Here is a 144,179-nt window from a genome sequence, read left to right as displayed (position 1 = left end):
ACCAGATATGTGCTCCATGGCAAATCAAGTGGCCTCTCCAAGCTTCCCAATTCTTGCCCCCTCTCTCTACCTCTCTCTCTCCCTCCATTATGAGGCAAAGTACCTTGTCAACATAAAAGTACCACATAAATGTGAGCCACCAGTATCTGCAGAATGAAGATGAAGTTATACGTAGACTACCTACTCCACAGAGTTGCTGGAAGGCTCAAATAAGGTAACAAATGTGAAAATGTTCAGTAAACTAAACCCTGACTAAATGTGAGCTGTGACTGTCCAAAGGCGTTCTTTAGATCCTCCCCATAGACTCCCAAGCCTGCAGAAGAAAAGGCAGTTGACATATAGTAACACAGGGGTACATTTGGTCCATGAACAAACAGTCCCAGATCCCCAGGCAAACACAACAAAGCACTGTGGCAAACACTCCATGGCTCTGGCTGAGGTGAGACTTCAGAAGGCATTAGTGAGCTTTTTCATTGACTAAGCTTGTCATCAACAGATGCTTAGAAGAAGACAGGACTTGACCTGCTGGCATCAGCCCAAGAGGGAAGCTAATTGAGAATAGTAATGACAACTTGGAATTCTATAGTGCTTTAGGGTGGCCCTCACCACACCCTGGTGAGGTAGACACTAATAACATTCCGATTTTACAAATGAGGCAACTGAACATTAGAAGGGCTACAGAATCATTGAGTTGGCAGAGACCTCAGAAGCCAACCAGTTCATGATGTTCTTCAACAAAAGTCCTTACTATGGCAAAAAATTCATCCAGCCTTTGTTTGAAGACCTCAAATCCCTCCCATTATCTTATTTGCATCTACCACCTCTTAGACAGCCTATTTTAACTTTTGGATAGTGCTAATTACTAGGTGGTCTTTCTCCATGATGTTTCTAGGACTTCAGCTCCATGTTTATGACTTTTTACAATCTGGCTCCAGCTGACCTTTATGATTTATTTCACATTATTCCCATTCATGCACTTTGAATTCTAGTTAAATTACCTTACTTTCTATCCCCTGAGATTGACATTCTATCTCTCACCTCCATAACTTTGTGCATGTTTTCCCATCTGCCTAGAATCTCCTCAGCACGGCCATTTGGTGGTTTCCTTCAAGGTTCATAGTTTCCTTCAAGGTTCCCCTTTGGTAAGGGTCTGGGGGTTTTAAAAAACCACAAGCTCAATATAATCCAACAATGGGATGTGGCAGCCAAAAAATTTAATAAGATCTTAGGCATAGCTCCCAAGAAGAAAGAGGTTTTAGTTCTATTTTGACCAAGAACCCTGAGGGTCTTCCCCTCCCAGTTTGATTTTTTTTCTTTTTTTGAGTTTTGATTAAAGGGACCATCCCTTGATTAACTTCTCAAAGAGGCCTATTCACTGAATGGGCATTACCTCACTCAAAATGAGAACCTGAAAAGACCTTAGCCTGAAAGGGCCAGAGTCTCCTAATGCATCCTGGGCCATCTCCAGTCATCCTGCTGAATATCAGGCCACTGGACCTAGCTCTGGAGGAGAAAGTGAGCCTGGTGACCTTGCACAGCCCTCCCTCACTCAAATCACAGTCAACTGTAAGTCATGTCATCATCTCACTGATGTCATCGTCCTCTTTGAGAATGAAGGAGAAACACAACAACAGCAACAACTCTGCCTGGGTCAAGCTAAATCTGAGGCATTATCTGCAGTTCCAGATGCTGAATTTTAAAGAGGACTTTAATAAGCATCATCTCCTACTGGAAATCTTTCCTAGTTTTTACTGTGCCCTCCTGCTCCAAGCTTTATCACAAATTCTATTTGCACAAATTCTATTTATTTACTTGCTTGAATCTTCTGACCCCTTTTAGTAATCATGTTGCCAGCATCTAGCACTATAACTTGTACAAACTCCATTGACTTACACCTGATCACACACCAGGAAGTGTCAAAGCCAGGATTCCATCCCAGAACTCCACTAATTCTAACTCCTGTGTTTTCCATTATACCAAATGATTTCCCATCAGTAGAATTTTAGAATAGATTAGGATTTGAGATGCTGCCAACACCCAAGGAGAGAGATCTTCAAAGACAGAGAAATCAAGTGATGAGAAAGCTACTAAGAAGGGAATTCAGAGGAGGGAAACAAGAATGGGGAAGACTGTAGACAGGATGGTGGAGTGATAAGAATGATGTACTGGGAATAATAAGACCTGACTTCAGTTTCCAGGATCTGCCACTATATAGCTCTGTGACCCTAGACAAGTCACTTCCTTTCTCTGGGCATCAGTTTACTCCCCTAAAAAAAAACCGAGAAGTCTGGATGGGGTCATCTCCGTAGTTCCATCTGACATGAAGTGATTTGGGGTCTGGAAAGAATGCTAGGCACATTTAACCTTGGAAAATCATTGCTGGGATCAGAGCGCTGAAGGTATGAAGGCTCTTCCTTCTCCTCTATGAGGCCCCTCTCCTCTGAACCCCAGGCTTGGAGCTGGGCTTGGTTCAGTCCTAGTAGAACCTGGCTCTACTTTTGCTTCCTTTTCTCATACTTTTCAGCTTAATCCTACCCATCATATATCCATATCCTGGGTCTCTCAGGAAAAATTATCTAAAGGTAAAGTTTAGGATCACATCCAGAGTTTCTCCCCAAAATGGAGAAGTAAAAAGATACCCCATGTATAATATGAATCAGATATGGGACAAGTAGCTTAATCCTACATACAAGAGAGAAATGCTAAGCTTAAATGACTCACGATGTTCATTAACAGAATTATTTAAATCATTATTTAAATTATTCAAATTTAAAAGCATTTAAATATTTAAAGCAATTAAATATTTAAATACATTCAATAACAATATAACTTGCAACTGTGGTTGCAATACACTGGGAGACTGATACTTGAGGCTCATGGGAAAACAAAGCAATTTTTAGAACTAGTAATTAGGCATGCTATATGTCATCTCTTTCACTATATTGACCAGGCAACTCCCAGCACATGCCTGCTGGTAAGAAAGCCAGTGTTGGGCCAATCATCTTGTTGATGGCCATCCTTTCCAACAGTGCTCGAGTAGATGCCAGGGACTCTTTTTTTGCTGCCATTCAATGGAATCTTTGTATCTGTCAGACTCATAGGGTAACCTCCAAGCCTATGCAAGTCTACCCTGAGGCTGATGTTTTCTTACCTACTCCAGAAAGAATGCAGAAAGTGGAAGATGCAGCTATGGGCCCAGAAGCAAGCTTGTCTAGTTGAGTTCTTGCTCCATGTGGGAACCACAGAGGGTGAGAAAAAGAACATAGACTGTCCCCTCATTCTCATTCACAGTAGCCTACTTGCCACAGAGAGTCCAAACAAAGAGGCCAAGCTAGAAACTTTCTGTTCTTAAATTGATAGCACCCTGCTGTCCCAGGGTAGGGAATGACCAAGGGACCACTCTGGGTTTGCCCCATTATATTAACATGTCATTCATTCACAGCACTAGGGCCATCACAGAGTTTGAAGTAGGTCCCAAAGTCCCTCTGCAGTTGACTGGACCCAGGACGAGCAAACTATAGGCATACTCCAAGGATGGCATTTGTTTGACTCTTCCCCTAGTTAAACATTTGTTGTTTTCACCTAATTTGCTAGGGTACATTTGACAATTTGTCCATATCCTTAAGTACCTCCCCCAGGGCATTACACTGAAGGGTTTAGAAGACAATATGGTACAAGGCTTAATCCCCTGCCCAAACTGACAGTCTTTAGGAAGGGCCCAGACCCATGACAGCTGGTAGGCCTGAAGGTCGTAATTTCCCTTAAATACACAGTTATGCAAGTTGACAGCCATTTTGCAAAGGTTATCAAAGGCTGTTGCTTGCCTAGTCATTAATAAGTGTCTGTCCCAACCAAGCAAATAGAGAAAAGAAAAAAAAAAGAAAAAAAAATTGGGATAAAGTAATCAATTAATAAAAGGGGAAAAATAGAAAAAGGGAAAGAATAAAAAAATGAAGCTTTCCCTCTCATAGAGAGAAATTCTAGCTGTGAATGAGCTCTTCAAATATGTGAGGAATCTACTTACAGAATAGGGACCTGGGGTCCCCAGTGGCATAGCTACAACTACAAAGATTCATTGAAAGGAAATGGGGATAAATATTTTAAGAGAAGAGAAAACATAGGGGTTCAAACCTATGTATCATGGACATCATTTTGGCGGCTTGGTGGAGTTAAGGAAGGAGATACTGGAAGCAGGGAGATAACTTAGCCCAATGCCCCATCAATGGCCCAATGATGAGGCTGGTGATGCAGGTCTGAATTTGGGTGATATCAGTGGAAGTTAAGAGGAGCGGATGTATGTGAGAGCCATATTGAGGGTGCAATGGCAACTCATTGGATATAGAGCATGAGCTATAAAAAACAGCTGGTTTCTTTATTTTTTTTTTAAGGCAAGCTCTTTAGCTTGTCATTTTAGGTCAGGTCATTTTTCTTCATATTCTCTACATTCCAGTCAACTTGGACATTGAATTTATCTGCATGCCCTGTCTTCCTTCTGTGCGTTTGTTAAGGCAATATCCTTCCTCCACATCTTTGACTATTGAAATAGGTCCTTATCATTCAAGGCTGGGATCAGGATGCCACTTCTTCCTTGAAGCACTTCTTGATTTCCCCCCCAAATGAAAGTGATCTTTCTATCATAATTTTTTTTTTCTTAGGATGCTTTTCCTGTCTCTTTCTTTTGACCTTAACACATTTGGATTTGACCACTGTGTGGATTTATTTCTTTGCTATGTGATGTGTTGAATGATAAATCATTAGAGAAGATCCTCCATATTACAGTGGAAGCCCAGCACGTATGTGTCAAGCTCCCTGCCCCCTTGCAGACCTTTAGAATCTCCCGCTTGGAGACTCATAGGCCCTAAACAAAGAACAGGAAACTCCTAAGACAAAGGATAGGAAATAACTCCTCACCCGCTGGAGAAACATTGCTGAAGACATTAACCTAGCCAGTTCTTAGGGAATGAGTGGGGTGGGGGTGGCTCCTCTCTCTGGCGGGAAAAACTTTTTTTGTTCAGGGTCTCACCACGTGGGTGAATCATGTTGGATGTCACCCATGGAGAGGACGCTTTGCCTGGAACTACCTTCCCTTTCGTGGCCTTGAACCTTGATCGAGCTGTGTAAACCTGGATCCCCTCAGCTTTGAAAGGATTAAGTGCTGGCATTCCCCACCACCACCACCAGAGGTGATGCATCTACGTCATCTGTGTCTTTGTCTCTGTCGTTGTGTTTGTTAGGAATTGTTGATTAATGTGGTTGTGGGTTCAATGTAGCATTTCCCTGTCTTTCAATAAAAACTTTATTTTGTTGGGAGTGTGTCTTATTGCCAGTGCGAATCCGAATCCAAACCTAACCTAGCTTAATCGAACATGTGTTACAAAGGATTTCCCCTCCTCTTTTTTAATTGGTGGAACAGTTGACAAGGAAAGGGAGCTAGCAATAATGATGAAAAAAACCAAAGGCCACTTAAACATCTTTTTTAAATGCACAAAAGAGAACAGAAGAAAACAAAGAAAAGCTGGATAGTTTTGAAAGCAATGTGAAATTTATTATTTAATTTTAAAAAAGAAAAGGGCATGAAATGGAGATTCACCATTTCCTATACAATGTTCTTTTTGTATTCTGCTGTATATATGAAAATTTTGGGGGGGGAAAGAGTGTTCAGAAAAAAAATAGACAATTTAAAAAAAATAAGTGCCCAGAGGCTTTCAAGTCATGTGATCAACAAAATTGAGGACTGGATATTTTGTTGATTCCTAAGACCTCTCCAACCTCTCCAAAATAGGATTTTAACACCAGAAATAAAGTAATTTTTGCCATCTCCATGATCTAGGTGCAACAAGAACCAAACAAAGAAAATCTGATGACCTAACAGCAGAGAAGGCTGATCCTAACTGCTACCAGGCTCACACAGAACCCCCTACTCCACTACCCATCCTCCCCTGGCAGCTGGCCTGCACAAACTGACCCACAGGCTTGCAACATAATGAAACTCTACATTCCTTCCCTTTCCTATAATCATCTCTTTCCCAAGGCCTTGGAGATCCAAATAGCAGAAATTTGCTCAGGCTTCAATAGCTGTGAGGGAGGACCAAGGCAGTAGTAACTTGAGTGGTAACATTCTGTACCTCAACAGAGTTTGTCCACAGAATGGAGTAACAGAGGGAGCTGTTGTGGGAGTGTGTGGGAGGTGGGGTGGGGCCGTGTAGCATTCCATTAAGTCTGAGAGGAAGAATCCAGAATCCAGCTGGGGTCAGTTCTGCTTCCCAGTAGTCACTTGGAGCAGAGACCTAGGCTGGGGATTTGTAAATTGCTCAGTTAGGAAGAAACTTTGAGGATAACTTTGAGATCCAGCACAGAGTTGTGAGGGCCAAATGAGATAAAATATGTAAAATCATTACAAGTCTTAAAGTACTATTTATATTTTTAATATCAAATACTATGGGTGTTAGTACTACCTGGGTTTTGGTCCACGCCCAGATCACCTACAGTGGAAAGACCCACATTTGAGATGGCAGGGACTTGCTTCTGAGAGACAACATTCCACCTCACATGCCATGTTGTTGGAAACAGTCTCTTCCCAATGGTTATGCAGTCATAATGCTGTCTTTAAAACTATCATGACTAGAAGAGCCTCACTTCTTTTTTATGGTGGTGAAATTCTCATTCATTTATAACATGGGCACATTTATAACTGGGCAAGGGAAGGGCTGCCTTCCCCTTCCCTTTAGGCCTCATGGCCCCAAGAAACAGAGTTGGCATTTTGGGCTGTTTCTTTTGTTTTGTTCAGTTCCAGATTCAGAGAGTCAGTTGGTTGGTTGTTGTCCTTCTTTCTTGAAGAGGACCAAAAAGATATCACTACACTTGAGTCAAGATTCAATGTGTCCAACTGTGGCTGATTAGGCCAATACGAGCTCAGAATGCTCTACCACAGGTCAGGCACAAATAGTCCATGTGAACATTTGGGGTGGATACTCCAAACTTGTGCATCCTATGTTTCCTTTGAGCTGTTTCAATTCTGCTTTGCTCATAGAGCACAGCACTTTCTCTGATGTGGGCACAGCATGCTGAGCAGTCCTGTGCCAATGTCTCCCATGACACACAATCAATTCCAAAGTTCTTGAGAGAGACCTTGAGAATGTCCTTGTATCACTTCTTCTGACCACCGTGTGTACTTGCCCTGTGTGAGTTCTCCATTAAATAGTCTTTTTGGCAAGTGTACGTCTTGCATTTGAACAATGTGGCCAGCCCATTGGAATTGGGCTCTCTGAAGTAGAGTTTGAATGCTTGGCAGTTTAGTTCAAGTAAGGACTTCAGTGTCTGGTACCTTATCCTACCAGATGATCTTCAGAATCTTTCTAAGACAATTCATATGGAAGGGATTCAGTTTCCTGAATTGGCTCTGGTAGACTGTCCAGGTTTCACAGCAAACATGATGAGGTAAGCACCACAGCCCTGTAGACCTTCAGTTTAGTAACTAGTCTAATACCTCTTCTCTCCCATGTTTGCCTCTGGAGCCTCCAAAACACTGAGCTAGCTCTAGTAATGCTTGCATCAACCTCATTATCAAACTGTACGCCCCCGGAAAGTACACTACCAAAGGAAGTAAACTTATCCACAGCATTCAAAACTTCTACATTTGCTGTAACTGATGGTTCTACATATGGATGGTGTGGTGGTGGCTGATGGAGCACCTGTATTTTCTTGGTGTTAATTGTTAGGTCAAAATTAGCACAAGCAGCAGAGAATTGATCCCTACTTTGTTGCATCTCAGCTTCAGAGGCTGCATCAAGTGCACAATCATCTGCAAACAGAAAATCACACACCAATACTCGCTCCACTTTGGTCTTGGCTTGTAGCCTTTTCACTTTGAAGAATTTACCATCAGTGCAGTAGCTGACCTTGATGTTGTGTTCATCCTCATTGAAAGCATTTGACAACATGGCTGAAAACATCGATTTCATGATGGCATTCTGGCCCAGGTTCTGGATAATAGACAATGCTTTCGTGCCTTTCCGGTCACCGATTGAGTGAAACAAGGCTGTGTGCTTGCTCCCATGCTTTTTAGCATGATGTTTTCAGATTCAAGGAGAAGAGTCTAAGGGAAAGAATGCAGAATTCAGCTGGGGTCACTTCTATTTCCACAGTAGTCAGGAGTTCCTGGATATTTAGCCAGAGCTGAGGTTTCTATGCAAAATGTTGCTGCCAGCCCACAAGGGAAGCCCTGGAGAGGCCAGGGACCCTAGATACAGGGCCTTAGGGCTTTGGATTTAGAACTTGGTAAGAGAACTAGGTGGGACAGCAACTGAGCTAAGTGCTAAAACTAATTCACCTCTCTTCCTCAGAGACTACAAGAGATATAGGAGGAATTATGTCTCTGAGGCATTGGGAAGATGTTTGTATGTTTGTTCTTGCTATACCTTTGAAGTAAATAATCTTTTCTAAAAGTCAATCTAATTTTTAAGTGATTAAAGTGATTTTAAGTGATTAAATGGAACTGGGGTCTTGAGGACCCCTAAAATTGGGGGGAACATAATTGTTGGTAGCTTGAGCCAATAGCAGAGATAAGAGAGATCCCTAATCTCACCAAGGTGTCAGAGAGCTCTAGTGAGGGGGTGACCCCTAATTCACCTGAGTTTTAAAACGTAAGGGTTAGAGTAGTTGCTGTTATAGTGGGGTAGCGAGTTCTTTGTTACTGAAGGTGTTCAGTCAGGGGCTGGATGACCCATTGTCTGCAGTGCTATATGAGAAATATCTGCACTCGGTGAAGGTAGGACTAGATGACTTCTAATCCTATCCAATATGTGATTCATACATTTAATATACCAGAATGGACCTTAGAGGCCATTAAAGAGAAAAGCACAAAGAGGTTTGCTGAGTTAAAAGTATCCTTCTGGCTCTTCATCTTATCACCTATTATCTGAAATTACCTGCTTTAGCTGCTACCCTTTTTAGATGTATCCTGATTACCATTGGGGTATTGGGCTATATTTAGGAGGGAACACAGTACCTAAAGTAAAATGGCCTCTGGTCATGCATATCACAGGCCCCCTCCCACTTGGAAAGAATGCTAAAATTATCTGTATGCTTAAGAATCTTGGTGATCATCAGGTCCCAAATCCCTATTTTACATATGAGTAAATTGGGGCCAAGGGATTAATCCATCAACAACCATTTATTTTATACCACTAATTTATACCACTAATGTTCTAAGTTCTATGTTCTGTGCTTAGCCCTGAGGTTACAAAGAGAGGCAAAAATAAGAGAGCCCATGCCCTCAAGGAAATCACATTTCAGTGGTGGTAGTCATCTGATGAGTAACTAGATATATAGAAGATATATACAGAGTAGACAAAAGGTAATCTCAGAGGAAAAAGTATTTGCACCTGGAATAGAGGATGGGGTTGGGAATGGACTGAGAAAATACTCCTCCAGAAGATGGGATTTGAGGGGATGAAGTCCCTAAATTATACAGGAAAGTTTTCCAGCTTCTCTGTCTTATTCTCCATGTTCTTCACTACTCCTGGCTGCCTATCTGTCTTTAAGACTGTTAGTTGAAGCAGAGCCAAGATGGCAGCTGGAAAGCAGGGACTTGCATGAGCTCCCCTCCAGGTCCCTCCAAAAACCTATAAAAATGGCTCTGAACAAATTCTAGAGCTGCAGAACTCACAGAATAGCAGAGGGAAGCAGGGCTCCAGCCCAGGACAGCCTGGATGGTCACTGGGTGAAGTCTATCCCACAGAACTGAGAGCAGAGCAGAGCTGAGCCCAGCGTGGGCTGCACCAGGACCAACCAGACTGGAAACAGGCCCTAGCACCTTGAATCAGAGAACTGTGGCAGTTAGGAGATCTCTCACCCCACAAACACCAAAGACAACAGAGAAGGTTAGTTGGAAAAGCTGTGGGGGACAGATTGAAAGGAGTTTGTGGTTTGTCCACTGCCCTGTGGGCAGCAGAGGAGGTGCAGCTACAGAACTACAACTGCAGTTGCTTCCGGTCCCATATCCACCTGGTGGGAGGAATTAAGTGGCGGATCAGAGCAGAAGTGCAGAGCTGGCTTAAAATCTGAATCACTGTCCGGGTTGGTGGTTCTTGAGGGAGGAGGAGCAGTGGTGTGGCACAGCTTGCTGTGTAGAAATAGCTCTGAAAACAACAGGATAAACCCTCAAGCTTAGAATAAAGTACTCTCTACTCTACAAGCAGTAATACTCCGACGAAAAACTCAAGGGTCAAGTAGTGGGCTGGGAACATGGCCAGGCAAGGAAAACAGACTCAGATTCAGACTCAGACTTTGGAATCTTTCTTTGGTGACAAAGAAGAACAAAACATACAGCCAGAAGAAGTCAACAAAGTCAAAGAGCCTACATCAAAAGCCTCCAAGAAAAACATGAACTGGTCTCAGGCCATGGAAGAGTTCAAAAAGGATTTGGAAAAACAAGAAAGAGAAGTAGAGGAAAAATTGGGAAGAGAAATGAGAGTGATGTAAGAAAACCATAAAAAACAAGTCAATGACTTGCTAAAGGAGACCCAAAAAATACTGAAGAACATAACACCTTAAAAAAATAGATTAACTCAAATGGCAAAAGAGCTCCAAAAAGCCAATGAGGAGAAAAATTCCTTGAAAGGCAGAATTACCCAAATGGGAAAGGAGGTCCAAAAGACCAGTGAAGAAAATACTACTTAAAAATTAGAGTCGAGCAAGTGGAAGGTAGTGACTTTATGAGAAATCAAGATATAAAACAGAACCAAAGGAATGAAAAAAATGGAAGACAATGTGAAATATCTCATTGGAAAAACCACTGACCTGGAAATACAGATCCAGGAGACATAATTTAAAAATCATTGGACTATCTGAAAGCCATGATCAAAAAAGAGCCTAGATATCATCTTCCAAGAAATTATCAAGGAGAACTGCTCTGATATTCTAGAGCCAGAGGGTAAAATAGAAGTTGAAAGAATCCATCGATCGCCTCCTCAAAAAGATCCTGAAAGGAAACCTCCTAGGAATATTGTCTCCAAATTCCAGAGCTCCCAGATCAAGGAGAAAATACTGCAAGCAGCCAGAAAGAAACAATTTGAGTATTGTGGAAACGCAATCAAAATAATACAAGATCTAGCAGCTTCCACCTTAAGGGACCAAAGGGCTTGAAATACGATATTCCGGAGGTCAATGGAGCTAGGGTTAAAACCAAGAATCATCTACTCAGCAAAACTGAGTATAATGCTCCAAGGCAAAATATAGATTTTCAATAAAATAGAGGACTTTCAAGCTTTCTCAGTGAAAAGACCAGAGCTGAATAGAAAATTTGACTTTCAAACACAAGAATCAAGAGAAGCATGAAAAGGTAATCAAGAAAGAGAAATCAAAAGGGACTTACTAAAGGTGAACTGTTTTGTTTACGTTCCTACATGGAAAGATGATGTGTATAATTCATGAAACCTCAGTATTAGGGTAGCTGAAGGGAATATACATACATACATACATACATACATACATGCATACGTACGTATATACATATACATATACATATACACATATATAGACAGAGGGCACACAGGGTGAGTTGAATATGAAGGGATGATATCTAAAAAAATAACAAAATGAAGGGATGAGAGAGGAATATATTGAGAGAGGGAGAAAGGGGGAGAGAATGGGGTAAATTATCTCACATAAAAGGGGCAAGAAAAAGCAGTTCTGTAGGAAGGGAAGAGGGGGCAGGTGAGGGGGACTGCGGGAATCTTGCTCTCATCAGATTTGACCTGAGGAGGGAATATCATACACACTCAATTGGGTATCTTACCACACAGGAAAGAAGGAGGAAGGAGATAAAAAAAGGGGAATGATAGAAGGGAAGGCACATAGGGGGAGGAGGTAATCAAAAGCAAACAGTTTTGAAAAGGGACAGAGTCAAGGGAGAAAACTGGACAAAGGGGGATAGGATAGGAAGGAGCAAAATACAGTTAGTCTTTCACAATATGAGTACTGTGAAAGGGTTTTTCATAATGATACACATGTGGCCTATGTTGAATTCCTTGACTTCTTAGGGAGGGTGGGTGGGGAGGGAAGAGGGGAGAGAATTTGGAACTTAAAGTTTTAAAAGCAGATGTTCAAAAAAAAAAAGTTTTTGCATGCAACTAGGAAATAAGATATATAGACAATGGGGCATAGAAATCTATCTTGCCCTACAAGAAAGTAAGGGAAATGGGGATGGGGGGGAGTGGGGTGACAGAATTGGGGTTGACTGGGGAACAGGGCAATCAGAATATATGCCATCTTGGAGTGGGGGGAGGTAGAAACGGGGAGAAAATTTGTAATTCAAACTCATGAAAATTAATGCTGAAAACTAAAAATATTAAATTAATTAATTAATTAATTTTAAAAAAAGACTGTTAGATGAAGGAACAACAGTCACTACTGGGATGTATTTACAACTGCATTGTAAAGACATAAAGGGGTCAAATTTATGGGAGGAAAGTGACAAAAAGTATCTCATAGTCATAGTTTTCATCTTAAATTCTCCCTTACTCTTCTGAATAAGTCATTTTTCTTTTGTTCTGTTGAGCTCACATCCTTCAAATTTGTACTAGGGTATAATATTTAAAACAAAACAAAAACAGGCCAGGGTCTCCTAATGTATCCTGGGCCATCTCCAGTCATCCTACTGAATATCAGGCCACTGGACCCAGATAGCTCTGGAGGAGAAAGTGAGCCTGGTGACCTTGCACAGTCCTTTCTCACTCAAATCAAAGTCAAAATCAAAGTCAAATCAAGTCATGTCAGCATATCCCTGATTTCATGATCCTCTTCGAGAAGGAAGGACAAACACAACAACCAAGGATGTAATAGAATGTCTGAAGCCCATATACCTGGGGTACACTAGTTATGTAACCTTGTCCAGCTCACTTTCCTTCTCTGGACCTTCGTTTCTTCAGCTGTCAAATAAGAGTATTAGATCAGATGATTCCCTATATCTAAGGCTTGGTTCTCTTGAAACAATTAGGCCAGTGATTCTCTTTAGTACACAATGAACTTTGTTACAGCAGTAGCCAATGTAAATCAATTAAAGCTATTTATTGACACTTGGGGTGATATGGAATTGAACAGTTAACTTTTAACATCTAATTACTTGTCTTGAAATGTCCACAGGAGAAAATCCCTCATAAAACTGGCTTCTGGTTTGTTTGCCTGGAGTACAAAAGTGGTTCTATTTCATGTCAAGTAGGGGAAAGTGATCCTATGAGGCAAATGAGGGAAATGTTATGCTATGATGGTGAGTGGGGAAAGTGGATTCTTATATAAAGCAGACAGTCGGAGGTGAACTGGGCATGCCCTAGCAGGTTATTACTTCCCCTTCTTTCAATAGTATTGAAGGATTTTCTGATGTCATTTTGCTTCTAAAAACAGGCCACATAGCCACAGATGGAGAGCTAGAAAGGACCTTAACAGTCATCTGATCTGGTTTAACTCTTTCACTCTATAGAAGAAGAAATTGAGCCTCAGGGAAGTTAAGAGACTTATCCAAGGTTACACAGGTAGTGAGTCAGGTGTTCTGATTCTGATTCCTGAGTTCTTTCCACCGTGTCATCGAATTCCAACGGGGAACAGTGGCTGGATAACTAGAGTGTGTGGCCATGAGGATGGATTCTTCAAAACATACCAATAATAAAAGTTGAATCAGCCCCCATTCCTCTGATACATTATTCCTGTTTTACAGAAGAAACTAAAGAGTCCCTCAGAGTGACTCATTCAAGGTCACACAACAAATTCAGGACAAGGCTAACACAGTTGAGTAATATCAACAGGCAGCTTAAAGGTTTTTATTTGCTGACATTCCTTTGCACAGATATGAAGGTAGTGGCATTTGATTTTAAGATTGATTCTATAAAAACAATTGAAATTGAGTTTTCTTGAAGTTGTACTGAATAATTGGAATGCAGTGTGATAAGTTGGAAAGGTCATTGGATTTAATATCAGACCTGGATTCAAATCCTAGCTCTGGCATTTACTCCCTGTGTGACCTTGGGCAAGGAACAACAAGAAGTTAATAAACATACATTAAGCACCTACTAATTGTCAGATACCCTGTTAAGCTCTGGAGATACAAAGAGATCAAAAAAAAGTCTCTGCTCTTGAGGAGCTCATAGTCTAATGGGGGAGACAACATGAAAACCACTATGTACAAACAAACTGTATATAGGATCAGTCGGAAATAATCAACAGAAAGATAGAATTAAGGGAGTAGGAAAAGCTTTCTGTAGAAGGTATTATTTTAGCTGAAATCTGAAGGGAGCCAGGGCAGCTAGGTGGCACAGTGGATAGAGCATTGGGTCTGGAGTCAGAAAGATGTCTCTTCCTGAATTCAGATCTGATCTCATTTCTGAGCTTGCGATCCTGGGCAAGTCACTTCACCCTGTTTGCCTCAATTTCCTCATCTATAAAATGAATTGGAGAAGGAAATGGCAAACCACTTGTGGATCTTTGCTAAGAAAACCCCAAAAAGGAGTCACAAAGAGTTGGACGTGACTAAAATGACTGAACAACAACAACTGAAGGGAGCCAGGGAAGTCAGGAAATGGAGAGCATTCTAAGTGAAAATGCCCAGAGTTGGGAAACGGAATTTTTTGTTCTAGGAACAAGGAGCTCACTGTCACTGGATGTAGATATGGATGTGTGTGTGTGCGCACGTGCGCGCACGTGCACCTGTGTATGACAGAATCCTAATAAAGCTGCCCCCAGCCCCAATATTCTAACTTTCTCATGGGCCTCACTGAATAGCAGGCATTTCCTGATTTGACTCCACAATCCAGCTTTAACCACACTGAAGGCCCTTAGCCCTAATCTAGCCATTGCCCCCATCCCCAATCTAGCCACTGCCCCCACCCTCGGACTCAATTTCCTCATATTCCTCACAGAAACAGCAGGTGTGTCCATGCACTCAACCACAATCATATCCATCTAGTCTTAGACAGGATCACAGTAGCGAGCCAATCAGAAAGCAACACCACCAGGATGTGGACCCCAAAACAATAGAAGGGACTTTTGCTAAGTAGGTGTCTTCATAGTAACAGCAAAATCTGTTCTTTAGGTGAACTTATGACATAGAGAGACTTACTGTGATACCATTAACACACATACATGCCCCTCCCCCATGGGTTTTTCTATATGTATTATGGGAAACAGCATGCTCAGTTCCATCAAGGCTGGAGACCTTCCTCTATTGCCTAATCCCTTGAGAAACCCCTCCTGCCTTTCTAATATTCATATTTTCTGTTGCATAATCAGCATCATATACTCTATAAAATTGCCTGCCTTGCCTTACTGAAACTTCCAGTTCTTTCATGGAACTGAGCCCGCTTCCTGAAAGGTGTAATTCTCAATAAATACCTTTGCTTGGGTTGGAGATGGTCTGAGTTTGTAAATTCTTTCTAGACAACCTCATAGCACACCATGAAACTACAACTTCTGGGGGAGATTTAGGTATAGGAAGACTAGAAAGTTTGGGGGGAAGGCAGATTATAGAAGGCTTCTGTTTCCTTATCTGTAAAGTAAAGGTATTAGACTGGATGACTTTTGAGTGAAGAAAATACTGGACTTGGAGTCAGGTAGACATGGGTTCAGATCCTGCCATTAGCATTTATTTGCTCCATGACCTTGGGCAAGTCACTTAATCTCTTCCAGTCATCATTTGTAAAAAAGAAGGTAATAATGGTCCCTACCTCATAGTGTTTTAGTGAGGCTTAAATATGATTATGTATATCTATGTATACATATGTATATATGTGTGTGTGTATTTTATATATATAAATATATATTTATACACGCATATATAAAATTTCACTTTATAATCCTTATTCTATGAATATAAGTGCTAATAATAATTATCATCACGGATATAAAACACCATCATAGAGCCCCCCCCCTTCTCTCATATATACCAATTGAAACATGAGAAGCCCCAGAGTCTACAACACAAGACTTCACCTATATGCTGGTGTTTTTTTTGGGTGAGGTTGGTGATGGGAGCACCTGCACCTGAGTCTCCTTTCATTCTACCTGACCAAGTATGACCCCTCATTCTGGTGGTACTTCCTCTCTTTGAGGACTCTTACCAAGCTAAGGACAATTTTTTGCATGCAACTGTCTCTTAAGCATCTACATACCTTTTTAACTCTGAGAGTCGAATTTGGGAAATGGAAACTGGCTTGGCCTGGGAGTCAGGTGACCCAGGTTCAAATTTTATATGAATTATATGAGCTATGCACCATTAAGTAAGTTACATTTCTCTGCACAATGAATGAACCATATTAGGCCTTTTCTAAGTTCCCTTCTAATACTAATATTCTATGTTCTAAGTTCCTTTTCAAACTGAACATTCTATTAAGCAATCAACCAACATACATTCATTTTTTTTTTATTCTTGGCAAATTTTTTTAAAAAATTCGATTTTATTCTGTTTACTTTTGGTCAACATTTTTCCCTCCTGCCTCATTCCTGAAGCCCTGACATTTAGAAAGCAAGAAAAACAAAGCGCCTTTAAAAATATGTATAGTCAAGCAAAATAAATTCTCACATAGGCCATGTCTGAAAATACAAAAAAACTCTTTCAGTGTGCACTCTAAATCCATCACTTCTCTATCAGGAGGTAGGAAGCAGGAACCCACAGGCATTTGTTAATTGCCTACTGAAGACTGTGCTAGAAGCACAATCTATAAACAAAAACATAATCCCTGATCTCAAAGAGCTTATATTCCATTGGAGCTGGGGTGGGGAAAGAGACATGAACATATTTTAACATAGGTAGAGTATATATATATACAAAATGGATATAAGGTATTTCAGTATAAATTAGTGAGGGACAACACAAGAAGTTGTGGAAAGAGGCAGAGAATTATGAAGAGGAATGTATCTCAAAGGAAGTGAGGAATTCTACAAGATAGCGGTGAAGAGAGAAGACATTCCAGGCCTAGAGAATGATCCATGAAAAGGCCCTGAAATGGAAAGGATAATAGCAAGGATTATGACAGCTTGAACAACAAATAACATTTGTTCGGAGCCTTATGGTTTACAAAGCACTTTACAAATACTGTCTCAACTCATTTTATCTTTGCAACAATCCTGGGGGGTAGTTACTATTATTATCCTTATTATAGCTGAGGAAACTGAGGCAGAGGTCAAATATTGCCCAGGCTCACACAGCTAATAAGTGTCTGAGGTCATATTTGAATTCAGGTCTTCCTGACTTCAGGTCTAGGGCTCTCTCCACTGCATTATCTAACTGTGTCTACACCTGTCCCTTTCCCTGTGCTGTTCAAAAATTTTCTCAGTGCCTGTGACAAAGGTATGGATGGACCAGATTCGTGGATGCCATGAAGCTAGGGAGGATAGCTAATACCTTGAATGGACATTCCATGATTCTGGGATGTAGTTTTAAAAAATTAGTTCTATCACTGATGGAGAGCAGTTCTCACTAACTTTCATAAACAGCCCTGGGACTGAGTTCTGGGCTCCTCATTGACTCAGGCCTTTTCTAAAACACATTGATTAGTCTTCATAAGAGTCTTAAAGGAGAGACTTTGCTATCAATGTTATCAACAATCAAGGAGGAGAAGAAGAGAGGAAAGATCGTTAGGAAGTACAATCCCTGGTCTTCTTCCTAAAAATGAATATATTCTACTTAAGAAGACAAAACTAAGTAGTCATTGAACAATACAAGAATATCCACCAATCAATCAACAGGGATTTGTCAAGCATTTACCATGTACCAGCACGCCAAGCACTGTGCTGTGTCCTGAGGATGCAAAGACAAAAATAGAATAAGCCTTGCATTCAAAAAGTTTACATTATATCAAGGGAAATAACATGTATAGACGTGAATTGATGTACAATATTGATTTCTATATGTATCTATATTTATATCTACTATTCATATGGTAGCAACTAGATTGTATAGTGGACAGAATGCTGGACCTAGAGTCAGGAAGACTTGAGTTAAAATCTGTCCACTAACTAGCAGTGTGACCCTGGGCAAGTGACTTAATCTCTGTTGACTCAGTTTTCCCAACTGTAAAATAGGGATAATAACAACACCTGCTTCTCAGGGTTGTTGTGAGGATAAAATGAGATAATATTAATAAAGCACTTAATATAGTACCTTGCACATAGGGGCTATATAAATGCTTATTCCTTTCCCCACATCCTTCTCATTTCTCTCTCTCTCTCTCTCTCTCTCTCTCTCTCTCTCTCTCTCTCTCTCTCCCCACACACACACACACACACACACACACACACACACACACACACACGCATACATAAGGTAATCTGGGAGAGAAGAGAGGCACCAGCATATGGAAGGAACAAGAAAGAACTCATATGGAAGGTAGTGAATCAAAAATATTTACTAAGCACCTACTACGTGCCAGGCACTGTGTTAAGCATTGGGGATACAAAGAAAGGCAAAAGATAGCCCCTGCACTTAAGAAGGTCACTATGTAATGGGGGAGACAACATTCGAGCAACCATATACAAACAAGCTGTATACAGGATAAACTGGACATAATTAACAGAAGGAAGGCACTGGCATTAACAGGTTTCAGGAGAGTCCTCAAGTAGAAGGGGGTATTATAGCTGGGATTTGAAGGAAGCTAGGAACAGGGTATGGAGATAAGGGAGAGAATTCCAGGCATGAGGGGCAGCCAGTGAAAGTATTTGGAGTCAGGAAATGGAGTGTCTTGTTTGAGGAAAGCAAGGCTAGGACTAGATCAAAGGACATGGGGGTAAAATATAAGAAAATTGGAAAAGAAGAGGTAGACCAGGTTGTGAAAGCTCAAATAGAGGACTTTATGTTTAATCTTGGAGGTGATAAGGAAGCTGGAGTTTATTGAATGGGGAGGGGAGATATGGTCAGACCTGTGCTTTAGGAAGATTAATTGGATAGCTAAGTGGAGGATGAATTGCAGTGGGGAGAGAATTGTGATAGGGAGATGAACAGGCAAGTTATTGTAATAGCTGAAGTGGAAGGTGATGAGGGCCTGCATTAGAATGGCAGTAGTTTCAGAGGAGAGAAGGGGGTATTCAGAAAATATTGTAAAAAGTTAGAAATGACAGGCCTTTGCTAAAGATTGGATATGGGAATCAGAGTGCGAAAGAGTGAACAATTGCACATGAAACCTAGGTTGTAAACCTGGATGACTGGAGGATAGTAGCACCTTAAGATCATAATATGGAAGTTAGGAAAAGGAGTGGGTTTGGGGGAAAGAAAATGAGTTCAGTTTTGGATATGTTGAATTTAAGCTGTCTATAGGACATGAAGTTCAAGATGTCTGATACACAATTTCAGAGGAGAGATTGGACATTAGTAAAGATGTTAGGACTGGATACATAGATTTGAGAATCAGCAGCATAGAGATGATAATTGAATCCAGGGATTCAATTTCATCTAGTGAAATAATACAGAGAGAGAAGAGAACCCAGGACAGAGTGCTGTAAGAAATCCATAATTAGCAGGAATTACTTGGATGGAGATCTAGCTAAAGAAAATGAGGAGTCAGGGAAGAGGAGAACCAGGACAGATTAATGTCATGAAATCCTAGAGAAGAAATTAGGGAGACAAGTGTAGCCAATGGTGTCAAAGGTTGCAGAGAAGTAAAAAAAAAGATTGAGAATAGGCCATTGGATTTAGCAATTAAGGGATCATTGGTAAATTTGGAGAGAGCATTTTTGGTTGAATGATGAAGTCAGAAGCCAGAGGGTAGAGTTAAGAGAAGAATGAGAAGAAAGAAAATGGAGGCACCTATTGTAAACTGCCTTCTCAAGGAGTTTATCTACAAAGAGATAATGGCTAGTAGGGATGCATGGATCTAGAGAGTTATCTGAGGATGGAGGAGATATGGACACGTTTGAGGCAATCAGAAAGCAGCCAATAGACATGGAGCAATACAAGATAATTGAAGATAAGTGATAAAGTGGGAATTATAGAGGGGGCAATCCAATGGAGAAAATGAGGTAGAATGCAAATAGTGGCAGGAGGCATCTAGGGAATGTAAAATGAGGAAGAGGGTAGAAGATAAAGCTCTTGGCAAATGGCATCAAATGTTTTCAGTGAAATAAAAGGCAAGCAAAAATCAGGATCCTACAATTTGTTGTTTAAAAGAAACACACTTGAAGCAGAGAGACATATACACACAGGGTAAAGGTAAGGGGCTAGAGCAGAATCTATTATGCTTCAGCTGAAATACAAAAAAGCAGGGGCAGCAATCCTGATCTTGGTAAAGCAAAAGCAAAAAACAGACCAAATTAAAAGAGACGAGGAAAGAAACTACATCTTTCTAAAAGGTGTCATGGACAATGAAGTAATGTCAATACTATGCATACCAAGTGGTATGCATTCAAATTCTTAAAGGAGAAGTTAAGTGAGTTATAGGTTCATGACCAAACAAGAGATAGAGAGCATTAAAAAATGTAAAATAGAAAATTGTGATTGTATTAAATTAAAAAGCTTTTGCACAAACAAAACCAATGCAACCAAGATTAGAAGGAAAGCTGAAAGCTGGGAAACAAACTTTACAGCAAGCATCTGTGATAAAGGCCTCATTTCTCAAATATATAGAGAACTGAGTCAAATTTATAAGAATACAAGCCATTCCCCAATTGATAAATGGTCAAAGGATATGAACAGGCAGCTTTTAGATGAAGAAATCAAAGCTACCTACGGGCATATGAAGAAATGCTCTAATCACTTTTGATTAGAGAAATGCAAATTAAAACAACTCTGAGTTATCCCCTCACACGTATCAGATTGGCTAATATGATAAAAAAGGAAAATGATAAATGTTGGAGAGGATGTGGGAAAATTGGGACACTAATGGCCTGTTGTGGAGTTGTGAACTGATCCAACAACCATTCTGGAGGACAATTTGGAATTATGCTCAAAGGGTAACCAAATTGTGCATACCCTTTGATCCAGCAATGCCACTTCTAGGTCTGTATCCCAGAGAAATCATGAAAAGGGAAAAAGAACTACATGTGCAAAAATGTATTCATAGAAGCCTTTTCCATGGTGGCAAAATACTGGAAATTGAAGGAATGTCCATCAGTTGGGGAACGTCTGAAGAAGCTGTGGTGTATGAATGTAATGGAATATTATTGTGCAATGAGGAATGATGAATAGGCAGATTTCAGGGGGGAAAAAAACCTGGAAAGGCTTGTAACAACTGATGCAAAGTGAAATGAGAAGAACATTGTAGACAGTATCAGCAACACCATTTGAGGATCAACTATGAATGACTCAGCTCTTTTCAGCAATAAAATTATACAAGACAAGTATAAAGGACTCAGGAAGGAAAATGCTACCCACATTCAGATAAAGAACTGATGGACTCTGAATGCAGATCGAATCATACTTTTTTCACTTACTTTATTCTTTTTCATGTTTTCCCCCTTTTGATCTGTTTCTTCTTTTACAACTGTGACTAATATGGAAATATATTTTACATGATGGCACATGTATAACTTATATCAAATTGCCTACCATCTTAGGAAGAGGGGAGGGGAGGAAGGGAGAAAGGGAAAATTTTGGAACTCAAAAATCTTGTGAAAATGAATGCTCAAAAATTGTCTTGACATGTAATTGGGAAAAAATAAAATACTATTAAAAAAGAAGTAAAAGACAAAGTTCTCAGCTGAAAGGGTGGGACAAGGGAGATCTATAGAAGGTTTGAGAAGGGCTGAAAAGGTTTAGAAAAAACACTGGTGAATAGGATAGAGTCAGTTAGAGAGGTGTCACCTCTTGCTGTGGTGAAGGCCCAGTTAATTTGTAGTAGATCCAGTCAGCACATTTTCATGATCTTCTCTAGTTCTATTCTTCAGCATGTGAGTAGGGATGAAGGCAGAAGATGGTGGAATTAATCCTGGTCTAAGTCACAGAAGGGCAAAATCAGCCATAGGGTAAGGAGGCAAAGCATACAAATGAAGAGGACAGTATAAAGTGGAACTGTTTCACTAAGTAGTAAAGCGGGTGAAGGAAGGAGAATGCCACCAGTACAAAGGTGATGGCCTGGGAAAGAACTAAGGTGTCAAGGGCTTGGAAGTTATTCTGAGGACAAAGAACTGGGTTTGGAGTTCCAAGGCAGAGGAGGATGTGGATTAATAACAGATTGTGAACAGATAAGGGAATTTCAGAGTTCATGAACATGGAAGTAGTGTACATTTTTGAGTAATGACTCCAGTCTCAATTTTTCTCACTTTATCCTACACCCCTTCCCTTCGATTTCCTTTTATTTTCTGACCAAACCAAACCATTTACTTTCCCTCAAAATGCTTATGTCAGCATGATGGAAGCCCCCTAGGCAATTTCCCCATGGTTATCCTTTCTCTTCTGTAGTTCTTTAGTTTTTATCTTTGACTTAGATGATAAATTCATCAAATTTCAGTGGATGTGAAACTGAAAGGAATAGCTACCATGTTGGATGACATTGTCTGAGTCTAAATCAATCTCAGCAAGGTTATTGGTTCAAACATTAGACCAATATGACCATAATGGTAATAAAGGCAATTTCTTATAATTGGAATTTAAACAATAAAAACAACTCCTCCCTGCACCCCCCCCCCCCCACCCACCTCACCCAGAACAAAACTTCACAAATATTGGATGGGGGTAGGGCCTGGAAAGAAAATAGTCCTTTTGAAAATTTTCCTGTAGTTTTAGTGAATTACAAGCTCAGTATGACTCAACAGTGGGGCATGGTAGTCCTTAAAGTGAATACCCTCTTAGGCTGAATTAAGATATGCATGATATTCAGAAGGGAGTCATCTGTCTTTCATCCTGATTAGATCAAATTGGAGTTTTGTGTTCTCTATATCACACTTTAGGAAGAACATTGAAAGGCTCAGGAATATTCGGAGGAAGGTGACTAGAGTGGTGAGGTCCAGAGATTATGTCATGTGAATAGAGGTCAAAATAGGGCTGGGATTATTCAACTTGAATTTAAGATTTAGGAATGTTCTATTATGTTTTTATTTACTTTGGTCAATAATTTCCAATTATATTTAAATCTTGTTGCATGGTCCAGTGCAGGGCCTGGCATCTAGCAGGCACTTGATCAAATTTTCTAAATTTCCCTACAATGTTCAAGTCAGTAAGTGTGAATTAAATGAAGAGCCCTTTGTGCACACAGTCATATGATACCCTTGGGGAGCTACCAAAGAAAGTACAAAGAGCAAGCTGCTTGCTTGTCAGGGCCGTAGATTTAAGAATGACATGATACATGCCTTCAAGTATTTGAGGGACTTGTCATGTGGCAAATTCTGCTGCTTAATGGAGGACACAACCAGAAGTGATGGGTAGAAATTACAAAGAGGAAGAATTTGGTCCTATGTAAGGGAAAAAAAAAAACACTTTGGAAACATTATAATTATTCAGAAGTAGACCAAGTTGCCTCCATGGTAGCTTCTCCTTCCGGTGGTGGAGAGGTCTTCAATCAAAAGCTGGACGAACAACTGTTGGGTAACTCATGTTGGGGATTCTAATACATGTACAGATTGGAATGGATAGCCTCTGAGCTCCCCTACATCTTCGAGATTCTTGAAAACAATTTATTCATTAATAAATCTGCCAACTCTGCCGACTTCTTAAGCCAACAAAGAGTTTACAAAGCGGATCAACCCTATTTCCTCCTCTGATTTAGCTGAGGCCTTGTTCTCAGAGCTCTCTAGGGCTGGACATTGACCAAGCTAAACAGAGAGGTTTTGGTTTTTGTTGGAGGTGATGTGAATCCATGTTGGCGAGCCCAAGTGAACACCCTTCCTCCCTCCACACCAAGTCAATGTAAAGACTATGAAATGTGTTAGGACCATAGGTTCCTGGGATTATGACTATAGAATGATAGAGCTGAAAGGGATTTTACAGCTGAAGAAACTGAGGCAATTCTAATGGCTATCACAAGTATAAAACTTCACAAATCTATACCAGTCTCCACTGATTTTTTACTATTTTGAATTAAGCCCATAGAAGGGGGATTCCATTTGATTGGAATTTCATTCTGGAGACTTTTCATATGAGTGAAGAACTGTCTACTTGGCATGATTAAGGACCTCTGAGAAGGACCCTCTTGTCTCTAAATAATTCCTTCATGTGTAGACATTTGTCTGCTGTTAGAATACAAATACCCCTGTTTTATCACATGGTCATCTCCCAAATCCAGGCAATCTTTAACTCTCATCTGGATTATTGTAAGAGGTCTCTTTAATTCAGATCTCTCCCCTCCCAAATTTGACTTCTACATAGCTGCCAAAGTGATAGTCCTTAAGTTTAAGTCTGACCATATCACTCCCTGGCTCAGTTAACTCGCATAGCTCCTTCCTTTCTTGAGGATTAAAATACAAACTTCTCTGTTTGGCGTTTAAAGCCTTTCATAACCTGGCTTCAGCTGAGCTCTCTAAATTTCTTACAGATTACCATCCTGCAAAAATTCCATGCCTTAATGCCTTTTTTTATCTCTGCTTTCTAGCTTCCCTGACTTCCTTTAAGAACCAGCTAAAATCCTACTTTTTACAGTAAGCCTTTCCCAACCCTTCTCAATTTTAGTGCCTTTCCTCTATTGATTATTCCCTATTAATCCTTTATATCTCTTGTTTTTACATAGTTGTTTGCATGTCATCTTCCCCTTTAAATGTAAAGTCCTCAAGAGTAATAGCCTTTTTCAGATCCTCCGGACTTACCATAATGCCTGACACATAATAACTCTACACTGGCTCTTGTTTCGGCCTAGAATGAATCTGGTTTCTTATCAATTTAAGAAAAAAAATTCATTTATACCTATACTTTGAAGTGTTTTTAATAGAAATGAGTGTTGTACTTTATCAAAAGCTTTTCCTGCATCTATTGATATAATTTTGGTTACTTTTATTACTGATATAATCAAGTATGTTAATGGTTTCCCTTATGTTAATACATTCTTGGTATAAATCCTGTTTGGCATAATGTATAATCTTTGTAATATATTGTTATAATCTTTTAGCTAGTATTTTATTTAAGATATTTACACTCATATTCATTAATGAAATTGGTCTAAAATTCGCTTTCTCAGTTTTTACTTTTCCTGGTTTAGGCATCAGTATCATATTTGTTTCATGAAAGGAGTTTGGTAGGACCCCTTCTTTGGACTTATGAAAGAAGACACTATCTGCATCCAGAGAAAGAACTGATAAATAGAAGCATATATAGAAAAATTTTTACATATGTATATATGTATATTTATTTATATGCACATATTTGTATCTAATGGTAGCCATCTCTAGGGTGGGGTGGGGAGAGGGAAGGGGAAAAAAGGAAAAAAAAAGCTGCATGACAACTTTATTATATATTTAAAAGGAATAGCAAGTTGTGCAAAATAGATCTGCAGTTTCATGTGGAATCATTTTTTTTCTTATTCTACTATGCTATAGAAATGCTTGTTTTATTTCTGTTTTTTTTTGAGGGGGGGAAGGCAGGACAATTGGGATTAAGTGATTTGCCCAAGGTCACACAGCTAGTAAGTGTGTCAAGTGTCTGAGGCCAGATTTGAACTCAGGTCCTCCTGACTCCAGGGTTGGTGGTCTACTCACTGCGCCACCTAGCTGCCCCTATTTCTTAAATTCAGAATAAAACAAATTGAAAAAGAATGTCTAGCTTCCTTCAAAACTTAGCTCAAATGGCACCTCTTGAATCAGACCTTTTCTGATCTCCCCAGGCATTAGTTTCCCCTCCCCCCCATTAATTAATAGACATTTATTATATACATGTGTGCATGTTGTTTTTCTTGCTATATAATCTAAGCTTTTTAGGACAGAAATTGGTTTATTTTTGTCTTTCTATATGAACTCTAACACCATGCCTGGAATGATATCTTACTGATTGCTCAAAAAGAGATCATATATTCAATGTAAGGTTGGTCATACATTGGAGTTGAAGGTTATCAGTTATTTGTACCTTAGTGTATATGAATTTATAGGGTCCCTTCCTTAGATCAGGTTCCTAAATGGGGCTGGGTTGAGGTGTTCAGAGGAATAAAGTGAAAAGCTGGTTGAAAGGATCACAGTGGGTCTCAAAGGGTATAGAAATGTGGAGGTTGAGAGGGTGAAAGATGGGCTTCACCCACTCCATAGGTTGTGGCTGTTGTTATTGTTGATTCCTTGTCCTGACAAAGAAGCCTTCAAACTTTTTTGTGGGTAGGATCTTTGTCTCATATTTCTCTGCATCTCCCATTGGGACTAATAAATAAGTGATCACAACCTAGAAGGACTATTCATCAAACGTTTATTGAACAATGGGAGAGAAAGAGGGAGGGAGTGCCTGGATGTGAAGAAATAAGCTTTGGCCTCCTTTCAGACAAATAAGTGCCAGGGACCCTGTCCAGTTCTGGATCTTAAAGAGCAGAAACTTAGCAAGATCCACCTCCTAACTAAAATCCCATCTTCTGCAGGAAGTATTTCTCAACCCTTCTTAATTATAGAGCCTTCCCTCTCAATTATTTTTTGTCAATCCTACATATAGCTTGTTTGTACACATTTGTATGCTTGTTGCCTGTTCCGTTAGATTGTAAGCTCTTTGAAAGTCAGGACTGTCTTTTGCCTTTTTTTTTGTTTTGCTTTTTATATTTTTAAAATTAAATAATTAAAAGAAGGCAAAAGACAGTCCTTTCCCTTAAGGAGCTGACAGTCTACTGAGGGAAACAACTATGTACAAACAAGATACATAAAGGATAAATTGGATATAATGGACAGAAAGAAGGCATTAGCATTTGGGGAATTGGGAGAGGCTTCTTGGAGAAAGAAGGCTTTTAGTTGGAACTTGAAGGAAGCAGGGGGAATTTCCTATTCCGATGAAATCACGTCAGGTTAAAAATAAACTACAAAAAATAGGATCAGAAGGGGAAGTAGATTGTCAAGTGTCAAACAGCCAGTAAGTGGCAGGACCCGTGACCTTAAGCCAAGTCTCTATTATGTCATAGCTGATTCTCTGACAATTCAATTGTTTAATTCAATTAGACTATCATTTAGTAACCACATACTGTGCATCAAGCTCTGTGCTAATAGCTCATATTTCTATGGTTTTAAAGTTTACAAAACACTTTCTTGCCAAAAACCCTAGGTTACAGGTGACACAAACATAATTATCTGCATTTTATAAATAAGGGAAACTGAAGCTCAATGACTTGTCTATGAATGTGAGAATCAATATCAATAAGCATTTATTAAGCACCTACTATGTGTGAGGCATTGTACAAAGAGCAGGATTAAAACTGGTCATGCCTGATCAAGTCTTTGGCTCTTCTTTCTTGTCCCTGTAACTAACCTGGCTTTCTCCCCCAACCTCCTGTTCACCCACCCTCAACCCCTCCAAAAAAGGATTAGCCATTCTGAGAAGTGACACAGGGCTCAAAACCTATGGGAACAATTCAATTTGGAAATCTGCTACCTCTGTATTTACCTCTGGGGCTTCAGATTTCAGCCTTCCCTTCCTAATATTTATTTTGGTTTCTCTCAAGCCCATCAGCTGTGTTGCTAGAAGCAAGCAGCTGAGACTATCCATTCACTTCTGCCCACAAAGGACATATTTAGGATGGGTGGGGGAGGTTCTAATTGTAATTAGTAAAACTGGGGATTTGGGTGCGAGTGGGAGGTTGGGGTGGGGCAGGGATGTTGTCTTTCCTTGGGTCAGAATGGTCAACCACAGCTGCACTCTCTAATGTGAATGGAATGTATGGAAGTGGGAAGCTAAAAATACCAGCCTACCTACACTACTTACCTCACCCAATCATGGTAAGGAACAAAGGAGATAATGTTTGGATGGTGATTCGTAAAGCTTAAAGTTCTATAGACAAGTCAGATCACAGTATTATTATTAATTGGGTTCCTGCTGGCCTTGGGCTTCCAGGTTTCCAAAGTACTTTTCACACAACTCTTGTGAGGCTGACAATGCAACCGACCTTCAAGTCTCAGCTAAAATCTCCTTTTCTTTAAGAAGCCTTTCCCAGCCCCCCTTAATTCTAGTGCTTCCTTCTGTTGTTTATGTCCAATTTACTTGGAGATATATATTTATTTGTATACATATATTTATACATATACAAATATATATTTATACTGTATATTTTTCATTTTCATTTCATGGCCGCTCACCTGTTGTTTCTCCCATGAGCTTGAAGTTCCTTAAAGACAGAGACTGTTTCAGGATTTCTTTTTATCCCTAGGACTTAGCATACTGCCTGGCACATAGTACCTACTATGGCATGTGCTTAATAAATGCTTGTCAATATCAGTCATCTTCCTGAATTCAAATCCAGCCCAAGACACACAGCTTTGTGACCCTGGGCAAGCCACTGAACCCTGCTTGCCTCGGTTCCTCATCTTTAAAATAGGCTGGAGAAGGAGTATCTTTGCCAACAAAACCACAAATGGAGTTACAAAGAGTCAAAAACAACTGAAATGACTCCACAACAACAATTTAGTCAACAATAGCACCTACTAATTGCCAGCCACTGTACTAAGCTCTGGATATACAAAAGGAACCAAAAGACAGTCCGTGCCCTCAAGGAGCTCACAATCTAGGGAGAGACAATAAGCAAACAAATATGTATAAACAGGATATATACAGGATAAAAAGGACATAATTAAGAGAAGGGAGGCACTAGAATTTAGGGATCGGGAAAAGCTTACCATACATGATGATATTTTACTTGGGCCTTTAAGTCAGGGAAGCCAGTAGGAGGAGATGAGGAAGGAGGGCATTCTGGGCATGGGGAACAGCCAGAGAAACCATCCAGAGCCAAGAGATCGAGTGTATATTTTGATACTGAAATAGCAAGAAAGTCAGTGTCAACGAATAGAAGAGTGCATACAGGGGGTAGAGTATAAGAAGACCAGAAAAGGTAGGAGGAGACAAAGTTATGGGTTTTAAATGCCAAAGAGAACATTTTTGCATTTGCTCCTGGAAGCAATAAGGAACCACTGGAGTTTATTGAGTGGGGTGGGGAGAAGGTGGTGACATGATTGGACCTGTACTTCAGGAAAATCACATTAGTGGCTAAACAGAAGATGGATTGGAGTGGGGAGTGGGGAGAGACTTGTGGCAGGCAAACCCAAGAGCAGGCTCTTGCAGTGTTCAAGGCATGGTGTCATAAAGGCCTGTACCAAAGGACTGGCAACATCATAGGAGAGAAGGAGATGTGTTCTTCAGCTCTTATTACGATTCCCATTTCATAGATGAGGCTCAAATTGGTGTCATGATTTGCCCAAGGTAACAAAGCTAATAAGAGTTGGTGCCAGAATGTGGTGCCTGATTCCAAGCCCGGGGCTCTTTGCACTGGCCAAAATAAATTGAGTTAATTATACTAATGTGGACCTGCAATTAGGAAGACTGGGGTTCAAATCTCACCTCTGATGGTTATTTACTGGACAGCTCATTTTTCTTCTCTGAGGCTGTTTCCTTCCCCAAATGAGAACAATCATACCTGCAATACTTGTCTCATAGAATTGTTAGGAGGCTCAAATGAGATTTTGTATGTCAGATGCTATATTAATATCACTTCGTATTGTTTTTTACCAAGTCCAAAAGACTAGAAAAAGTACTTTGAGTTGTGATGTAGACCTGAGAATAAGAAAAATGAATTTTCTGACATGATTTTGTATAGGGTTTCAAAGACATTAAAGTGATTCCTGGGTATCTCTCACCATCTGGAGATTCATCTGCAGGGTTTATCTCAGACAAAATGGTCTATAAGATGGTATACACATGCTGTTCTCCCATCCTCCATCCTGTGAATTCCACCCCTTCCTCTCCCTTTCCTCCCTTCCTCTCCCCTACTTCTTTTCCCTCTGCACTCTATGGTTGCTCCTACCTACTCTGTCATTTTCTAGAAGGAGAAATAAGTCTGGCCTTGAGGAAGATATAGGAGTTGGGGAGTGGGCAGGAAATAGGGAGAAACTAGAAGGAATTATTTCAAATCTATTGACAAGGAACCTAAACTAATAAAGACAATGATCCACCTTGGGAGTTGTGAAGAAAGCATAGATAGTGAAACAAAGAAGCAAAAAGGTAGGTAGAGATAAAGCTGTCCTCTAAATGCAGAAAGGACAACTTCCTTCCCTGAGATCAGTGATAAGGAAAAGGAAGAGATATTTACTTAACATGCATCTTTAAACCTTACAAAATGCTTTGCATACAGTATCTCCTTTGGCTCTTATAACATATTTGTGAGGTAGATGCTGCAAGTATTTACATGTACTATTTGGGTTACACTCTCTTCATATTCATGGCTCCAGGCCCCAATTAATATATCTCTATGCCAGACCATGCTAGATGACATAGGAATTCAGGGCAAAAGATAATGGAATGAGAAAGCATGGTAAATAACAAGAAATTGAATCGTGTAGTAAACATTCTCTGGACCCATACCAAATAACTTTTAGCTCCAAATATCTCCAGGGAAGTGCTAGACAAGCCCTCAATTAATCCTTGAGTTTCCTCAACACAGCAGGACAGGAATGGTGTCAGATTACTCTTGGCATGGCTATTGAAGATTCTGAATCACATCTAGTCAATCAGCAAAGATTTGTAAAGTGCCTACTGTATGCCAGGCATTGTGCTAAGTATTTGGGGATACAAAAAGAGGCAAAAGACAATCTCTGCTCTCAAGAAGCTTACAATCTAAGGTGGGGTGACAAGTAAACAAACATGTGTGTGTGTGCATGTGTATATGTGTGTATGTACACATATACATATACACACACACATATACAAGCTGTATACAGGATAAATAGAAAATAACAATGGCTTCCCACTTGAAATAAGAGGGAATGGGAGAGACTTTCTGTAGAAAATAGGATTTTAGTTTGCTAACCAGGGAGGTTAGTAGTCCAAGTGGAGGAAGGGGAATGTTCTGGGCATGGAGGACAGCCGGAGAAAATGCCAGGAGTTAAGAGATGGATTATCTTGTTTCAGAAATATCACAGAGTCTGGTATCAATAGGTGAAAGAGTACATGGAGGGAGTAAGGTGTAAGAAGACTGGAAAGGTGGGAGGGGGCTACGTTATGAAGGGCTTTGGACATCAGATAGAGGATGTGGTATTTGGTGCTAGAGGTGATAGGGAGCCACTGGAGTTTACCGAGAAGGATGGGGTGATGTGGTTGGACCTGTGCTTCAGGAAAATCACTTTGGTGGCTGAAAGGAGGATAGACTGAAGTGGGGAGAGACTTGAGGCAGGCAGATCCATCAGCAGCTGTGGCAGTATGGTAACACACATCTATAATCCATTCCACTAGAGGAGGTGAAGCTGAGGCTGGTGAATAGTCAGAGTTTGGGTGTTCTGTGTACTAGAAGAGATTAATCAGATGTCTACATTAAGTCTGGCAATAACGCATTGAGCCCAGTGTGGGAGCAGAGATCCACCAGGATGCCTGAGAGGGGTGCATCAGTTTAGGTCAGGCACATCCTTTCCAGTCTCGGTTAAAGAATATATTGAGTGCTGATTTCCCTTCAAATGGACAAAGACTTAAGTCTCCTGTAACTATCATTAGGGCCCAAACGGGATGCCAGAGTTTGAGGCTGCCAAGGGCAAGCCTGTATAACCTGCTTCCCTTGCCACATCTCTCTCTACTGCCACCATCTCTTCCTGCTGGCACCAGCTTCTCTCTGCATAGGAAGGACTCACATTCAGTGTCTGTGTTGTATGATGCTGCCATGTGGGCTCCCATTCAATCTCCTGGAAATCACGGCCCCAAGAACTGTTGGAAAGTACAGTCTCTCCATGCCACATGCTTTATACTTGCTATAACTACCACTTTGGACAATGGAACAACAATACAGTTGGAAAAAACCCATCAGTACCTGCTGGGGGTATTTGCAGATGCAGAATCTATGGCCCAGAGAGGCTAAGTCATTTGTCTAAGATGGTGCAGCTGAATTCAAATCCAGATATTTTAATGACAAGATTCAGCACAACTCTGCTCTCTCCTTCTTTAGCTTTAGGGATATCACTTGTCTTCATTGACTTGTACAGCTAGTAGACAGTAAGGTTCTTGACAGTAAGGATTATTTTGTAGCCCCAGAGCCAAAGTGATTTATGGAACTCTATAGTCTCTGAGCAACTGAAGTTTGATATCAATGAAACAAAGTGATGGAGAGATGCATAGTGGGTATGAGGAGACTGCAAAAAAAATTATAAATATGAAGTCATAAAGAAGTAATGTACAGCAGGAAAATCCCAATTATTCTATGAGCTCCTTGAGGGCAGGGACTGTCTTTTGCTTCTTTTTGTATCCTCAGCACTTACCACAGTGCCTGGCATTGATTGATTGAGATGCAGAATCCAAAGAGAAGATGGATTGATATCCTGATAAGAGCAATGATAATAGATAGGCATCTTGGTGAGGTCAAGAAAACATGAAGGCTGGGCATGGTGACACACATCTATAATGCCTTCCACTAGAGGAGCTGAAGCTGAAGCTGGTGAATAGTTTGAGTTTGGGTGTTCTGTGTACTAGAAAAGATTACTTGGATGTTTACATTAAGTCTGGCAATAACACTGAGAGCCCAATGTGGGAGCAGAGATCCACCAGGCTGCCTGGGAGGGGTGCATCAGCTTAGGTCAGAAAAACCTCCTGGGCTGATCAGCATTGGGTCCATGAGTGTCTACCTCACTTCCTACCTGAGAAAGGTAGGGAGACTCAATAGAGAAATAGAGACAGAGAGAGACAGAGAGAAAGGGATAGGGAGAGATAGAGGGAAAATAGAGACAGGTAGAAACAGAGAAGACAGAGACAGAGAAAGGCAGAATGCGCCAGAGACAGACACGAAGAGACACAAACAGAGAGAGAGAGAGACAGAGAAATTACGAAGCTTCTCAATTTGCTTTCATGGCTTATTTTCTTCTCTAAGCTCATTCTGTTATTAGCTTTCTTCTAGCCCTATGTTCTCTCCCTTGGCAAACTCATTCATTCATATGGCCTCTTCTATCACCTTGACACAATCACCTTTCTGATCTATATTCTCTTCCCTTATCTTCTTCCTGAGATCCAGATGTATATCACTAAGTGCCTCCAGGACATTTCCACAAGAGTCTCCCACTGAAATCTCAAACTCAAGATATCCATAATTGACTTCCTTAGCTTCGTCTCAAAATCTGCACTTCTTTTGACTTAATTATTTCTTTTTTTATTCTGAGTATTCTATAATGGAAACAATTTGTTTAAAGACTGAAAATGAAGGTAAGGGATAAATAGAACCTTCATTTTTTGGAAAAGTGACAGATTAGGAGTTCCCAGAGATAAATGCTAGAGAAGGGAATTCTTTCTGAAATTTTTTTTGCAAAATATAATTTTTAAAAAAAATTATTTTTAAAATTTTTATTAGTTTATTTATTTTTAGTTTTCAACATTCATTTCCATAAGTTTCAAATTTTCTCCCTCTCCTTTCCTCCCCAAGATGACCTGTAATCTGATATAGGCTCTACATATGAATTCATATTAAACTTAAAATACAAATATTTTTAATATGATGCTCTAATCACATCAATGCTCTACTTAAAGTGTTTCAGTGGTTACTTATTGGCTACTCATGCCAAATGATATTACCATTGCTTTTCCCAATCCTGTCCTACCCTCATCTTTTGGAATTTGTGCTGGCCACACCCTATGCCTAGTAAATTTCTTGAGGGTGGAAAGTTGGAAGGGAGGCCTAGAGGACACAGAGTTCAACCCATACCAGGAGAAATATCCTTTCTACAATATGCCAACAAGTGGTCATCCAATGTCCCAGTAGAAGATCTCTCATACTTTACTGAAGGATGAACCACTACATCTTGAGGCAGCATATTTCACTCTTAGATGATGCAATTATTAGAAAGTTACAACATAACTAAATCAATTCCTTCACAGCCTCCACCCACTATTCCTAGTTCTTGCCTCTAGGGCTAAAAGAAATGTCTGTTCTTACCTCCTCATGGCAGCCTTTCATAGAAGAGAGCTTCCATGTCCTTCCTAAATCTCCTCATCTCTAAGGTACAGATTTCTCTGTTCCTTCAATTCATTTTTCTCCATAGCGTTATGTAAATTTCAACCATCCTGGCCCTCTTCTCCTGAATCTGCTCTGGTTGATTATTGCCCTCCCTAAAATAAAGCAACCAGAACTAAAGCAATCCTGCAGAGTGGTATGATCGTAGCTGAGCACAGATGGTCCTGGCTTCTAAATGACCTAAGGTTCCATTACCTTTCATTTTCTACCATATCACACAGTGGAACCATTGAATCTGAAGTATTCTAAAGCTGCTAAGTGGCAGCTAGGTGGTGCAGTGGATAGAGTGCTGGGCTTGGAATCAGGAAGACCCATCTTCATGAGTTCAAATCCAGTCTCAGGCATGTACTAGCTATGTGACCCCAGGCAGGCCACTTAACCCTGTTTGCCTTAGCTTCCTCATCTGTAAAATGAGCTGGGGAAGAGAATGACAAACCTTCCCAGATTCTTTCCCAAGCAAACTCCAAATGGGGTCATTAAGAGTTGGACATGACTGAAACAATTGAATAAAAAAGCTGCTAAATAGTCTTCAGAGGAACTACTGTCTTGCCAACTTTGTCTTGTGAGAATGAGTTTCTTTTTAAGTCAAGGGTAAGAGTTTACATTAACCCGTAAAAATATCTTGTTTAGTGTGTCCAAATGTTCTAGTTTAATGTGATCTTTGAATCCTGTCTCTATTTTCCTACGAGGGTAGCTTTTTTTTTCCCTAAGAAAGCATTATCTGCAAATTTGATTAGTATGTCATCTATTTCTTTATCTATGTCTCTAATAATAATAATAATAAAAGATAAATAGCAGGGCACCAAACATAGGTTCCTGGGAAATTCCACTGGAGAGCTCCTTCCAAGTTGACACTGAATCAAGAGTGCTCTGGTTAGATGAGATTGGAGGTGTGTTGGGGGAGTCAAGAGGGCTTAGGTTTGAGTCCTGCTCAGATATTTCCTACCCATGTGACTCTATACCAGATATTTAACTTCTTTGAGCCTCAGTATACCCATCTGTAAGAATGAGATTGCACTTCATTACCTTTGACCCCTATTCTAGCTCAATCTCTATAATGTTATGATCCCTACTTACACTTTCTATGATCTCTTTGAAATCTGTTTTCTTCAAAGCTCTGTGTTAGATGATGCCCAATTTTCCTTGCCTCTTTTCACAAATGTTAAAGTGGGAGTGCTAACTTCCTCCAAACATTCACACCATTCTCATGTTAGCAATCACTTCCTTATTTTTTATGAGAATCATGTATAGAATAACAGTTCCTCTCATTAATCCTTTCACTTTTTGAAGGGTAACATTATCTTTAAGACAAGTCAAGACATTATTAACTTTCCTATTTTGGCACAAAGAACCTACTGCTGATCATTTAGATAATGAAGTCCCCAATTACTACTTTCTCATGCCTGTTTGATTTGTGATGCTAGATTCCTGAACTTCTGCGGCTCTTCTTTCAGTCCAGGCAATCTATAATATTCACCAATGACAATATCCATTGTTTTTCTGCCTCATCCAAATACTCTCCACCATGTCACCCTTTTCTGGTTCTTGTATTTCTTTACATGAACATATATTCTTAATATATAAGGCTATTGTACCCCGTCTTGCTTTTAACTTTTACTGTTCCTTTTGAGTAAAGTGTTATGCTTTCCTGAAATATGAATGGTTGCCATTCCACCAAGTCTCAGCGATGCCTAGCAAGTCAATTTTTTTTTCTTACTAACAGATGTCAGTTTCACATTGTTTGGTACTTATCCTTTAAGCATTTTTTAAATATACTTTTTAGGCAAAGGGTCTTATTGACAGCTCTTGGCTTTTGTATCCTGTAAATTTCTTGGCATTTCTGTTTGTATTCTTATAGGTAACTTCTCTATAATATATCTAACTTTGTGTAAATGAAATACAAAGTTTAACCCCTCTGTTTTTAGCTTAAAGCCTTTCGGATTGTATTTACCAGAACTCAGGCAAATATATTCTTAATTTTTTTTTAGTTAAGCATTTATTTTCTTTTCTTTTCTCTTTCTCTCTCTCCTCTCTCTCTGTCTCTCATTCTTTCTCTCTGTCTTTGTCTCTCTCTCTCTGTCTCTGTGAATCCCCCACACCTACTGTAATATAAAAATAAAAACAAAGTCTTTCTATCAAATATAAGTCAATCAAACAAATTCTCATATTGAATACATTCAAGAATGTGTTTCCTGTTATGTGTATTTATTTTTTCAGCTCTCTGTCAGGAGAAAGGTATCATGCTTTTTCATTGGTCCTCTGGAAGCATGGCTGATCAGTGGATAGATCAAAGTTCTTAAATCTTTCAAAATTGTTTTAACAATTTTTGATACAAATTGTTCTCCTTGTTCTGTTTGCTTCACTTTACATCACTTTGTACAAGTCTTTCCAGGTTTCCTTGAAACCATGCATTTCTAACAGCACAATAGTAGCCAAGTATGTTTGTTTAATTTGTTCAGGCATTCCCCAATTGATGGGCACCCCTTTACCTTCCAGTTACCATCACAAAAAGAACTGCTATGAATATTTATGTGCATATAGGATCTTTTCCTCTTTCTGTGATCTTTTGGGGAATCTAATATTGGTATACTTGGAGTCTATTTTTAGTATTGCTAGGTTAAAGGGTAGTAAAATTTTCTAACTTTTGGGACATAATTCCAAATATCTTTCCAGAATGGCTAAACCAATTCAGAGTTCCACCATCCAAGTGCCTATTTACCAACAACCTATCCAACATTCACCTTTTTCCTTTTTTGGGTTAACTTTGTCAATTTAATGTCTATGAGGTAGAGCCTTAAATTCTAATGTACATTTCTATAATTATTAGTGATTTGGAGCATGTTTTTATATGCCTTTCGATAGCTTGGATTCCTTCCCATTAGAATTGTCTGTTCCTATCATTTGACCATTTGTCAATTGAGAAGTAGCTTTTATTCTGAGAAGTTTAAATCAGATCCTTATGTGTCTTAGAAATGAGATCTTGGGGCAGCTAGGTGGAGCAGTGAGTAGAGCACTGGCCCTGGAGTCAGGAGGACCTGAGTTCAAATACGGCCTCAGACACTTGACATGTGTACTAGCTTTGTGACCTTGGGCAAGTCACTTAACTCCAATTGCCCTGCCAAAAAGCAAAAAAAAAAAAAAAAAAAAAAAAGAAATGAGATCTTTATCAGAGAAACTTGCCAAAATACCCTTCCCCCTACCACTTCCTTAACTGTTCACTTGATTCTTAAAAGAGCTCTACTGGTACTGTTATCATCTTCCTTTTATAGAGGAGGAAACAAAGAGATTAAGTAACTTGCCCAGGGTCACATAGCTAATAAGTTCTTTTAGTTTTGTTTTCACACTGAAGTCATTAGTTTTTTTTTTTTAATAACACTTTGTTCTCACCAATAAGCTGGAGAGTGATGAGATGTTCTTCAAACTCCTTCGCATTTTCTTATAAGATAGAGATGACCTTGTACTTTGAGCATCCCCACAAATCCATAAATCAAAATCCATTTTTTTCCTTCATGCCTAGTTTAGATGTCACCTCTTCCAAGAAGCCTTCCCTGTGTTCCCAGTTGTAAGGCCCCATCCACTTCTCTCAAAGCCCTCCTGCCTCATATGACCTGTGTACTGATCAAGGTTTATTTGCTATTATTTCTATGGCTTGTCCCTATATTACTATTAATACCTAACATTTATGTAATGCTTTAAGGTTTACTAAGCACATTATATATGTTACCTCATTTAATCTTCACAACAACCCCATAAAGCAGATACAACCATCGACTTCCTTTTTCAGATGAGGAAATTGAATCTGAGAAAGGTTGACTAGCCCAGTTACTTACAGCTAGCATCTGAGGCAGGATTCAAACTCAGATCTTGCTTCTCCAAGTCCAGCACTCTTTTCGCCACGCTACCCTTCCTGGTTTGTAAGAGACTGTGCTATTTCTTCATCTTTGATTTCCTGGAACCCAGCACAGGGCACACGTTGAATAAATGTTCATTGAACAGAAGGGGAGAAAAGGATACTTTTGAGGAAGCAAACAATTAAAAAAACAAACAAAAAAACCTAACCTGACCACAAAAAGCTTCAAAAAAAGCTTGTGGGAAGGAATGAGTGTCAGATGAACTCTAAGGTGTTCTTCAGTGAAAAAAAAATAATAATCTTATTGCTCCCCTAGTGCAGATTACAACCCAACCTCAGCTCTCTCAGCTATATGAGTCTTTCCCTTATCCTTTTCGATAGCAGATTTACCCAAAGTGCTAGAGGACTTCCTTGGGTTCTCTTTACCATGTCATGGATGTCAGGGTAATAATAGCTAGAATTTATATAACACTTTCAGATTTGCAAAGCACTTTTCATGAGTTCTCTCATTGGATTCTCTTAATAACCTTGTGAGGCAGGTGCTATTATTATCTTCATTTTACAGGGGAGGAAACCGAGGCTGATTTACCAGAATTACACAGCTGGTAAGTGTCCAAGGTGTGACTTGAACTTAGGTATTCCTGACCTCAAATGTGACACTCTATTCATTATACTATCCAGCTGCCTACAATTTGCATTTCTGTTTAATATGTGCACATTCGGTCCATCTATTTTTGGCACTGGACCTGGATTCAGGAACACTTGAATTCAAAGCTAGACTTATATACTTACTAGCTGTGTGCCCATGGGTCAGTCATTTAACTTATGTTATCCTTCTTTTCCTCATATGTAAAATGGGGTTATTAATAGAACCTACCACTCAGAGTGGGTATGAAGATAAAATGTGATAATATTTGTAAACTTTGCAAACTTTAAAGTGCTTGATAAATGCGACTATGGTTATTATTATTTCTATTATTATTATCATTATTTGATCGGCCACCTTTTCTGGGCATGCACATCCCTGATGACTTATTCCATATCGCTTCTCCTGCACAAGTCATCATTGAGAATATGCTGCATAAGTATGCTCACCTTGCATTTTTCCATTCACATTTGACCACTCTGCCATTATTTTTCTCCTGAGAACATGCTGTTGTGTGATTTGTAGACACTGAGCATCACCAGGAGAAAACAGGTGTTAAAGACGTGGACTCTGGTGTCAAAAACTAGCTTGGGCTCATTGAAACATTGCACAGTTTGTGAAATGTGCTTCAGTGTGGACAGAGGCTATTGCAACACTCCTTACGCAACCCTAATTACTCTAATAATTACAATCCAAGAAAAAAAACCTTAGAATTGATGGAGACTGAATGTTCCTTCCAGAAATCAGGTCAGCATGTTGCTATGCCCTCAGAACTCTGACAAATCTGGGCATCGCAGAAAAGGACTTGGCAAATGAAATGGACAAATCTTCCTTCCTACAAAGCCGTCAAGTGCTTGGAATAGAGTGTATAGTTCTAGGCACTGAACTTTAGGGCTAGAGAAGGTCCGGAGATGGGTAAAAAGGAGGCTGTGAAAGGTCTGTCATGAGGATGGGCCTGAACCAATAAGGGCTTTTCAAACTAGAGAGATGAAGGCTGAATGGGGATATGATCCCTGGGTCTTAGTTTCCTCACATATAAAAAGAAGTCAGACTAGAAGGTCTCCAAAATCCCTCCAAGCTCTAATACCCAGATCTATGATCTATATCCTGTGATCTAAATATGTAAAATCACAAAAGGGATAGAGAGGATATATAATGATATTTTCACCAAATCCCAGAGTACTGAAGCTTAGGGGATAGATGTCCTTCAGAGAGATTGGAGATCAATAAAAAAGAGATCCTCCTTTATGCCAAGGACAATGAACATACATTTTTTTCCAGCAGAAATATATTCTAGAAATACAAATAATTTTAATAAATTTTATATTTTATAAATAATATAATATATTATATAACATAGATAATATATTTTATAAATAATAAATTATTTTAATAAAAATAATAGTTTACATTTATATGGGATTTCATTGTTACAGTGAATTATTAACACATTATTACAGTGTACTATATCTACTGTTTTATTTGACCCATACCCCAAGGTGAAGTAGGGAAGGGTGACACTTACTTGTAGGCAGCAGGTATAGTGGATGGAACAGAGGATAGAGTCAGAAAGACCCACTAGCTGTGTGATTTTGGACAAGTCCAACTTCTCTGTACCTCAATTTTCCCATCCATAAAATGGGGATAATAATAACCCCCCCTCCTGTGGTTGTTGGGAGGATCAAATGAGATAGTTGTAAAACATTTTGCAAAACTTCAAGTGCTCACTAGATTCTATAATTATTGGTTTAATTTTGTAGATAGGGAAATGGTGGCTGAGAGCGACAAAGAGAATTATTCAAGGTTACATAGCTAGTAAATGTTATATATTTATACTTTTTATCATAGAGATATGCATATATAAACATCTCGTACATTGAGTGTCAGGACACTGTGTGCCCTGTGAAGTATTATATTATTATCACTTCCATGTTACAGATAAGGAATCTGAGGTAGTTCCATTGGTTAGAACTCTGGTCCTGGAGTTAAGAAGATCTGAGATCAAATACAGGCTCAAACAATTACAACTGTGTGATCCTGGGCAAGTCACTTAACCTCTATTTGCCTTGGTTTTCTCATCTATGAAATGGGAATAATAATAGGATGTCCCTCTTAGGTCTGTTGTGAGGATCAAATGTAAAGTGCTTGGCACGGCTCATGTCATATATATAGTAGGCACTATCTAAAGGGCCTTCTGCCCAAGGCACAATGAGCTTACGTGATTGTTCCACACAGTAAGTATCAGAAGTAGGATTTGAAACCAATACCGATTGCACATCCAATCCAGCACTTTATCCACTCAACCAGATTTTGGATCCCAAAACCACTACTTTTTTTATTAACTCTCTAATAATAATCCTGTAGATGATAGACAGATGGATAGATAGATAGATAGATAGATAGATAGATAGATAGATAGATGGATTGATGGATGGATAGAGTGCTTAACAGTTTTCAAAATACTTTTTCTACTCATGATTTCATTTGGTGACAGCCTTCATGTTAGATAAAATGGGAATGAAGGCTACTTTACAGACAAGGAAAGCAAGCCAGAGAGTTTTAATGACTAATTGGGTCTGGAGTCCCCATCTCCAGTAACATTGTGGAAAGAGCCCTGGATTTGGAGCAAAAGATTTGCCAATGTGCCTCCCATGTGAATTAAAGGACTAGTTGCTCTCTTTTCTAGGACCTGTAAAACTGAAGGAATTGGACTAGATGGTCCCCAAAGTCTTTTATTAATTTGTAATTCTATATAGTAATGTTTGGAGGCATAATCCGAACTTTTGGAGATGGGTAGGGATGAATGGGTGTCACTCATGTTAAGGGGAGGAAAGGGAAAAAGCTGCCTCCTCTTACTCTGAGAAGGTATCCAAACACTGATTTGGAGCCCTGGTGTTTAGATGTGAAAACGATGAATGTTCACAGCTTGCCGCCTGCCTATTCATGAGCTGGGCTCCTTGCTTTTCTTGATTATCTTGGATTTTTTTTTTTTTTGTAGATTAAACAGTTCCATTGCTGAAGTCAAATTCTGACTTTTCTTTTAAGAATCTGACTCTGAGCTCAAGTAATGCTGAGAGGTTTGATTGCTGAATAGCTGGTAGATGGCAAGAGCTCTCTGCCAGCAGAAGCCTGAGTGAAATTAATCTATTTCTCTCCCATCAAGGCCACATCATCTCTTCCTAAATAAGGCAGTGTGATGTAGTGGGACTATATATACACACACACTCAAATATTAATGCACAGAAATATTTATGCTAAGCATCTTACCAGGATATGCCAAATAGTCTTTTCAAGGCGCACTTCAAATATACAATGAAGTTTGGGTAATTTAAGTATTTGCCAAATTTTAGAAAATATTAAAATATTCAAAACATAATCTGACACTTCCTTATGATACTATATAATTAGATACTAATAAATAAAGTCTTGTCCAATATGAAAAAAAGAAAACAAAAGCTAGTAAATGAAGCTGGGTTTTGAAGTAATAAAACCTTAAAGCACTATATACATGTGGCCTACTATTATGAAACAGTAAGAATTCCTTCCCTTCAGCTGCCCTAACTATTCCCCTGCCAACATCCTAGGGCATGGCTGTCGCCAGATGATTCATTCATCCCTTCATGACTCCATAAGTATTTAGTGAATACCTGCTCATATCATTTGTTTAGACTTGGAGTTGGAAGGCATCCCAAAGGTTACCCAGTCCAACCCTACCCCAAATGTGAATCCCAGCTACAAGCTAGTTGATAACTACTTACCTAGACTCCACTTCAAAGACCTTCAGTGATGTGGAACTCACTATCCTTCCCTCATCAGGTATCCCATTACATTTTATTGGCTATCTCTAGTTGATGTTACTAGCCTTCTGCCAGCTTTGAAGAATTCACAAAGAATGCAATAACTTACTCCTGATTTAAAGGATTTCACATTTCTATAATGCTTTATAGCGTATAATGCCCTTTCCTCACAATAACTTGTGACATATATTTCAAGCATCTTATTTTATAGATGAAGAACCAAAAGCCCAGGAAACTAATTTGCTTAGAACCACACAGTAAGTGGTCTGCCAGGTGGTGCAGTGGATAAAGTGTTGGGCCTGAAATCAGGAAGACTCATTCTCCTGAATTCAAAGCCAGCCTCATACACTTACTAGTTGTGTGACACTGGACAAAACAATTTACCCTGTTTGTCTCAGTTTCCTTATCTGTAAAATGTGCTGGAGAAGGAAATGGCAACCTTCTCCAGTATCTCTACCAAAAAAAACTCCAAATGGGGTCACAGAGAATCAGACATGACCGAAATTGAACAACACAGTAAGTAGTAAAGTCCAGTCTTCTACTCTAGTATGGTCTCCTTTTTCCTCTACCATATTGCTATCTCCAGTATACAACATTTTATGGGGTTGAGGTGAGACTGAGGGTAGGAAGACAAAAAATCAAATGACAATAATCAGTCAATAAGCATTTAGTAAGTGCCTACCACTTTCTAGGCACCATGTTAAGTACTGGGAATACAAAGAAAGGAAAAAGAAAACCAATATCTGCCCTCAAGAAACTTGCAATCTAATACATGGCAATATCAAGAAGAGGCCCTTGGAAGACTGACCCTCCCTTACTCTTGCCTCTATCTGCTTGTTCTAGGTTTTTAGTCTTCCATAGCTCAAAGCTGTATAGCATTACTGGAAGATTATTGGTGTTCAAAAGATGGACTTCTGTGTCAGGGAGTGACTTTGGCTCACTGGCACTGAATAATTTCCCAATTTCCCAAAATTCTTCCAATCTGTCATCAGCTTGTTTTCTTTTGGCAATGCCTGCCCTAGAGAAATATTGTTGTCTTCCTGTCATTCAGTCGTATCTGACTCTTTGTGACCCCATGGATTTGTCCGTGTTTTTTTCTTGGTAAAAATACTGGAATGGTTTGCCATTTCCTTCTCCAGTGATACATGTATGATGATAGATAGATAGATAGACAAACAGACAGACAGACATAGATAGATAGATAGACATATAAAGGAACTATCTCAGTAGGCCACTGTGTCATGGTTTGGACAATAGATATTCTTTACCCAGCCATTTTTTTTTATGCGTGTGTTGGTAGATGGATCTATTACCGGAGGGATCTCTGTAATATTTTGGACCTTATTTGAATCAACACAATGCAAACCTCAGAGATGAGCATTTGTAAAACATTACCATCTCTAGGGAATCCATCCTCTATTTGGACTTTCTGCAGAAATCCCATTCAACAATGGGAAATAACTTTGGCAAACATTCCTGTACCTCACATATCCCTCATTTGTCATGAGAGATTAGAGTAATACTTAACAGGGTAATATTTTTGTGGCTGCATCGTTTAGAGAACCTATTTTGACCTTAAGATGAGAGTTTCCATTGGAGGAGAATCTTTATGGTATTGTTCTGAACTACTGAGGCGAATGCTTTTCTAAAAGAAAAATCAACAAAGTATAAGTTCTGAGGTCTGAGATTAGAGGCAGCTAGGTGGGATAGTGGACAGAGTGCTGGGCTTAGAGTCAGGAAGACCCAGGTTGAAATCTGGCCTCCGATACTTATTAGCTATGTGACCCTGGACAAGTTGTTTAATCTGTCTGCCTCAGTTTACTTAACTGTAAAATAGGAATAATAATGGCATCTACCTCATAAGGTTGTTGTAAGGATCAAATGAGATAATGTTAATTAAATGTAATTTTAATTAATTAAATAATTATAAATTAAAATAATTAAAATAAATTAAATAAAACTAATTAAATAATTTAATAATAAAATATTTATAATAAATAAATTTTATTTATATAAATAAATAAAACAAAATTAAATTAATTAAAATAATAGAAGTAAATATAAATACTAATAATAATAAATAATCTCTTAAATTAATTAATTAAATATATAACACAGTGTTGGAAACATATTAGGCTTTATGTAAATACTGATTCCCTTCACTACTTTGTTATTATCTTTATACACCAAAAGACTAGGTTTACATCTAGCAGGGATAGAGAATGTACCTGTGAATTCTTTAATATAGAGAACTCATTATTTTGAGGAGGTAACTCACTGCGCAACTTGTAGTAATAGTTTCCCAGGGCATTTAGAAGGTAAATTAATGAAGGATAATATATCTAGGATGTGTCAGAGCAGGATTTGAATCCAGGTCTTTCTGACTTCCAGGTCAGTTCTCCATCCACTGTAGAACACTGCCTCTCACCTAATAGGTATTTAACAAACATTTTTGAATTGAATTGTGTTGAATTGTGTAAATGTGGAGATGAAATTCACTCTAGGAAAAATCCTTTGTAAAAATCCTACTCATTAGCTTCTCATACATACATCAAGCCTACCCTGATTATGTGTGAACCATTCTTATAAGGTTTCCATGTTGGTAACCTGCTTGTCAAGAGAGAGTCACTTTATTTTGGATATTTGGCACTTGGCCTATCCAATATAGTTTTACTTTTTTTCTTGAAGTTTTCCTGTTATAAAGAGGTGAGGAGTCTAAGTAGTCTATTGGCCTTTGAACTCTTGTTTCTAGATCCTGAACCATATTTTTATCCTTTTTTTTTTTGGTGGGGGCGTCCATTATGCCCACATACGCATTAAAGGCATGACGTCTCGAGGTATGTTTTTTGGTATGGGGTATCTGATCAAACTCTTCATAGAAGTTTTCTACCTACTTGTCCTTTGCAAACAGGTGGCACATAGGTTAAGACATCTAGGTGACACAGTGGATAAAGAACTGGACCTGTAGTCTGGGCAATCTGAGTCCAAATCTTGTCTTAGACAGTCATTAGCTGTGTGTGCCTGGTCAAATCACTTAAACTTTTCTTAGCCTCCGTTTTTTCTTCTGTAAAATAGGAATAATAATAGGACTTCCTGACTTCTGGTGCCAAGATGGTGGAGTGAGGAAGGAACCCTGTGAAGCCCTCCCAAATTCCCCTATAAACAACTTGAAAACCCTCCTCACAATTGATCTAGGAGAAGGGAAGCAGTTTATCTGCTTAGGAGGAAAGGTCTGACTCACTGGGGCAAGAAGGGAGTGGGGTCCAGGAGCAGAAGCAGCCAGCCTTACAGCAGTGGACCTGCAGCTATGCTGGAGAAATCCATCATCAAGATCTTGCCCTCCTGAAAACCAGGAGCCCCCTAAGCAAATGAACAGTCTGTGCAGCAAGCAATTACCCACCCCAGTGATCCCCTTCCCCACAGTACAGGGCCCCAGCAAGGCCTTGATCTCATTGCTGGGCTGGCCAGCAGGATGACCCTGCCCTTGGGGCCTGCCAGCAGAGAGACTCTGTTTCCATAGCAACCCAACAGCAGTATCCCACCCCGTAGGGCAGATCAGCAACAAGATCCCTCCCCCAGGGCCTGCCAACAGAAAGGCCCTGTTTCCATAGGAATGCAGCAGCAGGGCCCCTACCCCTGGGGAAAGCCAGCAGCTAAACCCTACACTCAGGGGATGCCAACAGGGAGGCCACCTTCCCACCCAGTAGAAGCCAGAAGGGAAACCTACCCCCCAGTGAAAGCAAGCAGCTAAGCCTTGAAGTCCAGTGAAAGCCATCAGTAAGACCCTGAATCCCAGCATAAAAAGCTTGGAACAGTGCAGGACCACGGCCCAACTCTAACATGAAACACCAAGTCACAAAACAGGAAGAATAAATGAGCAAGAAACAAAGCAAACAAACAAAAAAAGAATTTGACTTTAGAAAATTACTGTGGTGACAGGGAGGATTAAAGCACAAACTTAGAACAAGACAATAGTGTAAAAATGGCTACATGTGAAGCCTCAAAGAAAAAATGTAATTTGGTCTCAGCACCAAAACAAATTCCTGGAAGAGATTAAAAAATATTTTAAAAAGCATATTAGAGAAGTAGAAGAAAAATTAGGAAAAGATATGAGAGTAATGGAAGAGAAGCATGAAAAAAGAGTCAATAGCATGGAAAAAGAAAAAAAAATTACTGAAGAAAATAACTCCCTAAAAAATAGAATTGGTGAAATGGAAAAGGAAATATAAAAGCTCACTAAGGAAAATAATTTCTTAAAAGTGAGAATTAAGCAAGTGGAAGCTAATGACTCCATGAGACATCAAGATTTGATAAAACAAAATTTCAAAAAAAGTTAAAAAAAGAGAAGAAAATGTGTTCTTATTGGAAGAGTAACTAACCTAGAAAATAGATTTAGGAGAGATAAAGTAAGAATTATTGGATTACCTGAAAGCTGTGATAATTAAAAAAAAAAGCCTGGACAACATCTTTTAATGAATTATCAAGGAAGACTGCCCTGATATACTAGAACCAGATTGCAAAGTAAAAATTGAAAAAAATCCCACTAATTACTTCCTGAAAGACATCCAAAAACGAAAACTCCCAGGAACATCAAAGCCAAATTTCAGAGCTCACACACCAAGGAGAAAGTACTGCAAGTAGCCAAAAAGAAACAATTATAATATCATGGAGCTACAATAGGGAAGGCTTGGAATATGATATACCAGAAGACAAAGAATTTAGGATTATAGTCAAGAATCACCTACCTAGTAAAACTGAATATAATCTTTCAGGAGAAAAAATGGATATTTAATGAAATAGAGGTCTTTTGAGCATTCCTAATTAAAAGACCAGGGCTGAATAAAAGAAATTAACTTCCAAAAAGAAGATTCAAAGGAAACATAAAAAAGACAGAAAAAAAAAACAAGAAAGAGAAAATATAAATTCAATAAGGTTAAACTGCTTATATTTCTATATAGTAAGATAACACTTGTAACTCTTAAGAACTTTATTACTATAGAGGCAATTAGAAGTATATGTAAATAGAAGGTGTGGATATAAGGTGACTTTGATGGGATGAACAAAATAAACAAAATAATAAAAATAAAATAAAGAGGTGAGAAAGCAGCTTGCAGCGGAAAAAGGCAGGGAGAGAATTGAATGGGTAAATTATCATATATAAAAGAAGCATTAAAGAGCTATTATAATGGAAGGAAAGAGGGAGATGATGTAGCCATCAAAGCTTAAACCTTACTCTCATCAAAACTGGCTCAAAGAGGAAATAACATACATACTTAGTTGCATACAGAGATCTATCTTACCTTATAAGTAAGCAAAAAGGGACAGGGATAATAGAAGAGGAAGGACTGATAAAAGGGAGGGTAAATTGGGCAAGGCAGTGATCAGAAGTAAGACACTTGTGAGGAGGGAAAGGGTAGGGGGTGAGAGAGAAAGGGATAAATGAGGGAAAAATAGCATGAAGGGAAATACGCAGTTATCATAACTATAAATGTGAATGAGATGAACTCACCCATAAATTGGAAGGAGATAACAAATGGCTTAAAAAACAGAATCCTACAATACGTTGTTTACAAGAAACACATTTGAAGCTGAATGATACATTCAGGGTAAAGGGAAGAGGCTGGAGCAGAATCTATTATGCTTCAGCTGAAGCAAAGGAAGCAGGGGTAGCAATCATGATCTCAAACAAAAGGAAAAACAAAAATAAATCTAATTAAAAGATAACAAAGGAAAATTTATCTTGCTGAAAGGTACCATAGACAACAAAGTCATATCAATACTGGAAATACATGCACCAAATGGTATATGAATGAAAAGTTGAATGAGTCACAGGAGAAAATAGATAATGAAACTATACTAGTGGGGGACCTCGACTTTCCCCTATCAGAACTGGACAAATCTAACCAAGAAATAGCAATAAAGAAGTTAAGGATATGAATAAAATTCTGTAAAAGTTAGATATGATAGGTGTCTGGAGAAAGTTCAATGGGAATAGAAAAGAATATACCTTTTTTTCAGCAGTATATGGCACCTACACAAAAAAATGACCATGTATTAGGGCATAAAAAACTCACAACCAAATATAGAAAGGCAAAAATAGTAAATACATCCTTTTCAAAATGCAATAAAATTGCATTCAATAATGTGCAATGGAAAGAGAAATTAAAAATTAATTGGAAACTAAATAATGTAATCCTAAAAAGTAAGTGGGTCAAATAACAAATCATAGAAAGAATTGATAATTTCATTAAAGAAAATGACAACAATGAGACAATATAGCAAAATTTATGGTAGGCAGCCAAAGCAATACTTAGGGGAAAATTTATGTTTCTAATTGTTTACATCAATGAAATAGAGAAAGAGAAAATCAATGAATTGCGCATGCAACTAAAAAAAAAACTAGAAAAAGGACAAATTAAAAAAAAAACAATTAAATGTCAAATTGGAAATCCTAAAAAGCAAAGAGAGATTGATATAATAGAAAGTAAGAAAACAATTGAACTAACATATAAAAATAGAAGCTGGTTTTATAGATTAGGTGCAAATCACATTATAACAAATGATCATAGTAATGTAGTATACGATAAACCCAATGATCCAAACTTTTGGAACAAAAACTCATTATTTGACAAAAACTGCTGGGAAAACTGGAAAACAGTATGGCAGAAACTCAGCATAGGTCAACATCTCACACTGTATACCAAGATAAGGTCAAAATGGGTAAATGATCTATACATAAAGGGTGATACCATGAGCAAATTAGGGGAGCATGTAATAGTTTATCTGTCAGATTTATGAATAAGGAAAGAATTTAGGACCAAAGAAAGTATAGAGTATTACAAAATGTAAAATAGATAATTTTGATCATATAAAATTAAAAAGGCTTTACACAAACAAGACCAATGCAACGAAAATTATAAGGAAAGCAGAAAACTGGGAATTTTTGTTGCAATAAATATCCTGATAAAGGCCTTATTTCTTAAGTATATAGAGAATTGAGTCAGATTTATAAAAATGCAAGTCACTCACCAATTGATAAATAGTCAAAGGATGTGAACAGGTAGTTTTCAGAAGAAGAAATTAAAACTGTGTAGTCATATGAAAAAATCCTCTAAATCACTATTGATTAGAGAAATTCAAATTAAAACAACTCTTTTTTCTTCAGGTATGAAGTGAAGTGGGGTCATCTCTAGTCATCATGACCTATGTCTTGCCACTGGATTCAGATGATCCTGGAGGAGAAAGTGAGGCACAGCCCTGCCTCACTTAAATCCAATTCACTTGCAAGTCAAGACATAATCCTCCTGATGTCATTGGTCATCTTTGAGAATGAAGGACAAACAACAATCTGTGAGTAGCTGCCCAACTGGGGACCCAACTGGCCAGTTCCAGTTGAGAAGTATTCCTTCCTTCCTCCCTTCCCTCCTACTCTCCTTCCTTCCTTCTTTCCTTCCTCCCTCCCTTCCTCCTCTCTTTCTGTCCACATGGAGAATCATACCTTTACATGTGGGTGTTCTGCTAAAAGGAATATAAATTTTGATTGCTGAAAACTTGCAAGATATTTTGGGGTTTGGGGTCTAGATTTTTTTTCTCTTCCCTACTTACTTATGCTATCATTTAAACAAGGGACAATTAGTTCTTTTGTCCCATGTAGTTTCATTTGTGATTTAAAAAAAGTAGCTCTGGTAAACCAGGCTTGAGAAACCTCTTTTTGATTTAAATGGGGCTACTTGACCATGCCTGAAACCCAAATCACTTTGGCTCTCACTGATTGGCCAATAATACGTCCCAGACCAATCCTCACTTGCTCATTGTTTAAGTTTTGATGACTCAAAAGTGAGTATAAATAGCAGTTGTCTCTGTTCTGGCCAGAAACTCTGAGGGTCTTCCCCTCCCATACGGATTCCTTTGTGAAGTCAAACTAGGCCATCTTTTGCCTTACTTTTTCCCTAGCCTTTAGACACCGAGTGGGTGTTGCCTCAGACAAACTGAGACCTGGGAAAGACCTTAAGCTTAAAAGGCCAGAGTCTCCCACTGCATCTGGTGCCATCATCAGTTGTCCTGACCTGTGTCTTGCCACTGGACTCCAATGAACCTAGAGGAGAGAGTGAGACTGATGACTTTGCCCAGCCCTGCCTCACTTAAATCTAATTCACTTACAAGTCAAGACATCACTCTCCTGATGTCATTGGTTCTCTTTGAGAATGAAGGACAAAAACAAAACAACTCTGAGGTACTACCTCACACCTATCAGATTGGCTAATATGATAAAAAAAGGAAAATGATTGATATTGGAGGAGATATGGGAAAACTGGGACACTAATGCACTGTTGGTGGAGTTGTGAACTTATCCAACCATTCTGGAGAACAATTTGGAACTATGGTCAGAGGGCTACAAAACTATACCCTTTGATCCAGAAATACCACTGCTATGTCTATATTCCAAAGACATCTGAAAAAAGAGAAAAGGAGCCATATGTACAAAAATATTTATAAGATTTCTTTTTGTGGTGGCTAGGAACTGGAAACTGAAGGGATGCCCATGAATTGGAGAATGGCTAAACTTGTTCTATGATTTTAATGGAATATTATTGTGCTATAAGAAATGACAAGCAGGATGATTTCATAAAAAACAAAAATTTGGAAAGACTTACATGAACTGATGCAAAGTGAAGCGAACAGAACCAGGAGAATGTTGTACTCCGTAACATGTACCATACACAACAGCTATACTATTTGATGAACTGTGAATGACAACTCTTCTCAGCAATACAATGATCCAAGCCAATACCGCAAAAGTAATGATGAAGTACACTATCTGCCCCCAGATATTGTTGGAATACAGACTGAAGCATGCTATTTTCACTTTCTTCCATCCTTTTTTTCTTTTATTCAAGTCTTCTTGTACAAAATGACTCATATAGAAATGTTTTACATGATTGCACATGTAATACCTATATTGCTTACTATCTCAGGGACAGGGGAGGAGAAAAAGGGAGGGAGAGATAGAATTTAGAATTCAAAACTTTAAAAAAGCCCCAAATATTTAAAAATTGTTTTAACATGTAATTGGGGGAAAATAAAATATATATATTAAAAATAATAGCACTTCCTTCATAGGGTTGTTGTGAAGGTCAAATATGATAATGCATAAACCTTAACTCATTGCATAAGTGCTAGCTATTATTATGATGTTGTATCTTGGCAGTCTTTTTGATGCTGATCATTATGAGCATTTCAAGGAAAAATAACTGTATGTCACAAAATGATGTTTCTTATTGCCTTTAGATACATATTAAAAGTGACTCTAACAAGTCTTTTGCTTACTTCTCCGAAGACAACCCATGATTCATCCTTTCAAAGGATCATAGATTTTGAGGAATTTGACAGCCATCTAGTTTAACTCCTTCATTTGACAAATATGGAACTGAAGCCCAGAGAGGTTAAATAGTTTCTCCAGGTCCACATAAGTGGTCATTTTCCCCACTTAATTCACCAACTATACTGAAAGAATTTATCTCCTGGTTGTCAGCTTCCTGATAATGAACCTGTGTGTAGCTAGACCTCACTCACACAGCAGACCTAGGCCACCACTAAGCCTGCTCCTGAAATCTTTCCTACTTGGTACAACCAAAAAGAACTTGTACACAATCAACCAGAACCTGTCACATTCTTTAGAAAGCCAAGGTCATCTCTCCATAATGATGAATCATCAAAGTAGAACCTTTAGGGGAGCAAAAGAAATCATTATTGTAATAAAAACATAACTCACAATCTAGAGCAAGGGTTCTCTTAATCTTTTTAGCATCATAGACCCATATGGTAGTGAAGTGAAGTCTTTGATGTCTACACTAATGAAGGAGATGCTAAATTTTAATTGGAGACTAGTGAAAAATAAAAAATGTAATTTTTTCCCTTATCTAAGTTCATAGATCATATGAAATCTAGTCATGGATACCCTAAGGGGATGGATCCTAGCTTAAGAATACCTGATTTAGAGCTAGAAGGGATTTTAGGGTCATCTAGTCCAACCCCTTTATTTTACAGATGAGAATACTGAGGCCTTAGAAGGTAGGATGTTTCTCAAGGTCACACAGGAAGTAAGCATCAGAAGAGTGATCTGAACTAAGGTCCTATGGCTTCAGAGTAAGTGACCAGTCTGTCCCAGCACACTGGGATAATTACAAAGTTTTTATTGTTAATGTTTATATAGGAGGTGCCTCTTGGATTCCTCCAGGAGAGACAAGAATAGCTCTGGTCCTAGTAATCACTGAGACAAAAACTTGATGACAGGACATTTAGAGAAGGACAGATTTATAGGTCTGAAGAATCTAGTGCCTAGGAAAAGTGTACTCGTCAAGTAGTCCTCTGGAGATGAGAAATTAGAAAGAGAAATCAGAAGAGAATCTTACTACATGGAATAGTTTTTATTTGGGAGTATCTGCCCAGAATGAGGCTGGACTCAGTGGTCTCTCTTGACTATAGGACAGAAGCCTGTCTGAGAGGTGGGATATATGGAGTATTCAGGGAGGATTAGCAGCATTTGTGGGAGGGCTTGCCATGTTCTCTTCTGGGCTGCTCATTCACCTTTGGTGTCCACCTTCACTTTCCTCTCACCTGTGACTCCAAGAAGCTGTAGCATGTACAGCAGTTACACTCTAGTGAACCATCTCAGCAGATGGGCTAAACCAGGTTGAATATAACTATCAGGCCACAAATGTGTTGGTGAGTTAGGGAAATGTCTATTTCAAGCACGTGAAGACTTTCCCCCAGTGGAATGGGCAGATGAGAACAACTTGTTTCAGTGGCCATGAAGGTGGCTGAAGCAGGTGTGGTGGAACACTTAGAGCTTCATCAGATACAGAGGACACCAAGGTCATCCACTGCACACAGGGCCACTGCCCACTGTCCTGACTTTTGTCTTGCCGTTGGACTTCGGTGACTCAGAAAGAGAGAGTGAAGCTGATAACTTTGTACAACTCTGCCTCAATTAAATCTAATTAATGCTCAAGTCAAGACACCATCTGTGATGTCATTGGTCCTCTTTGAAAATGAAGGATGAACAACAGCTGAGAGGTGGTACCTTGGTAGATAGTAATTAAAAGAATTGGGTGGATGATTGCTTTAATGGCTATGTGTGACAGCTTTATTCCCTTCCCAGCCTTCCCCTCCCTTTCCACTTTTGCTTCATCTTGTGGTTGGTGCTGGCAAGGCCTCAGAACATTATAAGTCAGTAAGGAGTCTCACAATCCTCTAACAGATTGGTGGCTTAACTAGCATTTCTGGCTGGCCATAATCCCATCAAGCCCTTCTCAGTCACACACAGAGTAAAGGTACCCTATTAGAGAACCTCGTTCTTTAGAGCCCTTGAAGATAAGACATAGATGGTGTGATAGGCATATTTGGAAGATATTACTAATTATGAAGGTGGCTATGTGGCACAGTGGACAGCAAAGTGAACGCGGAGTCAAGAGGACCTGGGTTCAAGTCCGGCCTCCGACACTCACTAGTTGTGAGACTCTAGGCATAGAACTTACCCTTTGGCTGCTTCAGTTTCTTCATTTGTAGAGGGGCAAGATAATAACACCTACTTCTGAAGGTTGTTGTAAGGATGCAATGAGATCATATTTGTAAACCACTGAACCTTAAAACATTATATAAATGCTAGTTTTTATTTTCTTTCTCCTTATCATCAGGGGATCACAGGATCACAGACTTAGAACTGAAAGGCACCTCAGAGTTCATTTAATAAACCTCTTCATTTTATAAGTGGAAGTTGAGTCCTAGAAAAGTTAATGATTGACCCTAGGCCACACATGTAGTGAATACCAGAGACAAGGTTTGAAGGCATGTCCAATGACTCTACCCCATGTGGTATCATTGAAAGGGCTCTGGCCTTGGAGGTACATTTTAATTTGCCTCTGACATTTACTAGCCCTGTGGCAAATCTTAATCTCCCTGAGTATCTATTTCCTATTTTTTTTAAAAGATGAACATGATAATAACAACACCTGTAGTTCTGGTGATGTAGGGCGTGGGAATCAAATGAAATAATTTATGTGAAATGCTTTGCAAACAAAACAACACTAAATAAATGTCAGCTGCTGTTCTCACACATTTAAAAGGGCTATTGTATCGAATAGAGATTTGACATGTTTGACTCAGGGAAGGGAAGCAAAGACAAATACATGTGAAGGGAGTTCCTGGGGAGAAATAAGCTCCATGAAATAAAGACTTCTCATTGCAGCCATAAGATTGTGCATCTTGGAACATGACAGTCATTGGTAGTAGGCCAAAGGGCAATAGAGGGGTTTAATGGGCTACGGGGCATTCTCAGCAAGGACCCCAAAATGAAAAATGGTATGAGGGATCCCATCAAGTAAAGACAATCAGTCCTCCAAAATCTTAATGCTTTTTAAGCTTTAATTACATCAAGAGTACAAAAGTATAAACCCACAGACAGCAACATTTGAAAAGGTACTTATTTAAAAATTTTAAAAATGTTGCCATGTTTCTTATTAAAATTCAACATAATCACTGTCTTGTTCCAGTCTCTAGGAATTTCAGAAATTTTAGAAATTTAGAAATTTTCAACAGCTGCTGCTCAGCAACTGTAATCCTCACCTTAAGAGCATCCAGAATAAAAAGGTTTGGTTGCATACATGACAGTTTTGAAGTAATCTCAAAAGGGAAAAAAAAAATCTAATGGCTATAGATCAAATGACTGAGGTGGCCAAGCAAGAAGACCCTCTCTACTGATCCATTGGTCTGAGAAAGTGTCATCCATAAACTGTGCATATTCAATACATAATGGTAGGGCATCCTATCTTATTAAGATTAACAATTATTATTCGCAATTCACAAAACTATGCAAGTGAACCAGACATTTAAATATTTAAATTTTCAAACAGTGATTAAGGTTTTTGAACAAATTTGCAGCATTTAAAATCTCCTAAAGTTTTTAAAGCTTAAAATGTCCCTAAGACTTTTGGGACACCCTGTATATATGATTAGAAAAAAGTGGGGTTATATTATAAACAACAACTTATCAACCAGTGTCTACTTTAAAACTCCAAGGAAGAGGAACACCTTCCCCGGCAACAATTAGGAAGAACATTCCACCTTTGGACAGCTCTAATTGCTAAGAAGTTCTTCTTGCAATAAAGCCTAAATTTGCCTCTTTGTAGCTTCCATTCCTAGGTGTGTGACCCTGGGCAAGCCACTTAACCCTATTTGCTTCAGTTTCCTCCTCTGTCAAATGAGCTGGAAAAGGAAATGTCAAGCCACTCCAGTATCTTTGCCAGGAAAAGCCGAAATACGGTCATGGGGAGTCCAACACAACTGAAATGACTGAACAACAAAAATCTTTCATTGCCCCTGAGTCTGCCTTCTGAGTCCAAACACTTCCACCATGATATCCCTCAAATGTGTGAAGATAACTATCATGTATTCTCTTGGTCTCCTTTTCTCAACATCATCATCACTATCTTTTCGTTGACCTTAATTTAATAACAACAATAAGTAGCGTTGATATGATGCTTTAAGAATTACAAATATCATCTCATTTTGTCCTTGTGACAACCCTGTGATGGGGGTAATATTATTATCTCATTTTATAGTTGAGGAAAGCGATAGTGACGTGATTTGCCCTGGCTCACCTAATCTAGTCTGCATCGAAAGCCAGATTTGAACTGAAGTCTTCCTGACTCCAAGTCCAGTGTTCTAGCCACTGAACCACCTACACATATTCAATTCTTTCAACTCACATTATCCTTTTGTTACATGAACTCAAGGTTTTTCACTTCCCTTGTTATCATTGTTAGTCTTTCAGAAAAAAATTAATAATAATGGCACCCAGATGTGAACATAATACTCTGGATCAGGTATGACAAGGGCATGATACAATGGGATGATCTATTCCTGAAAACTCTACCTCCCATAAGGCAGCCCAAGATCAGATGACCTTTCTGGGCTCCCACCTCACACTGCTGACTCATTTTGAACTTGATTTTCACTAAAATCATCATATTCTTTTTTTTACTGTCTTATAACTATGAAGTTACCTCTTTCTACTCAATTGTAAGACTATATATTAAGCTCAATTGAGTTATTGTTATTATTACCAATTATTGTTATTATTGCTAATTATTATTATTATTAATAATAACTAACATTTATATGGTGCCTACTATGTGCTAGGTACTGTGCTAAGAACTTCACTGTCTTATTTGATCCTCACAACAAACCTGGAAAGTAGATACTATTATTATCCCCATTTTTTTAACAGTAAAGGAAATTGAATAATTTGCCCAAGATCAGAAAACTAGTAAATATTTGAGATCTGATTTAAACTCAAGTCTCCCTAACTCCAGACCTGCTGCTCTGCCCACTACATTAGCTAGGTGCCTCACCACCTTCAGTCAGTCAAACAATAACCACTTATTAAGTTCCTATTACGTGCCAGGCATTGTCTTTGCGTCATTTACAAATCTGATGAACATGCTATATCTACCTTTGCCCAAGTGATTTTATGTTTTCCCACTTAATGGTATTTTATTTTTTCCAGTCACATGCAAAGATCGTTTTCAACTTGCACTTTTACAACATTTTGAGTTCAAATTTTTTTTCTTCCTCCCTCTCCTCCCCCTCCCCAAGACGGCATGCAATCTGATATAGGCTGTACTTGTACAGTCATATTAAACATATTTCTGCGTTAGTCATGTTGTGAAAGAAGAATCAGAACGAAAGGGAAAAACCACCAGAAATAAAAAAAAAAAAACAAAAAGGAGAGAATAGTCCGCTTCGATCTGCATTTAGACTCCACAGTTCTTTCTCTGGATGTGGATAGCATTTTCCATCATGAGTCCCTTGGAATTGCTGTTCAAGTCATTAAAAAAATGTTAACATCATAGGACCAAGCACAAGTTTTTGAGGTACTCCACAGGAGGCCCCCTGCCATCTTGGTGCTGACAAACTATCAATTATCCTTTGAGAGTGGCCATCTAACCAATTTTGTATACATCTGTTTGTATTATCCCCTAACACATATCTCTTTATCTTCATTATAAAAATAGAGATACTTGGTCAAAGCCTTGGCTGAAATCTAGGTAAGTTATATCTACAGTATATGCATGTGTGGGTATATGTGTGTATATATACACATATATACACAAACATACATATACATAAATACATTATATATATTATATATATTGTATGACAACTCAATAGATAGAATGACAAAATTAGCAATAGATTAGATATGTGGGGTAAGTGAGAGTAAGAATTTGAGGATGACTCAAAGCTGAAAGCCTGTGTGACTGGGAGGATGGTGGTATTCTTAAGAGAAATAAGAAAATTTTTAAGAGGGGAGGGGTTTTTTGAGGGGGGGAAAGGACAAGATACTGAGTTCTATTTTGGCTATAGTGAAATTGAGTTGACTCCAGGGCATCTAGTTTTAGATGTCTAAAAGGCAGTTGTTGCTGCATGTCTAGAGCTCAGTGGAGACAATTAGGCTGAATGGATAGATCTGGGAATCTCTGCTGCCATTATGTCTCTCATTCTTAACAATCAGTAGATGCTGAGCATATTTATAAAAGCATGACAGGAGTATCCACTGAGCTGGCACAGAACATTGCATGATGTTCATGGACACTATCCTTGATGTGAGGCTTAGTCACTAAACATGTATAAGTTCTAGTATCCCAGGAAAAGGGAAAAGAAACTTGAATTTTGGGTCCAAATCCTTGTTTTCATAGGCTCATAGCTTCATAGATTCAGAACTAGGAGGGACCGCCAGTCTGACCTCCTCATTTTCCATTTGAGGAAAACTGATCATCATACAGTTAGTAAGCATTGGAGGTGGGATGTGAACTCCTTCTTGGTTAGGATACCACCTAGTTCTGGGACTTTGGCAAGGTCAGATAATATGTCCGAATTCCAGTTTCCTCCTCTGTAAAAAGGGGCTGATAGTACCTGCCTACTTCTCAGGGTAGGGTTGGGAGGGTAGGAATTCTAGGAGAGTACACAAAGCCAGGCAGAGGCAGAAATACCTCAGGGACCCCAAGCTCCATGGCATTTCTTCTTTTCTGCTAAATTCCCCATTTGTTTTCCCCTTTGTTCTTTCCTTGTATTCCACCTCTCTGCATTCATAGAATCTTAAAAATTTACACATGCCATGCTTGCATTACCTCTTCTGCTTATGTAACTTGGCTGCTGAAAGCCCCTCCAGTGATGGTGGGAGCTTGGGGGAGGAGGATATCTGTTCCCTTTCTGCCTTTGGTGTTCCCTGCATTGCCTTCTCAGCTGTGCTAATGAATACGAGCCAAGAGCTGGAGACAACATCCAGTCAGATGGATAAAGATAGGAACTTGCACTGGACCTGAGATTTTATTGGTAGAGAGAAATCCCAAGGGAGTTGATTCCATCTACCAATGCAGACTAACGTCTTTTCTGCACCTTAATCTTAACACAGTTGCCTAGTCCTAGGGCACTGAAAGAGTAAACTACTTGTCCGGGGTCACACAGCCAATATGCAAGAGATGGGACTTGGACGCAGGGTCTTCTTAGTTCTCTAACCATTATGGAACACTGCCTCTATCCCATCCATCTCTGACTGGAATAATTTCTTTTAAAAAAATAATTTTTGAATCAATAAAAGTCTACTTTTCTCCTCCTCCCCATTGGGGAAAAAAGAGAAGAAAAGCAAAGCCCTTATAACACATTTTCATAGTCCAGTAAAATAACTTATTTAAACCAAAAAAATAAACCTACAGGACATATCAACAATGAAGTATAAATTGTAAAGAGCTATTATCATTGTGAAGCCTAATGAAGCTTTTAGACAAGAAATTCTGTGGTCAAAAATTTCTACCATCTTGAAGTTTTCTCCCCAGAAAGCAAGCTCGCTAAGGGCAGTGTTCTAAGCTAGTATCTGAAAGCTTTCCTTCCCCAACCTCCCTGCTGGTATGGCCACTGTCTTACTCTGGAGGGGTGTCAAGGAGCAATTATTGTTTTTTTGTTGCTGTTCAGTTGTGTCTGATTCTGTGACCCCTTTTTGGGGTTTTCTTGGCAGAGATACTGGAGTGTTTTGCCATTTCCTTTTCCGGCTCATTTTACAAATGAGGAAACTAAAACAAACAGGGTTAAGTGACTTGCCCAGGGTCACACAGCTAGTACGGTCTGAGGCCAGATTTGAACTAGGAAGATGAGTTTTTCTGACTCCAGGCCTGGTGCCCTATCCGCTGTGCCACCTAGCCACCTATTGCTGTTGTACCTTTTCGCTATCAGGGACCTCTGAGAAATTGCTACATATCAAATAAAAATAATCAAAGGAACAAAGAGCACATGTTCTTGCTCTGAATTGTTAACACAGACCTAAACACTGATGACTCTCTTTGGCAGAAGTCTTTTGGAAATGCACATTATCCTAAAAGCTATTTGTAGAGTTTGCTGAGTGTTTGCTTTTGCATCATAATTCTAGCCAAAATGTAGAGTAAATAGTTTTGCATCCAGAGGAAGCCTGCTTCCTGTATCATCCTGGCTTCCAGGAGCCTGTACATCTATTGCCCTGGATTTGGAATCAGGAGTCTGTTGACATTTCACTAGTGGCATGACCTTAGGTAAGTCACTTTCCTATTTCTGAGCCTGTATTCTCATTCGTGAACTAAATGGGCTACAAAAGATAACCTGTCTGCTCCTCCCAGTCTACCATCCTGTGTTCTCAAATTTTATGCTATCAAGTCCCTTCTATCTCAACAATACTATTTATTCTTTCACTCAAAGGATATTCAGAGTGGCCCGCTACTATGTGCAAAGTATTGTGCTAGATACTGTGGAGGAATGAATGAGACATGACTCTTACTCTTTCTCTTTAGACTATGATTTAGCAGAGGTATAACGTAGCCTATCCTCTCCCATGTTACTAGACCCTATATAGGCTACTCTAACTATCCAGTCCTATCCCATCCTATCCTACTCTACCCTAGTCTACCCTTCCCTATCCTATCCTCACACTCTGAATGTAACCCGGGTTTCTATTTTCCAGTAATTTCATACAAGTAAACTCTAAGGAGAATTCTCATACCCCTTTTGAATTTTTGACCTGACCCAATTTGGCAGCCAGCAGTGCAGGCCTCACTGCATTTTAGCAGCCTGATACCCTTCCCTGAGCACCAAGCTTGTCCAAGCTCTTCACAGAAGCACCTTTCTGTTTTCTAGTCAACCTTGCCAGGTCCTCCCCTTTTCTCCTGCACAAAAGTCCCAGGGAACTGGCAAGCACCGTGGGAAGGGTTTATCAGTATCACTTTGATCTAGAGATTATATTTTGTGTGGAGCTCAATAAAAAGGCAGGCCAGTGGTGAAACCACTTTATAGCTCCATTTACAAATCCTGTTAAGTTCTTGTTTAAATGTGTTTTTAAAGTGCTATCTTCTGGGATGGCTGAGATGTGTGTAACCCCAACATCTTTTTAAAAAAGTAGCTTGTATCAAAATGAACTTTAGGCTTTGGGGAATGGCAGGAAAGCAGGGAGGAGTGTCAGTGACCATTGTATTTAAACGACCTGTAGGGCTCAAATAACAGCTGGTAGTTGGTGTTTCCTTCTGGGAGGAGTAATTGTAGTGTGTGTAAAGGCTGGAAAAAACTTAGAATGTAGACTGTGAAAAGTTGTAAAGAACCTCAGAACATACAATGTTGAAGGGTCTAGAAAGGGAGCTCAAGTGCAGAATGTTAGCCCTGAAAGAGACAACTCAATTTCATGTTATTTTCAGATTCATATTCTCTTCTCCTCCTTCCACCCCTTTTTCTCCCCCTCACTGAGAAAACAAGAAAAGCAAAACCCCTATTACAAACATGTATAGTCAGGCAAAAAAAATGATAATTCTGCATTGGCCACATCTATACAAACACAGGCAAACAAAAAAGTTGTCTCCACCATTGCTCTGAGTCTATAGGCTCTTTATTAGATGGTCGTTACCATGTTTCATCTTGAGTCCCCTGGAATTGTGGTTGGTCAGAGTTCCTAAATCTTTTAAAGTTTGTTATCTTTATGATATTGCTGCTATCTGCTTATTTCATTCCATCAGTTCATACAAATCTTCCCAGATTTCTCTGAAATCCTGTTCATTACTTCTTACAGCACAATAGAGTTCTATGACATTCATATACCATACCCTGTAGAAAATAGGCTGCTAAAACTAGAAGGAACCTTAGAACCCAAGAGGAGATAACCAAATAAGACCTTAGAAAAGAAGAGGCATTTAGAACACAGAGACATTTAGAACATAGAGTGAGGGAAATGAAGGGAACCTTAGAATATATCATATTTCAACGTATCTCAGAAAAGATTAGAAATGGAAGGGACCAGACAGGTCTTATAAAAAGTCAATATCATCATTTAAAAAATGGTAAACTTGAGCCACAGTGAAGGAAAGTTAGTTACCCAAGGTCACAAAGCTAATTAGTGTCAAGGCAAGGACTAGGCCCAGGTCCCCTTAGGGTCCATCTGAGGATCTTTTCATTATAACATTCTGCTTTTTCCAAAGAATTATCTATGCCATTCTGTAATATTGGTTCACACCTGTATCAATAAAGTTTCATTTTAAATTAAAATATTTCTCAAGGAGTGAGAGTATGACACTTCTCCTCTCTATTCTATGAAGGCCCTTCCAATATGAACTTTCCAATCAGTCAACAATCTTATTGAGTACCTTTTGAACTTATATCATACATAATCAAAGATTTAGAGGTAAAAGGGACAAGAAAAGTTATTTAGTATGGTCTTTCATTTTTCAGATGATGAAACTAGGTCCCAGCCTTGCCAACAATCACACAGATAGTAAGCATCAAAGGTACCATTTTGCAACCAGGTCCTCTGGCACCAGAGGCAGTGTTCTTTCCCCTGTAATGAGAAGACATGATTTTAATCCTAGCTCTGATTTAGAGCTAGAAATAATCTTAGAGATCACCTAGTTCAAATCCCTCATTTTATAAATGATGAAAATGGGACCCAGAGAGTGACTTGCCCAAGTAGCAGATCTGAGACTGCAACTTGTCTCTTCTGGTTCCAAATCTAGTGTTTTTGCCTCTATACCACATTGTTTCAATGACACGATATTTTGTACCTCAATGTTCGTTGAGTTGAGCACACAGAATAGTTGTATTAATATTTCTGACACATTTTCTTATTAATTTTGCCAGACTGAATTAAGAGAGCTCAGGGGTGAGGAACACACAACACTTGAGGGCTGGAACATGTATTCTGATCCAGAAAACCAGATAGGAATCCTCAGAACAAAGGTAGCACCTGTACCTATTCTTAAAAAAAAAAAGACTCTGAACAGGAATTTGGTCATGAACCCATAAAAATCTGACACTAGATCAATCAACATGGGTAATCATCAGGCCTCAAACCCATTGGTGAGTTAGGGGGATGTCCACCTCAATCACATGAAGATTTACCCGGCCAAACGGGAGGATGAGAACAATTTGCTCCAATGGCCCTGAAGGCACGTGAAGCTGGCATTGTGGAGCACTTAGAGGTTGGTCAGACATCAAAGACAGGAAGGCCATCCATTGAATCCTGGGCTATCCTGACTTTTCTCTCGCCACTGAACTTTGATGACTCTAGAAGAGAGAATGAGGCTTATGACTTTGCATAACTCTGCCTGACTTAAATCCAATTCCCACACAAGTCAAGACATTGCCCCATGATGTCACTGATCCTATTTGAGGACCAAGGACAAACAACAACAACAATATGGCATTTCAAGAAAAATAACCACTTTGTTTGATCGTATGACTTATCCTAAAAACTTCCACACCATGATATTATAGTTATACCCAGAGGCCCCACATGTCTTTGTATAACCTGGTGTTCCCTATCCCTACCTTTATAGAGTTGCACCATAGTTCTGAAAGGCATTCCCTCCTTGCTACAGCCTCTGAGCATCCCTTGCTTTATTCAAGGTTCAGCTGATGTGGCTCTGCCTACAGAAAACCTCTCCTGATCCCCCCAATTGTGCAAGCCCACTTATTCCTCAGATAATCATATATATATTGACACACATATGTATATATAGACACACCTGTATATGTATATTTCATAAATCTGTCTACTTGTTGCATCCTGCCATTAGGCTGTAAGCTCCTGGAGGTCAGATATCATTTTTCATTTTCTCCTTGTATCCCTAGCACTTGGCATAGTACATTCTACACTATAGACAGTAGGTTTTTTAGATTGTATTAGATTAAATTAAGCCTAAATGGATCATAAAGGCAATCAGGAAGATCTGGTTTAAAACTTGCCTTTGAAATTTACTAGGGCAGCTAGGAGGCATAGTGGATAGAGGGCGTGGGGAAGGTGGAGTCAGGAAGACTCATCTTCCTGAGTTCAAATCTGGCCTCAGACACTTACTAGTCTTGTGAACCCAGGCAAGTCACTTAACCCAGTTTGCCTCAGTTTTCTCATCTGTAAAATGAGTTGGAGAAGGAAATGGCAAATTATTCCAGTATCTTTTCCAGGAAAACCCCAAATGGGGTCACAAAGAATCAGACATGACTGAAAGACAACAACAAACGTTCACCAAATTGAATTAAATTGAAAGGACTGACAGTAGGGAGAAGCTTGCTAGTGGCACCACCTTGGGCAATTGAGCCTCAGTTTCCTCATCTGTAAAATGATTTTCACGGTTATCTACCTCACAATATTGATGTGAGGCTCCAATGAGATAATGTATACAAAAAGCTACATAGTTATATAAATGAGAACTATTATTGCTGACCCCAACATGTACCTGGGCTCTAAAAGTCATGAAGCGAATCTCCCTATTGTTGTGTGTTGCTCTGTCTTTTCCCTGGAAAGGACAGTATTTCTTCTTGGTGTTTGGTTGTGACCAGTCAGGTTTTTAATTATCTATCCTGTTCCTTGCCCTTTCCTTTTTGGTAATTAAACATCAGAGGAGTGACAAAAACATAATTAAAAGCAATCCATATCATCAGCTATAAACATACAGATTTCTTGCTCCTTGCTCCCTTAGCCCTACCAAGCCTCCATCCCAGCTGGATGGATTCACCTCATCCTGGCCAATATATTTCTCACATATTTATCTTGCTATTTTACGAAAAGAACAGTGGAGAATACCAAGAAGGAGGCTTCTAAAAGGTAACAGACCAGGGAGGGGAAAACAAGGTGAAAGAACAGCAGGAAGGATGCCCAATAAAAATGGCCTTTATTGTTTCTTTTAATTACAGACCAATTTAACAAATGCAGCTCAGGAACAGAGCCATTTAATAATCAGTGTTAATTCCCCACCTTGATCACCTCATTAGAGATCAGTGATTGTCTCTCTAAGAGGACAGAAAGGAAAATTCGATATTGAAGGGGATTGTGTCATTTGAAACAACCACAGAATATTAGAATTACCAGAGGCTAAAGAGGTCATCTAGTCCAAACTCCTGCCTAATGCAGAAATCCCTTCTATAATATACGTGACAGATATTAACATACTCGGATTAAAGGATATAGGGCTCAAAGAAATCTTCAATGGCTCCCATTGCCACTTAGATAAAATACAAATTCCTCCGTCTGACATTTAAAGCCATTTACAATCTGGCTTCAGCCTACTTTCCCAGATAAAAAAAATGATATTGTATTTCCTCCCCCATTACATGTAAAAACAATTTTCAACATTCTTTTTTTTTTAATTTTGAGGTTCCAAATTCTATCCCTACCTCCTTTCCCTCCTGCCTCCCTGAGATGGTAAGGAATCTGATATAGATCATATGTGTATAATCAGGTAAAACCTTTCCATATTAGTCATTCTGTGCAAGAAGACTTAGAAAGGAAGAAAGGAAAGAAAGAAAGAAAGAAAGAAAGAAAGAAAGAAAGAAAGAAAGGAAGTAAGAAAGAAAAGAAGAAAGGAAGGAAGACAGAAAGAAAGAAAGAAAGAAAGAAAGAAAGAAAGAAAGAAAGAAAGAAAGAAAGAAAGGAAGGAAGGAAGGAAGGAGGAAGGAAGGAAGGAGGAAGGAAGGAAAGAAGGAAGAAAGGAAGGAAGGAAGAAGGAAGGAAGACAGAAAGAAAGAAAGAGGACAGAAAAAAGGAAAGAAAGAAAAAAGGAAAGAAAGAAAAAAGGAAAGAAAGAAAAGAAGGAAGGAAGGAAGAAAAATAGAAAGAGAGAAAGGAAGGAAGAATGAAGGAAAGAAGGAGGAAAGAAGGAAGGAAGAAAGAAAGGAAGACAGAAAGAAAGGAAGGAAGGGAGGAAGGAAGGAAGGAAGGAAGGAAGGAAGGAAGAAAAGAAAGAAAAAAAAGAAGAAAGAAAGTAAACTTATTTTGCTTCAGTCTGTTTTCAGAAATCAGTCCTTTCTCTGGTAGTAGATACTATTTTTCATCATGAGTCCTTTTTTCCCAGATTCATATTGCATCACTCCCCTTCTTATGCCGTATGTTCAATTCAATAAGCATTTATTGAGTGTTTACTGTATACCAGGCACTAGAGCTACAAAGACAAAACTCAGCTAGTCTGTCCTTGCCAAATAATATCAAAAGCTGTTCCATTTCTTGTCTTGGCATCTTGAGTGCCTCTCATAGTGCCTGGAAGCAATATAGAATCAGAAATTGCACCTGAGATTCCACTGGTGTAGGAAACTCCCTCTTCCAATGCTGATTTGTGCCTTCTCTACAAGTTAGATTTTGAGAGAGTTGCCTAGAGCAGTGAGAAGTAAAGGACTTGGTCATACAACCAGTCTGTAAAAGTGGAAGGACTCAATGTCCCGTCAGTCACTCAGTGAACCAGAATTTATTAAGCCTTTACTATGTGCCAAGCACTGGGCTAAATGCTGGGAATACAAATAGGAGCTTATGTCAACAATACAAACTGGAGATGAATGAGATATCTTTGTCCTGAGCCTCCTCTTAAATTGGAAATTCTTTGTGTTTCTGACCAGCTCTTTATTCACTGTACCATGCTGCCAGGCCCATAGTAGGACCTCAACAAATGCTCACTGAATTAAATGGAAGGAACTGACATAATAGGAAGAAACAACATGTATGCACAAATGTATATGCAACATATGTATGTAATAAGAATTGTCAAGAGAGAACACTAGTAATTGAGGGGAATTACAAAAGTTCCGGTCAAAGTGGACCACCAGCTATTTCCTTAACTTGGCAGTCCATCTCTGGCCCCCGTGTCTTTGTCCAGATTTTCCTACACTCCTTGAATGCAGCACTCCCTGATTATAATTATGAGTATTATTGATAATAATAATATTACCTCTTTAGAATTTTTATCTTTCTAAGGTGAGGTCCATCTTCGGTTGTCTTGATCCATATCTTGCCACCCGAACCAGATGGTTCTGGAGGAGAATATGAGGCTGGTGACTTTGCACAGCCCTCCCTCACTCAAATCAAATTCAATTGCAAGTCATGTCATCATCTCCCTGATGTCATGGTCCTCTTTGAGAAGGAAGGACAAACAACAATCTTCCTAAGGTACTAATGCAGGTGCCAATTGTTAGTGTGACTTCTCTCCTCAAACGAACTTGCATTTGCTTACCTATGTTCATGTTGTAGGCAGCTAGGTGGTTCAGTGGAAAGAGGGCCAGGCCTGGAGTCAGAAAGACTCATCTTCCTGAGTTCAAATTTGCCCTCAGACACTTACTGGCTATGTGATCCTGGGCAAGTCACTTAGCCCTGTTTGCCTCAGTTTTCTCATCTGTAAAATGATCTGGAGAAGGAAATGGCAAACCACTCCAATATCTTTGTCAAGAAAACCACCCAAAAGGGCGATGAAGAGTTGGATACAACTGAAAATAACCAAACAACAACGGCCCATGTTGTATGATCCTAAAAGTACCTGTATGGCAGGAACTAGTTTTCATTTTGTCATTTATCCCCAGAAACTGGAAGAATTAAGTCTAGTCTGTCATGGATTTTTAAGAGGAAAAAGCAGGCTCAGAAAGACTGCATAACTTCTTTGAGCTCATGACAAGACCTCTGCTTGAAGACCTCCAGGGTTAGGGAGTTTATTACATTCAGAAGCAGCTCACTCTATTTTTGAAGTTCTTCTTCATTTTGGTCTGAATCTGCTTGTTTTAACCTCTGAAGGCAAACAGAATACTTTTCACTCTTGTTTCCAAAGGATTAGCTCTTCAGACACTTAAAGACAGCCTTGGTACCCCAACAAGTCTTCTCTTCTATATACAAAAATGTATGATTCTTTATGTGTATTTATGGGTGTGGGGGTGGGGGAAATGGTTCCCCTCCTTAACCCATTTGATGCAATCGGAGGTAATAAGTAGAAGAGAACAGAGGTCTACTGTTATCACTTTATAAAGTGTGGAGATGTTTACCTGATGGAATCAAAAGGACAATTTGCCCTTGGATGGCTGAAGATTAGTCGCACATCTAGTGGCCTTTAAAAAGCTAAGCTTTCAAGCCTTGGACAAAATTGATAAGGTCCAAATAATTTTGCATATTTATTTTTACCCTTTTATCCCTAAAGGAGGGGAGAGGATTTTTCTTTCTTTCTCTCTGCTCCATTGACAATGCTTGCTACACAACCAAATAGAAGAAAATTCTAAGTTAGACTTATCGATGCTAATTAGAACTAAAATTCTAATGCTGATTTAGTACATTTTCCTCTTGCACCAGTTCCTGGCGGTGCATTTCACTAGGCACCAAGGGGGATACAAAGTTTATTCAAGTTTCTAAAACCCTCATGTATCTTACACCCACGCTTTTATGCAGCCTTACATATATATTTTCTCATTTGATCCTCACTACCAATATGAAAGGTAGTTAAATCTTCATTTTAAGATGAAGAGACATATCCATAATCATAATTTTGTGTCATGTGTGCTAAGTATTTGGAGGCAGGTGACAAACCAGGCTCAATTTTCCAACATTGGACAGAAAGAGGCAGATAGAGAATTGGGGGAAAGAAACAACTTTGAAGAGAGTAACTTGTGGCATCAGAGAAGAAAGCAGACTTTCAATTGTGGAACAAACTAGCACAACAGAAAGAAACAAAGCAAGGGAACCTAGATGAATGACCCATTCAGAAGAGTTGCTTCACTCAGAAGGGATCAGCACTAGTACACCAAGAGATGAGAAAGGTCTTATTAGTTCTCAAAGTGTGACTTGCCTTGGTCATATATATTTGCCAAATGTGTACTCTAAGTTCGTGCTTATTATTTTCCACTGTTGCTGTGTTATAGGATAGTGTCCACAAAGATTTTAGGGGAAAAGTTTTGTAACTATTATTCTTATTATTTTATCTTAGTAAATGGCTTTGCTTTGAGTTAATTATGTCTACTGACTGACTATTAAAAGTCAGTACACCCATGGGGGCTCATGAGCAATGGTGTTGGTAGTGTAGACTCACAGTGTACCTCTGAACTTAGGGTAGTAACTTCAGAGTAAGAGTTCAATAAATGATGAGTTATTATTAATAATTATATTTCCTGAAAGATTTGTGATTTTGTCTATGTGAGTGTCCCTCTATTGATATAGTGTCTCTATACCACAGTAGAAGGTTTTACAGACTTGCTGGGAGGGATACAGTTCTTTATTCTATGGCCAATTTTATAATTGCCATGACTAATCATTAAAATGAATAATTAATAAAATAATCCCATATACAAAAAGTGTTTATTAATTAGCTTCTCTAGTACACTCTTCCCTCGTCCCAGTTCTTGGCAATGCTTTTTGCTAGGCACTGAGGGAGATACAAAGTTTAGTTAAGCCTCTGGAACCCTCATGGAACTCACATTCACATTTCTATGCAGCCTTACAAACATTTTCTTATGTGATCCTCACCACAGACCAGAAGAGTAGGTAAAATATTTCATTTTACAGACGAGGAAACTCATCCAATCTTCACAGATACAATTTTGTCTCATGAATGCTGAGTTTTGGGGGCAGATGGCAAACCAGGGTCAGTTGAAGACAAACAAAATGAAAAATATTGAAAGGAGATGACTACCTGGGGATGGATAAAGAGTGCCAGAAAATCTATGAAATAAAGATTGTCAGTTAATCAAATACGAGTTTCATTGAACTCTCCCATAAGCAGGGCTCTATACTTGGCACTGGGTCTGGGGGTGGGGAGATATTAAAGACTAAAAGTCCTTTACATTTGTAACATCTGTGCTGACAAGTTGCCTTTACTAAAATTATGCTATTTGTCTTCACAATTTGTGAGGTCAGCAGGCAAATTCTCATTTTATATATGAAGAAAATGACTTCGTGGTAAAGACAAACCTGAGGAAATGAACCTCAGAAATGAGAAATGCCTTGGCCATTATCACAAAGATTGTGTCAGAGTGACCTGCCACTCAGGTAGAACGTGATGAGGGCAAAAAAGAGATCCAGACAAAGTGCTCCAGGGAAATAAGGGAAACTCAAAGACAGATTCACAGAAGATGTAGGTGGGACCTGTGCTGCATCCTGGAGGAAGAGATATGAAGGGACAAATTCATCAGAAGGCAAAATAAATAGTGCAAATGCAGAAGTACTTTATCTAGGTTCCTTACCATAGAGTATAAGCAGGAAGATTGAACTTGGAGCCAAATGGAATCCTGGTCCTATTAGCCAGGGAAGCCCAAATATCCTGAGTCTATCAGACTAAAGCAAGACATCCAGTAACACCAGAAAGCCTCTTTTCCCAGACAGTGGGAAGTTTCACTGTGGAATAACCACATTTTCCCAGGCATTTGCCACAGCATGAATCAGCACTAGTTGCTGAACCATGACCGCATATCAGGTCCTGTCTGTGCTCCCTTCCCCCAATGTCTAGTCCTGATTAACCAAGATAAGGACGCTATTAGAAAACCCACCTTCCTTCACTATTCTGGGCTCATACCCTATTCTGCCAAGTGTCCCAGTGGACCTCTCTGAGTTGTATCTTTCCTGACTTCCCTCTTGCATTTTTTCCCCTTAATAAAGCTTGCATGCTTTATTATCTCTCTGCTGGCTCTCATATGGTTCTGTCTTCTGTCTTGTGGTATTCTGCTTCCCACCCAAGCCAGTTTCTACTTTTAGAAGCATCAGCTGTTGTCCAAAGCTCTACAAAATTGGAGAACTGCCTAGACCATGAAGAGGTTAAATGATTTGCCCAGGGTCACAGAGACTTATCTGTTAAAAAAAAAAAGACTGGAGAAGGAAATGGCAAACCATCTGAGTATCTTTGCCAAAACTCCAAATGGGGTCACAGAGTCACACATAACTGAAACAACAGAACAGCAAAAACAAAAGACAGTATGTGTCATAGATGAAACTTGAACCCAGGCTTTTTGGATTTCAAAGGCAGCTATCTATTCTATATTCCATAGTGGCTCTCTGTCTAAATTATATAAATAAATGTAATACACAATTAGGAATTACCCAAATAATACCATATGAGATCTGAGGGAGAAGGTCATTATTTTATAGAAGAGTTAAGTCTCTTGGATGGCAATGAGATCAAATCAGTTAATATTTAAAGAAATTAATTCAGACTAGTCACTGAAAGGACAAATACTGAAGCTAATGCTTAAATACTTTGGCCACATAAAAAGATGGGGCCCATTGGAAAAGACCCTGATATTGGGAAAGATTTAAGGCAAAAGGAGAAGGGGATGGCAGAGAATGAGATGGATAGATGTTGTCATGGGAACAACAAACACGAATGAAGACAGACTGACAGATAGTAGAGCATAGAAGGACCATGAAGAGTCACACACAGCTAAACAACTGAACCACAACAACAAAAGAATCAATGGGCTACTAGCTGGTACAGTGGATAGAGTGCTGGGCTTGGAGGCAGTACGACTCATCTTCCTGAGTTCAAACCTGACACTTACTAGTTATGTGACCCCGGGCAAGTTAATTCTATTTGCCTTAGTTTCCTCATGTGTAAAATGAGCTGGAGAAGGAAGTGGCAAACCATTCCAATATCTTTGCCAAGAAAACCTCAAATAGGGTCAGGAAGAATCTGGCTTGACTGAAATGACTGAATAAGAGCAACAACAGAACCAGAGAAGACTTTTTAGAAGAGGTAGAATCTGAGTTGACCTTTTAAAGCTGACTAGGAGTTCAAATGACAAAGAGGGGGAGGAATACCCAGAGAAAGGAGTGACTCAGTTTCTTAGGGGCAGTTAGATGGCACAGTGGAGAAAGAGATGGGCCAGGAGTCAGGAAGACCAATTTCAAACTCAGCTTTAGGCATTTAGAAATTATATGACCCCAGGCAAGTCAGTTAACTTCTGTTTATCTCAATTTCCTCGTCTGTAAAATAACATCTACTTTCTAGGATTGTTTTGAAGATCAAATGAAATAAAAACACTTGGCATATACTAAGTACAACTATCTGTTCCATGCCACAACTTTCCCTACTGAAGTTTTGGTGTATCATGGATTGGCATAAGAAATTAAATGGGAATTTTGGGGGAGTTTTGCAGAAGCCTCAGACCACATGCAAAGGCCAGCAGCTAACACAGAAAAAGTTTAGAAACTCTGAAATGCACAAAATATTTGTATAATATTGCATAATATCAATTCAAATTTTACAATAAGGTCCTGTAAACACCCCATAAAAGAAAGAAAACATTCAGACTTCTTCTCTGGTAAAAAGGGAAAGCCAAAAAATTTTACATGAATTTTCCAGATCATGGGGGTGCTGCCCTCCTAACACCCCTCCCCCCTGTGATGTGGAAGGGATAACTATACTATATAAGTGTTAGCTATTATTATTATTATTAGCTCTAAAATTCTGTAATCCCCTTAAACCTCCCAATATTTATCCCAGTTTGATGCTCTCTTATGCCACCTCAAACAATCTGGATATCTTTACTTGGATTAATTTATTAGATGAGGTTGGGGAAGAAAGACCTTATCAAATTAGGTTCATGGAGGTCAGAGATGCTTTGATATAAGGCACAAGATTTTGCTGGGTCAGTGGGTCCACGATAGGAGTCCCTATGCAGTTAGTGACAACTTAAGAGCTTCCTCTAGATCCTGGGCTGGGATCAAGGTGCTAAAGGAAAATGGAGACATTTTCAGGGAGAGCCCACAGAGCAGCAGATCCCTAACTCAAGACATCCTCCTGCAGCAGCTTTCCTGAGCTCCCATGGCCCTAAGTGCCATTGGAAAATAAAAGGAACAACCACCACCACCGCAATGACCACCACAGCATTAGCTCCTGTTTTTACTTTGTATTAGGCATATTATGACTTATGAAAAACTTTCCTCATGACAATGCAATGAGGAAGGTAATCAAAGTATTATCCTCATTTTAGAGATGAGGAAATGGGATTAGGGAAATGAAGGTAATTTCCAAGAGTCACAGAGTTAATTAGTATCAGGTTATTAGCACCTTTTAGGAGTATTTTCTAGGCAGTCAACCCAAGGACGAACGGTGCAGTTGGAAAAAAAGGTCACCATCATTGACGGTGTTCTCCTCTTCTCCTTACCCTTTTTTCTCTTCTTCCCATTAACAGCCTCGTTCTCTCAATGCTTTCATTGTTTTTATTATCTTCAGTCTTGTTCAGTTAAGCTAAGTTAGGTTCAGACTTGGATTCGCACTGGCAATAAGGCACACTCCCCACAGAACATAGTTTTTATTGAAAGACAAGAGAAATACTCTAACAAACACAGTTAACACAACAAAGACAAAGACACAGAGGACACAGATTCATCACCTCCCAGAGGAACTCCGGTACTTGATCCTCTCAAAGCTGAGGGGATCCCGGTTTACACAGCTCAGCTCAATCAAGGCCCTGGAAAGGAAGGTGGTCCCAGGCAAAGCATCCTCCTCATGGGTGAGATCCCAATGTAACTGCCCCATGTGGCGACTTTTATAAGGAGCTGAACAAAAAAAGTTTTTCCCGCCAGAGAGGGGAGACACACTGCTAACTGTCTCGGATGTTCTCTGCCAGAGAGGGTAGCCACTCCCCTTGGGAGGGGAAGATCCTGTCAGTCATTTTGCTTTTTGAGGACTGGCTAAGTCCTCAAAAAGCAGCTTCAGAAATATTTCCTGTCCTTTGTTCAAGAGTGTATTCGATCTTTTGTTCGGGCCTATCAGTCAGAGAGGAATGTCTGAGAGGTGCATTCTCAGAGAGGGGCTTCTCAGTCTCCTAGCCAGAAAGGAATGTCTGATACTTTATTCCAAGCCAGAGAGTTTAAAGATCTTGCAGGAGCTGGGGGATGGGGGAGAAGGAAGAAAAGCCGGGCTTACACTATAATATGGAAGATCTTCTATACTGATTTATCATTCAAGTCTGGGGAGAAAGAAACCAATAATCCACTTTACACTAAGGTGTTAAGAACCTTTGACACCACTCCTTGCAAGATATATTTGAAAGTGGATCAAGAGGGAAGAACAAAATACATTTCAAGGAATGAAGGTCCAAGGGTGGAAAGCATCTGGCTGGGGGACAGGATAATTAAGCAATCAATCAATAAGCATTTATTGAGCACCTACTAGGTTCCAGGTAATATGTGCATTGTTGTTCATCTTTCCTTCTGGAAGAAGGCCAATGACATTAGGAGAGTGATGTCCTGACTTGTAAATGAATTGGATTTAAGTGAGGCAGGGCTGTGCTAAGTCATCAGCCTCACTCTCTCCTCCAGGGTCATGGGTGTCTAGTGGTAAGACATGGGTCAAGACAACTGGTAATGGTCCCAGATGCAGTGGGAGACTCTGGCCTTTTAAGCTAAGGTCTTTATCAGGTCTCAATTTGTCTGAGGCAACACGCATTCAGTGATTAAAGGATGGGCAAGAAGTGAGGCAAAAGAATCAGTACGAGAGGGGAAGACCCTCAGAATTTCTGGCCAGAACAGAAACAACTGCCATTTATACTTACTCTGAGCCATCAAAACTCAAACAATGAGCAAGTGAGGCTTAGACTTGGGCCTATTATAGGCCAATCAATGAGAGGCAGAGGTTTAAAGGCATAGTCAAGTAGCTCTATTTGAATCAGAAAAAGGTTTCTCAAGCCTGGTTTACTAGATCTATATTTCAAGAAGTCATAAGAGACATACACGAACCACTCCTTCTTCTCCAGGATTTTACATTCTAATGGGGGAGACAGCATACACATAAAAAGCTATATGCAAAATATATACAAAGCAGGTAGAAGACACTTAGATGGCATAATGGATAGAGCATTGGCTCTAGAGTCAAGAAGACCCGAGTTGAAATACAGCCTCAAATACTTACTAGCTGTGGGACCTTGGGCAAATCATGTAATCCTTCTCACCCTCAACCCTGTCCCCACCACAAATAAGTCTGAAGGCATAACCATCTAAACTCTCCAATTTTAAATGTCTTTCACTTCTTTCTAGCCTGGAGCACCAGAATTGAGATTCATTTGCCTTGCCAACAACGATTGAGGCTTCCAGTCTTGTGATACTGCTTATTTCCTGTCTCCTGTTGTATGCTTCCATGCTTTCCACCTCCATGAGAGGTTATAGGGGAATTGAAGACAAAATTTTACATGTATCATCCACATTTGTTCATTCAACAGGCATTGATCCTACTGTGTGCAAGGCCTTTGTGCTAGGCATTGAGAAGAATACAAAGACAAATCAGAGATCACAAAAGCTTAGAGTTGTAAGGGCCCTCAGATCCCATCTGTGCTAGTCTAATCCATAACCGAACAAAATCCCCTCTGCCTCATACCTGACAAGTGATCATCCTGTCTTTGCCTGAAAACTGCAATGGAAAGAAAACCTGCCAACTCCCAAGACAACTCAGGTTACTTTCTGATAGCTCTGATTGTTAGGAAGTTTTTCCTTACCTTAAGCTTAAATTTGCCTTTTTGTAACTTCTGTGTATTTTTCCCACATCTACTTTCTAGACCAGAGCCCAATAAGTCTGATGTCTCTTCCCTATGACAGCCCTCTGATACTTTTTAGGAGGATATCATGTTCTTTAGGGTGAATATCTCCAGTTCTTTCAAAGGATCCTTACATGACATGATCACAAGGTCTTTATTCATCCTAGCTCCTCTTCTGGATGCTTATGAATTGTCTGTCCTAAAATGCAGTGCCCTTACTGGAACCCAGCACTCCGGGTGGTGTCCAAACAGAGCAGAGTACCATAGAGCTATCACATCGCTCAATTGTGGGTGTTGAGCCTTTAGACGAACCCTAAGATCACATCAGCTTTCTGTTCTAATGCCTTCATGGAGCCTACTTTAGTGGAGAAGGGAGGACATACACAATAATGAAGACGATGTGCCCACAGGAAAATAAAAACCAATCCAGGCTGACTTGAAAAAAGCCTTCTGATTTGGTAGGTTTTTGAAATATCAACATTTAGCCATCTAATTGTTAAAGTGGGAACAGGGAACACAAATTATCATTAATTATAATGGATGTATGCAGATGCACACACACACACACACACACACACACACACACACTTATGTAGCGTCAGACCTGCAAAGCAAAAAAATTTCCATTCTAAATAAAAGAAGGAATTCTGTCATTTGTGAATGGTGTGGAATTTGATCTTCCAAGAACAGCTCAGCTAATATGCACAAAACAATGACAATTTGGATTTTTTTCAGTGACGAGTTCCTGTATTTCATGTCTTTCACAATGTACTAATAATGTATCTTTCCTGCTGCATAAAAAGAGTTTCCTCATCTCTAAACTGAGGGTAATAATACCACTAACCTCCCAGGGTTGTGATGCTCAAATAAGATTAACATACAGAAAGTGTTCTGCAAACCTCGAAGTGCTATACAAATGCTAGCCAATATTACTATCATGCATGATAATCTTGGAAGGAGGATGGGAAGGATACTAGGAGTTTAAAAGATCAGGTAAAACCTCCCCCAAAAGGTGGCCCCTAAGCTGAGTTTTGAAGGAAATCAGAGATCTTCAGAGGCAGAGATGAGGAGGGGCTGTGTTCTAGGTATGGGGGATAGGCCTTACAGAGACAGAGAGATGGGAGATGGAATGCTGGCCGGTTTGACTGGACCATAGAGTGCATGCAGGGGAGTTTTGCATAGTAAGTCTAAAAAGATAGGATGCCTCAGGAGGAAAGGCATTTCCTAACAGTGGAAGTGTTTGAAAAGAGGCTAGATGACCCCTTCCTATGTCTTCAAACTAGAAAGCATTTTAAAAGTATTCCAGTCCTACTCCTCCATTTAACAAATGAAGAAACTGAGGTCCACAGAAGTGATCTGACTTGACTAATGTCAATTCTAAGTGGCAGATTTCAATCCGTGTCTAAATCCAGCGTTGTGCTTTATATGTTGCATTGTTGAGGACTTTATAGAAGGAATTCTCAGTTAGGTATGTGTTGGATTAATTTCCATGCTTCCTTTAATTATGAGATCCTCTAATTTTATAAGATATCTCAGTGCAGAAGAATATGTCTCCAGGGTTGCAATGGAGGACCACAGGGATATCTGTTTTCTCCACAGGCATGGCTATGTTGCTGGGAAACAAACAAACAAACAAACATTTCCTAGCCGAGAATGGGGTGAAGGCCATTTTCTAGCTGTTCCTTATATCTTTGAAGTTCAGATAGTGTAACTCCCAGTGTATATATTCCTCTCCTCCCCCCTCCACCTCCTGCCCCCACAACCATTCCCTCGGCTTATTTCTCTTCTGTTGAAAAAAAGTGATGGTTTTTTTTTCCATTGCAAGAGATTCAAGGAGCTCAATGAGTTCTCCCCCACATAGCTGGGATTCTTTCTCTGTGCCTGGACCTCTCCTGATGAAGGACAGACTCCATTTTTCTTTCACAGCACTGGAGGTCAAACAGCCTCATAATTTTCTGTCTCCTGAAAAGACCTTAGGGTTCTAATGCACTACAGACTCAATGCAAGACAACATCAGTGCAGCAGCCAAAAAGCACTCAAGGGATCATGAACAGGTTTTGATAAAAGGTCAATAACAGCAACAGCAAGAAAGTTACCCAGATTGAAAGAAGAGATAGTCCTGTTCTGGTCATTCTATTTATGGAAAACTGAGATTAGTTCTGTTTTCCATACTTTATGAGAGAAGTAGGCAAGCTTCAGGATGTCTAATCAATTAATCAATAAATAATTATTATGGCTCTATGTGCCAGGCACTGTGCTAATCAATGGGGATATAAAAAGAAGCCAAAGACAGTCCTTGCCTGCAAGGAGCTTGCAATCTAAAGGGAGAGACAACATGAAAAGACATATATACAAAACCAGCTATATACAGGATAAACAGGAAATAACTGAGGAAGGCACTAGAATTAAGAGGGTTTGGGGAAGGCTTTCAGTAAAAGATAGGATATTAAATTGGAATTTTAAAAAAGCTAGGGAGATCAGTAATCTGATGGGAGGAGATGGAGTATTCTAGGCATGGGTGACAGCCAAAGAAAATGCCCAGAGTATATAGAGTGAAGAAAGCAGGGTTATGGAGTCAATTCAATTAAGCAAGCATTTATTAAACATCTACACATAACTAGGAGCAATAATAGATATTACAAACAGATAGGTTTAGGGTTGGTGTTAGGAAAATCTTCTTCACAAATAGAACTGTCCTAATATGAAATGGCTTACTTATCAGGAGAAGGGTGTGTGTTAAGGGGTAAGAAGTGAGTTACTGTTCACTGGAGTTCTTCAAGTTAAGCTATGTGACCACTTATTGGAGGTGTTGTAGAGGGGATTGTTTTGCTTGTCTGTATTGGGATAGAAGACTATTGAGGCCCTTCTGAACCCTGAAATTCTCTGATTCTGTGTATGATGATCAAGATAGCCCTTGACTTCAAGGAACTCTTTGTTGACAGGGTCAAATACAATAATTCAATTTAAAAACGATAAGTACCTATTATATGTATAGAGTGGGGTCATGAAGAGTCAAACATGACTGAAATGACAGAAGAACAACATATGTACAGAGTATGTAAAAGCAGAGTTAAAGAGGTAGTATGGTGAGTCAGTCAACAGTCAACAAGTATTTTTTAAATAATATTTTATTTTTCTCACAATTACATGTTAAAACAATTGAGTTAAAAAAAAATTGAGTTCCAAATTCTCTCTCTCTCTTTCCTTTCCTCTCCTGCCCTGTCCCTGAGATGGTAAGTAGGTTATAACATGTGTAATCATGTAAAATATTTCCATATTAGTCATTTTGTAAAAGAAGACTTGAAAGAAAGTCTGTATTCAGACATCAGTTCTTTTTCTGGAGTCAGACAGCATTTTTTCATCATGAGTCCTTTGGGGTTGTGTTGGATCATTGTATTGCTGAGAACAGCTGAGTCATCCACAATTCTTCATTGTAACTGCTGTTACCATGTACAATGCTCTCTGGTTCTGCTCACTTCACTTTATATCAGTTCACATAAGTCTTTCCAAGTTTTTCTAAAATCATTCTGCTTTCAACAAGAATTTATTCAACACCTACTATGCACTAACAACTGAGGATACAATATAAGCCAAAAGAAAGACTGTTCCTGTCCTTAAGGACCTCATATTCTAATGGGGGAAAACAACAGCACATACCTAGGTGGGAGCATATTGGCTAAGTGTAACAACAATGTTGCTTGCAGCTGCTGTGGGGGCATAAGACCAACAACACCAGCACACAGGAGGGCTGCTAGCACAGGGTCTTTGGTCTGCTTTTCTAAGGAAGGCAACTTTAAGGGTTTAACAATCTCACTTTAATTAAACATACATATACCATTCACTTAGTTCGGGGGAAAGCCAGCACTCTGAACCTCAGAGCAAATATAAACAGAAATTACAAAGAAACAATATAAACAGATCAACATTTCTGTCCAAACAAATCACAATACATAGTTACCAGAGAAGCACCAACATCTGGGTTTTCAAAGGTGGGGGGCTGCTTCAGTGGCTTACCTAGTCTGGTCACCAACACTCTTTCAGTGAGTGTGCCCCCACAGGCAAAACACTAACCTCAGAGCTCTTATACCCTGTTCAGGGACCTGAGGGCTCAGAGCCTACTTAGCAAAAAGGTGTGGGGCCTGGGAGCTCACATCTAGTTAGTGAAAGGGTGTGGGCCTGCTTCTAATAGGGCCTCCCTTTGTTGGCTATTGGTGGGAAGAGTCTTTAATCCCTAATCAGAATCACAAAGGTGTAGGCCTGCCTCTAATCAGGCCTCCCTTTGCTGGCCCCAGCTGAAGCCTATTCAATGGGCCAGAAAGATCTTTCACTTACACTTAACTTACACTAAGTTTCAAGACAGAGTAGTAGAATAGGTGTTGAAGCCAGGAAGACCTGTATTCAAGTTCTGCCTCTGACATAAACTGGTTCTATGGCTCAAGTCATTCAATCTTTCAGTGCCCTAAGAAACTCTCTAAAGACTATAAGTTTCAAAGAACTTGACTTGAATTGTAGAAGAAATTTTTCTTACCTGGAAACTCCTCATACTAATGAAATCACAAGTCCAGTTCTTATCCTACGTAAAGACCGCAGGGGTAGGAGCAGAAAGTCATAAATCCTTTAGATGAGATCCTACCCATGCCCTTATGGAGCCTAGAGTTAGTAGGGAAATGGATACATATATACTAGCACAACTGCATATGGTCCAGTAAAGTCCTTCATAAAAGTACCGTAGAAGACACTGTAGTATAGTTGAAAGGACATTGGATTTTCAGCCTTCTTTTTTACTAGCTGCATGATCTTGGAAAATCACTTCATCTTTTTGGTCCATAGGCTCTTTATCTTCAAAATGATAGGGTTGGACTAGAAAATCTCCAAGGTCCTTGCCAGCTCTACATTCTGTAAAATATCCCAAGTAGCCTAGAACTAGCATTTGAAAGGTAGCATAAAAAGGCAGTATGAAAGACATCTGGGTAAATTAGGTAAAAGGAAGCAGAGGTTGGATGACTTCTTATTGGTGTATGTTATGGGGTGGTTTCCTTTTGGGTATGCATTGGCTTAGATGACTGCTGAGCCCCCTTCTACATCTCAACTTCTGACATTATTCTATATACCAAGAAGGAAGGGATGATAAAGAAAGAGTCTTAATGCTGTGACTGTCCAGAAAGTATTAAAATAATCACAAGAATTGGGTGGAGGAGAAGGCATATGTAAACATCTCATAGAATAAGAAGAAATGAATAGGTCATTTTATGTGCAAAGATAGGAGTCTCCATACCTATAAGATTGTTGTTTGACCTTTGTTTTCAAAGAGTATTAAATGACAGGCAATGTCTTGACTTGTGCAAGAATTAGATTTAAGTGAGGCAGAGTTGCACAAACTTATCAGCCTCACTCATTTCTAGTCACTGAAGTTCAGGGGTGAGACAAAAGTCAAGATTACTGGTGATGGCCTGTGATTTAGTGGATGACCTTGGTGTCTGAGCTCTGAACATCCACTTCAGACACTTTCATGGTCATTGGAACAAATTGTTCTCATCCACCCATTCCATCAGGAGAAGCCTTCACATACTTGGGGTAGATATCCCTCTAACCCACTGACAAGTCTGAGGCCTGTAGGTTACCCTTTACCTGGTTTAGCCTGTCTGCTCAGATGGTTTTACTAGGGTGTGGCTGTTGCTTGTTGTTATAGCTTCTGAGAGCCACAGGTGAGATTTTCTTACCTGTAAGATTATGGATCCACTTAAGTATCTAGGCAGTTAGATGGAACATGAACTTGGGAACACTTGAGTTCAAATCCTGCCTCAGATTCTTCATAGCTGTGTAACCCTGCCAAGTCACTATAGGCCTCAGTTTTCTCATCTGTAAAATGAGGATATTTCACAGGGTTGTTGTATCAAATGAATTAATATATATAAAGCACTTTGCTTGCAAATTAAAGAGCTATATAATACCATCTAGCTACCATAGTAACAATGATAAAGAACACAGTGGTTCAGGGTCTTACCAAGTATGTAGTCCAAGTATATCATCTCAAGCTTGTTCTAGAATAAGAAATGAGAAAATCACTTCCCTCCTTTCTCTGCAGAAGGCGGGGGTGGGGGGCGGCGCTATAGATATGGAGCATTGCATATACTGTCAGACTCAAATGATATATCAGTTTTTCTCTTTATTTTTTATTTTTTGTTTCAAGGACTAGCTTGCTAGGTAGGGGAAGGACATGGGATATATTCAGAAATGAAGGCGATATAAAAACAATATAAATTAATAAAAAACCTAAAAATGCACATAGTCTTAGAAAATACCATGATCTCAGGGTAAGGAAGGAATGTATGACCTAGGGCTGAGACTTTTAGCAATGTCTTCTGAGCTTTCCAGAGCTCCACTAAAAGCTTTTTTTTTTTTTTTTCCTAATTCTGTGGGGCAGACCTGGGGTCTCCTGCTTGGGATTGCTAGAGACAAATTTATTTTTCAGATCTAGTTTGAATTGGGTAGCCACTGAGGTCACTTCCAAGACCTAGATTCGCTGATTTCCATGGCTAAGTATCAGAAATGAAGCTTCCTCCCTGGGTTTGCAATAGAAAGCCATAATACTGTCACCATCCATCTCCCTGCATTGGACTCTGTCCGTCACCGGGGGTTATCACGAACTTCCCCAATATTATTTAGGCAGTTTAATGGATCCTTTATTTAGGAGGGCTGGTGAACTTGCCATCCCATCATTTTTATAAGATCCTATATGAATAATAACAACATCCACTTTACGATTTCATATTCCACTTTAATAACGTTCAAATTACCGAGGGCCATTTAGAATAGGATGGCCTTGTCTTCCAAATGCAGTCAGTCTTTTGGCCTGAGAGTTTCCCTCCATCTTCTGGCTTCTGGCCAGATTAAATTAACTTTCCCTGCAGTTCATCCCCTCTATCTTCTTGGTGCAGTGCCTCAGAGGGAGCAGATCCAGGTGGCAGCAGTGGAAGAGAATGAGAAAAAGGGAGGAAAAAAAAAATGGAAAACGAAGATGCTTCCACTCCCAAGGAAGCTGTGCTTTTGTTTTGTTCTTGTTGTTGTCCAGTCAGGACTGCATTTGGGGTTTTCTTGGTAAAGATGGTGGAATAGCATCCAATTTTTTTTCCAGCTCATTTTCCAGATGAAGAAACTAAGGCAAACAGGGCTAAATGACTTGCCCAGAGCCACACAGCTAGGAAGTGTCTGAGAGGATTTGGACTCAGGAAGGAGAGTGTTCCTAACTCTAGGCCTGGGGCTCTATCCACTGCCCCACCTAGCTGCCTTTTGTGCATAGATAAGGTGATACCTAACAGGTAATTCCCTTAGGCTTGGTGGACCTGGCCAGAGAAAAGGATAAGCTCCCTTCCATTCCCCTATGTAGGTTTCAGAAGACTCGGAGATAGAGGACTTCAGAACTAGAAGAAACCTTAGAGATTAACTAATCTAACTCTTTTCTGAGGACCAGAAGGAGGGAGCTGCTTGCTCAGGGTCTCACAACTAATGAGCAATGGAGACAGGACTGAATTATAGGCCTATGGACTCTATGCTAGGATTCTTTTTTTTTTTTCAACTACACACAATAGCCCTGGCACCCTATACATGGGCTAGTCTTGTGAGCGTGGGCTAGGGTTAGGCACTTCAATCAATCAGCATTTATTAAGTCCTTGGAATATATCAGGCCCTGTACTAATCTCTAGAGAAATAACAAAAACAACAATAAGGAGAGAAAAAGAGAGGGAGAGAGAGAGAGAATGAGAGAGAGAGAGAGACAGACAGAGACAGAGAGAGAGAAGACAGAGACAGAGAGAGACACACAGAGACAGAGAGAGATAGAGAGAGAGACAGAGAGACACACAGAGACAGTGAGACAGGTGTAGAGACAGACAGAAAGACAGAGAGAAAAGAGTCCTTGCATTTTCTTAGTCAACAAAATGTGGGTAATCCCAGATAGGTCTACCTTTTACTATATCCAGTTCTAAAGAAATTGTTTTTTAAGCCATAAATTTCTATAGAAACATGTCCATATTATTATTACCTCCCTTCCTCATTCCCCCAAACATTGTATAGAGTTAATATAGGCCAAGCCTCAAGCAGATTCAAAGTTGCAAATGTAATAAGGACTCATGGAACATAAAACACAATTAAAATCAACTTTGCTCACACAAGATTAAAAGGACATGACTTCAAAGTTAAAAGGATATAATATGCTACCTCTAGAGTCACAACGGCAAACAATCAACTGGAACCAAAACCATTTTCCAAAGAAAGCAACCATTGCTAAGTTGAAGCATCTATGTCCCCCAGGGGAAGCCATTTTATATTTCAACTGCTTGATGTATAGAGTACTATGCAGGGCCCAGAGAAGGCCTGGGCCAGGTGGAATCCATGGTGTGGCAAGGCCTATCAGCTCTCCTCAATGACAATAAGCTCTAACCACAGTAGTCGAGGTAAGAACATTAAATAGAGAACAGAAGCCCCTAATCCAATGGATCCTAGTCCTAAGAAGACTTAATGCCTATGTGACATTGGACAAATCATTTCCCCTTTCTGGGTTTCAGTTTCTTCCTTAGAAAAATGAGAAATAGCACTGAAAGGGCTCTATACCTTGAAGGAATTTCATGCTCATAAATTCTACCTTCCTCATGTTTTTCAGATGAGGAAACTGAGTTTCAGGTGAAGTCGCATGTCCTTGAGAAGGTATGTAACAGAATTTGGACTTGATCGTATGACATCTGATACCAAAGCCTGTACCTTGAAGTAAGGGGATCTCTGCCATCCCTTCTTCCTCTAAAATTCTGTGATTTTGTTCTAGCATAGTGGCTAGAGGTAACTACCCCTGGGAATGAAAAGGGTTTAGGGTACTCCTTCCTCCATACTCTGCATCCAGACATACTATACTGGATTCATTGCTGGGAAACCTTGACTTCTCAATAGGGGAAGTAGGTTCCCCAATTCTCACCTTCAACCCAGCTTCTCTATGGACAATTCTACCTTTCTCTCTATTTTAGGGTTTCTCCAAAAAGGGAATATATAAAAGAGGTACTGAATGTCCAAACATGAATTGGCCATGGGAAGTGAATTTATTCCTATTTGAAGAAACTGAGAAGCACGAAGGAGTATGACAAAATGCACATTACAGAATTACTAGAACAGAATTTGATAGCTCACTTATTATTGCTAACAGTTAGCCAGAAAGTCACTATTCAAACTTTTTTTTTTTTTAAGGATATAAGAATAGTTCCCGAAAGGCTATTAATTAAACCCTTCACACTTCACCTCTGTCCTGGATATTGTTCTCATCAAACAGCCCAGCTTGATCTTTTTGGTGTCCACATCTCCAACGATAATGATGCCTTCTGCATTGAAAGCCCAATACTGCTAATGCTGCTACAACCAAAGTGGCTCCAGTAGACATTGCTCTCGGTCATAGCCGGCTCCTTTTGCCACTGCGGTAGGCCTACTAGAGGAGAGAAAACACAATAAGAGAGGAAAATGCAGGCTGGCTCACCTAGTTAATGCTTAGCTTCCTTGGGCAAGATCTCCATGACCCCATGATAGAGGATCTCTCCCTAACAATATGTCACTGGCATTACATTTTGGAGTCAGGAAGAAAGAGCAGCTGGAAATTACTTCCTCTATTTAAAAGTTCCCTTGCCTCAGTCTCAGCATCCAATCAGTAGATTCTCAGTGGAAGACAGAGAACACAGCTTCCTCTAGTTTGAAGAAACGTGGCTAAACAAGTTGTGGCTAAGCAATCACACTACACTGTGATTGTGTCTTCTTTTAACTGAAGCATTCACAGGGCCTGATATTCCAACCATAACATTAGTTCTCATTGCTTTCCACCAAATGCCCTTCTTTTCACCCTGCCAATTGCTACTGCAGAGTTGGGAAAGACCATTGAATCCCTCTCCTATAAGAACAAGTATCCCTAAAATGAGTTTTTACCTTCTTCCCAATCTGTCCTTTTTCTTCTGCCTGTATATCATATTTATTTCAGCCATTTCCCTAAATGCCTTTGTTTGGCTGATGTGAAGTGCCCTCACTTCTCTATGTTCTGCTTATCTGGATCCTACCTACCTTTCAAGGTCCAGCTCAGGTCCCATCTATCCATAGAAGCCTAATACAAAACAATGATAAAATTCATTTCCTAGAGTAGGTATTACCGCCTGCATTTTTCAAATGAGGAGATTGTGACTCAGAAAGATCAGATAATTTACCTAAGGTCATATTGCTAATCTGAAGCAGGATATACACCTAGGTGTGTTAGATATGGGGTTTGAAGGTACAGAGATAAAGTTTCACAGCTAATTGATCTAACTAGGGGGTTTATTGATAGTATACAAACCTATTAAGGAACATGCTCACTCTTGGCATGTGTGCCCTGATTGTTAACCTGGGTCCTCACTTTTCCTGTAATTGTGATTCAGCTGACTGATTCTATCCAGACAACAGACCAGTTGGGGATAGCCCCAGGGCTTTTATGGGCTGTGTGGTTTTAGGTTGCAGTAAACAAAGGAAATTTGAGCCTCTTACAAATGTACAGACCTTAGGAATACAGTAATCATGAATAGAGCATTTAATACTAAGCACAAAGGTTGGTAAATTTCCATTAGTGTCCCACACCTACTCATAGATACTCAGTGCCTCCAGCTATATCTGTATACATGTCTTCACCCCAAACTTCCACCCACTCCTCCGGGCACAGGGGCCACTTTATCACAGCTGCCTGTATTTTGCATCCAGTGATCTTTTTACTACAACACATAGTCTCTTTCCTGAAATCCACCAAAGTATTTAAGCCTCGTTTACATTACATAATATCATGAGGTTTTTGACCTCCAGTTTTAGGCAAGAATATATGGAGCCTTCACTTCAGCATAAGAAGGGTCAAGGACAAAGAGAATTTATGAATTAACTATTAAGAAGAGAAAACAGTAATTAATAAAAGTAAGACAAAAATGAAGGCTAGAAAGTTGCTTTACTTTGATCCTTCATTTTACAGACAAGAGCACTGAGGCCCAGAGAAGTAAAACCACAGAAGCACACACAACACCCTATCTCCAATCACCACGCTTTTTACGGTGGCTGTCCCTCATGCCTGAATTGCACTCCTTATTCATCCTTTTTCTCTGAGAATCACTTGTTTCCCTCAAGTTCTCCTCAAGGGACACATTCTTCATGAAGCTTTGCCTGATCTCTGCTAGGTGCTCCTGCAGAACTGGATGAAACCACTGAGTCCATCTCCTACCAGAATAAGCATCCCTACAATATACCCAACAAGTAAGGGGAGACCTCTGGTGAGAAGGAATACACTCCCCTCTCAAGCAGTTCATTCTACTCTTGGAGAACTCTACTGATTGGTTAGGAAGGCTTCTCTTACTTCAAGCCAAAATTTGCCACTTAGAAAATTCTGGGGTGAGACAGAAGTCCAACCTCTCTTCCATGAGACAATTCTATGTATAATTAAAGCCAACTATCATATCCTATCAAAGACTTCTCTTCATCAGGCAGAACATTAATCAATCAAAATGCATTTATTAAGTTTCTACAAGATACCAGACACCTGCCAAGTACTGGGAAGAAAAGACAAAATAGACCATTTCCTGCCTTCAAGTAGTTTCCTTCCTTCTTTCCTTCCTTCCTTCCTTCCTTCCTTCCTTTCTTCCTTCCTTCCTTCCTTCCTCCCTCCCACCCTCTCTCTCTCTCCCTTTCTTTTCTTTCTTTCTTTCTTCCTTCCTTCCTTCTTTTCTTTCTTTCTTCCTTCCTTTCTTTCTTTTCTCAGAGAAATCAATAAACATATACAAAGTGCCTAAGTAAACAGAAGATCTTATATTTGAACCTAGGAGCCGTCATAATTTATTGAGAATGGGAGTAACATGGTAAAACCTGTACTTCAGGAAAATCATTTTGGCAGTTGACTGGAGAAGGAATTAGAAAGGGGTGATATCTTAGGTAGGAGAACCAAAGAGTAGGCTATATAGGTGATGAAATGCTGACCTAAGTTGGTGGCCTTGTAAGTAGAGAGATGGGGATGGGTACAAGAGATATCACATAGGAAGAAATGGCAAGATTTGGTAATTGATTGAATATGTGTACTGAGTGAGAAGTCAAGGATAATGCTGAGGTTGTAATTGGGGTTACTAAAAGAAAGATGGTGTCCTTAACAATTTGAAATGCCCATGGGACTTCCAATTTGAAATATCAATTTATGCAGTTGGAAATACATAACTGGAAGGCAGAAGAGTGCTTTATAAATATTATTTCTTGATCCTCACACCAATCTTGCAAGGTAGGTACTATTGTGATCCCTATTTTACAATAGGAGAAACTAAGAAAAACTGAGATTAAGAGACTTGAGCTGGGTCACACAGCTACAAAATGTCTGAGGCTGGATTGGAACTCAGGTCTTCCTGACTCCAAGCCCAGTGCTCTATTCACTGTGCCACATGGCTAACCCCAACAAGAGTATGAGGGATGGATGTGTACATTGTGGAGTCAGTTTCATGAGATAATAATTAAATTCAGGGAGGCTAATGAGATCACTAAGTGAAAGTGTGGAAAGAATAGGAAGAACCCAGGATAGAGCCTTGGAATATACCCCTGGTTATGGGGCATGACATGGAAGATAACCAACCCACAAAGCAGACAAAGAAAGAGTGGTCAGAGAGGTAGGAGGAGAACCAAAATAAAGCAAAGGCGGGAAAACCCAGAGAAGAGAAACTGTTCAGAAAAAGAGGGCTATGATCACTATCAAATGATACAGCTTGGTCAGGACCAAGGAAAGCTGAGGAAAGGCCATCCAATTTGGTAATTACTTAATGATTTCAACTGATCCTCAGATGCCGTGAATCCAAGGCCCTTCATCAAACTAACTCCCCTTTGGATGCTAATTCAGGACTTGCCACTTACAGGCCACGCTCTGTCAGTGGGTCCAGAAACAGAAGTAGAGTTGTTTCTTCCTCTTGCCAACTTCCCCCATACTGGGTCGTAGGAATAGGGATTTCTCCAGCCCCAAGCCATCTGGAACCTCAGCGGACTTTGTATGTTGGGAGGAGGGGAGAGTGGCGCTTGTTGCATTGGTGAGAGTGGAGACTTGTATTGGTGGAACAATAAATGAGGATGAAGGAGCAGGTGAAAATTAACATTAGGGGCAGCTAGGTGGCGCAGTGAGTAGAGCACCGGCCCTGGAGTCAGGAGGACCTGAGTTCAAATCCGGCCTCAGACACTTGACACATGTACTAGCTGTGTGACCTTGGGCAAGTCACTTAGCCCCAATTGCCCTGTCCAAAAACAAAACAAAACAACAAAAAAAGAAAATTAACATTAGTTTGGATTGTCTCTGTCCTTGTTCCTTCTCTTTCCTCATGCCACAGATCAGCATGGGATAATAATAATAATAATAATAGTTAACGTTTATATTAGTATGTGCCAATCACTGTGATTAGCCCTTTACGTATACCTTCTTATTTGATCCTCACAACAACTCTGGCAAGTAGGTGCTATTAATTCCCCTACTTTACAGATGTGGATACTGAGGAAAACAGAAATAAAGTGACTCTCCCCGAGTTCCATAGCTAGTAAGTCTCTAAGGCCACTTTTGAACTCAGAGCTTCCTAAGTAGGAAGGAGGAAAAGTCATGTGGGGGAGAACAGTAACTTTTGCACCCAACTGTTCTTTCTTCCTCCTGACCTGCTGTGCCAGGCAGAGTGTTGGTAACTAGAGATTTTGGAGCCTGGGACAAATTAAGGTTGTTTGGTTGTTTTAGTAGGGGAGATTGTGCTGGGGCTAGGTGGAGGGCAGGGTCTGCTCATCCCAGTTCATTTCTATAGCTATGTTACCTATCTCCCCAAACTGAATGCACCACCTCCCTCCAGTCAGTCTCCTGTCCCCATTGGGCACAGGGCCCAGAAGTGGCTCCTCTACCCAGAAGGAAGTTTGTCTGGAGTTGTTAAGTGAGCTTCCTTCCCAGATCCCTTCTTGACTCCTGGCTGCTGCCTCTTCTCCCTGGACTGAGAGGTTTGGGAAACGGCCCCTCATTGTGAAAACTCCTATGTGTAGGGAAATGTCACTGATCTGGAGCCCCCTGGTTCTTGTGCTTGAGGTCCTTGAAGTATCTTCTCTCTGGATGGATCAGAACCAGTGGAATGTATGCTTCATGAAAGCAGACAGTCTTTTATGCCGTTCTTTGTATCCTCTCTGCTTATCATAGTACTGGCATGTATCAAGTTCTTAATAAATGCTTGTACTTGTAGCAAAGCGCTACATAAATGCATGGTGTAATAATTATTGTTGGTTGTTGATAGCATGTTGAGGATTTGGGACACAAGACTCAATTTTCCATTTGCTTTTACAAAGGTTTTGGCAAAGGGAAAAAGCCCTGGGGATTAAGTGACTGAGAAGGAATGACTTTCGTTGTGGTTTCACTGAAATGTGTAGCTGGTGTGAGCAAACATTTTGTGAGCTGTTTATCTTGAATAAAAGGTCTGTGCTCAGGAGAGACGTTTTCTTTTTTCGCCGTGGGTCGTCACAACCCTTCTCAGATTCGGCCCATCTCATCAACAGACTCGAGGTTCATTTCTGATTGCCTCCCACACACTTACACTCTCTCCTCTGAGACATAAATATAGCACTGATGGGATGGTAGAAATACACACAAACACACATTCATATCCCCTGGGATCACACAGTACCAGAGGTGGAGGGGGCCTCTCAGATCTTCTTTCGCCCACTCATTTTACAAAAGAGGGGACTGTGGCACATGAAGAGAAAGAAATTTGTGCTTGGTCACACACCTGCTAACTGGCAGTCAGGATTGAAACAGATCTTCTGATTCTCCAATGAGCCAGCCCTCTTTCCACCATACCAAATATCCATCTCATACCCTTATACTACACTCCAATAGAACGTAAGGTCCTTGAGGGCATAAACTATTTTGTTTTGTCCGTTTGCATCTCAAACCTAGCAGTATGTCTGACCAATGGAAAGCATTTAATAAATGTTTGTTGACTGGAATTAATTTAAATTCAATTGTATTCGGGCAAGGAAGAACAGGGGCAGCTAGGTAGTGCAGTGGAGAGTGTTGGGCTTGGAATTAGGAAGATTCATCTTCCTGAATTCAAATGTAACCACAGATTAGCTATGTGACCTTGGGCAAGTCACTTAACCCTGCTTTCCTCAGTTTATTCATTTATAAAATGAGCTGGAGAAGGAAATGGCAAACCACTCCAGTATCTGCCAAGAAAAGCCCAGATGGGGTCATGAAGAGTCAGACATAACTGGAAGAGTATGTTCTAGAGACATTTCTTTATTTCTAATGATGCTGTTGTGAGAGAGGTTGTAAGAAGGATGATTTTATTATACCAGTTTTACAGATGAGAAAAATAATGAGTTGTAATAATAGGAAAATGACTTGATCAATGAGGAAAAACAAATTGATGGGTAGAGATTTGGGCCCAACTCTTTCTCCTGATTAATCCCCACTTTAATGAGAGAGAATGATTTTGCTAATAAGAATAAAATATCTAGTTTGTTGTTACTTTTCATTTTTTTTTAACTTTTCAAATGTTGAGCACAGTCTATTTAAAATGGGTTGTTTGTCTCTGGGAATGTTTCTGTTACAAAAAAAAAAATAAAACCTACATTATTTTTCAAAAACTCAAATTAAATTGAACTTCACATTCTGTGAACCGCACAGTATATATAATTGAGCATGCTCCAAACATCTCTCGTCATCTATAGATCAGACTTCGTAGGGCTTGCTCTCTACTGGAAAGATTCATGCCTTCGAGATGAATTAGAAGAGGACTGCAGTGGAGGAATAAACTGAATAAGGAGGATGACCAAGATAATGGAAGGGCCTGTATGTGGGACAGCAACTTCACCCAAAATTAAACTCAGAGGCTTCTCGAGGTAGAAAGTAGAAAGGAATTTTATTACGATCCCACTGGAAAGGGCAGTCTCCAAACCAATAGACAATCGGTAGGGAGAGGCAGTGCCCAGAAATCAGAACTCAGTTATATACCCTTGCACAAACAACCCCCACCCACCACTGACCTTTTTACTCTCATTGGTGGAGTTCAGGCTCACAATCTAAATGCGGAAATCTACAAGGAAATGCTAATTTAGCCAATACCAACTCTTAAAAACACTTTTATCCTTATTTGGTGGGCTCCTGTTGGGGGTGGGGGGAGTCAGGCTGCTCTAAGTTTCGGATTCCTACAGGTCAGGGGACTTTTAGTAACTCAAAACTTAGGCCTGGCTGTCAGTTTAGAAGCAGAAAGACACCTACACCTTTAACTCTGTGGAAACAAAACCCTTCCCCCCATCTCTTACAGCCTGGAATCCATACTGTGGTAGGAGAATCTGAAGGATCTGGGAATGCTTAGCCTGGAGAAGGAAGAGGAAGCCTAAAGAGGACTGAATAACTATCTAGTACTTGAGGAAAAGAGGAATTAGATTTGTCTCATTGGGTTTTAAAAGGGAAACGCAAGAACAAAGAGTGCAGGCTGCAAAGAGGCACAGGAAAAACTTCCTAAAAACAGCCTTGCTTGGACAGCCTCCAGACAGAAAGGATTACCCTCACAGTGCTTTATTCTAACTGTTTCCCCACCCTACTCCCTCCTCCTCCTTCTACAAGTCTAAGGATTCTTCTCAGCCTTTTCCAATAGCTCTTTTGTTTTCTTTGTCCAGATCCCTAAATATGGGCATCCCCCAGAGTACCATCCTTAGGCCAGATTTCTGTTCTTTCTGTCCTCTTCTTTTGCATTCTCATCCATATCTAAAAAGCTTCTGTTATTACCTCGAAGTGGATGAATTCCGAATCTTGATGGCTAAACTTCCTATTTCCCTAGAGTTACATAATTATATTTTCCAGAGGCCAGCACAATTCATTGTTGCTAGTGGGTAGTTAGTAAATATATTCACTAACTCATTCATTCATCTCAGTAAGCTTTTTTGGGGGAGGCCATTGGGGTTGAGAGACTTACCCAAGGCTATACAGCTAATAAATGCCTGAGGCCAGATTCAAACTCAGGTGCTCCTGATTCTAGGGCCAGTGCTCTATCCACTGTGCCACCTAGTTGCCCTCAATAAGCTTTTATTTAAAAACCTGAAAAAAAACAAATCTCAAAAGTACTTAACTAGGGTGGGACAACGGGGCAATGCCACATTTATAAAGGACCACATTTAAAGCACTCAGGCAAAAGACTAGCTTTTCCAGTGGGCATGGAAGGGGTACCTATAGATCCATTAATGATATAGGAAATTTAGGACTGTCATCATGATCTGCAGACCTGCATACAGTCAGAAATCCTTTACCATTTCTTGTGTAAACCGTCTCAGTTCAACTGGCAGTGCTTAGCCCCTAAGCCCAAAGATGGTTTAATTGCTCTCCGGTGGCCTGCTGTTTTCCTTGAACTTATATCTGGGAAAGTTAGAGCCAAGTATCTCCTCTTTCCATCAACAATCCTAGGTACCTCCCATCCTGTCTGAGAAGAGGGAGGCAAGGAGATGAGGGCATGTGGATGGGAATAGTGGATAGCCCTCAAATTTTTAAATCTCTAAGCTAGGTTGTTCTAGATATTTCAGGATAGAGTTGGGGCAAAGTTGGGGTTGTCTCTAGTACCAATAGGAACAGTCAATTGGGCCTTTCTCCCCTTACCCTGCCCATCTTAGTGCTGCCTCAGTTCAGGACCTCCTCCTTCCCATTTCCTCACCCCAATATAGAAGAAGAGTCTGGACTCATATTTGCCCATTACCAAATAATGGCAAGGACCCTTCTCTCACCCACTGTGGGTTAGGATGAGATGGGGCAGGCAGTCAGCATCAGGGTACACTAGCCTCAATAAACTCCTACCTTCTGCCTCCTTCCTAGTTATATCTGTGCTCCTTGTTCCAAATATATTTCTTTCCCAGCATTAAGACATAGTCACTGAGTCCTGTCAACTAGCAGACACTCATGATGCAACATCATTACAGAAAAACAACACCAACTTATGAAACGCACAAACCTTCTTAGTGTGTGGATAAATCTCTTTTTAGACCAGACAGGAAGACTGGGCCAAAACCAACAAGCCAAATTTCAACAGGGACAAGGAAATCTTGCCTATAAGTTGGTTTATTTATCTTTCCAGAAATTAATCACACAAATTCAAGATCTTGCTTGGCAATAGATCATGTAAAGAAAATGGAGGTTCTTTGGTTGCCCACAAATGCCATATGATCCAGCAGTGTGAGGGAGCTGCTTACAATGCTCATGCCATCTCAAGTTGTTTGAAAACATCAGGGATCCACAATTTTATTAGCATAGGGGGCCCAAGTCTATTTTTTTAGTTACAAAACAAAAGAATGATTTATTTCAATCCTGCAGGGATAGAAAAAAAGAAACACAAAATGGTTATAGGAAGAAGGTCTCCTTTTCATACATGTGAAATCAGAATCAACTGCAAAGAATAATACCCATCTTTTCCCTGATTCCTTCCTGGCCTGGGTGGAGAAGACAGCTGGGGAAAGAGTTAATACTATTGACCTGGTAACATGGTCAATGAATTAAAACAGAAGAGAAGACAATTTTCCAGGAAGGATGCCCTTGGTGTCAGCTGCTTCCCCAGAAGAGGCAGGGTAGGGAAACTGGCTCAGGAGTGAAGTTGGCAGGGAACGTGGTCACCCTAATGAGACTTCCTTCCTTCTAGATTACTGACTGAATAGAGTCACGGTTCATCCAGCCCATGGCGTCTTTTATTTTCACAAACTCTCTTCCTTAGGCTTTGGTGATGCGCAGAAGGCCGACTTCTCCATTCTGGAAGGTGGCTGAGTGCGTGACTTTACAGAACCTATTCCTGGATGCTGTACAATGCCTAACCACTCTGTAAGTTACTGGTTATTGCTTTCTTGCCCTGAAGAAACAGAGGTCAACCAATGAGGCCAGTGCTCTTTGTGTGGGCAAAATTGCCTCTGAAATATCAGGGGAGCCCCAACCCCTAAAAGTACAATGCTACTCTAAGTCATCTAGAGATACGGGTAGCTAGGTGGTGTAATGGTTATAGTGTTGGACCTGGAGTTAGGAGGACCTGAGTTCAAATCCTACCTCAAATACTTACTAGTTACATTGACCCTATATAAGTTGCTTAACCTCCTTCTGCCTTAGTTTCCTCATTCACGAAATGGATATAATAATAGTACCTACTTTTCAGAGTTGTTATAAGGATCAAATGAAATAATATTTTAAAGTGCTTTAAAAATTTTCTTTTTTTTTAGTTCAAATTTTCTATAAAGTGCTTTGCAAACCCCAATGTAGTACTTACTTCCAAGCTCTAATTATTTAAGAGTGAAAAATAGAACTATAGTAGGATTTAGGGTGTGTTGGGCATGGGCTTGATAAGAAGAAAGAAGAGGACAATTTCTTTTCTTCGACACAGATCCCAACCTTGTCATGCCTTTGGCTTAGTAGATGGCTTTGGTGAATGGCTGTTGCTAAAATAAAGGTGTTTAACCACTCTGTACAGTCTCTCTCTGTTTGGATAGGCTGGTCTTCAGATAAGAGGTAGTCTTTCCCTGGGCCCAGACTTGAAAGCTTTCTATTTTGCTAAGAGTCTCCATAGTCTTTAGTGGTTTAGCAAAACCAGGGTCACCTCCAGGCCATTGGGTGGTATCAGAAGCCAACTTCAGCAAAGGATCCTGGAATCCATCTGTAATCACTGATGACATTAATAGAAAGAAGTTCAGTATCTTGACAATATGAAGCAATTACTTATACTTTGAATTGATCAGACCCACATCCTGAATGCGTATATTACCCTGGACACTGAATTCCAAACAAACCTTTGTCAAGGCAGAACACATTCAGCTGAAATCTTCTTCTTCTCCTTCTTCTTCTCCTTCTCGTTCTTCTCCTTTTCCTTCTCCTCCTTCTTCTTCTACTTCTTCTTCTTCTTCTCCTTCTTCTTCTCCTTCTTCTTCTCCTTCTTCTTCTCCTTCTTCTCCTTCTTCTTCTTCTTCTTCTTCTTCTTCTTCTTCTTCTTCTTCTTCTTCTTCTTCTTCTTCTCTCTCTCTCTCTCTCTCTCTCTCTCTCTCTCTCTCTCTCTCTCTCTCTCTCTCTCTCCCCTACTAGCTCTGTGACCTTGGGCAAGTAACTTAACATCTCTGGGCTCTACAGGGCTGTTAAGAAAGTCAAATGAGAATCCATACGTCAGGAGCTTTGTAAACCTTAAAGTATTCTATGAATTAAGATGGTATTGTTTTTATTCTTATTTTGGGGGAGTGACCTGGACAGGGATGGGGTCAGGAATTATATCTAAAAGTAATATCTGGAAGAATTTGGGATATTTATCCTGGAGGAAAAAAACAGCCACACTTGGAGTGAGGGAGAAAATTGTCATCATGTTCAAATATTTGAAGAGGAATCATGTTGGTTGGGGTAATAAAATTACGTTGCTTGGTCAGGGCAGAATAAGGCCCCATGGGTGCAAGTTACAGGAAGTCGTATTTCAGCTTCATTTGAAAAACAACTGTCTAACAGTTAGAGATATGGAAAGAGGAGAATGGGCTGCCTCAGGAGGAATGAGTTTCTCTTCTGTAGCTTATCATGATGCTTGGCACATAGTAGTCATTTAATAAATGTTTATTGAATTGATTTGAATTGGTAGAGATGCTTGTGCAGAGCCTGGTTAGGAATGCTATAAAGAGGCTGTCGGAATCCTTCCAAACCAAGACTGGTGAAGGGGGCCTAAGCAGCACAGTGATAGAGCTGACCTTGGAGTGAAGAAACTTGAGTTTGAATTTTACCATGGACACCTACTAGCTGTATATCAGTTTTTTAGCCTTTCTCTACCTCAGTTTCTTCATTTGTCAAATGAGGATCATATTAGCACTTACCTCCCAGAGTGGTTGTGGAGGGCAGATGAGATGACATACGTAAAGTGGTTTGCAAACCTTAAAGTAAAACCAAGATGGCATTATTATTATTATATGCAAAGACAAGCAGAGAGAGGGAGAAGAGAGGAAAGAGGGCAGAGTTCAAATGACTCATGTTGGAAAATGTTCCATTGCTTGTGACTATTGTTACCTGTAAAATGCAATTACACTAAAAGGTTGGAGATGCTTAGGTAATAAAGAACGAGATGACTAGTGATGGTAATTAGTAAGTGTAAGACTGATTAACCTTTCGTAACATCACACTTGGCATTTGTAAAAAAAAGTCTCTCGGTGGCCTTTTTCCTGAATGCCACTGATATCTCTAGTTATGAAGGGAGGCATTGAGCTGTCCAATGTCTTGAGTTGATCGGGGAAATTTATTCAGGTGAATATTGTTTATATCATCTGATATTTATCTGTGTGGAGCAGGAGAACACAAAGAAAGTCAGTTAAAACAGAAGAAGGTCCTCCTCCCACCCTGAAGACTGAAGGCCATTTCCTCTTTTTTTAGTTTCACAGCCGAAGAGTTAGTCTTCTCTGGAGGAGCCTCTCATACTTAGCTTGGTCTTCAGAAAGCACACAGAGCCTCTTGCTGGGACTGTACTTGAAGTCTTTCTAGCTTAGTAGAATCTGCCCTCACTTAAATTCCACTGGCCTGGCCTTTGGTATCCCAAAGTCACCTGCATTCCATAAGGAGGCATCCTACTAGGCCTTTGTGAAGGTTACTGTACCTCTGAAACTTCAGCACCCAGAACTTAACACAATATTCAAGATGTGGGCACCATATGCTATATTTTGTTGTTGTGTCGTTTTTTCAGTCATGTCCTACTCTGCATGACCCCATTTGGGGTTATCTTGGCAAAGATATTGGAGTGGTTTGCCATCTCCTTCTCCAGCTCATTTCACAGATGAGGAAACTGAGGCAAACAGGGTCAAGTGACTTGTCCAGGGTCACACAGCTAGTCAGTGTCTGAGTCCAGATTTGAACTCAGATCTTCCTTACTCCAGGCTCTCTATCCATGTACCACCTATATTCCATATAGGGGCACAATATTCCATGTGTAATTAATCCTTCATGCATCTACAGGAAAGATGATATCTCTGGGGAAAGATCCCTCCAGCATCCCTGAGGATACTTCCCTCTGGCATCTGTCTGTGCTTGGCAGGAGTGAGCAAAGAATACTCTCCTTAGTCATCTAGTCTTATATTCTCTGCATCATCTTTGACTCCTCACTCACACTCACCCCACATATCCAATCTGTTGCTAAGTCTTGTTGCTTCTGTCTTCACAATCTCTCTCCTATATTCCCTCTTCTCTTCACTCTTACAGCTGCCATCCTGGTGCATGCTCTCATGACTTCATGTTGGTTCTGTTCCAATAGTTTTCTGGTTGGTTTCCTTCCCTCAAGTCTTTCCCCATTCCAATCTATCCTCTATTCAGCCCAAAATGATGTCCCTAAAATGTGGATCTAAGGATGTCATCTTCTTCCTCAATAAACTCCACTGGCTTCCTACTACCTCTGGGATCAAATATAAAATTATTCATTGAGGCCTTTCAAAACCCTTCACAAACTGACACCTTCCTACCTTTCCAGTCTTCCTGCCCCTTACTCCATGGTCCTATGACACTGGCCTTTTTGCTGGTTATCTCACACTGCACTCCATTTCCTGTGCCTTTTCAATGGTTGACTACCATGATGAGCATTCTCACTTTTCAATTCTGCCTCCTAACTTCCCTAGCTCCCTTCAAGACTCAGCCCAAATATTCATATTCTGTCTTCTGCAAAAGGCCCTTCCAAGTAACCCCACTGCTAGTACCCTACTTCTGAGATAACCCTCTGTATCCAGTGTAAAAAGCTAGCACTTAAAATTTTGTGCCTTTTCTCTTCTCCATTAGAATAGAACCTCCTCCACAGCAGAAATCATGTTCACGCCTTTCTCTGAATCCCCAGAGCTTAGCACAATGCCTTGTGTATAGTAAGTACTTAATAAATACTCATGGATGATGATAAACTGGGTGTCTCGAATTACAGCGGCAATTTTACCAAGACAAGCTGTAGCCCCAGGTGTCACCAGCAAAGCAAGTTTCTGATAGTGTCTTTCCCAGGAGGTGATCTGTCTTCCTGCTATGAGGTCATGGTAGCAAGGAGAGAAGTCCGTGGCTAACACAGAGGGACCCTGACTAAGCCAACAGCAGTGATTCTTTTCTCCAAAAGGTTTTCAAACCTGGCAGCCCAAGCCAAAAGAAATGTTAGGTTCAAACAAGGACATGGTTGCTGTTCATCAGGCTGAAGGAGAGACGTTAGCAGGGACAAAGAGTCTTAGATTTTCAAGCTTGGATCAAGCCTTTGGGATAATGGGAAATCAGCAGCAGCTGATGATTATATACATTCTGTGCCCGGGGTGGGGGTGGAGGCTGAGTCAGCAGTTGCTAAAAGAGGGGTAGGTTTAAGTCTTAATCTCCAAGGCCCTGTTGTGAATGGAGCAGGGCAAGCAGGGCCAGGGAGTTAAACATCCTAGGAAGGCTAGAGCCCTCAATCAGTGTAAGCAACCTATTTGTAAAGTAGTCATTATGCTTTCTCTTAAATAGCCTCTTTTGTCCAAAGATCTCTCCATGCTTTGCAAACAGTAATTACATTTTGGAACACTCTCCTTCAAACAAAGGCAAAGGAGTGATGCTTTTAGGGCATCTCCTGGATACCAAGAGGAGCAACACTTCTCCCTTCTCCACCAACTTCAGGCCCTCACTATCCATTATGACATAGTCGTTCCCCCTGCCTCTGGTTGCCTCAGAATTACTGAGCAAGTTTGGTGCATGGCTTTGCTGGAGGGACATTATGATGTGGTGGAAAGAATGCTAGATTTGGAGCCAGGAAGTTTGGGTTCAAGTCAATGCCAGACTGGCCATGAGCCACTCTTAGGATTAGGAACTAGAGATCACCTAGGTTACTTTCTCACTCCAGAGAAGACTGAAGCCAGAAGAGAGGAAGTAAATTGCCTAAGATCACACACCTACCCTCTGATTCCGTTTTTAGATATCTCTAATTGCTGGAAAGTCCTTCCTTAGATTGAACTGAAATGGGACTTCCTATAACTTTCACTCACTGTACCTTGTTCCGCCCTCTGTGACCAAGTAGTAATTAGCAGACCTGTTATTTTAATCCAGGTCTTCTGACTCCAAAAAGGCTTCCTTCCTTCCTTCCTTCCTTCCTTCCTTCCTTCCTTCCTTCCTTCCTTCCTTCCTTCCTTCCTTTCTTCCTTCCTTCCTCTCTCTTTCTTTTTCTTTCTTCCTTCCTTCTCTCTTTTTTCTCCCTCACTCTTCCTTCTTTCCTTCCTTCCTCCCTTCCTTCCTTCCTTCCTTCCTTCCTTCCTCCTTCCCTTTCCTCCCTCTCTCTCTATATGCATATATGTATGTATATATGCAACCTCTTAGGCCTTACCTTCTATAGGCTTTAATTTCTTCTGTTATAGCCTCTACTATTTAATGGCCAACTTTCCCCACAAGTATTTCTATACATTTTAACCTAACATATGCCTTGAAAATGTCTATTAAGGCTTCTCCTTTTTGATCATGAAGTGTTAATATTTCTATAGCTGCCTTAGGGGGCTGGTTCCTGTGTTTGTTAGCCAGTCAATTGATAAGCATTTATTTAGGACCTACTATGTGCCAGTCAATGTTTCATTAATATTGTATGGGTTTCTATTAAAATACCTTGCAAATCTGTTATGGTTCATTTTATAATTCTCAAATTATATTTATCTATCTATTTTTTTCCCTTTCCCCTCCCTCACATTTTCATTTTTTGCGTGGGATCAGAGAGAAATGGCCTGAGGACAAGTTGCTCTCCAGCTGTTATTCTTTTACATTTAATATTCCAGGGACTACTGTGAAGGTGGATACAATGGCTGCTTGTTATAATTGAATAAAAGTATTCTGAAGTAAGCTCATTTCCTTTAGACTCATTCACTGAAAGCGTCTTTGGAATCACTTCAACAGCAGAAAGGATTATGGGGATAACATGTTCCCCATCCAGTTTCCACAAGCTTTTGGACTTTATGAGGATTGTGATGATGATGATGATGATGATGGCAGTTTTGGTGATTCCAAGCCTGTGATTTTGTTGGTATAGATGGATCCATACATGGAAATTCCCTCTACAAGTGCAGATCAGAAACTCATCAGTAATTTACATTCTTAGAGACCTACTTGGGCTACAAATAAGTAAAAGGACTTGCCTGTGGTTCCATAGTTGTTATATGCTGGTCAGGACCCGGAGGAACATCCTCATGACTTCAAGGTCAGCCTTCTATCCCCTGCTAGCACATTAGAGCAAATAGAACAATCTGGATCCTGTCGACATTCAGTCCATTGTAGCATATATGTAGCTTTCAGTCACCCAGCTCTCTGCCCCTAGTGGTCTCTGTCAGAGATAACTATCTAGGAGAGTCTGCCAATGATGATGCCGCAGATGGCTTGGCTTTCAACTATTGCCTTCTATTCGTTCAAAACTTAGCCTGTTCCACTCATTCAAATCTTAAAAATCATGGAAAAACAAGTAGTTTAATTAGATTAGGAAGCATAGTAAAAATCAAAGCATTAATCGTGTTTGATGTTCAACTGTCTAAATATTTCCTAGGCCTAATTGCAAAACGAGCCTCCTTACTAGGTGGGCGTTCATTTCCTGTTTCATGGCTAGCCACAGCACAGGGAGAGAGTGACCTCACCTAGAAATTTGGTGTCTTATAAAAGACCTTCCAGCTCTAAAACGTATGATCTCAGGGTACTTAATTCACAACAGGACTACAGAATATTGTGAAAACTTTAGGGATGCTCATGGTTGTAGCTGCCTGAGCAAACAAACAGGATTTTTCTTCTAGGGTTCTAGGAAACTCCTCCCTAGAGTCTTGTTGATATCCTGGTCTATCCTTTCTATTTCAGCACTGAAAAACGGCACTGATCAAAGGGTATGGAGGCAATACCGGTGGAGGACCATCTGAATTCCAGAATTCTAATGACTGTGGCAGCAGAGATGTAGAAGAACTTCTGTGTTGGCTGCAGCTACTGTTTTGGGCCTCTACCTCTACATGAAGGCCTTTGTCTTGTATCACAGCCAACTTGAAAATCCATCAATCCAATCTACATTGATGTTGAGGCAGCATTATTGATTGCCTTGCCTCAGTTGTTTTCCATGTAGGCTCTATAACCATGCCCCTTCTCCACTATTATTATCTAAAGTTCTGTTTACTTACTCAACACTCAAGAGGGTGAAAGAGCCCAGACGTAGCTGGGAGGCAATGTCTGCCGCCACACAAGTATGGGTGTGTCAACAGTTGGACAGAAAGTGAGGCAGTGTGGGGTCCACTGGTGTCCAGGGCTCATGGCACATCAAGCAGTAGGGGCCCCCTTGTATAGAAACAGAAGCAGGAATTTCTATTTTCTCAATTCCTTTGGGCATTTTGAATCATTCTTCCTACACAGAGAGGAAACACTCTAGAGTCAAAAGAAAGCTGCTTCTACAGTCAGAAGACGTGGGTCCAAATGCTACCCCCGCTACTTTTTACACTGGACTTTCGGCCTCAGTTTCTTCAATTGAGAGATGGGAATGAAAATAATAATTTTTGCAGTGCCCCTCACATGGAGTGGTTCAAAGGAGTTAATGCACTTTAATGCAATTGAGCAAACAGCTATTAAATATTTACTTTATGCCAGGTGGAAACATAGTTTTGTCCAGTGCATAAGAGACTAGCCTTGGTGTCAGAAAACAGAAGTTCAGATTCTAGGTCTGACATACTCTCACTGTGTGATCGTGGGTAAAATGATTAGTCTTTTACTATCTTGGGCAATTTCTCAAGATTCTAAGTTATAGCTGAGTTGTTAATCTGAATCAGTTGTGGGACTTTTTACATGCGAGTTTCCTATAAGAATAAAATCTCAGGAGATCACCAAAAAAAAGGGCAAATCAAAATGAACCCTTTTCTCTACTTCCACCCCTTCCAAAAAATGAAATAAAAAATGTTCAAAGTACTGTACTAGGCCTCGGGGCTAGATACAGAAATGAAAACCATCACCCATAAGCAGAACCGTGACTAGAAGTTCTAGTGCCTCGGACAACTGGAAGGGGTGGGAGAGTGAGTGGGAAGGAGGCCCTTACTAGAGAGACCTAAGATCTGGGAGAGAGTAGTGTAGGGCTGGAACCAGGAAAAACTCACCTGGAGCATAGAGAGATCTTTGCGTCTCAGCTCTGGTGAAATGATGTGTAACTATATTCTATTGTGAGCGATTCATGCTAAAACCAACTCTGGTGCAAGTGTAGGAGCGGGACAGCCTTCACCTTCTGTAAGTGTGAGTATCTTGTAGTTGAGTATAGTTTCACAGAGGCAAAGGATAGTTCTTTCCCCAAAGAGTCAAGACCAAACACCCCAAACCCAAGGCAGGGAGAATGTCAGCGGGGGAAGTATATGTTCTCTTTTCACCTTGGGATATTGCAAGAAGAAAATAAGGGCTGTGGCATGGGGCTGGTAGCCACTCAGAGAGGTTGCTCAGAGAGGACGTGTACTCCTCTAAACTTCAGTGCTGGGAGGAAAAGCTCTAGTTGCCCCACTCTAGTTACAACTCTACCCTCAAAGAGCTCACATTTTAGTGGGAGATTCTGCATATACACACTGATATAATAAAAGTATGTTAAAGGCAAACAAGTGGACCAGACAAAGTTCTTCAGGGAAAACTTGAACATGGAAATTATGAATATCAAATATGTTTTAAATTCCATGAGGGTGGGGATGGTATTTTCTTTCCCTTTTCCTTTTTATTTTTATTTTTTGGTCGCTCTGATGGACATATAAATTATTTAATTGCTGAATGGTTGAATTCAGCCACAGGAGTGAGCCTCACTTAAAGTAAAACCATTATGTAAAAAATCCGACATTTCTAAAATATTTGCCTTTCAAAAAGATTCTTTACTTCAGTAAAATGTGCCTTTAAGTAGTGAGCAGGTTATATATTTCAAGAACAGAATGCAATTTACAGACTTGGGATTTGTCTGCAATTTTCTAGGGGAATGGCATAAGTTGTGCAAAACAAGGGACAACTTAGTAGAGTCTGTGGAGCTCATGCCACATGCTTGACTTCATGTGGGTCTAGCACATGCAAGATTCCAGGAAGTTTGACTGATTTACATAATAGTTCCTGAAATAAATGTGTGTGGTTTTTTTCATGATAGACATGTTACTTCCTTAAACCTAACACCTAGGAGAGAATCAGCCTGTGCTTGCGTTTCCAGGGTCATAAAATTACTTCTTTCTTGGACAGCATTTACTGATCTCATTGAGCCAAATAAGTGAGGAAAAAAAAAACCTGTCCCTCCCACCCACACCCAAGAAAGTCCCGGAGTTTTAATAGCAGGTACATGAACATCTAGTTCTAGTAAATGAGATTTCATAATTCCACTGACAATTATAGTGGGTGGTATATAATCATAGAATGGAAGACCTGGAGGCGACCCTAGAGATCATCTAGTCCACCCCCTCTTCTTGTGGAGGAACAAACTGAGACTTATAAAGGAGAAGTGACTTACCCAAGGTCACACAGTCTGTAAACTAGGTCCCAGACCCAAGTTGTCTGACTTCAGGGCCTGTTCTTTTCCCACTACGCACACCGTCTTTCCTCTCTGCTCATCAACAGGCAAATATGGGGAAGGGGAAATTCTTGCACCCTGCCTCTAACTTCCTCACTGGTAACCTTTATTTCTTTCTTTTTTTTGGAGGGGGTAAAGGCAAGGCGATTGGGGTTAAGTGACTTGCTCAAGGTCACACAACTAATAAGTATCAAGTGTCTGAGACCAGATTTGAACTCAGGTCCTCCTGACTCAAGGGCTGGTGCTATACTCACTGAGCTACTCAGCTGCCCCAATAGCCTCTAATTCTTAATGAACTGAGTGTCCCTAGAAATTGGTGGGATCTGGGTGATACTTTTTTACCCAAGTGTCCACATGTACCTAGACTAGGGTAGTGCACAGGTTACTATCCTTCAAGTTCAAGTTCAAGGTTCACTTGAAGGTTCAAGTCTTTATTATTTATTAGCTATGTGGCATTGGGTAATTTTACTTCTCTGAACCTTAGTTCTGTAAAGTAGGTATAAATGATAGTTTGCACATAACTTTAAAAGTGATGAAATGCTTAGTGGCAAAATATAGCCAAGATAAGGAATGGTGAGTGAATAAGTCAGCTGTGATCTCTGCCCATCTGTAGAGAGGAGAGAAGGAGAGGGAGAAGAGAGGGACAGGAAGGGGCAGAGAGACAGAGACACAGAGATAGACACAGAGACACACAGAGAGAGAGACAGAGACAAAGACAGAGACAGAGTGACAGAGAGAGAGAGAGAGAGGGAGAGAGAGAGAGAGAAACTGGATTGATTTGGAGTGTGTGTGTGTGTGTGTGTGTGTGCGCGTGTGCTGAGAGACACAGAGCAGAAAGAAAGACAGAGACAGTGAGATATATAGAGACAAACAGAGAAACCGACCTACAGAGAGATGTGTAGCATAATGAATCAGACTGACCTGGGTTCAAATTTTACTGCTTATACTTATAAGTTGTGTAATCCCAGGGAAGCCACTTAACCTCTAAGTACATCAGGTGACTCCTGTGGATTTATATAGTAAATCATAGATTGGTTGTATTCTGTGTTGGTAGAGGTCATTTTTGGAAATCCCTCATACTGATGAGAAAAGAAGTTTTGTATAGTGGTTAGAACTCCAGTCTTGCGGTCAGTAAGTCTCAGGTTCAGTTCCATCCTATGACATATACTAGGTATGTGACCATGGACAAGGCAATTAATCTGTTAGTGTCCCAGGCAATTATCTTGAACTATTAGTAGAAAGGACAGGAGAGAGAAAAAAAGGAAGGAAGACAGAAAGAAAACAAGAGGGGAAGGAAGGAAGGAACAAAAGGAAGGAAACTCATCTGCTCTGCTAATTTTTTATAGAAGCGTTCTTTGTCTTGTGATGTGACCACAGCTTACTCAATAGAGATTCAGATTCACAGGAAATGGACTCAGGACACCACTTATCTCTCTGGACCCAGGTCACAAGCTTATGACCCATGACACATCCTATCTCATTTTATTCTTCCAAAAACTCAGGGAGATAGGTGAGATATGAGATAGGGACAAGACCTGTGATTTTCATTGCTGAGAGAATTATCTGATGAAACCTCTACCAATGCACCTCTTCACAATTTATAGTTTCATAGTATTACCTTGAGCAACAAGAGGTTAAGACTCTTGCCCAAGGTCATCCCTTAACCGGTATGTGTGTAGGAGACAGAGGCAGAACCGGAGCTTCCTAGTTCTGAGCCCTATTTTCTATTCATTACAACTTTTACCTCTGTAATAGTTACTAAAAATATTACTATCCCCATTTTCCAGATTAAAAAACTAAATTTTAGAGAGTTAGGGTGATTATCTATTATTCCATAAATAAATGTCGAAACTATGACTCAGCATCTCAGCTACTCTCTGGGCATCCAAGGCCCTTTCTACGTAATGGTTATTTGTCTGGCTCCCCTCACAATGTTGTTATGAAAATAACTGGAAATAATATGAAATATGTTTTGCAAACAGTAGTATGAGGTATTATATTTATAATGATTGTCATTATAATCGTGACACTAGCCCAGTGCCTGGTGCATAATAAATGCTGATTGATTACCAAGGTAGAATTGTCAGCTTATTGTGGTACTTCAAAATGTGCTCCCTGGGTTTGAAGTCAGGGGATCTAGCTTGGCTGCTACTCTTCTGGCCTTTTAGGTAAGCCATTTAATCTTGGCCTCAGTTTCCTTATCTGTAAAGTGAAGGGGTTGAACAAGCTCCTAGGCCTAAGATCATGATTCCATGTGGCAGATTTGTCCTTTCACTTTTTTCTTCTCTACACTACTGCCTAATGATAGTTAACAAAATTGTTGTTGTTGAATCATTTTAGTCACACCTGACTCTTTGTGACCCCATTTGGGGTTTTCTTGGCAAACATGTTGGAGTGGTTTGCCATTTCTTTCTTCAGCTTATTTTACAGATGAGGAAACTGAGGCCAATAGTGTTAAGTGACTTGCCCAGGGTCACTTAGCTACTAAGTGTCTGAGAGATTTGAACTCAGGAAGATGAGTTTTCCTGACTCCAGGTCAAGAACTCCAAACAATACTTAGATGCCCCTTGTTGACACTGTTAGTAGTTGACAATTCCCTGACAATAAATTACCTTTTGTGACGGATAGGTCCCAGGGAGTCTTCACTTCCTACTCAAAACCCTCCTAATTGTCCCCTTTTTTGCCCTGACTGGTGTGTGCATGGAGAAAGCAAGCCAGTTTTTATATTTACCCAAGTCATGAAGAATAAAGGAATAAAATCTGTTTTGGAAGCTGCTCTAACATGTTTTCTCCTCTCTTGTGTGCATATAGAACAACTTGACAACCAAATAATATTCATTTCCATGATCCCACGGTCCTGAACAGTAATATTTTAATGACAAGGGGACCGATGGTGTATCAGCATAAGCTGGGACCTGGTGCTTCTTCAGGTGAAATTCATCAGTGATTAGGACAATCACAGGATGTTAGAGCAGGAAGACATCTTTGAGTTAACTTAGTCCCACCCCCTTCACTTTACACCGGAGGAAACTGAGTCTGAGAGAAGATAAATGACTTCTTCAGTGCTAATAGCAAACTAGTAACAAAAACCTGAAAACCAAAAACTCGTTCCCGAATCCCAGGTCAATGCTGGGCTTGGGGAGGCAACATGGTATATTAGGAAGAACGTTGGCCCTGTGGTTAAAGGATTTGGGTTCATTTCTTGCCTCTGGTTCCTTGTACCTTTGTGACTGTGGACAAGTCATTTTATGAAGTTTCCTCATCTATATAATGACTTTGAAGATCCCTGTAAATTCTAGATCTGGGAATCCCATACTTTGACACTTCCTAGCTATATGACTGTGGAAAAGTCTCTTAACTTCCCTAAATCTTAAGCTGCTTAAGCTGCACTGCCTTCTTTGGAAGGTTGTTGAAAGGTTGGAATGAAAAGGTGACCTGTGAAGTGCCCTTGCAACTAATGAATCATTAAAGGGTAAATTGGGCTATTAGTCGTTGACACCCTACTGTGAATTTACAATTAACCTGCCTTCTTCATAGACATAGTGAGTAAAGTTCTTCATAAATGAAATTCTTAATATTAGTTTCACTACTAATACTATGCATGTTAGTTTATCCCCACCATGGGTAGTACATGGCTAAGATTAATGGATTGATTATAGATTATCTAATTAACAAACCATTATTAGTTACAATAACTGGGCAGACGAAGACCTTCGGGAAAACTGGACACAAGATAATTAAGGAGGAGAGGGGAAAATCTGGGCTATGGTAGCTGAGTAGGGCAAGGCACTGTCGGAGTAAATGTGATGTGAATCTTGAACAGTCAGGGTCAGCATGAGGAGAATGGCACTTAAGAGGTGTCTTCAAAACCTAAAAGGCTGTTTTGTCAGAGTGATTAGACATTTTCAACTGGTTCCAGAGGGTGGAATTAGGAGAACCAGGTGGAGATTGCAGGGGCAGATTTTGACTTCATCTAAGAAAGACCTTCCTAAGCAGCTCTCCTGAATAGGAACAGGCAAGAGGTAATGAGCTCCCCATCACTGGTGTTCTTAACTCAGAGGCTGAATGGCCAACTCTCAGTCATAATTTGGAATGGATTCCTGCACCTGGAAGGGGGTTTCTTGTGAGCACTTACTTCTTCTAGCTCCAATAGTCTCCAATTCTATGACCAACCAATTTATCAACCAATTGATTACAGAGAGTCTGCAAAAGCAGGATGTGACCAAAAAAAAAAAAAAAGAGAGAGAGAGAGAGAGAGACCGACGAGGGAGGAATATTGAAACTAGGTTTGTCTATATTTCTGCTCTGCTCAGGCTGACCCTTTCTGAAAATATTTCGTCCCTAGAACGTCTGCAGTTTATGGTATATAACCTTGGGCCTCAAGGGTCCTGACTCATCTTTGGGAGGAAAGAACCCTTCCCCCACCCTCCACCCCGCAAGGCTTTGTCAGTATAGCAGGGAGGGAAAAGGGGAATTCTGGCTCAAGTGAGCAACTATCTGAAAAAGTCATTATGGGCTTTTAAGTAAATACTCAATTATAATTATTCTAATGACTTTAATAAGTCTGCAATTTGAAGCTATTATGTTCTAATATGTCAGCTGTCATATGTCTCAATGATGAGGTTTTTTTTTTCTTTCTTTTAAAAGGGGAAAAAAAAAAAGAAGCTTTGACATTGTGAAAGGGTGTTAGGAACAGGGCCCCTATGCTGAAACCTCCCATTTCTTCACCCTCCTCTGGAGAGGTTTTAGCTTGGCTGACTATAGCCTCAACCTCCAGAACCTCCTCTTTCCTTCTCTGATGTCCAGATCTAGCGCAATCTTCCAGAATCACCTTTGTGATGTCTTCTCTGATTATCTTGGTACTTGATGCAAAATACTAGAATTATGGACTCTCAAAGCTAGAAGGGACCTCATTTCATAGATAGAGAAACTGAATCCCAAGCAGAGTAAATGTCTTGGTCAAGGTTAGTCAGTCAGTCAATAATTAATTGTTAAGTACCTACTAAGTGTCAGGCACTGTGCTAAGCACTGGGGATAGAGAGAAAGACAAAAGACAATCCTTATTATCAAGGATCTCAGCCAGATGGGGTGGGTCGGGGACCAGAAAGTGAACAGTAGTAGTCTTCCTGATTCCTCTGCTTTTCCTTCCAAGAGGAAGTATGTGTGGTACAATGAAATAGACTTTGAATTTCAAAACAGAGAACCTGGGCTCCATTCTGTCTCTGCTCTGTACTTACTCCCTGTGAGCCTCTCTGGGTCCCATTTTCATTGGATTTGTTCTTCTATTTGGGTTCCCTCTAATATACTTACCATGTATTATTACATCTCATAGTCATTTGTGTAAGTGGCACATTTCCCTACCAAACTGAAGGCAGAGGCCACAGCTTTGTGCTTTCCCAAGCACTTAGCACAGTGATGTGCACACAGTAGGTTCTTATATTTGTGAAACTGAATTTAGAATGGAGTGCTGGATTTGGAATCAGATGACCTATGTTTAAATCCCAACTGTGATTTGATTCCTCTGTTAATTTAGGAAAGTCACATCCTCTCTCTGGACTTCGGTTTCCTAATATGTGAAACAAGGGGCTTGGTCAAGTTCCTCCATATGGAGTTGAAAAGGACCTTAGAAGTCTTCTAGTATAATCTCCTCATTTTATGAAGGAGGAAATGGAAGCCCAAGCTAAATGACTTGTCTGAGGCCATACAGCTCATAAATGATGGAACCAAAATTTCACTCCATGTCCCTGGACCCCAAATCCAGGATACTGTAGGCTGTTCCACACTGCCCATCACTAGCTTGCTGTCCCTTTCTAAGGCCTATGATAATAAGAAACCCAATCTCATCCTTGTGGGTATGGCCTTTGTTGATGAAGATCATGGCCCTCCCATGTCTTTGTAGACTTCTCCATGAGTTTCTACAGATGGAAAAATCATCCCTTGGTAACCAACTCTGGTGACTACTCTCTTTCCACTTAGCTGTCTTAGCCTTTGTTCATCAGATACACCAGCCTGTTTCAGGATCTATATTTTAAGTTTTTCCACCTTGGTAGGACCTTCTGGATGGGGCAGGTAGGTGGTGCTGTGAATAGAGCATTGGGCCTGGAGTCAGGAAGATCTGAGTTGGAGTCCAGCCTCAGACTTGTACTAGCTGTGTGACCCTGGGCAAGTCACTTAACCCCTATTTGCTTCAGTTTCATTATCCATAAAATGGGTGCTGGAGAAGGAAATGGCAAACCACTCCAATATCTTTGTCAAGAAAACGACACTGCCATGTAGAGTCGGACATGACAGAACAATGGCAGGAACCTCCAGGGCTCGTGTTTTATGCCATAGAGGCTTTGAAGGAAAACTTTAGACTCTTCCACTGTAGGCTGGGAGAGCTACATAGATCAATAAGGCGTGGCTCCTTCTCTCATGGAGATTATGGCCTAATTCAGAGAATATGACACAGGCATCCATCACTTTGTGGTTGTTCTGTCATTTTTTTCGGTTGTACCCAGCTATTTGTGACCCCATTTGGGGTTTCTTTGGCAAAGATACTGGAAGGGTTTGCCATTTCCTTCTCCAGCTTGTTTTACAAATGAGGAAACTGAGGCAAAGAGGGTTAAATGACTTGCCCAAGGTCAGACAGCTTGGAAGTTTCTGAGGCCAGATTGGAACTCAGAAAGAGGAGTCTTCCTGATTCCAGGCCCAACACTCAACTCAAAAATAGTAGAATGTAAGCTGCTTGAGGCAAGGGGCCATTTCGTTTTGTCTGCATATCCTGAATGTCTAACATAGTTCCTGGCACATAGTAGTTCTATAATTTAATGCTTCCTGAATTGAATTCACTTGGACTTCAAGGACCCATGCTTTTATCACTTGGGCAATCCATCACCTGTAGCAGATATTAGATACTTTGTGATTTTCTGTGGTCAAAATAATTCATCCATTGGAGTGCTACTACCTTGTGAGGAGACACAAGGATGCCAGCACAGTGGACCAGCAACTGGTGCACAGTGCTCCATACGTTGACACATAGTAGGTCCCATATTTTGGACCATTGTCAGAATCAAGTGAGATGATGTTTGTAAAGTGCTTAGAGCAGTGCTTGGCACACAGTAGGCACCTACTAAATACTTGTTTCCTTCATATATGTCTGTGTGTGACACAAAAAAGAATATATATGCACATATATGTGTGTATCTACATTCTATTATGTCAAGGTTACACATATATGTAAGTTCATATATATTCCATATATATGTATCTCTATGTAAATCAATATATATGTGAGTCAATACATATTACACATATATCAATGTGTATAGTCAACACACACATATATAAAAACATACACATATATGCATGTGTGTAAGTGAAATTCTCTGCCCTTATGGAGCTTAAAGTGTAGTGGGACTGGAGGGTACAGTATGGTGCATTTGTAAGTAACAGTAACATATAATGCTACATGGTAAGGCCATTTAATCACAAAAAAAAGAGAGCTGCTGGAATTCTGAAGTGGAAGGTCATTAGAATGCCAGAGATTTTAGAGTTGGAGATCAGTGCTTCCAATCCTCTTATCCTGTAGATGAGGAAGAAAAGACTCAGATGGAAAAGCAATTTGTTCAAGTCCATAGAGTCACAGAATCTCTGCATGGAAAAGACCCCAAAAAGCCATCTGATGCAACCCATCCCTGAATAAGAACCTACGACCTCCTGAGGCAACCCCTTGTACTTTGGGGAGATTCTGATTGTTAGAAGTGGGCAGCTAGATGCCTCAGTGAATAGAGCGTTGGACCTGGAGTCAGAAGATCTGAGTTTACATTCAGCCTCAGACACTTACTATCTGTGTGACCCTGGGGCAAGTCACTTAAACTTTGTTTGCTTTAATCCACTGGAGAAGAAAATGGCAAACCTCTCTGTTATCTCTGCCAAGAAAACTCCACGTATGGTATGGTCCATGGGGTCATGAAGAGTTGATGAGACAGAGCAGCAATAACTAGAAAGATTGCCCTTACCCCTTAGATCAAGATGAAACCTGCTTTTCTGATTACCTCATGTTGGTAACTTGGGTTAGGCCATGGGGCTTTTTAACCAGGCCTGGTAATTTAGATAGTGCCAGCATCACCAGGCTAGGCCGAATCCTTCCCTTATGACCCAGTCTCCGCAGCAGTGCTGGGTTCATCCCTGCGCTCACCTTCTCCTGTCTAGAAGGACACTTTCTCCGACTACCTTGCCCAACTTTCTCAATGGCTGCTCCTTTTCCACTGCCCACTAGTGGCCAGGTTTTTAGAAGCATTAAAATTTCCTAGTATCCTTGGGGGTGAGGGTAGGGGATGGGATTATCTTCTCCATCCCCTGATAAACTATGGTCAGCCTCTCCAATCATTTTTTGCTAAAGATACAAAAAGTGGTAGTTATGTCCTTGGTCCATATGTTTTGCTGTTAGAAGGGCCAGGTCTAGAGCTTATGTTTCCTGGAATAGATGCCAGTATTCTTCCCCCGCCCCCAACATTGACTTCTTTAAATAAAAATACAGCCTCTTTTAAAAACTAACTTCTTTGCTCCAAAGTCTAGAAAGGAGAGACTCTGAAGTTCTTTCTGAGCTTCCCACTGCTGCCAGTAATGTTTCTCATCACTTTGTGTGGGCTCTTGCCCCTCACACAAAGGGATTTTCCTTTTCACAGTTACACCTGCATTGAGGTCCCTGAAAGGGGAGCCACATAACAGCTGAAAAAGCTAATTGCCTGAATCTACTGCCTGTCTCCTCCTCTGCCTCCTGGGCTACCTTCCTTTTCCATATGCTCACCCCTTTCCAGCTCTGTTTTTTCCATTCCCCAGCAGGGACGGTGAATAACTACATTGGCTGTATTCAAAAGCTAATTCATATCCCTGTCTGCCAGGAGGCTGGGCCTCGCCTCACTATATACATCTTTGCTTCTTGAGCAATGAGAGGATTCAATTCAGGAATGAACAGAGGGGTCCCTGTCTAGTTGAGCATCACTGGGCATCCTAAGGGGCCAGATGGCAAAACCAGACGGATTCCAATGGAAAACCACTCTTGTCAAGTGGCTTTTTGTCCAAAGAAATCCCATCCAGATATTCCTTGGCATACATTCACTGGATTTAGAATTGGAAGGAACCTTAGAGATCGTTTCATATGACCCATTCATCTCAGAGGTGAGGAAAAATGGTGGTTGATGGTGGTGAGGAGGGGATTGTACCTCACTCTGAATCTTCAAGAAAAAGCTGGGTGGTACTTGTCCTCTATGTTGCAGAAGGGATTCCTGTCTAGGCAAATGTTGGACTACATGGTTTCTAAGGGCCTTTTCAAGTCTGACACTATGTGGTTTTGTATCCTAGAGCAATTCATTTCTGCTGTGAAGTTTAAAACTCTGAGATTCTGGGATTTTGTGAACCAGAAAAGTACAGTCAGTGGCACATCCAGATTCATACAATCTCAGAGTTGCAAGAGATCTCAGGGACCATCTGTTTACCATATTTACCCGCTGTTTGATTTTGACCAAGTCATTTCACCACCATGGGTCTCATTTGGTTTCCATATCTGTTAAGTGTGGATAATAATACTAATATGACCTACCTTAGATAGAAAGCATGGTGTAATGGTTAAAGAGTCTTTCTAGAAACCAGGAAGAGTTGTGTTCATGTCCTGTCTCTGATATATACTGGCTACACGACCCTGGGCAAGTCTCTTAACTTCTCAGTGTGCCAGGCAACTTTTTAAGACTCAAAGTTACAGAGAAGGTTGCTATTTGTATTTGTAGATAGACTCTCCTCTCCTGGAGATTGGAAATAACTCTGGGTTATCAAAGACTATGCTAACAAAACAAACTCTAACAAATTCTAACATAAAGGAAGAGCTAAAAGAAGGTTTTTTTTTTTTTAAACAACAAATTGTGTTTGTTTTTCCAGGATCAGCCTAGCTAATTGAGTAGAGATAAATAAAGGTCTTGGTAGAATTGGTTTTATTGTGCACACAGAGGCAGTAAAAAAAAATCACATTTAAGGGACATTTGGTCATCTTGCATTAATAAGAATATAAGTAATAATGCTTAGTAATTATTGTTGTCTCCATAAAAGGTGGCTTGGAGAATATCCATAACTACCTGCCCACAAGCCTCATTTTCCATCTATATAATTTTGTTTTAATTTTTATTGATCTTTTGTTTGTACGTTAACAGGCCCCTCTCATTTCCCTATTTAGTGAGCCACGTCTTGTTACAAAGATTACGAAAAAAGATTAAAAAAAAGTTCAGTAAAAGCAATGAATTCATTGACCATGACTGACAAATAGATGCAATATTCTCTACTTATTGTCCTCTACTTCTGCAATGAAGAAAACAGGCATTTATATAGCACTTACTATGTGCCAGGCACTGCACTAAGTGTGTTACAAATATTATCTTATGTGATCCTCACAATGACCCTGTGAGATAGGGGCTGTTGCTATTCCCATTTTGCAGTTGAGGAAACTGAGGTAAACAGAAGTTAAATAATTTACCCCAGCTCACACAGCTGGAAAGTATCTGAGGCTGCATTTGAACTCAAGTTCTCCTGGTTCCAGGGCCTCTATCCACTGCACCTGATTTCCTTGTATTTTGTATGAAGTCACCTCTTCTGTCTTCTTCCCTTTGGTATGGGGCCTTGTGGGACTTCAAAAGGTAGCTGGTATCTTCCCTTGTTCCTAGGCACTGAAGCATGAGTTATCGGCTATTGGAGCAGTTACAGCGGCAAGAGTGGCTGTGGAAGAAAGAATGGAATTGTGGTTGAGAAGAAATTACCCACAGAGAGAAAAACCACTGGAAAGAAAAGATCCCACTTTGCATCGATCAACCTGTACTCAGTGGAAAAGAAATATAATATAGCTAATAAGCAGTCCACTTGCAAATGTCCAATGGAGTGCTGAATACTAACTTCTCAATTGATTGCAATCATTGTTCAAATCCTTGATTACTTATCATTTCCGTTTTTTTTGTATGTGGGAATAAAACTGCCTGTTCTACACCTGATTCATATTTGTAGTATGGAAGATAACCTGAGTGGGAAGACTCTGGGGGAGTATAATGAAAATGCTACTTGCCGCTACTGTGGCTGTGTAAGACCAACAACACCAGCACACAGGAGTGCTGCTAGCACAGTTTCTTTGATCTGCTTTTCTAAGGAAAGCAACTTTGAGGGGTTTATAATCTCACTTTAATTAAGCATAACATATATCATTCAATTAGTTCAGGGGGAAAAGTCAGCACCCTGAACTTCACAGAAAACACGAATAGAAATTACAAGTAGAAATGATATAAACAAAGCAAAATAACACAAATAAGCAGACAGGCTTCTAGCTGTCTGTCCAAGACATCACACGTAGTTACCAGAGAGAGAAGCACCAACATCTGTGTTTTTCAAAGCTGGAGGGTCTCCAGGTCTCATCTGGTCAAATTACTCCAGTGAGTGAGCCCCAAGCAAAATTCTAACCTCAGTGTGTGTGCATGTGTATATGTATGTGTATATGTGTGTGTGCGTGTGTGTGTATGTGTGTGTATAGAGAGAATATATATATGCGTGTATGCATACACATACATACATACATATACATACACACACATATACACATATATGTACACACCTCTTCAGGGTCAGAGGGTGTCACAACTGTGCAACTCAAACCTATGTGACCTAGGCCTTCCCGGTGACTTAAGCAGGTCATCAAAAACTCCTGATTCAATCAAATAATCCCCAAAGGCAAGACTCAAAGGCACTTAATTGCATTAGTGCTGAGAGGCACTCCAAAACAAAAGACAACGAAAGTCCCACTTTACTCGCCATTACAGGGAAAAAGGGGTGGGGGGCAGTATAGGACAGGGCTGGGAAAGGCCTCCTGTAGATGGTACAATTTGGGTGGGGTCTTGAAGGAAGCCAGGGGTTGTAAGAGGTAGCATTTAGGAGAAAAAGCATTCTAGGTCTGGGATACAGCTAGTACAAAGGAAATGGGAGTAGAGAGAGATGATGTAGTCCCACCCCCTCATCATCAAAGAAAAATGAGGCTTAGAAACTAGTTGCATAATATTTTATAAGTTTGGGTGAATGGCCCTAAAATAGACTAGACTCACTCCATAAAGGAGGCAATTGTCTAATTACTTCAAATGAAAGGGCTCATTATTAAAATAGTAGCTAATATATAAATTATATAAAACTATTTATCTCAACACCTCACGGATTTATGATTTTATTTTTAATAAATAGGAGGGCAACCCCTTGAGCTCCACCTAGGCATTATCAGTTTTCTCTCTGACGTGATTTTCATGAACTTGGAGAGACATTTCTTTTTTCTTGTTCAGTCATTTCAGTTGTGTCCAGCTCTTTGTGACCCTGTTTGGAGTTTTCTTGGCAAAGATACTGGAGTTGTTTGACGTTGCCTTCTCCAGCTCACTTTACAGGTAAGGAAAATGAAACAAAGAGGGCTAGATGACATGCCCAAGATCACACAGCAAAGAAGTGTCTGAGACCAGATTTGAACTCAGAAAGATGGTTCTTCCTGAATTTAAGCCCAAATTCTACCCACTGAACCACACAGCTGCCCTCTTGAGAGATATTTAGGAGGACAAAAAGAATCTCCTCACTCATGATTTCATTAGCATTTGTGCTATTAAACTGAATGGAACTTTTAGAAGAGTTTGTAGGAAACCAGGCAGACAGCCCTAGGAAGGATTGGCCAGAATCCATACAACTGCCTATCTCCATAGGCATTATTCATCCACTTAGTTTTTCCTGAAAAGATGGTTAGGAAAAACTCTTTTGAGTGATTAGAGATCTCATCAAGGAGACTCTTCGGTGTTCCCAGGCTTGATGCAGTCAACACAATATTATACACAAAACCAGAGTCTCTGAAAGGGTCTGCCTTTGTTAGCTTAGTCTTGAAGCACCAGCCACCACTGGGCTGAAGCTGCAGAGGACAGCAGTGGCCTTTGTCAGGCCTTCTCCTTCATTTGTCACTGACAAAAGGAGATACACAATGACTATATGCATGTATTATATATGTGTGTATACGTGCACACATATTTATTGTTGTTGTTTAGTTGTTTTCAGTTGTGATCCTTTCTGGGAGCTTTACTGGCAAAAAAATTGGAGTGGTTTGCCATTTCCTTCTCCAGCTCATTTTACAGATAAGAAAACTGAGATAAACAGGATTAAGTGACTTGCCCAAGGTCACACAGCTAGTAAGTATCTGAGCCTGGATTTGAGCTCAGGTCGTTCTGACTCCAGGCCCAGCACTCTATATACTACTCCATCTAGCTGCCCACACACATATATAGACACATGTAATAATGTATGCATCATATATATATATATATATATATATATATATATATATACACACATGTATTATTTATATATTATGCATACATTTATATATATATATATATTCAAAATATATGCAAAGCCCTTAAAATTTTAATAACATTAGATGTACATATGCTAGAAGTGCATCAGTATGGTTTAATTTTTTAACCTTCACTATACCTATTATCATTTGAAACATATTTTTCAAACTAATAATCAATTACTACTCAGAAATTTCTTCTATTACATTTATGAAATGAAATTAATCCAAATGAACAAAACTAATATATAAAACTTTAATAATACACCTTTTACATGCCACTTTACATTGTGATTCTATCATGGATACATCCAAAGTTATTAAAGTCTAAAACTGAGCATGAACTATATAACTATTCTCTCTCTATATGTATATATACGTACGCACATGTATGGCTATAGTGTTTATGCTCATATGCAACATATAATAACATGTACATGTAAATGAATAAATTTAGCATAACATGATATACACTTATGCATATGCATGTGCACGTACATGTTTATACACATAAATATTTTGTATGTATATCAATATATAAATGTATATGTAAGGGGCAGACACTGCACATGAAAATTGAGTTGTCTTAGAATTAGACCGGAAGAAAAAAGCAAACTAGATTGCATTTTTTTAGAAAGATTTCAAATTTTTCCTTGAAACAAAGTGCAACTTTTAAATTCCAATATTTTCTTAGTATTCTTATAGGACTGTAGGTCATGGAGCACTGGTTAATGAAGAATTAAAATTGGGCATCACTCAATGTGCAATGGGGAATCACATAGTGGGTGTAAGTGGGCTGTGTCTCATTATATAGGAGGAATTATGAAGGAGAAGGGATTTAATTGATGTCAGCAAAGGAATGTGTGATTAAAAGAAACAAGATGTTCTGGTCATTTCGAAAGAATGAGGTTAACTGGTGGACAGATGGTTTGTTCCAGTGGTAATCTCAAAGTGTCAAGAGAGAAAAAGGAAGGTATCTGACATGTTGAATGCACTACCCTGTGGAAAATTTATTGGGGCACATGTCTGGGATGGGTAGGTATGGATAGGAAATAGCTATGAATAACTAGCATTAATTTAAGGTTTTAATCTACATTTTTTGGAGAGAACATATACACTGATGAGATCTCAAATCCACTTTAGAATATGAGGTTTTGAAATGAAAACTCTCTGCTGGTATTCAGACTTCTTTATTATAAAGTATTAAATTAAGTTAGTGTTAAAAAATTACTTTTAGTGCTTATCATCTCCCTCATTGCCAGCCTGGATCCATGAAAATCCCCCTGAAAGTTCCATTTAGCAAAATTCAAAGGAGCTGGGTGGAGTTGTATGTGGGTGAAGAGATGGTAATTTACCCTCAAAATGCCCTTCATAATCCTGCCTCTGTCCCTTACCTTGTGATCTCAGACAAGGCACTTCTCTGATCTGAGCTTTAGTTTTCTCATTTATAAAATGGAGTGGGACAATATGGTGTCTAATACCCATCTTTGCTCTAGTTCAGGGGTAGGGAACCTCAAGTGGGGCCCTCTGACTGAATCCAAACTTCACAGAACAAATCCCCTTGATAAAAGGATTTGTTCTGTAACACTTGGACTCAGTCAGAAGTCCCTACTCAAGGGCAGGTTCCCCACCCCTGTTACTATTGTTAAATCTGAAAATTTGGTTGAAGGAAACAACAGAGATAGGTGATAGAAAAATCCATGTTGTTTAGTATTTTCCCTTAAAGCATAGCTAAGCTAGCTTACTTGTACGTACAAGGAGTCAGAGCATAGGCCCTGGTTATCTGAACAAAGGAATGAGAAAACTTATATACGTTATTTTAGCAGACCTAGCAAGCCTGTATTACCTCATTTTTTATGACCCGCATGTATGTTTAACCATGATACAAGAAGCGGATTTTCCTTAATTGAATAGAGTTGTAAAGGATGTTGACAAAAGTCAGTTGAAACTACAGCCCAGCATCTCTGTGTCTCATTACATTCCATAACATAGTATATACCTGTAGAATATTAAGCAAGGTAATCTCTCTTGGGGTTAGGGTAATGATCTGGCCTTGTTGACAGTGGTAAGGGTATTTCCTGAGCAAACTTTTAGAGAGAACAAAGAAGCCCAGGTCCTGGATCTTCTTCTAGTTACTCATTAATTCAGGCTCTGGGTCTAGTTGAAATTAAAAATGATATAAAATAGTATAGTATTTTCCACACTATAAACTTTATAACTTCTCTGGGCCTCAGTTTCCTCATCTGTAAATTAAATGGATTAGACTGATGATCTTTATGATTTTCTCTTTTCCCTCCCCCCTAATCTCAACCATTCTGTGACTCTAAATATGTTTGTATTTCATAACACTGACATTTTATACCAGATGGCTAGGCTGAGCAAATATTTTTTTCCTACATTTTCATCTAATTTTATAATTAATGATTTTTCTCCCTCCCACATGCCCATTTTTCTTAAAAAGGGCAAATGAAACCATTGCAACAAATATTCATAGTCAAGAAAAATGAATTTCACGTTGTCTGTATCCAAACACATACATCTGATTTTGCATTTTGGATGCATCACCTCTTTGTCAGCAGGTGGATAGCACAGTTCATCATCAGTCCTCTGGAAGCTTGGTTGGTCATTACATCTAAGGAGATATTGTTAAAATCTCTTCTCTAGTCAAGGCCAAACCTTTACTTAGATATAATTATCCTTGACAATAAAAGGGTAAATGGAAGTAATATTCATTGAATAATTTCTAATTCGTTCTTTGTATAATCCTTCTGCAGAGTACAGCAGCACTTAGCTTACACCTGCCTCAGTCCTAACATTAATTCTCATCATACACAATTAAATTACTACGGTAATATATCCCAAGCTGAAAATAATTTTATAAATTGTGCAGCTGAGATAAAAGCAGGAACTTGAAGTGAATGACATTGTGAAATGAAAACCTTTATTCATTCAACCCAGATCTGAAACTATTTGTTTTTCTAAAACAAAATTTTATATTTTTGCCTTAAAAAAGTAAATTAATTTTTAATCAGCAAAATTAATTTAGAATGAAAGAAAAACAAAATCCAATTACAAACATGTATGATCAAAACAAATTTCCTCATTGTTCTCTCCCCCACCATCTCTATTTATACTCATATATGATTGCACTCGTATTATTACACTCACATATGATTACGATACTTATGTATTCATACCACTGCATAATTATACTCAGTTTTTCTGGATAAGTTATTCTTATCTGTACCTATGTCTTTTGCCTTCTAGAATACCATATTCCAAGCTCTCTGCTTCTTTAAGGTAGTGACTACTAAATTTTGTGTTATCCTGTTTTATTTGACCTCTCAAGGCTCAGGTTAAAGCAAATACTTGAGTTCAGGATTTTTAGAAAATCGGTACTTAGAGAAATGACACAGTTACAAGCTTTATTGTTATGTGCTGCATCAAGCAGGCAAACAAATCATATACAAATACCATGGCAATATCATAGACAGAGGTTTATCCCTACATACGAGAAACTCACCCCAGTCAGGGGATGAAGGAGACATGTTGGGAAGGGAACACACTCAAACCTGGGATTCAGGTGGTAAGGTTATATACCCAAATTATCTTTGTTGAGAACAGGGAATTGGTTCCAGATGTAAGCGGGGGCATTCCTAATCAGACCCAGATTTGGTAGAAAAGGTCTCTGAGTCCCTTATCAATACCAGGCTTGGTGAAGCTTGGATAGGGGGAGTTTCTTTATTGGGACCACAAACTGATGGAAGGGTCTAATGTTAATTAAGACAGTATTATAATATGATGCCAGATCATAATCAAACCATATAAAGTTTATAATTTTCATAGGCCCTAACTATAGCTGTTTTCTTTCTGTCCAAGTGGAGTATTTTTTCTTTGATCTAGAAGCTCTGGTTTTGGCTATAATGTTCTTGGGACATTTCATTTTGGAGTTTCTTTCAGGAGGTCTCAGTGGATTCTTTCAATTTCAACTTTGTCCTTTACTTCTTCGTGATCTTTTTTAGGATCTTTTGAAATATGATCTTTGGTTCCTTTTTTGGGGGTTGTGGTTTTCAGGTAGTTAATTAATCTTAATTTTTTTCTCCTTGATCTGATTCCTATGTCAGTTATTTTTGCCACAAGATATCTTATCATTTCCTCTACTTTTTTTTAATTCTTTTTGACTTTGTTTGAACATTTCTTGTTGTTTCATGGAATCATTGGCCTCCTTCGGTTCATTCTGATTTTCAAGGAGTTTGTTGCTTGAACCAAGTTTTGTACCTCTTGTATCAAGCTGTTAATTCCCATTCAAATTCTTTCTTCCGTAACTCTTATTTCTTCTCCAAATTTTTTCTCTAGTGCTATTATTTCTTGCTTCATCTCTTCCATGAATTCTATTTGAATTTGTGCCCAAGTTGTGTTTTTTTTCCTTTGAGGTTTTTGCTTGTTGATGTTTTAGAGTAATTTTCTTTTCTCGGTTTGTGTCTTAAGTCTCCTTGTCACCACAATAGCTTTTTATGATGGGATTTTGTTTGTTTGTTCGTTTGCTTAACCTCGCAGTTTACATCCTGACTTTAGACTTTATATTAGGGCTAGGTGTTGAATATTTCTGGAGGGAAGATTGCAGTCTTTTGGAGGTCTTAAGTGTTGTTGTTGTGGTTTCTCTCCCCTACCCCCCCATGCACACACTCTCAGAGATAGCTCAGTGTAGGAACCTGCAAACTTGAGTGTTCCCAAAGTGATCTGATCTGGGGGCAAATCTGATTATTGCTTCCCTGATCTGAGCTTTACAAGTTTCTGACCTGGGTTTGGATCTGTGCATCAAAACAGAGCCTCTAGATTCAACCCCCAACAGCCAGTAGGAAATTTCTGTTGGTTCAGAGTAACAGAACTATAGGCTTCCTTTTGGTCTGAGATTCCTTCTCTGGTTATGGCACATCAGGTTTCAGATTGGGCTAGAAGCTAGAACTGAGATGTTGCTCTACTCCTGGCTGGAGTTTTGAGTCATACTACTTCTTGCTTCTGAACTTTCTTTGTTCAGTTCACAGGCTAGAGCCAATGTCTACTCTTTCCCTTTTGGGTGCAGATTCCTTCCTCAGTCTGCCTTGGATCTATGACTCAGGTATGAGAGAAGCCTACCAGGGATTCTAGAAGGCAGAAGTTAGGAGGGAAAGAATTCTAGGCATCAACTATATCTAGTAAAAAGACAGACGGAGGAGGTGGGAACGTTGTGACTAAGGAATAGCACATAGGAAATTATGGCTGAATTATTAAGTCATGGCAAAGTTTGAGAAGACTGGCAAGGTGGGAGGGCTACTTTTTTCCAAAGTGCATGCAGTGGGCATTTTGGGGGTAGTATGATGGATGTTGGAGTAATCTGGGTCCAAATTTTGCTCTTGATACCTACTGGTTGTGGGGAGATGGGTGCCATTTTACTCTCTGAGCCTATATTTCTTTATTTTGAAATGCAAATCATGGAACCTATAGTAGCTGCATCACAGGGTTATTGTAAAGATCAAACAAAATGATGTATCTAAAGGGATTTGTAAATTGTGAAGTGCTATATAAACTTGTCGGTTATAATTATATCAGCCTCACTAAAGTTTTTTATTGGTTTTGTTTTGCTACTTACAAAATTGATGAATCATTCTGGGCCTCAGGAAAATAGATACTAAAGATAAGGAAAATACAAAAGATAGATTTGATCAGATACCACATTCCTACAGTTTATGTCTACAAAATTGAAGAACATGATACTTTGGGAGCAGAAGTGTACCAGAGCCAGCTGGGACTAGTTTGTAAGAGCCAATATTTAAATTTCCAATGCGAGCATTTACATCTCGGATGTCAGCAAACATTACAAATCAAGGCTTGATTTATTGCTCTGTTGATGGCCGCCCTAGGCTTAAGAAAGTGATAGAGAAAATGTTAATAATGCATATTAAAATGAAAAGGCATCCTGTTTCGCATTCAAAGCTCTTTATAACCTAGCCTTTCTATACTTTCCTTATTATATCTTACTCAAACCCGTGTACTCTTTGATCCCATGACATTGGCCTACTGACTGTTGTTTGAATTAGACATTCTATCTTCTGAGTCTGGGCATTTTCACTGGCTGTTGCTAGGCCTGGAATTCTCTCCCGGCTCATTTTTACCTCCTGGCTTCCTTCAAACCCTAGCTAAAGTCTTACTTTCTACAGGAAACCTTGCCCAATCCCATTTAATTATAAAGCTTTTTTATTGCTCTTCAGTCATTCAGTAGTATCTGATGCTTTGTGACGTTGGCATATTGTGTCTGCGTTGGGCGGATTACAAGGGACAATGGAAAACTGCAGTGTGGAAAGACAAATCAGATTAATAAAAATGATAATGATAATTAATAATAATATTCACCAAAATTTGTAGAGCACTTTTATGTTATGAGGCCAACTATGTGGTGCAGTAGATAGAGTACTTGGCCTGGATTCAGGAAGTCCTGAGTTCAAATCCAGCCTCAGATACTTACTAGCTGTGTGACTTTAGGACAGCCACTTAAACCTGTTTGCCTCAGTTTCCTCATCTGTAAAATGAACTGGAGAAGGAAATGGCAAACTGCACCAGTATCTTTGCCAAGAAATTCCTAAACAGTGGTCATGAAGAGTTGGAGACAACTGAAAAATGATAAATAACAAAAACTTTGTTATAAAGCATTTTATACGTGTTAATTCATCTGATCTTCAAAATAACATTGGGAGGTAGGTGCTATTGTTATCCCCAATTTACAGATGAGAAAACTGAGATGGAGAGAAGTTAAATAACTTTTATAGGATCATATCACTGGTCCATATCTGAGTCATGATATGAACTCAATTCTTCCTGACTCCAACACTCTAACCACTGTGCCACCCATACCAAGATTGTAAGAGGACTAGCGACTCTCCTGAGAGGATTATGGGAGGCTGTTGATGAGGAGGAAGGAAGATATTGGCAAAGATGGGAAATTCCACAGAAAACAGACCAGAAACCGAAAACAGAGAGTACTTGAGATATCAAGTGAGTTATAGGATTAAGAAAAAAACAAAACAAAACTGGGTGCTTTTGGGGACTGTACAGTTTGAAATATTATTGTAAATTAAGTATTTTAAAAGTGAAGACTGTTGTCTTACTTAGGAGGAGACAGGACAGATACTCTCAAATAGCCCAAAGCATTTTTATCTAATTTAAATGGAAACAAAACCACTAAACAGTAACAGAAGATTTTCTGTGGCCTATATATTGACTTAGAAAACCATATATTAGCATTTTCTGTTTCTTATTGTATTTTTATTTATTTGTTAATTATTTCCCAATTACATTTTAATCACAGTTAGGCTGGCCTCACTCAGAGTGGTCTGGGGCCTCACGTGTTTGGCATCTCTGGCCTAAAGGACTTTTCATAGGGAAGAACGATTGGATTTCAGATCTATTGCTCCAACGGACTGGACCACGGAGGCCATCTAGTTCAACACCTTCATTTTACAGACAAGGAAATGGGGACCAAGGGAGGGTAAATGATTTGCCCGGGGTTATTCGAGGAGTAAAGGCTAGAGGCAGTATTTGAACCAAGGTCCTTTGTGAGCCAGTGTTCTCACAGTGACAAATCAATCACTTTCATCAACCACAGGGAGGAGAGCTAGCAAAAGTGGGTTGTTTGCAGAGAGGCTAATTTAGGCTAGATGGAAGGAAATATTTTCTAAAAATTAAAGATGTCCAAAAGTAAAATCGGCTAACCGGGGAGTTAGTGATTTTCCCATCATTAAACATCTACAGATGTATCTTGGATCAGAGGTAGGGTCAAGCTAAATTATTAAGTGAGCTAAATGAGGTCTCCTTCAGCTCTAGAAGTCTGTGAATCTGTGATTTTATATTGTTGTTGGCCTGGAAGTAAGGGGCCCTGCTGAAAATGATTGAAATTATATTTTTTTCTCCCAGTGAAACTGAGATCAGTGATTTATTCTTGTCTCCCCTTAATTCAATTTTTGCTTCATTCCTTCTTATTAAAAACTAAGCTGGCAGCTAGGCAGTTTCCCGACAGATGTTTGCACAGATATCCTGCTGAGTTAACCATTCTTTGTTCTGCGTATTAGAATCTGGAATCAGAATTAGGAAAAAAAGAGGGAGAGGGGGAAGGGGTGTGTGTGAAGAGAGTGAGAGGAGAAAGGGAAGGGAGAGAAAGAGAGGAAGGGGGAGAGGAGGAAGAGAAAAATTAGAGTAAGAAGAGGAGAGGGAAAGGAGAGAGAGAAAGAGAGAGACAGAGACAGACAGAGAGAAAGACAGATAGAGATGGAGACAGAGAGATGGAGACAGAGAGACAGATAGAAACATACAGAGACAGAGAAAGATGCAGAGAAAGACAGAGACAGAGACAGAGACAGAGAGAGATAGACAGAGACAGAGAGACAAAGAGAGAGACAGAGAGACAGAGAGTATGGGTATTAATGATAATGGTGGTGAAGATGATGTCTGAAATCGAGATGATACATTTTAAACCTTACAGGATATCACAGTGGGATAAGAGGGTCAGGGTATGCTAAAATCCTGGCGTTGGGAGAGGCATCATGGAAAGTGAATTGGATTTGCGGTCCAGAGATCTGATACTCAATCTTACATCCGCCATTTCCTAGCTGTGTGTCTCTAAAGATACCTGAACTGCAGTTTTTTCCTCTTTTAATAATATTAATATCTAATATTTATATAGAGATTTAAGATATGCAAAGTCCTTTTCATATGGTGTCTCATTTGATCCTTAAAAACAATGCTGGGAGGTAGATGCTTTTACTATCTCCATTTTACAGATGAGGAAACTGAGATGGAGGGAAATTAAGGGATTTGCCCAGTGTTAGTTACCTGGTTTATAAACATCTGAAGCAGTATTCAAGCTCACATCTTCTTTAGTCCAATCCAGCACTCTATCCTAGGTGCCACAATGATGCCACAATTAACATCGTTAATAAATATTTTCACTGTTTAATTCTTAAGCTTATTAAGAGAAATGCCCTTTGTAATTTGCAAAGCTCTACATATGGTATCTATCTAATTTTGATTTTCTCTTGAATATGACTATGTATCTAAAATTTTCCTTGAAAAGAAAATAAATACATAGCTATACGTAGCAAAATGATTACATAAGCTTTAAATATAAAATTAATTATAAGTATTTGGTTTTTATTAATCTCTACCAACATGGTGCTTTCTCTTTGTCATTTTCTCTCTCCTGATTTTTTGATAAATACAGCATGTTATTACGCTTCCTGTACCCTTCATTGCCCTCAGTGTGAGGCTCATCTTTAGTTTCTTAGGGGCAATAAAATTATTGCCATATAGCAACAATGGTAAAATATTTTTCATGTCATCATCATTACTAACCATTCATGCCAGAAGCTGTGAAGTGGCACAGTGGTTAAAGTGTCAGTCCTAGAGTTAGGAAGACTCACCTTCCTGAGTTCGAATCTAGCCTCAGACATTTACTAGCTGTGTGGTCCTGGGCAAGTCACTTAACCCCGTTTGCTTCAGTTTCTTCATCTGTAAAATGAACTGGTGAAGGAAATGGCAAACCACTACAGTATCTTTGCCAAGAAAACCCCAAATGGGGTCATGAAGAGTGAGACAGGACTGAAAGGACTGAACAACAACAAAAACCACTCATGCTAAGAACAAGATTACAAGTGACGCAGGTTTTAAGGCAGTTAGGTGGCCTAGTAGATGGAATGCTGAATGTGGTCAGGTTGACCTAAGATTGAATCTTGCATCAGGGTTATGTGACCTTGGTCAATTAACCTGCTTCAATTTCCTTATCTATAAAAATGGAATAATAATAGGACAGGGTTATTGTAAAAATGGTATCTAACATATATGAAGTACTTGGCAAAAAAAGAATTTTATTAACGTTAAATTATTATTATTTTCTTCAGGACAGATTTAGAGTGGAAGTGAGAGGGAATGAGGTCTATATTCTGCCCCAAACTGCAAATATAAATTATGATGATGATAATGATGGTGTTGGGTATAGATGAAGCAAAAGTATTTTTTATCCAAAGAGAACAGCGCTTGATGAGTGTTGCAGCAATCATCGTTCTTGGCTCACAGCAAATTAGGATGACTACCCTTGGCCTGGAGCTTTGCAAAAGACAGTCAGTCTGGGCTGCCGTTGATACGGGTGAATGATATGGCTCTGCCAGTCTATGCCAAATGAGGTCTGAGGCTCATGTAGCAAAAACAATTCTCCCCAACAATGCAGACTGCAATTTATGTACACCTGTGCATCCTGTGTGACTGTCTTCTCTGTCCTAAAAGTTTGCTTGCTTCTGACATGGTGAGGGTACCCCTGGGGTCCTCCAGCCTGTCTTCCCTTGCTCTCGGTACATGATTGACCATTTTCTTTCCCATACAATGCTTTGATGACATCTTTTACTCCTGTTCTATAGAGTTTCTCATTGATAATATGTCATAGCCTGTTCACAGCCACCCCATTGCCCTCCTTGTGATGCTGATCTATAGGTCTTTGGAGGCAGTGGTGTTTTGCATTTCACTGCTGTACAATGGTAAAATATATAATGTGTAAATCTCCCCTTCTCTCCACTCATGGCCACTTTTATCACTTCTGTCCTCAACTCTTTCAATACTCTCAGTAATATCCCTGCCTCAAGTCTCTCCCTACTCTTATACAGCCTTCACACAGCTGCAAAAACATTATTCCTAAGGCTTACACCTGACCATGTCACCCCCATGACTCAATAAACTCCAGCAGCTACTAAATACCTCTAGAATAAAGTCATCTGTTAAGACTTTTAAAGTTCTCAGCCACCTGGGCTCTTTGTGCTTTTCCAGTGCTTGTGGGAAATTTAAGGTCAATAAAGTCCTTTGTAATTTCTGGAAAACAATCCAAACTGCTCTCTTTTTCTTTTCCAACTCTGGGGCCAGCTCATTAACCATCTGTACTGTCTGTCTCAGACACTCATTCTGCTGGACAAATTCTATAGAGTGTCCATTCAGATGTATCAAATCTAGGTAGTCAAAATGATTCATCCATTTGGTCTTTCCTGTGTGGATAGGCAGGCCAAATTCCTTTGTGTGATTCTGGATTTCTTTCAAAAGGCTCTTCAGTGTCCTTGGGCTCAATGCCGTCTACCCAATGTCATCTGCAAACATGCACATGTAGGGGACCTTACCATCCGTAGAGAATCTGCTTCTGTGCTGCAATTTCTTCATCACAATGGCAAATACTTCTGTCAAACATTTATCTCCCTGTTTTCTATCTCTCCTGATATTTACTGCCAGAAGGTCGCTGAACAGGATTATTTCTATTGTTACATCTTCCAAGGAATCCTGACTTATTTCAGTAGCTAAGTGTCTCAGATAAGTGGCTTTCTGTATTTAGTGACAAGAAAACTGGAGTTCAACTCCTGCCTCAGACATTTGCTAGATATGTGATTCTAGGCAAGCCACATAACATCCCTCAACTTTAATTTCCTCATCTGTATGATGATGATAGTAATATCCACTTTCCAGAATCATTATGAGGATGAAATTATATGACATGCATAAAGTATTTTGCAAACCTTAAAGAGCTTTGTAAGTTCTTCTTCTTCTTCTTCTTCTTCTTCTTCTTCTTCTTCTTCTTCTTCTTCTTCTTCTTCTTCTTCTTCTTCTTCTTCTTCTCCTCCTTCTCCTCCTCCTCCTCCTCCTCTTCTCCCTCCCCCTCCACCTTGTCATCTTCCTCCTCCTCCTCTTCCCTCTTCTCCTCCTCTTCCTCCCCCTGCTCCTCCTCTTCCTCCTTCTACTCCTCCTCTTCCTCCTCCTCCTCCCCCCCTTCTCCTCCTCTTCCTCCTCCTTCTCCTTCTCCTCTTGCTAAATGGATAAGAGAAACGTTTTAGCAAAAGAGCTTATAAGAAAGTACTTTGTTATGCCAAAGGAATGCATTTTTTTTTGCAATAAAGAAAAAATAAATACAATGGGATTATGTATTCTCTAAATCATTGAGTCAATTGTGTGAGAGTAAGGGTGTGGTTCATGGTTGAATATCTATCACTTGTTCCTTACAAACACCTTCACTGAATATACTCTTAATTTTTGTATAGATGACCCTCATAAAAGATTATTTTATAAATGGGAGAGTTTGCATATAGGTCAGTAATTACTGATGTTCTCTTGCTGACCTTTTTTGATATCAATAATGTCTGAGATATTTCCCATGCCTTAAGTATCTCCCCCTTTTTTTGTTGTTCAGTCGTTTCAGACCCTTCATGATTCCATTTGGGGTTTTCTTGGCAAAGATACTACAGTGGTTTGCCATTTCTTTCTCCAGCTCATTTAAAGATGAGGGAACTGAGGCAAACAGGGTTAAGTGACTTGCCTAGGATCACATAGGTAGTAAGCATCTGTGGCTGGATTTGAACTCAGGAAGATGAACCTTCCCCTCTCCAGGCCCGACACTCTATCCATTGTGCCACCCAGCTCCCCTTCCTTTAGATAGCTTCTAAATCAGTCCCTTAATGCCCTCACATTCCAATCTGGATGCTTTTTCTCATTCTTTGTGTTAGTTGCATTCCTACTTCCTCTGTAGGCATGTCAGGGACTATAATATTAGCATACAAGTATGGTGGTACCATTATCCTTGACAGAAAAAAAATTGTCAAAATAGTTTTTACAAATCTTTTCCATTTTTTTCCATTTGCAGTCCTCTTTCTGTTTTCATCCTTGAATTCCCTTGGGCTGATTTCACTTAGTTGATTATTTTGCCAAGCTTTCTCTAGACCAGTTTTACCTTCTATTGTTTCTCTCTGCTTCACAAGACAATACTCCTGTAATTGTCCATTTTCCTTCTGAGTCAAATTTTACAAAGGAGTTTACATACTAAACCAGTTTTGCCTTTGGCAGACATCTCTCTTCATTTTTCCAAGTCAGTCAAATGTTTGCTAGCTAAATTGCTTTCTAGTCACTTTTTGTCTCATTATTTTAGCAATTATAACAACATTGCTTTACTTTCTAGATGAAATTATTACAGTCAGTTTAATTCAGTGTCATTTCTCTTGTGCCTTTCTCGTTTTTAAATTTTTGGTATCTTATTTAAGCAATTTGGAGTAAAATCAGGTGCATATATCTCATTCTTATTGTTTCTTTTTATTTATTATAAATTCTGACCTGAAATCTCATGAATTGATGGTGACTGTGCAGAAAGAGCTGACTCAAGGGTAATTCCCACAGCCATAATATCTTTTACTGCCTGTTAACATTTAGTCAGTTTCATTCTTTGTGATGTTATTTGGCTCTCCATGTCCAGCACGAACCAATTTTTTTAAAAGAAAATGTTCATAAAACTAAGGTGTGAGACTTCTATAGATAATCTACAACTCTTTGACTTTTATCATTTCTTTCTCCTAAATCATACTTTCCCATTTATTTGTCCCTATCCTCGTCTTTTCCTGCCTTTGCATTTATGTCAGAGAGCATCAGTGTTGATTTGATTTGATTTGGAGTGTCTTATTAAATTTTATCCTAGAATTTCTCTACCACTTTATCCTCAGCAACTGATACAGGGCCATAGACTATAATTATTTTCATGCTTGTCTTTTTACAAATACTTTTTGCATTGGTACTTCAGTATAGGATGACCTAATGTATCATGAAATAATATTTCTTATAGCTTTGGGGCATGTGATAAAAAAACACTCTGGCAACTCCCCCTTCCCTTCTTTCCCCTTCAGGGAGTACCTATGAGTCATCTTTCCATTAAGTTATAATTTCCTTTTACCTTCTGGTCCTGGTAGTTAGAATGTCAAGATCAATATAATATTGCTCTTCTGTCAGTATGTCCACTAATTGGTGATTGGACAAAGTTGTCACATTAAGATTACTAACAATTAAATTCAATTTTTTCAATGGGTTAAAGTCTCTATGGTTCTCAGTACCCTCTGTGACTTTTCCCAACTGTCTGCTATGGTCACTGAAGAAGAAGAGGAATATTTATGCCTGAGAGCCATTTAGTGTTTGTTCTGTTTTGTTTTCTTTCACGGATTGCCCTGGCCAAAAGAGTTTCAAATCTCCGTGTGGTTATTGCTCTAGTGACATGCTTGTACTTAGCTGTTTAGGCTGGTCCTTGACAAACAGACTCAGTCTATTGCAGGGGCTGTGCTCAAATCCTTCCTGGGAGTATAAAATGTGCCAGATCCTGCAGTCCACCAACATAAGCTTTGAGGGTCCAGGGTCAATTCTGTATCACGATGATCATCTTTATAGTAGGACTTTGTGGAGAAAAAGTGATCAGCCCCCCAAAAATAAATCAATAGAGAGGATCCCCAAACAAGAAGGAATAATGGGTAAAACCACAATGAGAATATAAGGTTCTCTTTAAAAATATTTGAATATGAAGGGAAATGAAAGACAATATGAGTTCCTCAGAGGATGTAGAAGAAGAAACGTCAGAAGTGTTCAAAAGAGACACAGGAAGATATTAGGAATGAATATCAAACAAAAATTGGAGCTCTCAATGCAGAATTTAAAAACATAATTAACAGATTAGAAAAATAAATTGAATCCATGATGGAAAATCTCTCTAAAGAAGTGAGAGAAAATCCAGAAGACTTGTAGTTTATATGCATTAGAAACATAAAAATAATGGTGTGGAGGAAAAATTGACAGAAGAGAAGTAAAAAGCAACATGTTAGAAGAAAACAGGAATTTTACACAAGCCAGAATGACTCAACTCGAAGACAGGAAGCACAGAGTTAACTTAAGGGCCATAAGCCTTCCAGAAAAAAAAAAAAAAAAACCACGACAAATGAAATCCCTGAATATAATAATGCAGGAAGTAATGTAAGACAACTTTCTGGAATTTCTGAATATGGAAAGCAAAGTATCCATTGAGAAAATCCATAGGTCACCATCAGTAAAAAAAAAAAAAAGATTTTTAAAGAGTGATATGGGGCAGAATAATAATATTATTCGTAATTGTATATTATCAGATGTAATATAACAATTATTATAGTTAACACTTATAATAGCATTTTACATTTGGTAAAGTACTTTACAAAAATCCCCTTTCATCCTCATAATAACTCTGGGAGGTAGGTACAATTATTTTCCCCATTTTGCAGATAAGGCAGAAAGCAGAAAAAATAGATAGGAGAATGAAGCAAGACCTGTAAAGTGATTCACATAGGAATTACTTAGAAAAGGAAGCTCCAACCTGGTACCTTCAAAGCTTCAATCTAGGGGTTCTTAACATTTTTTGTGTCATTGACTCCTTTGAAAGTTTCATGAAGGATATGGACGCTTTCTTAGAATAAAGTTAAAATGTATTAAATAAAATATATAGTTTTTCAAAGGAAATCAATCACATTGAAATACAGTCTTATGTACCTATCCATCTATCTAATCTCTCACTCTCTTATTAATCTATCTATGTATCTATGTCTATCTGTCTCTATTATCTACCTACCTGTCTGTCTGTCTATATCTACCTCTATTATCTCTTGTCTGTCTATATCTATCTCTATTATCTCTCTTATCTCTATCTCATCTGTCTGTCTTTCTCTATTATCTATTTGTCTGTATGTATTATCTTTCCATCTAAACAAGTTCACAGACCCCAGATTATTAACCCTTGCTTACACTCATTGGAGTCATAGAGAATGAAGGAGGAACAAATGAGCATATAGGTCATGAATCAGAAAATTAAATTAAAAATAGATTGGAAAAGAAGAGGGAATAATTAAGGAGACAAAGCAAACTGTTTTACTGGAAGTTTTTACTCTCTCCTCTTCAATTGTGGACCCAGAGTCTGAACTGGACATACAGCCTGTTGGACTAACTCAGCAGACTCCCTACTCAATTGCATTCCTTCCCTTAAATACTGGTAAATCCTTTTAAAAAGGATTAAACCCACCCCCAAGCTAGGGTGAACTAGGGGGAAAAGAAAATATTGGGCCAGGTTAGGCACAAGCTAGTGACAGTGGTTGAGATGACAGAAGGCTATTACAATGTCTCTGTGGGACCATGCAAGGGGTGAAAGTTAGTATGAGGCAAATTTAAAGGTACAGGAGGAAGAAAACATAACAAAGCTAAAGATGAGATGAAAACTCCTAGATGGTGTTCTGCTTCAGCCTTGCTGCTCTTGTTCCCTGCCTGGACTCCTGCTTCCTCCTAGGTCCAATGGTTGAACCCAGACAGGGAAGCTGGAGGGATTGCCTGGAAACAGAGGAATTACAAGTTCTAATCCTGCCTCTCTCTTTAATTTAACTGGTAACCTTTCTCTTTGTGATGAAGCTTAGTGGGGATTGTAAAGAGCTTTATTGACCCAGAGCTCAAGAATGAGCTATTGAGCAGTAGGAATGAGACAGGAACTAATGACTCTAATGAAGGCAGGAGAGCTTAATTCAAATTAAAAAATGATTAGAGTTGACAACAGAATTGCATACAGGACCCTAATTAATGAAAGTAATATTTATTCCACTCTGTTGAATAGGATCATAGGATCTTTGGATATTGGAACTAGTCGGGCCTTTAAAGAGGCATGGTGATAGATGGAAAGTTTGTTAAATTTGGAGCCGAGGGAAGGCCTTCAAATCCCAGCATTGCTTCTTATTACTTGTGTGGTCCTCAGTTTCCTTATCTATACAGTGATATCTAAGGCACCTTTTGATCCAAGTCACCAGGACATCATTTAATCTAAACTACTTGTTTTACAGACAATGAAACTCAAGCTCAGAAGTAACTTGCTTAAAATGACATAATTCAATCCAATAAACATTAATCGCCAACTCTGTACAGAGCTTTGTACTAGTCAAAAATAATTTTCTCAAAGAGCCCCTGCCTTCATGAAGTTTATATTTTAAGAGAGGGTAGAGGTGCAACACACACATAGATGAAGAAATATTATATAATTTGTGGTTTGGAAAGAGCAAAATTAAGGAAGGCTCCCTACAGGAGGGTAGGGGCAGCTGGATGTCACAGCAGATAGCATGCGGGGTCTAGACTCAGGAAGACCTGAGTTCAAATCTGGTCCCAGACACTTAATAGCTGTGTGACCTTGGGCAAGTCACTTAACCCTGTTTGCCTCTGTTTCCTCATCTGTAAAATGAGTTGGAGAAGGAAATGGCAAACCATTCTAGTATATTTGCCAAGAAAACCCCAAATGAGGGTCATGAAGAGTAGGACTTGACTGAAAGTATAGAACAGTGACCCTGAAGGTGGTGGCTCCTGAGCTGAACCTTCAAGGAAGATAAACATTCTCAAATATGGCCATGTGGAAGGAGTGCCTTCCAAGGATGGGGAATAGCTTATGTGAATGTCCAGAAAGGGAGGTAATGTTCAATTTGTGGAATAGCCCAAAGTCTGGCCCAATCGTAACATAGAGTTTGTAAAGAGAAATAATATGAAATAAGCAGGAAAAGGCAGAATTGAGCCAGACTTTCACTTCCTGGCCCTCTCTCCACCAGGTGATTTCCATTCAGAATATTATCTCTATCTCCTCTTCACCACAATTTGGGACTCCATCCCTGGAACCACCCTGAGCTTTTGATAGGCCAACTTTGGCTTTATCATTCCTGGATCTGCTCCACCACAAAACTTCCAGGTCTTGAGACTGCCTGTCATTTTGGAGTGTTAACTTCCCTCATTAGAATTCAATCTCCTTGAGCTCAGGGACTATCTTGTTTGTTTATGTTTGTCTCCCTAATACCTAGTGTATAGTAAGAACCTAATAAATGCTCGCTCCCTCCCTCTCTCTCTCTCTCTCTCTCTCTCTCTCTCTCTCTTTTCTTGGCAATAGTTCATGGAGATTTTTGAAAAGGAGAGTGATTCAGTCAGATCTGCGTATTAGGAAGATTATTTTGGTAGCCATGTAGGGGATAGGGATAGGGGATCAAACAAATATCTATTAAATTAGTCCAAGGAAGAGGTGATGAGGCACTGAAGTAGGTTTGTGGCTCTTTAAGTCTAGAAAAGGGGATGGTTGTCAGAGATGTTGTAGTGATATTGATTGTGTGACATGGGAGACACTGTCACAGGACTGCCCAGCATGGCATGCCCTTATCAGAGAGGGTGCTGCACTCTATGATAAAGCAGAATTGAAGTAGCTCAAAAGGAATTAGAGATACACATATTTAGAGAATCCACCCCAAAAGTTCACATGGACTATTTGTGCCTGACCTATGGTAGAACATTCTGAGCTCATATTGGTTTGATCAGCCATAGTCAGACACACGGTGACTTGACTCTGGCATAGGGATGTCATTTTGGTCTTCTTCAAGAAACAAAAGCCAACAGCCAGTGGTATGTTCAGTAAGGCTTGGCAACTGACTAGGTGAGGCAGGGGAAAAAGTCAAGGAGGACTTTGAGGTTATGAACCTACATTCCCTGGTCAGCTCATATCTAAACAGTTGTATTTAGTTCTGGACACCAGGAAAATGTTGCTCAGAGAGGTTATCACTTGCTTATGGTGACACAGCTAGTATTTGCTCTCAAGCAGTTGCTGCCAAGATCCAGAGCTCCTGACTCTAATTCCACAGTTCTTTCCATTAAACCTCAGCTGCCTAGTTAGTAGAAATTCAATATTTACTTAATGAAATTTAACAATATTCCTTGGCCAACATCAAATGGCTCATGGGAACTATGGAGATCAGGCTTTTTTGTTCTCCAAATTAGGCATTCCATCTTCCATCTCCACTTATTTGCACTGGCTGACCCCTGTGACTTGGACACACTCCCTCCTTCCCTTCTCCTCTTGGAATACATACACTTCCTTCAAGCCTCAGCCCAAGTGCCTTCTCTCATAGGAAGCCTTTCCTAATCTGGATCCTCCTACTTGCTCTCTCTTCCTCCTCAGATTATCCTGTAGACATATATATATATATGTGTATATATATATATATATATATATATATACACACACATACTTATGTTGTATCACCTAGTAGAATGTAAGCTCCTTGAGGGCAGGGATGATTTATAATTCTTATCTCTGTATTTCCCATCAGAGGGCAGCTGGGTGATACAGTGGATGGAGTGCTGGACCTGGAGTCAGGAAGATAAATCTTCCTGAGTTCAAATCCAGTCTCAGACGCTGACTAGCTGTGTGACCCTGGGCAAGTCATTTAACCTGGTCTATCTCAGTCTCCTCATTTGTAAAATGAGCTGGGAAGGAAATGGCAAACCACTCCAATATCTTTGCCAAGAAAAACCCCAGATGGGGTCACGAAGAGTTGGACATGACTGAAAAATGGCTGAACAGCAATCCCTACTCAATGCCTCAGATATAGTAAGCACCTAACGCAGTCTTACTGAATTGAATCAAATCTTTTTTCTCATTCTTCCCTGGGCCCTCCCTCCTTCCTGAATAAGGAGGAACTTAGTTGCCATCTTGTATACTGTGTCCAGAACAGACCCAGGCTTCAGAGAAGTGCTAATCAACTTATTCCTTTGAGGGGCCATCATGGCCTTCTCTTCTTAATAAGGACTTGCATCTATCTAGCACTTTACAGTCATCAGAATTTGCATGCACATTATCCCATTAGAGCTTCAAATCAATCCTTTCAGTAACACTGAAAAAATAGTTCAAGGCCTCAAGGGTCCTGATTTTATCTCCATGGCTCTTTCATTACCGGAGAAGCTACTGATTGTTTTACAACATTATACATGATCTTTGTGAGTTTCTGGGCCTGAAAATATCTATTTGCTGGTGGGGAGCCTCCTGGTGATGGGTTATTCTACACTTAGCTAGACTGGTCCTTAGACAGAGACATAGCCCATCACTAGTTGGAAGAATAGCAAGAAGGGCAATTTGGCTGGATCATGATGTGGGTAAGAGGAAATAATACATACATACATACATACATACATACACACATACATATATACCTATACATGCCTATACATACACCTATATACATATACATGCACATACATAAATACACTGTAAAGGTAGGTTGAGAGGGAGTTTTCAGGTCAAACAGAGGAATGTGTTCTATGTTTTAATATTCTATGGCCCAAGGTCCCTTAGCCCTAACATTCTATCTTCTGTTTTCAAACATTATGTTCCAATGCTCCTTCTGTCTCTAATATTCTATAATTTTAAAATGTACCTATAAGAGTTCTTCAGGTGAAGCAGTTAGATATCATGCTTTTATTTAGAGAATGTCAGTCAATTGACAAGAATTTATTAAACATTCTGTGCCAGGGCATTGTGCTAATTTCTGGGGAAGCAAAGGAAAATAAAATAGCCTCTGTCCTCAAGTAACATACCTTCTAATGGAGGAGATAACATGTAAATAACTAAAAAATATATATTAAGTACACGTATTACCTTAAAGGAGAAGGTACTAACAGCTGGGATAGGGAAGTAACTTCTGCGCATTTGTTTCTGGCATGAACTTAGGATTTATTTAAGGTATTTAATAAGAGCCAGCTACATAGGGTTAGCCTCCTGTCAAAGGTGGCTGCCTTTATTGAATTAATTCCATGGAGTTTCTTATAAGAACCAAAGTGGGAGGTAGTTGGTCCTTGGGGTCATCTTGCCCAATTGGTCCTGAGATTGAAAAATAAAAAGCTCATAGAATTTTAGAGCTGGAAGGGACCCATTTCTCCAAATGAAGTTATAATAAAAATACAATAGCCTCAAGATTCATTCAGTTCTTGATACTTTCCAAAAAATACCTTTTTATCCCTGTTTTCTAGCTTGTTCTCAACAGCCATATGAAGTAGGTAATAATAATCATCACTGGTATTTTCAGTGCTGTACAATTAACAAAGCACATTTATCACCAAAACTCTGTGAAGACAATAGGTTAGGTAAGTATTTGCCCCATTTTCCATAGGGAGAAGTTGAGTCCTAAAAAAGTTAAGTGTTTTAAAGGTACCTAAAATGACACTTACTTGGTGTCATAATTTGGTACCTATAAATGACAAATGAGTTCCCTTCTAAATATGAGATTCTGTGGCAAAGCAGGAAAAGATTTTAGAGTTAATTTGTTTAGTCAAATCTTAATTTACTGTTGAGGAAACTGGGATTTGTCCAAGGTTACCCCAAAATTCAGCACCTAGAGTAGAATTAGAACTCTGGTCTCTTGAAACTACAGGAGGTTCCTAATGTCTGGACATGTGGGCAAAAATGCATATTTTCAAGAAATGAAATGAATGAAATTTTCAACAACATTTTATTTAATTGGAATATTAACAGATAACATCTTCAATATGATTTCCATCATTTGTGTTGCAAAGGTTGATGCGCTTTGCGAGATTCACATGGTATCGATGCAATAACTTCATATTGCCATCAATTTCAGCACATTCATTCTTTATGTATTCAATCAAGTGTGTTACATTTGTGATTTTCATTGATTTTCATTTCATTTCATCATTCATTTTCTTCTTTATTAGCATACCCCAGAAAAAGAAGCCAAGAGGGCTAAGGTCTGTTAATATTCCAAATATTTCAAAATATACATTTTTTTCCTATGTGTCCAGACTTTAGGGATGCCTGTAATTCATGTTTTTTGAGCAGAATCCCAGCTACTAATCTATGGTGCAAAAAGTTCTAGATTTACAATCAGGAATCCTAGGTTTAAATCCTGGATTCTACTAGCTGTGTGACCCTGAGCAAATCATTTAGCTGCTCTAACCTTCAATTTTCCCATTTATACATTTAGAGTAATGGTACTCACAGGTAGACGTGAAGAAAGAACTTCATAGAACTGTGAGCTTTTCCTATCTTCTCCCCACAACCCTAACCCCCAAAGGGTGGATACTCTCCTACTTTCTCTCTGTCTGACTTTGGGCAAATCTCTGCATTTCCACTGTCTCCAACTCCAAGATTCTCTCCATTAAAACAGCTGGAAATGCCCAATGAGAAAACTCTGGGGACATTTTGGGTATGGACATTTAGTTATAGGAGTCAGCTACTTAAAAGTGATAGTTGAATCCATTGGAGTGAATAAGATAGCCAAGTAATAGAGCGTGGATAGAAAAGAGAAGACTAGAGACAGAGCCTTATCAGATTTAGGGAGGAGGAAGAGGAAGAGGAGCTAGGGAAGGAGGCAGCAAAGGAATATTTGCATAAGAAGGAGACTAGCAAGGAGGCAACAATAAGTCACTTCTCTGGGTCTCAGTATCCTGTTCTATAAGATAAGAGGGAGAACTCACTTACACTCCATGAGAATACATTCTTCCTATGTGAAATGAAGATTGTTGGAGCCAGCTTGAACCAGCTCGTGAGAGCCAATTGTTAAAATTTCAGTATAACCATTTACACTTTGGAAATCTTCTAAAGCTTCAAATCAGGGCTTTATTTATTATTCTGTTGATTGTCTAGACAATAAAATGTAGGAGAAAATGATAATAATGCAGATTGAACTTAAAAGTATGTCATTTGTATATATATGTATGTGTATATATACATACATATATTTCCTATAGCTTGTTGTTAAACATTTACCAGCATGAGACTAGATTAGATGGACTAAATCTAAGATTCTATGATCTTGTGAGTAGATGGCCATTAACATCTCATTTGCCTGAAAAAAATAGACCATGATTTAATACAGTGTTATAACTAGGTGAATTTTCATTTAGAGTAAAGACAACAGAGTGGACAGTGGTGCAGAGAAGCTCCAGGCTATTGTCATATCTCTAGCCTTGAGCCTGCTGCATGAGTGGGAGATCCCACATTCCTGTTTTGGGAATGTCTCCTTTGGTCATTGATTTATCCCATTTTTTTTTAGCTTTGGAAACTGGTGAATGTAACAGGCAGCCTATCATTAAAAAAAAAAGACTCTCAGCGCCTCAGACTGACTGGGCCAAAATTGACTGTTCCAGGACATAAGTATTTAGATGTTGGAGCAAAATGCCCTCTAATTTAGAGAGGCACTGTTGAGGTCAGTGCTATGGAGGGATCTCTGAGTGTAGGATAACTTCTTGCAAACCCAGAGCACAGAGTAATGCTGTCGATGTGCAAACTTTGGGTGATAAAAAGTTATGAGGGTGGGGCATAATTCAATTTACTTATTTAGGGAAAACTGAAGTTTTGGAAAACTGGAAAGAATGGGATAGGTTTTATGCAATGGTACCTGATTTAGTTTTACCTCTAAGGAGGTTGGAACCTAGTAAATATTTATATTCAGTAATAATAGGAACTCAATATTTCTGCAGCTCTTTTGCACTTAGCACAACCTTTATCTGCAACAATCCTTCAATGTAGGTTGTGTAAAGCAGGGTTATTATCCCTATATTACAGATGAGGAAACTGAAGCTCAGAAGATTCATAGATTTTCCAAAATGGATAACACATATCTATCTATATATCATTATGCCTGGAATGCCCTCCCCTCCTAAATTCCCACTCTTAGAATCCCTCGCTTTCTTTAAAACTCAGCTCAAATGCTTCTTCCTATAGGAGGCCTTTATTGGTCCCTCCAAGCTGCTAATCCCTTCACCTCTAAAATAGAAGTTCTTTTTTTTCTATGTATGATAGATTCACCTGTCAATCTGGTAGAACCTAAGGACCCCTTCTCAGAATAACGTTTTAAATGCATAAAATAAAATGCATAGGGTTACGAAAGGAAATCAATTATATTAGAATAGTTATCAAAATATTAAAAAAGTTCATGGACCCCAAATTTAGAACCATGGTTCTAAGGCTACCTTCTATCTACTTTTATTCATTTTGTAAGTGTGAGGGGCTTCCCATTAGAATGCCAGCTCTTTAATCTCTAGGAATATTTTTGTTCTTTCTTTGTGTAGCATGAGCTTTAGAGTTACTCTCTCAACTCTCACTGGCAGGTTGGGTCTCCAGAGCTTGGCACTTACTTTCTCCTTTGAAGATATTAGAGGGTGGTTGGTTGGTTGGTTGGTTGTGTGTGTGTGTGTGTGTGTGTGTGTGTGTGTTGCGTGTGTGTAGTTTTCTAGTACAATATAGTTCACTATCACCATGCCATCCTCTACGTACACACCAGGATTGTTTGCTGATGTCGATTAGTCAGTCAGACTAAATTAGCTTTTGGCTAGAGGCATTTACTAGGATGAAATAGCAATAACAGTTGTTAGAAACTCCCTCCCCACAAAGTCTGTGACATTTTTCTACTAGTACGTGCAGAGTCCAAGGAAAAGTGTGCTTAAAATTAGAGAGTGCCTTTTTTTTTTAAGAAACTGATTTTCATCAATTTCTCCTTAGGCAAGGTATATAGCTCTTCTCCCAGGGTCCTTTGTAGAATCCTGAACTTTTTCCTCAGTACATCTAGTTTGTCATTGGCTTCCAAGGCAGACACTGTCACCTATGCCTGCTACTCTGGGAACCCTGCTAGGATATAGATAAAAAGATCTCAATGTTCTAGCTTTTTGAAACTCACAAGGTCCTCCTCTGGTCAAGGTAGAGGAGGGGTGAGGAGACCAAAGCTCAGATTGTCTCCTTCCCCTGCAAGAGATTTCTTCTTAAGCACTTGGCTGGAACTTCTCTTCTTTCTCTAAGCTGCCAGACTCTCAAATGTGTGATTGACAACTAGCTTGCTGGTTTTATAACAAGTCCCATAGGACATGACCAAGGCTCTGAGCATTTTCACAGGCCCACCCCCATGCCTGGAACTCTTCTCTTCTCACCTCCCTGCCTCCAAGCTTCCCCTTGTGCTCCTTCAAGTCTCAGCTACAGTCCTACCTTTTGTAAAAAGCATTTCCCCATCCCCCTTAATTCTAGTGCCTTCTCTCTGAGATTATCTCCAATTTTTCCTGTTATATTTCATTTGTACATAATTGTTTATGTAAGATCTCCTCTACTAGACTATGAGCTCTTAGAAAACAAGGACTGTTTTTGCCTTTCTTTGCATACTCAGCTGTTAGCACATCTGGTCCATAGTGGGCATTTAATAAATGTTTGTGGACCAATCCTTCTGAATATACTTCCTATGTAACATCATTCCATCCCATCCAGTGACTTTCAAGGATTTCTAAATTGTTTAAAGACTTCTCACACCTAGTCTAAAGCCTGGGATTCAATAGAAGTGTTCTCACTTGGTTAATGTATCAGTGTGCATCATTCTGTTTTCTATTTTAGATGGGAGTTGGTGATTTTATTGATTGGTTCAATTGATTTACCACTTTCACATTTATATCCTCAGTGCTAAATACATATATGTATATATATATATATATATATTATATATTCCTTATAAATGCTTGTTGATAGATTGAACATATAAAAAGGGAGTAGTGTACCATAAGAAGAGGAAGCTGGAGCCAAGGTGGGGGAGACATTGTCTTGCACAGAGAGTTGAAATATAGGAAATAACCACTGAAGGTTTTTGATTCCTGTGTGCGCGACATAAAAAGACCTGCATTTTTAAGAAGATTGCTCTGGAAGAATGGATCAGGGAGTGAAATGACTAGCTGCAGGGGGACCATTTAAGAGATTATTACAACAGAAATGAGAGGGGATGTTAGAATGAAGTGGACTGGTGGCACTAGGATTGGGAAGGAAGAATTAGATAGGAAAGCTGTCACCAAGACAGGATAGACAGGACTTGACAGCCTGTTAGATGCAGAGGAAGGGAGAAAGAACAATCAAACATTTTTCATGAGATTCTGAGTCTGGACAATTTGGAAAAAGGTGGTACCATCAATAGAAAAAAAGGAAATTTGAGTCATAGGGAAGTATTCTGGAGATGACAATGAGTTCAATTCTGGACATTTTGAGGGATTATTGTGATGTTTCAGAAATCTGATGTGTGGATAGACATCTATCCTCAGTCAGGAACTTGGTTCAGATCCTACCATGTTCGTAGACACCTACCTAGAGAGTCACTCAGCCTTTTAGTGCTGTAGGTAACGCTTTAAGAGTATAACTTCCAATGAAGGTGCCTGTGTCTGTCTGTCTGTCTCTTGGTCTGTCTGTCTGTCAGTCTGTCTATCCATCTATGTATCATAGTGCAGAGATTTGTGCTTGGAATTAAGAAACTTGGGATCCAATCCTGCCTTAGGGTAGTTCTGGCTGTGTGATTGTGGACAACTCATTTTATCTCAGAGGCACAGCTTCTTCATCTACAAAATGAGAACTTGCCCCACTCATCTAATGCAGTTGTTGCAAAGAATGAGCCATTTCTACATAAATTGCTCTTATATTAACATATTTTAAGTACTTTGTATTGAATTATTGTCATAAACACTGAAATAAATGAGCTGTCATTTAAAATATATTTTAATTTTATTTTTATTAAATATTTCCCAATTACATTACATTTTTAACATTAATTTTCTTAAAAATTTGGTTCCAAAGTCTCTCCATTTCTTCTCCCATTTCCTTACCCCTCCAGAAAGTAAGCAATATGATATCAATTATACATGTGAGTTCATGTGACACGTTTCCATATTAGCCATGCTTAAAAAAAAAGAAAAATAAAGTTTTTAATAAAATGCTTCAATCTGAACTTACTATTCATTAGTTCTCTTTCTGGAGGTAGATAGCATTTTTCATCATGGATCCCTTGGAATTGTCTTGGCTCATTGTCTTGCTCAGGGTAGCTAAGTCTTTTACAGTTGATCATTATTACAATATCGCTGCTATCATGTATAACGTTCTCCTGGTTTTTCTCACTTCACTTTGCATCAGTTTGTATGTCTTCTCTGTTTTTTCTTTGCTTTTTTTTATTTAGTTTTCAGCATTGATTTTCACAAGAGTTTGAATTACAAATTTTCTCCCCATTTCTACCCTCCCTGCCACTCCAAGATGGCATATATTCTGGTTGCCCTGTTCCCCAGTCAGCCCTCCCCTCTATTACCCCACTCCCCTCTCATCCCCTTTTCCCTTCCTTTCTTGTAGGGCAAGATAAATTTCTATGCCCCATTGCCTGTGTATCTTATTTTCTAGTTGCATGCAAAAACTTTTTTTTTTTGTTTTTGAACATCTGTTTTTAAAACTTTGAGTTCCAAATTCTCTCCCCTCTTCCCTTCCCACCCACCCTCCCCAAGAAGTCAAGCAATTCAACACAGGCCACATGTGTATCATTATGTATAACCCTTCTGCAATACTCATGTTGTGAAAGACTAACTATATTTTGCTCCTTCCCAACCCATCCCGCTTTATTGAATTTTCTCCCTTGACCCTGTCC

Source organism: Trichosurus vulpecula, chromosome 1 (assembly GCF_011100635.1).
Source record: "Trichosurus vulpecula isolate mTriVul1 chromosome 1, mTriVul1.pri, whole genome shotgun sequence".
In the NCBI taxonomy this organism is placed as follows: domain Eukaryota; kingdom Metazoa; phylum Chordata; class Mammalia; order Diprotodontia; family Phalangeridae; genus Trichosurus; species Trichosurus vulpecula.
Note: the sequence above shows the minus strand (reverse complement) of the source record.